This window comes from Hesperophylax consimilis, chromosome 5, assembly GCF_061612785.1.
Source record: "Hesperophylax consimilis isolate HC1 chromosome 5, BYU_Hcon_1.0, whole genome shotgun sequence".
Lineage (NCBI taxonomy): Eukaryota > Metazoa > Arthropoda > Insecta > Trichoptera > Limnephilidae > Hesperophylax > Hesperophylax consimilis.
Window position 1 is genome coordinate 25,908,018 of NC_142840.1, and position 144,179 is coordinate 26,052,196.

At 34.7% G+C, this 144,179-nt stretch overlaps 6 protein-coding genes across 12 annotated transcripts in view; 3 read left to right on the plus strand and 3 right to left on the minus strand.

The window, feature by feature from the left end:
* nej (CREB binding protein nejire) overlaps positions 1-1,708 on the minus strand; it is a 41,665-nt gene extending 39,957 nt beyond the window's left edge. For both annotated transcript variants that reach the window (XM_089631756.1, XM_089631755.1), the window contains exon 1: positions 1,124-1,708. In XM_089631756.1, coding sequence (XP_089487882.1) covers positions 1,124-1,205 — 82 coding nt within the window. In that variant the 5' untranslated portion in view covers positions 1,206-1,708. The remainder of the gene's footprint in view (positions 1-1,123) is intronic.
* Positions 1,709-18,374: 16,666 nt separating this feature from the next.
* On the minus strand, positions 18,375-32,307 carry MSBP (membrane steroid binding protein). Its single transcript, XM_089631757.1, has 3 exons — positions 31,828-32,307; positions 22,505-22,654; positions 18,375-20,737 (listed from the first exon to the last, which is right to left on the minus strand). The coding sequence occupies exons 1-3, from the start codon at positions 32,144-32,146 to the stop codon at positions 20,625-20,627; spliced, it is 582 nt and encodes a 193-aa protein (XP_089487883.1). The 5' UTR covers positions 32,147-32,307; the 3' UTR covers positions 18,375-20,624.
* Positions 32,308-35,239: 2,932 nt separating this feature from the next.
* pns (DENN domain containing pinstripe) lies at positions 35,240-85,255 on the plus strand. 3 transcript variants are annotated; one of them, XM_089631758.1, is made up of 24 exons: positions 35,240-35,509; positions 37,071-37,180; positions 38,517-38,687; positions 39,290-39,531; positions 41,477-41,621; positions 43,107-43,251; positions 45,468-45,602; positions 46,022-46,218; positions 47,336-47,444; positions 49,111-49,290; positions 50,640-50,821; positions 51,917-52,128; positions 53,298-53,504; positions 59,263-59,425; positions 61,051-61,318; positions 61,821-61,856; positions 62,448-62,646; positions 65,834-66,084; positions 72,079-72,218; positions 75,443-75,561; positions 76,841-77,067; positions 81,041-81,223; positions 82,105-82,333; positions 83,133-85,255. In XM_089631758.1, the coding sequence occupies exons 1-24, from the start codon at positions 35,407-35,409 to the stop codon at positions 83,320-83,322; spliced, it is 4,143 nt and encodes a 1,380-aa protein (XP_089487884.1). In that variant the 5' UTR covers positions 35,240-35,406; the 3' UTR covers positions 83,323-85,255. The 3 variants fall into 3 exon arrangements, with proteins under 3 accessions (XP_089487884.1, XP_089487885.1, XP_089487887.1); XM_089631759.1 differs by lacking the exon at positions 61,821-61,856; XM_089631761.1 differs by lacking the exon at positions 83,133-85,255 and having other exon boundaries at positions 81,041-81,096; positions 82,105-82,234.
* A 7,781-nt stretch (positions 85,256-93,036) lies between these two features.
* LOC149423701 (uncharacterized) lies at positions 93,037-123,442 on the plus strand. 4 transcript variants are annotated; one of them, XM_089631764.1, is made up of 11 exons: positions 93,041-93,568; positions 93,929-95,008; positions 96,770-97,495; positions 98,678-98,856; positions 105,854-105,965; positions 106,355-106,509; positions 106,852-106,989; positions 107,080-107,326; positions 112,720-112,991; positions 118,244-118,426; positions 119,314-123,442. In XM_089631764.1, the coding sequence occupies exons 2-11, from the start codon at positions 94,120-94,122 to the stop codon at positions 119,398-119,400; spliced, it is 2,988 nt and encodes a 995-aa protein (XP_089487890.1). In that variant the 5' UTR covers positions 93,041-93,568; positions 93,929-94,119; the 3' UTR covers positions 119,401-123,442. The 4 variants fall into 4 exon arrangements, with proteins under 4 accessions (XP_089487888.1, XP_089487889.1, XP_089487890.1 ...); XM_089631765.1 differs by having other exon boundaries at positions 93,042-93,568; positions 96,788-97,495; XM_089631762.1 differs by having other exon boundaries at positions 93,037-93,568; positions 93,929-97,495.
* A 5,175-nt stretch (positions 123,443-128,617) lies between these two features.
* On the minus strand, positions 128,618-142,406 carry LOC149423702 (uncharacterized). The gene is made up of 3 exons (XM_089632078.1): positions 142,201-142,406; positions 131,269-131,448; positions 128,618-130,955 (listed from the first exon to the last, which is right to left on the minus strand). The coding sequence occupies exons 1-3, from the start codon at positions 142,318-142,320 to the stop codon at positions 129,255-129,257; spliced, it is 2,001 nt and encodes a 666-aa protein (XP_089488204.1). The 5' UTR covers positions 142,321-142,406; the 3' UTR covers positions 128,618-129,254.
* A 937-nt stretch (positions 142,407-143,343) lies between these two features.
* eIF2Bepsilon (eukaryotic translation initiation factor 2B subunit epsilon) overlaps positions 143,344-144,179 on the plus strand; it is a 7,381-nt gene continuing 6,545 nt past the window's right edge. Inside the window, exons 1-3 of the mRNA XM_089632079.1 lie at positions 143,344-143,546; positions 143,631-143,755; positions 143,833-144,024. Coding sequence (XP_089488205.1) covers positions 143,421-143,546; positions 143,631-143,755; positions 143,833-144,024 — 443 coding nt within the window. The 5' untranslated portion in view covers positions 143,344-143,420. The remainder of the gene's footprint in view (positions 143,547-143,630; positions 143,756-143,832; positions 144,025-144,179) is intronic.

Below are 144,179 nucleotides of genomic sequence, written 5' to 3' on the forward strand. Positions count from 1 at the left end.
GCACTGATGGTAAACAAAATGTCAAAATGCTATCAGGTTAGAATGCTTTGTTGAACTGTCAAAATATAACACCACATTGTATTATTATGTAAGTAGTCAAAATTCGCAGTTAATTCACCAATATCACTTTTTAAATAGTAAGCCATTATTTAAATTAAAGATTATGAGTATTTTTGTGATAAAAAAATTTTTGGCATATCAATTTCACAATTACACTTTTCTAGAAATACTGTAAAATATATATGTTATATGTTTTTTTTGTTATATATATAACAAAAAAATCTGTCAATAATGTCAAAACATGTAAATGTATTCTTTCGCACTTTCTTTAAGTTTTTTAAAAATTTTCAACAAAAATTTTGAATAGCAAAAAAACACAATCCTTCCACTAAATGTTGTCGACTTAGTTATATATTTTATGTTTCAAGTTCACTAAAAAAATGTAAATCACTAATATTAATTCTGGGGATAATGCTGGGAATGGAGAACATTTAGCAAGATGAGAATTGCAAAATTAAATTTCTAGAAAATAGGAATCATTGAAAGTAGACAATGCAGGATGTATTTCTTTTCATAACTTTAATAATAAAGTTTATTAAAAAGTATGTATATTTCTGTGTCAAATGAGCAGTGAGGACAGTGAAATATTTATAATTATTGTCCAAATATTAAAGGAAGAAATTGACATTGTCAAGTATTGTTTGACTACATGACCTTCCTTGTCAAACTCACATTGTTTTCATTTGTAAAATATACCTGACAAAACTCTAAAGATAACTCCTCCAACAATTTGAAAGCATTAAATAACAGAATATTCAATAAAAATGTCAGACGTGCCAAAATGCAGAAACATTGATCTGATTGGTGATGCTAAAGAAACTTTACGTACTAGACTCGTCGTTTTCTTACGATAATATTCTTTAAAAAAATTAAAAGCTTTAAATTCTGATGTAACATGCGCATTAATTAATGAATACACGAAAACATAGCAGACGATAATAGAGTTTGTTCAAGAAATAGCCGATACCAGTCGAGACATACCAAAATGTCAACTTGAAGTATTTTGACATAAATGAATGTTAAATTGCGAAAAAACATAATAAATAAAAACAAATATAATTACCTGAGGAATCCGAAGGTCCCTGGAAGGGATCCCTCATCTTAGCTCGCTTATTAGGCGGTTCATCCACTAGATGATCGGCCATGGTTCTGTTTACTAAACTAAACCCACCGTGAATACTTCAGCCCGCCGATTTAAAAATCACTTTTTGAAGTATTTTTCGGCTTATAAATCATCTTATAACAGATCATAATAATTTAAGTATTTAATAGTCCACACCACGACTGCTCGATGTCCATTACACCGTAAAAGGCACATATTATTAAACCGCGGCTAAAAGATTCGCCATTACAGAACTGGGAATCGAAGAGCTACATAGAGCCTCTCACCATCTTCCGTCCGAACTAGCACAATGAATAAAAACAATATCACCAGATTTCTTTAAGCATTATGGACTTATTGACACATTTACATTGTATAATTTCACTCGAAAATTTTAATAGTTTAAAATACAAAAGGTTTTGATTAATAAGTCCAAGAATATACAGGTAAATCACAAGATAAAAACCAAATTTCGCCCAGTCTATGTTACTCAAAATGGCGGCTGTTGATGAACTTTTTCTACGCTTGTCAGAAAATGTCGGCCTATTAAAGTGTTACTACTCTCTGATTGGTCGAAACTGTTCACGTGACCTCCGGAAGTTACTTTGTGACGCAGAATCAGACGGTAGAATCGACGTCAACGCGTCAGATAGGCGGAAACTGTTTTAAATGTTATTTGTCTATGATATCTTTAAATATCTTGATTTTTATTAATTATATACGAAAATATTAGCTTAAATACTTACAATCAAGAAGTGATTGTGAAAATGGTATATTATTTTATCATTTTTACAAAGTCACTAAATATTTTTTAAGATTGCATAAAACATTGATATTCGGGGGCATTTTCAAATCATTTTCGCGGCTTATTGAAAATGGTGCCTATAGACAATATTGTTTTGATGCCGAAAATAATAAAATTTTGAAATATTGTACGAATATAGTTATTATATCCAATTCAAGGAAATCTATAAATCTAATTCTGTAAAAGTTTTGATTTCTGTTCTCAATAAATCTACTATACAATTCCGACTAGACAGTTACTAATTAAAAAGCCTTTTATTAGCTTTGTAAGCACAAAAGAATCAGAAAAATCATTCATGCTTTCTTAAACATTTATTGATTATACAGATTGATACATAATATATAAATATTTTAAACCATTTATAAAATAACGAATGAAGTATAATTATAAATACTTTGTATCTACCTATGGAATAATTAAAACTTACTACCCGTCCGCAAAGGTAGGCAGAGAGGATGAACTGCCAAACAACTCGGTATTGGCACACACTTGGTTCATTCGTATTCATACATCATATCATATGTGCCCTTCTTTTCTTCTGGATCTTGACATGGCCTGACTATTTGGTTTACTTGATCGTGATGTGTCTTCTATGGGCGTCCCCAACTTCTTTTACCATTCACATTTGCGTCATTTATTCTCAATGTATTCCTTTCTTCGTTCATCCACTCTACATGCCCAAACCATATGAGCCTCGCTTTCTTAATCTTACTCATTATGCTTATATTTTTACAGCCTTGCATTCTTTGCGAAACATTTTTAATTTTTAAAGAAAGTCAAACAGAAAATCTTCAAACAGTTTTGGGTGATTTTCTTTAAATCAAAAAAAGCTTCCGGATTGGATGATGCCACTCAATGGCTCGTGCCATGTGAAGTTTTCATAATAATTATTAATATGGTGCAACAATTATTATGATTATCTAAAAGATCTGCTGTGCCTTCCTGGAACTGTTGGAGTCACTTACCAAATGTAAGTGGCACAGATTATGTGCCACTTACAAAATTATTTAAAAAATTGTTCTTCAAATAACTATGAAAGGAGTTTACATAAATTTAAAATATGGAATCAAGATATGGCAGTTCAATTTGGCGGGCGGGCATTTATTGGATAACCAACACTTCTGCCATGGTTAATGCTTAACGCTTAATGTTTCTGCCATGATAACCAACGCTTCTACCTCAAATGGCTTTCAATGTTTGGTGACTAAGCAGGGGTGCCCAGATTCATGGGGGGGTTTGTTTAAAGGGAGGGATGGATTCATACATCCGTCACCCATAGACACATTGACCCCAGATTTCTACCCATCCCTCATACCTTTTTCCTTCCCAGAACTTTCTCGCCTTCTTTTCCCTAAAATACCCCCCACACAGCATCCCCAAAATTAACATAGGCCCTGAGGGATTTTTTTCCTCAGGTCTTCCTGTGCGGAGCAAATGTAAAACATAAAAATTACAATCAATTATTATCATGACAGACATATACCTAATGAGGAACGAAAACAGTAATGCTTTTAAAATCTAGTCCCTCACATACTGTGGCGTCCATCACACCCATAACGTCCACCACGTCCATCACATCCATCACACCGATAGAGCGGGGGGTTGAAAAACTAATTATCTATCATGTTAGCTACAAAGGTTATGCTCTTTCTCGAAGAAGTACTCAGGAAAAGGAAAAAATATTTGGAAATTACTGATATAGAGTAACAGTAGCCCAATCATCAATGGACTGGTGTTGCAATATCAATGACAAGAAAATACTTTCTTTCTATTTTGTTTATCTTTGATAATTTTGTTCATTTAATTTATGATGAATGCATCTACTTTAGGTACTTTAATCTTTTTTATATTAATTCCACTTCATGTTTTTCTTTAATCATTTGTTTTTTTTTTAAATAACACGAATCTCATGGTGACCGGATAACTCATCAAAATGACAATTCAACACACCTACAAGAAGTGTTATAAAGTTATGAAAAGTGATGAAACAAAAACTAGGTTAAATAGGTTACATATGTAACTATTTTTCCTAGTTTTTGTTTCAACACTTTTAATGACTTTATATCACCTTTTAAACGTGTGTTGAATTGTCATTTTGAGGAGTTATCATGGAACCGTAATTATCAGGATGGGAAAAATTGAAATTTGCTCCAAAAATAAACCCACATTAAAAATGTTTTAATAACGATAAAGAAGAAAAATAAATAAGCATGTATTATTCAAGAAATTGCCTGATCTGATATAATATTGGAATCAAAATATGCTTTTCTGTCAAGTTGATAATTGTTGAGTCGTCCCCTTTTTTCTTATCATCACGGATATTATTTGTCAGAAATTGATAAGCATTAGATAACATGCAGCGAGGCTTAGGAAGCCAGAGGAGTCATAATATATTATAATTATATGTACTTTCCATAAAGTTAATGGATTATTTCATATCATCGAAAACGTTGAATGTAAAGTAGTTCCAGAAAGAAGTCTTCTACAGCAATGTTTGTCCTAAAATGTTTACATAAAAATCTTCCTTCTCACATGTCTAGTGTGAAAATGAAAAAAAAAAAAACAGAAGAAATCTACTAGAATGATTACATGACCTACAACTTCTCAGTGGGACTACTATATTTGAAATATTATTCTAAATCTTAGCAGATAAGCATTATTATTAGTAAAGAGCAGAGAAAATACGAGGAAAATATCAAAATCATGTGCATCTAATACATACATGAAAAAAAGGATTTGGATATAAAAAATTCAAGAAATATGCATAATGTTGGATTTGTAAAAATAAGGCTAAGGTGAAATTTCAGTTTTATTTATTTATTTCAAAGAAAATTTACATTGGATGATTCATTTTGAATGTTATTTCAACCGCCACGCTAGGGATGCCCCTGTGTTATGGCGGGTGAAGTTTACAGATTGAAGAATTTAATAATACAGGGTGTCCGGAAACTCGTAGTACAAGCGGGAAACTGGTGAATCTACATCACATTTGGAGTCGATTTTGTAATATACTTTTTTTTATTTGAGCTTTCGTTATCGAGTAAATCGAGTTTGAAGTTGATTTTTTTTATTTTATTTTTTTTTTTTTTAATCAAATTCTTATAAATTATTACTGAAGATCAAAGTACCCAACTAATTAAAACTATTTGAAAGTAAAACAAATGAAGAAACTCGGATTTGAAGCATTATTTTGAAATCACCCTTCATTTAACCCGGTGTAATCATAAAATATTTCTGCTCTGCAGGGTTAAAACATCTGTTATTCAACCCTAAACACCAGAAAAAACTTAAAATAAACCCTAAAATAGCCGAAAAATATTTTTTTTGGTTTTTTTTTTTTTTTTTTTGAAAATGCTCAAATCAAAAAACTTTATGTTTTTTTGGGTTCCCCATGTGGTGTAGATTCTCCAGTTTCCCGCTTGTACTACGAGTTTCCGGACACCGTGTATATATATTTTTTTATTTATTAAAGGAAAAAGTACATATAAGTAATAAGGTTTACAATTACAATGACAATATTTAATACTACTCTTCCAGAGAAGTATTAGCTTGTGGTTGGAAGAGGAGTGTACATTATATTATGTATTTTACGGAGAATCAAGAGAAGTAGGAAAAATATATTGTAAGTAAAATGTACTACTAGATTTTTAATTTCTTCCGATTTTATGTCCGGGTTAAATCTTCCCCATAGGAAAAACTAAACCCTTCAACACACTTTTCCACAAACGATCATCTAGTCAATCAACATTATGCAAGTGCATTATATAAGCAAAATAAATACAAAACAATACAAGAACAACACGTCAACCCACCAGAGATCAAATGGGAAAATAATTCACCGACTCCAGATATTTTCATATCAGAGGGTTCGACTCGGTAGAACTCCTAACAGGGCCTATAAATCCTACTAATCCCTCAACATAAATATTTAAAAAATCTTTCGTTATCCTACATGTATTCAAAATGACCGACTTTTGCATCTTATCTAAAATTTAATGATAGATCTAGGTATAATGCCAGTAGCCGAAATAACGAACGGTAATATTTTTATAGTCTGAGAATGCCAAATTCTTTTAATCTCATTTCCTAAATCTGTGTATTTTCTTATTTTTTCATTAACAGATTTTTGAATATTACAGGAATTTGGAATAGCGACATCAATGATACATATAAGTTATTTTTTAAATGTTGTCATGTAAAACTATATCGGGTCTATTATGACTAATCGTTCGGTCTGTTAGTATAGTTTTATCATAATATATTTTATAAAATTCTTTTTCAAAAATGAAAAAAAAAAGATAAAAATAATTTTATTATAATAATAATATTATAATTTTTATAATATTCATAATAGTTAGTAAATTAAACAATTCCGTTTCAGTTTATATTTTATGTGATAAATAATTAATTGAACATTGTTGCAATTTTTGTGCTATTTTTTATATGAATTAAATCAATTGAGGAATGTGAGAGATGTGTGGATGGAGATTAGGGAGTTAAAGTGTAGAATATATGGGTGTTTTGTTTTGTTAGTTGAAATGTGTTGGAGATGTTAGGATCCATAGAGTTATTTGTTTGTTTGAAAGTATGGAGCGGAGTTTCTTTTTTTTAGGATATCAGGGAGAAGGTTGAAGGTTTCGGGAGCTAGGTAGGTGAATTGTCTTTGTGCTGATGTAGTATGAGGTTTAGGTACATTGTAGTGTCGTTTGGTTATATTTCTGGTGGTATGATTGTGTTGTAACAGTGTTTTTATCATATGTGTACAAGAAATGAATTAACATAAATTTTAAATGAATTTGACGTATATTTAAGAACAAACAAATAAATAAATAAATAAATTTTGTCATGTATCACATTTAGCCATTCACAATTTGTAATTCGTGTCATTCGTAATTTTGTAATTATTGTTAACATACCTACTAGTTTATTTCTCTTTTATTGCAATGAATTAACTCTACCTTAACTTATCTATTCACCTACCTACCTTTCATATTATGTTTACTTTTATTTTTATTTTTATAGTCTATCTTTTTCCATTTAAAAATGTTTCTGTATGTTATGTTATGTAAAAGCTTGTTATGTAAAAAACTTGTTATGTAAAAAACTTGTTATGTAAAAAACTTGTTATGTAAAAAACTTGTTATGTAAAAGCCCACCAGGGCGTTGAAATTAAATTAAAAACTATACTCAATAAAAATTCGGATTGGGGAATATCTTGTCGGTCGCTTATTGATAACACGTATTACCATTTTTTGAGCTTTTTGCAGAGGATCAATAATAATAAAGCACAGCCACCCCAAATGATGATACCGTATGCTAATATGGATTGGCAGAGAACATAGTATACCTACTGATTTAAGTGTTGTAGGAGTAAGAATATTTCTGAGAGTTCGAAACACATAAGATAGCTTGCGAATGCGGGGAGTTAGGCTGACTATGTGCTGATCCCAACGTAGATGTTGATCAATCACGACTCCCAGATAAAATATCTTTTATATTGGAGACTTGTGCCAAGTTTGGGCAATTACAGAAAGAATCAGGTCTTGGACTGGAGTGAATTATTATTTTTTTATTGTTAGTAGGTTGGGTAGCAGAGGACAGACTAAAGGTTATAAATTTAGTTTTTCCAGCATTGAGAGTAAGGAGATTGTCATCTAACCAATTCTTTACAAGGCCATTTTATGTCATTTTGAGCTATCTCGAATGTTCATTTCCAAGTTTTATGTTAGCTATTAGGACAGTGTAGTCAGCAAAAGATATTAGTTTTCCGGATATGAGAAGGTTACAGAGATTGTTAATATATATGAGGAACAGAATAGCGCCTAGGACACTTCCTTGTGGGGCTCCAAATTGAATTGGTAGAGGGTTAATTACATCGCTATTGTTAATTTTCACGGTTTGCAATCTGCCAGTTAGATATGAGAAGGACCAGTCTAAATTTCTGTCCCAGATTCCTATATAAGATAGTCTTTCAATAAGTATGGTGTGAGAAACCGTGTCGAATGCTTTGTCGAAGTCTATTAATATGGCAAGGCAGGAGTCATCTCCATCCAGGCTGTTAGTGATATTCTCTGTCAGATCTAAGATTGCCGATTCCGTATTAATTTTTTTTTGGAAGCCAAACTGAATATGCGAAAGAATCCCCTGGGTTCCCAGATGGGAGACAAGTCTACTTTTAACAATTTTTTCAATGACTTTCGACAAGGCACTTAGCAATGAAATGGGCCTATAATTTTCAATATTTGTTTTTGCGCCACTATAAATTGGAATAACCGTTGCATGTTTTCGATCCGTTTTTGAAGCTTAGATTAACAATATGCTTTAAAGGTATAGTAATAAAGTAGACTATGTGTTTTAATATGTATGGTAAAATTTTATCATTACCAGCAGCACTATTTGTTTTGATGGAGAGTACTGTTTCGAAAATTTCTTTAGTAGATGTGGGGGCTAGAATAAGTGCGGGGTGAGGAGAGTTCTGTTGTTTTACCTGTGTGACTAGGAGATTTTGAGTTTTATTAGTAGCTTGGATTTTGTTGGCTAATTTCGTCCCGATGTTACGAAAGTAATGGTTGGTATGATCAGCTAAGGTTTTTGGGTCTTCATGAACTAGGATATTTTTACCGTTAATATCACGTGATTGAATGTTGAGTGATTTTTTTTTATTCTCTGAGATGTTATTTACTATGTTCCAGATTACTCTACTGTCATGTCCCATTTCTTCAATTTTTTTTTTTTGTAATAATTTTGTTTGGTTAATGTTATCAGGTTATTAATTTGTAGAAACGTAAGTATTCAGGGTCTGGGATATTGAGGGCTTGTTTATGAAGTCTGTCTCTTTTACGAATACAGCGAATAAGGCCATTCCTAATCTACGGTTTCAGCTGTTTTTTTTGTTGGGTGCTGTTTTTGTTGGGACGGATGCCTCATTGATGTGGGCAGTTAGTGATGCAGAAAAGTTTTCTAGGGCTATGTTGACATCTTCGGAAGCAGGGTTGTCTCCTATTTTTCTTATTCTAGATACTTTATCAGAAGATCCATATGGACAATGTTATGGGGAGGATTGCTGGGTTTAGAGGGAGAGGACTTTGAGTCGTGCAATTCTAGGATGGTTGAGTAATGATCTGTAACAGTGGATTCGAACACTATAGATTTCGCTTTGATCTAACCATGATGTGATCTATGCATGTCTCAGTAGTGAGTGTGACTTGGGTAGGTATGTTAATGTATGGTATAAGGCTATGCAGGGCCATTAAGCTTAGCTAGTCAGTGGAGTGAGGACTGGTTTTGTTTGGTATGTCTATGTTAATATCACCGATTTTTATGAGGTCCTTATTTATGCCATAAAGTTTTCTATCGAGAGAGTGGAGAAAGGGTGCGACAGTGCTGGGCTTGGGGGAACGATATATGGCGAAGACAGTTAAGTTATCAATAGTAATATTGAGACAATTTGCATGGTCGTCAAAGATTTCAGACACTATGTCTGATTGAGATCTGAGCCGAGTTGTATTGTGCACAGATTAGTTATTTATTATTTTTGGGATGTAATTTACATTAATCCAGGACTCTGACAGAACAATAATATCGAATTCATTACCTAAGTCAGTTAGGAGTACAAGTAAGTTGTCGAAATTTTTATTCAGGCTACGGATGTTCATGGTGAATAATTTTAATGCTGTTGGTTTCAAGATAGTTTTTTTGTACGTATTTGTGTTATTTGTCGTTTGTACCGTTAAAAAATTGTCAAAAGAGTTAATCGGGTCCATTGTGTGTGTATGTGTATGTTGGGTGATTGGATTCAGCTAAGACTTTGTAAGTTATAACGTTGCGCTTAGTTAAGCAAATGAAATTTAATTGAGTTAGATTCTTTGTTTAATTACATTAGTAATTTGAATAAAATAGGGTAATTAAATCAAATGAATAAATCACATGAATCAGGAGAATCAAAGGAATTGTACTTTTTAGAGTAAAATGTAGTGATACAGTTAACAAGATTGAGATTTTTATATGGTGGATTAAATTCAGTAATGAAATAATTTGAATTGAATGAATTAAGATAATTATATGAGTTAAATGAGTTGAGATAGTACAGATAACTAAGATTATAACTTGTTTTAGATAGATTAAGATATTTTTAGAAATTACCATAATTGTAAGAGTTAAATAATTTGAATGAATAACAGTTATTGACAGAATTGATAGAATTACATTAGTATTAGATCTATCAAAGAATTTACAAATAAAAATGCAAAAATCAGTAATTTTAAATACATGTAGGATTACGAAAGATTTTTAAAATATTTATGTTGAGTTATCAGTAGGATATAGGTCCAGTTAGGAGTTCTACCGAGCCGAACCCTCTGATATGAAAATATCTGGAGTCGGTGAATTATTTTCCAATTTGATCTAAGGTAAGTTAACCTGTTGTTCTTGTATTGTTTTGAATTTATTATGCTTATAATAGCACTTGCATAGTGTGGATTGACTAGATGATCATTTGTGGAAAAGTGTGTGGAAGGGTTTAGTTTTTCCTGTGGGGAAGATTTAACCCAGACATAGAGTCGGAAAACATCGAATGAATCGCACAGTCCACAGAATCAGAAGAATTGTAAGTAGTAAAATAATTTTAAGATTTATATGAAATATGTGATGTAAGAAAAATAGGAAAATTAAAATAATTTACAGAATAAGAAATAGAGTTGGAAGAATTTGTATAGATATTTGGGCATGTTATAATATTGAAATGTATTCGAGGAATAAAGGAAATTAAATCAAGAGAACTACAGGGTTTTCCAATAAGAGGTGTTATTTTTATATTCAATCGTAAAATATCAATGGTTTCGTTGCTTGTGTGGCACGTAGCGCCGTCTTGTTGAAAGTAAACGTTGTCCAGATCAATACCATCCAATTCCGGCCATAAAAAATCATTAATCATCTCTCGATAGCGCAATATATTCACCGTAACTGTTGCTCCAGCCTCATTTTCGAAAAAGTAAGGTCCAATGACTCCGACGGACCATAAAACCGCACCAAACAGTCGGGGTTTGGCGGGGACTGCCGGAACGACTGGACGACAAGTGTGAACAGCTCCATACAACACTATGAGCGAGCGTGTTCCGACACGATTTGAAAACGGACGCGCTGCGTAGGCGAGCCATCCGACAAAAAATGTCGGATCCGTTTTCAAATCGTGTCGGACAAGTGTGAACAGCTCCATACATCCACTACAGCCACTAGGGCATCCGTTTTTAAAACGGGACCCGCCTCCGATTTGAAAACGGAAGTGGGAACGGGCCCTTATTGGAAAACTCTGTAGTTAAAAATTAAAAATTTGTAAAAAGTTTAAGCCATTAAAACAATGAAAGTAGTTATTAAAATTCATATAATTAAATAAAATGGGATATTTAAAAGAATTAAAGAAAGAGATTAAAAATAAAAATTAAAATAAGTTAAGTTTATATAATTGGATGAGTAGAAGAATTAAGATTAGATTCATATAGACGATTTGGAGAAGTAAGAGAAATAGTAAAAATAAAACATTTGGGAGATTTAAAATTAGAATTTAAAATATTGAGAGAATTGAAAGAATTACAAGAAAGAGATTAGTGAAAGGAATTAAAAGAGTCAGATAAATCAATATTATGAGGAGAATTAGATTTTGTATTTGGCTAATATTATTTAGGTAGTCTAAATAAGACAATTTATTTATGTAAAATAAATTAATTGTATGTACTATTATACTATTTAAGACAATCAATGCAAAGTGAGGAATTAAATTAATTGAGATAGTTGAATATTTTATAAGAATAATATAATATTAGTAAGTGATTTGAAATAATCAAGTCATGTAAAATAGATAAATGATTAAGAATAATTAAATTAAAAAATTAAGAGAATTAAATAAATTAAGATAATTTCAAAAGTTGAATAAAGTAGGAGAGTTTGAATAATTTTATAAATTAAACATATTAAATAAAATAGAAATAACACATATATTATTATAATAAAAGAAATGAAAATAGTGGAATTGATGACATGAAAAATGAATTGAGAAATGTTACAAGATTAAATAATATGAATGGTAATAGATTAAAGGACAGATAGTAATCAAAATAATAATTAGTTTATGTTGATTGTGCCAGTAAAAGGAAACATTAATTGCATTTTTTAAATGTAGTTATGTTAAAAAGCACAGTGAACAGAATAGTAGAAAATAATAAACTTGTGTTTAAATTATGACTTTTGAAACAGCAGCATAATTCATATTTAGGTTTTAGAATTATTTTTGTTTCTAAATCAGGCACATTCTTTAGCTCTGTATTTTCAAAAAGCTCTTTTGAGTGAGATGGCGAGAGTGTTGTAGAGAATCGGTTCAATCGTGAGTTTCATTCCTTGTACTTAATTGTTAGCATAAAATGTAGGTGCGTCAAGCCATGTATCCCACAAGTTATGGAGGTAACTGAAGATTTAAGAAGAAACCATACAAGAGTCTCCCCACTGTCAGGAGCCAGTGAGACTATGGCATCCCCAATTGGGGTGTGTTGTGAGACTGAAGGTAGTGGGGAGGGGAAGGAAGTGGTTCACATCTGGTCACCAAACACGGCCAAAGCCACTTCAAGCAATGTTTCAATTCTGAATGGTGGTCTTACACAAGAGCGATACTGAGAGTATGCCGCAAATATACTTTATATTAATTAAAATAAGTAATTTGTGAAAACATAAATTAATTAAATAAAATTTACTTGCGCACGCCGGAATTTGAACCCGCAACCTCCAACTTGTTAGTTGAGAGTCTTACCCCTTGACCGTGGAGGCCGTCAAATAAGGTCATTTACCAAGGGAAACTACCCCTTTTAGTGGAAAATGTAAATGCACACGTCCAAAGTGAAATTTACTGAAAATCTTCTAAAAATCTTTCAGCTACAACAACATTAATAAAGCCATTTTTTGTAATATTAGCACTCTAGAACACCTAAACTTCGCCACTGGTACATATACAATATTCATATAGAATTATCGTACAGCAATGCCATTACAGCCATACAAGCAGGACCAGCAAAAAGGTAGAACAACCCTTCCCACCGTAAGTATAGTTTTTGGACGTGAGGTCTGCTGTTCATAGCGATACTAGTATACATATAAAGAAGAGTTTCTATGGCGTTCAGGTGGTATGGCTTTGTTGTTATTACAAATCTACAGTTTTTTTCTGAGATTGATGAAATTTTGCACACTTGACCTTCAACAGGAATAAGGTCATTTTAGTAAATTTTGATACGTCTTGATGAAATTTTGAACACTAGATATTCAAAATAAGAGGAAAATTACTGTCTTACTTTTTGATAACTGTGATCAGAATTTCTTCCGGAAGGTTTGTGTATACAATACATGCATAGAATAGAAAGAAATAATAAGTATAAGAAATTAAAAATATAATACTTATTGAAAGTAGAGAAAAGTCAATGTTTTTTATCAAGTCGTAAAAAAATATTTCGCGCGCTTACATTACTAACGCTGGCTAAACCTTATGAGATACATCAAAACAATGTACCATGGAATTTTGTATCTTAAAAAGGCCTACAGAAAAGTCCAAGATGGTATATGTCTATCTCCTAAGGATAACCCCCAGCAACGCCGAATACACGTATACACGTCAGCTATTGACACAAATCTGAAATGAAAGGACCAAATAAGTCAAGTCAAAAATATGTCAAAAAAATTTGAATATTAATATATACCTACATTTTTAAGAATAAGAAAATTTGTGTCTATAAAAAACCTATATTTAATACACTCCGCCTTCGTTCAATCAACTTTACAATAAGCAATGATTAGTTGGGGATCCGCATATAAAACTAACCTTCTCCCAATCATATATTTTTTTTAAAACCCTACGATTACACAACGGATCGTTTATTTAAAGAATTTCAAGTACCTTTATTTAAAGATCTGTATATTAAATATTCAATAATTCAAACACAAGCTAACGCTTCCATGGAAGAGTAGTATTCAAACCTCGCAATATGTAGTAACCCAAAGTAAATACTATTTTATTTATTTATATATTGTTTCTTTACATTGTATCTTTTTTTAGGTTAGAATTTTTAACCTCACTTGGACAAGCCATATGTAATTAGTATTTATTTATATGTAATTACTTTTTACCTAATTTCTATAATAAAAAAATTGTTTTATACCTTGACCTTGATACATATCAATAGGCATCAAGGTCAAGGTCTGGGTCTAGCCGGAACTTCCGATACAGGATACAGGCTAGGGCGGGTGATGGGTGATATAATACCAAATACTCTATAATATTAATATAATATCAATGGGGTGAATGTAATTATTTATTAATAAATCATGGGTAAAATTTTACTTACGACTACCACGCGTAATAGGTACAGTGTTTCATTCAACCCATTTTTCGCCGCTATCACTTCCCGTGGTCAGATTTTGATGAAATTTGGATATGTTGTATACAAACACCCAATATACTTATACTTACAAAAATATGAGATGTTTCGTTTTCGCAACGTCAGCGAAATAGGGGGGTAAAAAGTAAATTTATGAAACTAAACAAGTTTATTTGAAAGTGGATTTATTTCTATTCATTTATAAATCATATTACTAACAGTAACTAAAATTAAATATATTGTATGAATAAGTAGGAAAGTGCACCTTTCCAAAAGACATAATAAGAAATTAGCATACATAAATATTACAATAAACATTATTTTCCGGTATGGTAAATTTCATTACATTTATAGTGCAATGCCACATTACACTCTGGACACATATAATATGTTTGTGAATGACATATACGAGATATCTTTCTATTTTCTCCTTTATTTAAAAAATGACTACTCCCTGTTATACTTGACCTCGTGCTGTCGCAAATCTACTTGGTCTGCCAATAGAACAAGAAGGTACTTTTGACGACTTCATAAGGGCGGTGGCCACACTTCTTCTAAAATTTAAAAGGCTTATATTTTCTTCTGGATGAACCATTTGATATAATTTCTGTGGATTACAAAGTGCCACATCACAGAAGTTGGAGAATATGGCCCACCATCACTTTTTACCACGAACCCTTATTCTATAGTTCGAAATAAAATTATCCACTAAGTCCTAAGTCCAACTCCTCCCATAAAACGATTATACATGGTAAGAGCGCTGGGTTGAGTGACATTTATATGTCTTTTTTAATATTTAAAGACTTACATTTTTAATTGGCTCTACGTTATCAAAAATCACTTAGATATTTCAAAAGTGGGATCGATGTAAATAAGTTATCGAAATAAACAATGTGATTTCCTGGAGTGTCTACACTTTTCAGAAGATACTTTACAACGTTGCCTCCCATACCCAAATCATTAGTATTTGACGGCACTTTGGTTTTCTCAGTATATATACCAAATGCATAAATATATCCATCTACAGAAGCCAATGTCAACCATTTTACACGAATGCTTTCCTCTATAAGGGATCATTTGTTCGTCTATTGACAGCGCATGCCGTATAATTCTATAAAACTGTTAAAATTTTTATTTAACAAGGTCAAATATGGTCTAACTTCATAAATTTGTCAGTAGAATCGATATTTAAATTGTCAGCCAAATGTAAATTGCTCTTGACGTCACAATAGGTTTGTCAGGTCATGTGTCATACGTGACCGTACAAAAGGATTTGTAATGTCCTCATCTAGAGACAATACATTTCCTCACGAGGTAACCTATGATATCCATCGTACAATAAAAATCCTATAAATGTTTTTATATTATTAATACTCAATGATGTGATTAATTTTTTTTTTAATAGAACATAACCATTTAATTGTTCTACAATTAAGTTAATGAGATCACCATTAAAAAATAATTGAAAGAACTCGTACAAGTATACCCACTTATTTTTTTTTCACATCTTCAACTCTTCTGTTCTCAACGTTATTTGGCACTCGCGAATAACTAGGTTTCGATTTCTTCCAACGCATTTCTCTTGGCACTGACGATGAAGATGTTGATGGTTGGGGTTGGGATGGAGTTGTTGAAGGTTCACTCACCAGCCTCTTGGAGTGGATTTCAAAAGTTCCTGCCGTATCACCGAACGTATGGCTAAATGCAGCGTCTTCGTGAAAGTCATTGTCATCAAAATCCTCTTCATCAGTAACTTCGGCGACTTCAGGAGGTAAAACAACCACATATGGAATATCTTCTTCGCCGTCTTCATCGTCGATATTCCAATTTTGTGCGATAAAGTCGGCAGCCTCTTGTGCCGTAAAAAAGTCCTTATAAGTTCTAACAGTAAAGTCAAACCTTTTTTATAAGTACCTGAAAGAATAACGGTGAATCCTTATCAAGTTCTCAAAATATGACCCAGCAATCAAATGTTGCGTTTTTGCAACGTCAGTGAAATATGGGTTAAGAAACCTGCAAAGGCTTGCAGTATGATTATATAATTATTATTACTTGCGCAGCGTAGCACGGAAATTTCAGGATGCGACTTCTGGAAAATTCTGGCTTTACAAGGCGCTCCTATATAAAGCAGCCGCGCTATGCCACAGCTCAGTATACTACGGGTACTCACAGCTACAAATACGATGGGCTACAATTCATTCAATAGCACCACGCAACGCAAAGTAAGACACTGTGATACGACTACATCTTTCATTGGTCTTTACCTACCCATTACCCACACCTATTTAACAAAATAAGAGTAGTTTCCTTACTCTGCTTACCTCTATTATTTAAATAATGTCAGGGGAGATGGTAAAATATCATCGACCAACAATAAAAGATGCATAGATAACTATAAAGTCCCATTTTTTTCAATCAATGTTTAAAATTTCCCGTGGATTTTCTTAGCTTTTGAGACGTTTGCCGATAGATTCCGCAGCAATCTAAAATATGCACAAATCATTTAACCTCTTGAATGCCAGCTTATCCTTAGTATATTTTTAAAGAACTATTCTGTTCTATACTACAAATGGTAGGTAGACTGTATACTATTTTGATAAATATATAAACACATTATCTGGCAAGACGGTACAATTTACAATAACATAATTTTGCAAAAAACAAGTAATTTATGATTAAAATAGAATCAGATGGTACAAGGTGAAAATTTTGCTTCGGCACATCAATAATTAAATAATCCAAACTGAGAACCTAATAACCTATTTTGTGAATGTTTTCTCTCTCCCAACATAAATATTTGTTTCTTGTGCTAATTATGTTGAAACAAAATGTTACTCCAATAATTTGCATATTTAGAGTAAGAGGATCCAACTCGTTTTTGTGTAAGACGGTTCATATCTAATACAACTGCTTGCATTCAAAGTAATGATGTCAAACACAAGCTAGGATTTGTCATCAGAAACAGCCGTGAATTTCAAAAACCTGAAACATATCTTCTTCTTTACTACACTTTGGTCCGTTCTCAACTTGAATACTGCACCTCCATATGGAATCCACTTTACGATATTTATAAAGAAAATATTGAAAGTATTCAAAAGAAATTTCTGCGATGCTTCAATTACAGAATGAGCGCACCTAAACTGTTTGTAAAATAATATTCTTATGTATATATTTTCCACCTATTTATAAGTCAAAATATTTGTATGTGTTTTTAACTGCTGTTTAAGTCAATTCGTGAGAAATAGTTTGGATGCAGGTGAATTCTATAGTTGATGTTTTGTATATTCTTGTCAATTGATATCTGTATCTGTTTTTTCTCCAAAATGAAAAAAAAAAAAAAAAAAAAAAAAAACTTCTCAGGGCTGGCCCTGAGTCGGACCTTCCTCTCTTCTCCTTGGCAAGTCGGCGCCCAGAGCGGACTGCACAGAACCGGCCCTGCAACTTCTACACATAATACAACTGCTCGCATTCAAATCTTGTCAACCACAACAACTTCTCAGGGCCGGCCCTGAACCAGACCTTCCTCTCTTCTCCTTGGCAAGTCAGCACCCAGAGCGAACTGCTCCAATTGCACCTGCACATGACCGGTCCTGCAACTTCTACACATAATACAACCGCTTGCATTCAAAGTGTATTGCTTCATATTTAGTTTATCAGTTTTACTTTACTGCATGCTTTAAAAACTTTTTGTATAATTTTCGAGACCTCATTAGGTACAATATGTTGTTCTTATTACTAGCCCAGTTGGGGGTAAAATCAAACAAAAAATTAAAGTACCCATAATACAACTGATTGCGTACAAGTATCTTGCTAACCACAACAACTTCTACCCACAAAACAACTGCTAAGCAACTGTAGGGTTGATGGATTTTATGAATTAGAATGGTTCAGTTGAATGGATAATGATGTTGTAGGTATGCAATATTATAATTATGTTGATAAAAAAAATGTGAACACTTTCGATTGATCAGATATTATTTATTTGGACATTACAACATCGAAATGAATATAATCTGATTATATAAAACAGTCTCAATAATAAAAAATATATAAGTTTCACAAGTTAGAATTTTTTTTATTTAAAGTAAAAAAAGTCAAAATTAATTCATATTATGTAATAATATAAAAAACCATACCCATTAATTATGTTTAAAAAAATCATTGTTCCCTGAGAGATAAATATCAACAAGTTAGAAATATACAATTCGCACCAATACTTATTTCAGAAGATGCACAGATAACAAGTCAATATAAATAAAATAAAAAAGTTCTTAGGAAGCAATTACTTTGTGGTTAGACATTATATTTTTAATTAAATCTAACACTTAGTTTTTATTATTTTTCACATTGACCGGTTTCTTGATCTGTCTTAATATTTAGTTATTATTTATATCCTGACGAAGCTTGATCTAAGCAAAACCGGTTGATGTGAAAAATAATAAAAACTCGTGGTTAAAAACTAAGTGTTTGATTTAATTATAAATAAATAATATTGTCATTCAAGTCAACAAGCAATTGTGTACCAAGTGATATAAAAAAAAAAGTATTTTACTTCAGTGCAGTAGATTATTCAATCTATTTAATTAAGAAATGATTACACACATATTCTCAAAAATGTACACATGATAACAACATTAAAGAATGTTTTCTTTTTTTGAAATGCAGAATAATTTGATCAGAATTTAGGCGTACTGCCTATACATGTTTCCTCAACAATATTTGGAAATACGAAATACAGTTAGGCCCTTCTTACACATAGATACTTACAAGCTACGTGACTGTGATGCAAGCACAAGTAGCCTATGATATGCTACTCTTTAAAGCTGGTTTCCATACACCGAGCTACCCGAATTATACCGAATTTAATCATGTTTTCAAGTGCAGCCGTGGAATTAATACACTGTCAAGTGACTCTAGCAACGAAGACAGTAATATTGTTCTTCATCACATGTACAAGCATGAAAAACCATCTAAAAGATAATTTGGGTTCATCCATTCAACGAAATAAATGTTAATTGTTGGGCATTTGTGGCCGCCAAGGTACTGCATTAGAATGATGTCAAACGGACTTATCTTTCCAACCTCAATCAACGCCTTCTCCACTAAATCCTTTTTTTAATTATTTATACACATGGAAATATTCCCACCTCCAGAACAAATTTAACATTCAAATCATGTTCGGACGTCGTTTTTGTTTAACGATTAGTAGATGCGAATGCAACTCGGGTAGCATGCTACCAGCACTGTTAGTAGCGTGCAACTGACGTCTAACCCGTAGTTGAGGCGTAGCGTCGTGTACGAACACTAGCAAAACAGGACGGCGAATATGCTACGCGCACAAAACTGGAGTCGCTTGTAAATATCTCCATATACGAATGGCCACAACCAGTATGAACAAACAATGGTGTGTATCCAATCCTTGTTTAAATAATTTTGAGAGATTTTCACATAGAAATTTATGTATCAACAAAAGCTAACCTAATCTTTTATCATTTGGTTAAATTCTAAACTTATCATAATATATATTACATACATACTATAATTGTGGAACCATAGAATGGACTCATTCCAAGAATATAAAATAAAATATTTTTAATTGATGTTCAATTCACACATCATTTGTGCCCCCTGTTTGCAAGAAATAAAAATATATGAACCATTTTACTATGTTCATAGGGACTCGTAAACGGGCAATGTGTGACCACAGAAATCTACCATGACACGGGGTGGGTGTTGGCAGTACTCTTTAACAGACATCCATTTGGTTTAAAACATCATGCATAAATAGATGCAGGAATTATTCATTTTTGCATAATATTATGCAGTTTGCAACAAATGGCATAAAAAATATTAAGTTTTTTAACTTGAGAGGACATCAGTTGTCTTAATGGCAAAACACAATGTGAGTTTTTTAATTAATTATGAAAGTAAATTAATTCAAGCAAGCGAGAAAATCATTATCAAAATATTAACAGCCCATTTATCTAAGCAAAAGCGATATTATACAGGTAATTTGTTTTGTGATTATTGATTGGTAAAACTAACAAAAATAGTTTTACAGCTGTCGTAAAGGGCATTAATAAATACATTTTAAAAATGGATCCCAAAACTGAGAAAAACTTTACTGTAAGTTATACAGACTTTTAAAAATGAGGTAATTCATTTAATCTTTTTGATATATGTACTGATTTTACAAAATGAATTTAATATTCTTGTTCTATGTGGATAATAAAAGAAGCAACTAAAATTATATAGTTTTCTTGGGTTCGGTGATGGTGGCTTCGCTCTCAGTTTCATCGTCGGAATATGTGGTGGGTTCTTCTCCGCGCTTCAGTAATCGGCCGACCAGCTCATATTTTTCTGAAATAAATATTATTAAAATCAATACTTGTAACAAATGTTTATTTCAAACAAATCAAAGAACTTATAATCTCTAAGGACGGGTTGTTTCGGAGAATTTGAACAATTCTTCAAATTTCAAAGTTAATTTTCAAGTTCTGTAAAGGTTTTATCAAGTTCTGTTATTATTTCAGTTCTGTCAAGTAAATAGCCTATAATTATGTGATAACAGAACTTGAATAGGACTTTCACAGAACCTGAAAATGAATGTTGAAATTTGATGAATTGTTCAAATTCTCCGAAACACCTCGTCCTAAGAATGGAACATTTGTAGTACCTACAGACCCAATAAATATCATTCTTGTGGCAGATTTGAAAATTGAGTGGATTCTATTGAATTGTTTCTAAGGGAGGCCAACAAATGCACTACATATTACAATCTTGAAGGAATAATTACAATAGTCCATCCATAAGCAACAAGGGAATTTATGAGTGATTTAGATCAGTCAGAGGGAGGGCATCTTCTGATTGATTTTATCCGCCTTAGATAGACAAATACAAATATTACATAAATACATTTATTATATTTAACAATGTGTGTGTTCAAAAATAAGTTTAATTCTTTTAAAGCTTTACTTATATTTATTTAACTCTCATTCATCATAGAGGTGGGTCCTATGAGTACTTTTCGTTACTGGGTACAATGAGTACAGGTATTCCCCACAAATATTCTACGGAAGCTTGATTCCCCGTTTTATTATTCGAAATCCGTGGGGGGGGGGGGGTTGTTACAGGATTTCTGAAAAACATTATTCCCAACAAAAAAGTTTCAAAATGAATACTCCCCACGAAATATTTGAAATCCATGGGGGGGGGGGGTTGTTAGAGAATTTCTCTAACAATTTTAGAGATCTGTCACAAGTACAAAGTATCGCATGGAAATACCCGGTACTTTTACTGGGTACGATAAATACACCTCACCTCTATTTCATCAGCGTCATGAAGCTAATACACCTATAAATAGACTACATCATTTTGGCAGTAAAATAATTTGAATTTACCTTAATTTAATCATGAATCATTATTTATTGTAAACTATGTACCTAACACAACTGTATTACTTGTTACCTATTTTTGTAAAAGCCCATTAGGGAGTAAATAAATAAATAAATATCATGAGTTCTACCATGGCGTGGTCGAGGGGCAAGGCTCTCGACTAGCAATCCAGAGGTCACAGGGTCAAAACCATACAAAATTATATTGTATTAATTTGTGTTATTTCACAATTTATTCAATTAAAATAATATCAATATATATTTGTGGCACATTCTAGAGTGGAAGATACTCTCAGTATCGCCCTGGTGAAAAAACCACCATTCAGAGTTTAAATGTTGCTTGAAACAACTTTCGACATGTTTGGTGACCAAATCTGAATAGCCCACTTCTCTACTTTCCTTTTCTCCATATCCTACCCCTCCCATCTACCTTCAGCCTCACAACTTACCCCCAAAACCTTAGCTCACTCCAGACTCTTGAATGATATTCTCATAAAAAAATAAAAAATGGCAGGTTAAGGTTGCAACAATTAGCATTATGCCACTCATTTTGGATTCAACGAGAAACTAATCCTTATCTGGGGGTAATTTCATAATCTTATCTATTTTCCGAAAAGATAGAATTGGCCATATTGATGATGCAATCAAAGCCAATGTGATAGCATAAATATGAACGTAAATAAACATGGTGACTCACCCTGACCATTCGTTTAACAAATATCTTAAATTTTACCTCTGAATTGCATCTCCCATTCCCGAGCAGAATCAACCTCCATGGCGGTGAGATCGCTTAGGTCGTCATATTCCTTGTCTGACACGTCCACTGAGAAAGTCGCTAATCCTCTCGTGGCATCATGGCCAGCAAAATTGGCATATGGACCACCTGAAATAAACAAAAAAAAATGTTGTTGTAAAAATATTAGAAATATTTTTATTTCTTTATTCAGAGTTACCAAAAATACAAAACATTATAAAAGCAAGTAGATAGTCCGTTAATAAAGGGGGAATAAAATTCTCTGACACTATTCATCAGTTTTGTTATTTGCAATAAATAAATCTCTGTAGGCCAAACTTGACCCCTTTATATTAGACATCACAACATTGGTAAAAGACATTCATTCAAGGCAGTACTGAAAGATGATTGATGGCTCACTGATTTAAAGCAGTTGTCCAGTTTTTGAACTGCGATACATCTAATTTGTCAGGATCAAGCAATCAACCAAGTGCAGTGATTTAAAGATAATTTAAAATTAAACAATAACTTTGTAAACATCACTTATAGGTAAATACTTAATGCCGACCGGGTTTCGCTACAACCGTAGCTTCATCAGGACAGTATAATACTAAACATCTAAAATATAAATTAACATGTGTTGATATCACGGTAAGTAGACAGTCTGAGCTACAGTGGAAGAGGTAGGGATAGGTGGGAGATTGAGAGGCGAGTGCTCTTTGTCAATAGGGAACAATCTGAGTATAGGGCTTTTATTTAGGTTTATTTGGTTGTTGATGACTTTGCTATTGACGTTTTTGGCTTTCCTTAACTCTAGCGCCTCTAAGTTATCCAACCTAAGGCCTATTCCGTTTTTATGTAATAGACTGACGCCAGTATTTTTGTCAAACGTATGGTTGGTTGATATGAGATGATTTGCAAATTCAGAGAACCCATTACTGTTTAAGCATCTTAGGTGTTCTTTGACTCGCGTGTTGATATTACATGCTGTTTTGCCTATGTAAAACGCGGGACAGTCACTACATTGCAGTGAGTAAATACCTGAATGATTTAACCGATGTTCTTTAATAATAATAATAATAATAGAAATTGGATAATTTGTAGAGCGCCGTTTTTGTGAAAAATCACCTCAAGGGCGCTGTACAATTTATTTCCTAGGATCTACATTTGTTATTTATTTGTTATTAACGTTCATAACGTCCTTAACGTTCATTAAAAATTTACCTATACTATTGTTAGTGTAAAAAGCTGGTTTGATATCTGATATATGATAAAAGGTGGGAGGTTTTTTATGCTTTTTTGAGAGAAATTATTGATGTACAAAATTCTACGCCATTATTGAGGTTGATTATTATTAGTTGATATATTATTATTATGTTATAGATGTTTAGTATTATAGATGTTTATAGTTTATAGTATTATAGATGGATTATAGATGTTTAGTATTATACTGTCCTGATGAAGCTACGGTTGTAGCGAAACCCGGTCGGCATTAAGTATTTACCTATAAGTGATGTTTACGAAGTTATTGTTTAATTTTAAATTATAATGTCACATCACAAAGTAACCGCTTCATATGAAGAAATAAAGATAATTTGTTAAGAAACAATGTAGTTATAAATGATATCTCCAAATAGCTAAAATTATTGTAATAATGCAAACGGTATGATGAAATGAGGTCCATGGAAACAAGAAACTCATTAAGTTGCTATTCACATGAATAAACATTCTGACATCTTGATACAGTCATTATGCAAATAGGAAAATAACAGACGGAAATAACATGGCTGCTTACTTTGTAGAAACATTGGAGGCATAATATTGTTAAAAGAACAAAAAAATTTACAGAAAACTTTTAATCCAACTTAAAGTAAAATGAAATCCTAAGTTCCATCAATTTATTTTAATAATATACTTGCTTGGCTACGTACAGCTAAGTTTTCCGAACCTGCTGAAATAGTAATATGTACAGATTTCAAGTTTTATTGAAAACAACATATTATTATATTAGTTAATTTATTGGCCTGGTCCTGAATATTGTAGAACAGCTATCAAGCTCCCATCTAATCTAATCAGATAAACTTATCATTCGGCAAGATGGCTAAGTATTTATTACTCGATCATTGCCACACATTAAATTGCAATAAAATTTAGGTAGGTAATGTTAACTTCCGCCGATAGGCACAGTATGGTTTTGTTTGCTAAAAACAGAAATCAAATTAGAGATATTATAAAAACCTGGGTATAGTTTTAATAAAACAGATTTTTTTGACAAAATATCGTTTGTGCTGGAAATGTGTAAAGAAAGATCTGCTCAATTAAATGCCAGCCAAATATATGTGATACCAAATACCCTAGAATATAAGCCGAACTCCAGTAAAATATTGGCAGTATTTACCCAATGCTGACTGCTAGAATCGCTAGTGTAACATGTGGACATTCCTTCCAGACAATGGTGACAACTAATAAACTATCATAGACAGAGTACAGCGAGGTTTATAACTGTACAAAGCAGAGCCTTTTTAATATTTTTTTTAAGTATGAGCAAAAAAAGCAGTAAGGTCGTATTTAGGTTACCGAATATACATATTTTTTTAAATTTCGGTATTTATAATTTATATAAAATAAATAAAATATTTATATACATAAATTTTTCAAATAAAATATTTATATACATAAATTTTTCACATAAAATCCATTAAAATGAATGAAAGAATCAGAAGTCGGATGTATTGCCTCTATTATAGGGTATTTGGTGATAACTATCGGCTATCTGACCCTATACTTCTTGGACATGCATAACTGACAAAGTGTTTCGGCATTGCGGTTTTTAGGAAATTGTTATCTCTAATTGCTGGTACTGGTCAGTCCGGTTACTAAAACCCAAAGTGAGGCCTATAATTGCGGCTCGATTTTGACATTTTTTTATTTATCATTTAAAACACTTATCTTGTTCTGAAACCTTGAATATTTTGTTACAAGAACAAACAAGTAAGCTACAAAAAAAAAAAAAAAAAACAAACAAACAAAGCTGAAACGAAGCTGAAACGAAGAGATATACTTATCGAGTAAACGGAGAGAGAGAGATCGCCTACCAGCCGCCGAGAATTTTGGACTTTGTTTTTTCATGTACATATCTGGATAATGTAGATATTTATTCTTAAATATTTCAATAAATGATGTCAATGAAATAAGGCATATTTTAAATCCGGGTTGAGTACCATTTGACCTATAGTATACGTTTTGCAAAATTTTGTTTTGAATCATGAGTGCCGCTCGATCACACACTTTAAATGTCAGCCGCGCAGTGGGCACGACTTTCCAAATCAATAAATTAACCTATTTTACTGTATTTGACAAAGAAATAGATGGTCAAGTATTTGATCTGTGATATACCACAAAAAAAAGCAGTCGGCCATTCATGCAACTGGTATAACATTACATATTATCACCAATACCACTCGGGTATTTATGAAGTTAGCACCCTCACCACAATCATACATTACTGCTAACAACTGCAGACAAAACAGGTTATTCATTCTAAGAGTAATGCATACAGCATAATGTGTATTATTAGAAAACACAATCTTGAATATAAGAAAAATAGTGTACATATTATGAACACACGATAATAAAATTAAGATAAAACGAAAAAAATTTTAAGAACCAAGTAAAAGTGTAAACCAAAGAATGTCAGCTTCCATAAGCAGATGTTTAAAATAAATAGGTGGGTATTAGTTAATGAATAAATAAAAGCTAAGATGGTATTAGTAAATAAGTTTGCAAAAATTATTATAAAATGATTAAGGTTAAATAGTAACTCATTTTATGAGGAATGAAATGATAAGACTCTTTGTAAACATAGTATGATAAACACATTATATTTTACAGCCTGAGATAATAATACTTTACATAAGCAACAGTTTGCATAGGTTTGCAGAACTAAGCTAACCAACTTGAAACCCAAACAGAGATATATATTTACAGCCTGAAATACCATTTTCATTTCAAATGATTTTTTATAAAGCAAAACAAAAACTTATAAAGATAAAATCAAACAAGATAATAAAATATCCTCAAGGGTGCTGTCTACTACTCTATAGATAAATCTGTTGTAACAACAATGGCTAATAGTGCATCTACCAGGGGCTCTATTCCTGAATCGAGGGCGCTCGTAATCGCCGTCGAAAGTATGTACGTTGGTCGTCGTTGGTATTCCCGAAATTGATCGAAGGTACATACTTCGACGCCAAACGTCAAAAGTCATTCCACACAACAACTACTGGGTATAACCAGTAGAAACAGGGCAGCGAGTGGTAGGTTGTTGGCGTTTCTATGGAATTGGCTGTCAAAATCTAGTCTAGCTGTCAATTTTTGTTTTACCGCGCGGATTCCGCAAATGTAAAAGTGGGTGAAAATTTCCCACTTACTAAGTCTTTATCGAAGCTTACAAGCTCAATTAAGAGTTGCTTTTGGCAATTTGTAATTTGTCTGTTTGACAGTCACACCATAGAAATCCCAAAAACATCAGGAACATAGACAATATTCACAGGGGTGCCAATATAATCATCTCTTCTACCAACTTCGACCGTTCGACGCTCAAGAATACGTAAAATTGAAACATTCGAAAAAGTTAGTCGCGACGACTAGTAGTTTTTCACTCGAAGACGGCGCATACGAAAACGATTGATCGTTTAACTCCAGAATCGCAGGCCAGCTCATCAGTCAATAACACAAAACTTTAAGTACAATGTATCACCAGCGAGCATGATGCTGCATAAAAACATATGTAATAATAATATTATTTAGGAGCTGGTTTATCTCTGCAAAATGCCTAAAATCAGAAGATTAATTTATTACTCTGGTCATTTTGCTGATTAGATTGTTTGAATTCATGCGGATTGAAAATTTCAAGTGCATATTAAATTTGAGAAAAACTTTTTTTTTTAAATTAGTTTCAATGGCATCGATTCCATCATTTTACTGACGCCGTGCACATTTTGACTTATACTGCATTCTGCAGAACGGATTGCGATAATTTCTCAAATAATTCAAGCACTTTGACTATGTTACATTGACTGTGGCCAAATGTTGAGAAACAGAAAGGCAGATAGATAAATCGATGCTAAAGCCTCGCACAATGTTAAAAACATTAAAGAATTAAACATTGACAGGATACCAACATCTTTTGCAGAACATCCAGAAAAAATTCTCAACTTTGCAAACAACTATTTTTGCAATATAGGCTCGAACTTAGCGAATAAAATCAAACAATCTTCATTTACTGCCGAAAAAACAGTATGGAATGAAAATGTCAATCAAGAAAACTCCCTTAACATAGTCAAGATAACAAGTGAAGATATAAGAAATACCATAGCCTCCCTAAACACAAATACCTCATCGGGAAATGAACTGATATCAAACAGAGCAATTAAATATCTACTAAATGAGCTAATCTACCCACTGACGTACCTTGTAAATCTTTCAATAAGAAAAGGTATTTTTCCCACACGTCTTAAAGTTGCTACGATTATTCCAATATACAAAAGCGGTCCCAAAAATGATATATCTAACTATCGACCAATTAGTCTATTACCTACACTATCGAAAATATTGGAAAAAGTAATAAAAAAACAAATGGTTAAATTTTTGGATGAAAATAAAATATTATCAACGACACAATACGGTTTTAGGGAAAACCTGGGTACTGGTGATGCTATAGCTAAAGTAACAAATACAATTATAAAAAAACTGGATGAAGGTAAAAAATGCTTGGCAGTTTTTATTGACCTTCAAAAAGCTTTTGATACAATTGACCATGAAATACTATTTTTTAAATTAAAAAAAAATGGAATAACACAAACAACTCTAAATCTAATTAAAAGTTACTTAACTGGAAGAGAGCAGTATGTACAAATTGGTAATAAAAGTAGCAAAACACTATCAATCAAGTACGGTGTCCCTCAAGGAAGCGTATTGGGTCCAATACTATTTCTCATTTATATTAATGACCTTATGAGTCTTCCCATTGAAGGAGACATAATGAGCTTTGCAGATGACACTGTCATTATATTCTATGAACAAAATTGGACAAGCACACATAAAAAAGCGGAGCAAGGTCTGACTGTACTCCAAAACTGGTTAAAAGCAAACTCCCTTACATTAAATGTGAGTAAAACTAAATATCTAACTTTCTCTAAAACCAACAGAGGTCAACCAACGAATGAGCATACACTCAAATTACATGAATGTCTAAATAAATATCCGCAATGTTCTTGCCCGCATATAGTCCAAACTAAAACAATTAAATATCTTGGGATCGTAATTGACGACAAACTTCATTGGGATGCACACATCGAAGGAACCTCAAAAAAGCTAACAAAACTCATCTATTTCTTCAAAAAATTACGAAATATCTTGTCAACTACAGATCTAAAGAGAGTATATTATGCGCTATGCCACTCTCTACTGGAATATGGAATAATAGGATGGGGCTCAGCATCATCAAACCATATTAAACTACTAAAGAAAACTCAAAATTGGATCATAAAGACCATATTAAAGCTCCCCGTAAGGACGCCAACTACTGATATTTTTAATCTGTTTGATGTTCCAAGTTTACAAAAAATCTATGCTAAAAATATTCTAGTTCATCACTTAAAAAATAAACCAGAGGCAAACCCCTCTCACGATCATAAAACCAGAGCCAAGCAAACAGACATGCTAAATATTCCTAAATGTAATTCTACTTTTGGACAAAGAAACTCTGAATTTTTAGCAATTAAATTATATAATAAACTCCCTCTCAACATCAAACAAAGGAAAACGAAAAATATCTACATTAAGGACATCAAATCTTGGCTTATGGAAATATCGGAAGAAGAACTAACTAATATATTTAAAACATCATCTTAGTTGCTGAAAACGTATTCTAACATATATAGTCCCCCTCAGCACAGGATCTCCTAGTGAGGAGGACTTCAATGATCTGTTTTAATTTTATTTATATATTTTATTTCATGTGCCATACAAAAATGTACCTAATTATTTTAAAAAGTAACTAAATAAAAAAAAAAATAAAAAAAATAAAAAAAAAGATAAAAATAATACTGAAAATAAAACTGGTAAATATATTGAATGAAAATTAAAATTACATTTGATTAATATTTTTTTAGTGCTAAGAAATAATAATATCGCATTACGAAAATGAATAGCTACTACCGGCAAATATGAAGGTCGCCATGACTTGCACATTGTCTAAAGACTTTAGAATCTATTATTATTCAGGTTGGTTACATTTTTTCTTGAATTAAATCCAGAAATTTGAATACCTGAATAAATCGCAAGGGAATAACAATTTGAGTATCCATGGGATAGGTTTGTCACCACCGGGTCATCAGTCGCTTGCTGCCAATTTTATTAACCCTTCTGTTATCAACAGGGGTACCCAAAATCTTTAATATTACTAGCCTTCGTGTATAATTTAAAATAAAGACCTTATCATTTTGGAATTTTTTGTATTCCTACAAAACACATAATCTACCGATATTAGCGCAAGCGATTTTGACCTTGTCCTTCATACAGTTTCTTTATAGATAAGGGTTAAAATAGCACTTAAAAAAAAAAAACCAAGCAAAAATATTTCTTGGACACCGGCGTCCGACTCACAGTTGAGAGGTTAAAAATAAACTAAAGTAGATTAAAAAAGAAAAAATATTTTATAAATATGTAGATATCATTTCTTGCAACAAATAATACTTCTTGCTCGCTGGAACCACACCCACTATAGAATACGTGGTCGAATAATACGCCATCTCAAATGCACGTTACTTCGCTATGTAGATAATAATATAAAGAAAGCTAAGAAAATGGTAAATTTTTTAAGAGGAATAAGGAATAAATTAGATGTAAATACAAGTAAATTAGTTTATAATAGTATAGAAGAATCTCATTTAAATTACTGCTCTAATGTCCTTTTCTTGGGCAATCAAACACAGATAAATAAATTGAAAATAATTAAAAATAGAGGCATGCAAGCAGTATTGAATTGAAGTAGGTATTATTATACTTGAAAAAAAACTACGAATTTTAAGTGTGAGACAGTGCGAATAATTTAAAATACCTTAATATTTATATTTAAGCTAAAAAATAAGATGCTCCCGATGTTTAAGAATGTAAATTTTAATTTCACTGTACATGGCTACCCCACGAGAAACTTGAGATTTTAGACTTCTGAAAACAAATTTGTCGGGAACCCAAAATAATCTCTATTTTAAAGGATTTAAGATTTTTAATGAATTACCAACAGATGTTAAAGAAGCTAAAAGCCTTGCTGCTTTTCGTGGGTTATGCCTATATACTATAAAGAATAAGTTTTAGATGTATTGTAAAGTGTCCATAATGTCATAGAAGTAAGTTGTTAAAAGGTTTATACTAGATATTAAAATAAATAAAAACACAAAAAAAAAAAGATCACCAAAAAGAACCATAACCACTGCAGAATACGTGGTCGAATAATGCACCCTATTACATGCGCATTGCCAGTATAACCCAAGCCGTCACTTCGGCCGCGTTTTTTTGATGAATCAATAGGTTTTTTATAAAATTAACTATATTATGATAATTATTTCATGATTAATGCATGAGCCGTTAATTCATAAAATTTATGAATTATGTAACGGGAAAAATGGCATTAAAATGACAAAATGAGTGGGGTCACAGTCACCCGTCATTGCACCCAAAGTTTTGTTTAGCATCTTGGCGTCCCGAAGGTTAAACTGAGGTGATGTTATGAAAAATGTGTATTTAATTTATTTTGCACTCAAACCTTACTATTTTTTTACACACAATAATTCGCTGTTATATATACTTTTATTTCAAGTTAAATGACGAAAATACTTAAATAAACAAATATTTATCCAAATAAATGTTAAAAGTTATTAAATTGTTTACACGCAATATCAGTTTTGGGACTAGAGAATTCATCATCAGTATTTTAAACCAAAAATTGATTTTCTTGGATGGATTAATGGATTGCAATTAGTTGTTGTCTGTTTTTACAAAAAGTCAGAATGCAGAAGATAATGATTTTAAGTAACGATATTTTTTATTATCTGGATTATACATGATTTGCACTCAAATGTGAGTTTGTACCTGATCAACTTCATCACGCAAGAGGCTGGAAAATAATTCAAATCGGATATTTTATATGCATGCAATCGAGAGGAAATTATTAATTCAAATATTATGTGGTCTTACAAAACAATATGGTCAAACAGCAGATGCACAACATTCCTAATAATGTACTGTGATGTGGTATTTACCTGGTCCGTAGAATTTTCGACCTTTAGACACATCGAAAACATGTCCATTTATGCCTACAAGAATCCGCCCGTCAGCCTGCTTGCTGGAATACTCCCTCAGTTCGGAAGGAGTAAAGTCTCTACGTAGTTTGGGCAAAGCCGGGGGAAGAGCTTCTTCTACCGGAGTTTTGTCCCGATTTTTAAAAATCTTATATATTAACACAACAATCAAAGCAACTAGGAGAGAGTTGACAGGACTTTGAACTATTTCGTTAAAAACAGACGAAATAATTCCTTCACTACTTTCTACCGTAGGTTCTTCCGGAACTTTATCTGCCATGATGTATTATAATATTGATATCTGACGAAGCACAACATAAAATACACCAACCATGCGCACAATACTCTCACTGAATGATGATAAACTAATTTTGTTCAAAAAATATTCGATGAAGTCACACAAAACGTCACAGCTGCTTATCAATCTTGCTATTGTATTCCATTTAAGCGTATGTTCACAACATTTCCATCATACCATAAGGACACGCCACAAAACATTTTTGATACTGTTTCTTCATTTTCTGCACCGAGGTATCCTGTCACGTTATTTCATTCGTGGTACAGCCAAATTAATATTTAGCAAAAACTAAACAATTTTTGCCCACCCGTCATCTAAAGTTTTACCCATGGGTTAGATATTTGTTCCAAACTTTGATAGGCCGTGTTCGCACGATGTATTGCTATTGCTAACGTGCTGGCATACGTGCTGGCCTAACGCCTAACGTGGCCCTACGACGACTTGGCGGTTGCATGCGTTGGCCGCCAACGTTGGAAAGTCAACCGGATTATTTTCGGTTTTTGTGCAAATATCAAAGGATCTTGGGGCCAAGGCGCAAAGAGCGTTCACATCACATACATATGAATAATAATAGACTAGAACTTAAAGGTGAGGCGTAAAATCAACAGTTGGGGAACGCAGAGAGGAAAGCTGACTGTGATTCGTCAATAAATCAATCTGACAGTATATAGGCATCTCGCATTATAATATCAACATTTAGTTCTTAAAAGTAAAATCTGCTTTTGAATGAATAGACATTTTTACATGGGAGCGCAAATTACTCGCCACGTTATGAACAAATTTGCGAAGTACAAATTCGGCAAAGTAAATTTCTTCTATTTTCAGAGTCGAATATTTTGTTTACGTATTCAGTTAAGACACTTTTATAAATGTTCATAATTTACTTCCTAGCAACCAACCATGAGCACACTTGAAAATCGCTACATTCGACCAATGTTGGAGGGTTGTCACAACGGCTCTGTTCCTATTAATAATAAAATAATTAAATTTTTAAGAAAATATATAACATTTCACTTTTAAGAAGATAATAGAAATGTAAAACAACTAAAAAAAAACAAATGAAATTATATACACACAGCTTTTACCAGCGATTCCTAAGAGTATTTGGAGTAAAAATTTGGACATCATTTTGCCATCATCAGCTGTGACTTTTTCAATTAAAAACAAAAACATGTTTTTTCTATCACACATCGCCACTCGGTATAACCCAGCGCATTACGTGATATGCACTCCTTCTCGTTCCAGCAGTACCTTACATGCGAAATAACGCGCGTACCTAACACGTGGTCCGTTGCGACGTGTGATAGAATGTTCCAAAGATAATATATGATCGGTGGCGACGTGCGATAGAAAAATATAATATTTTTAATTTTAATAGATAAAAAATATCATCGGACAGCAAAATGAGACATACATTTTTCATTCCAAACATGATCACTGTATCTACATTTTACTTCCAAACATACCAATTTTTCACAATTGATAACCAACGATTTGTCCTATATTAAGTGTTGTTTATGAGTTGTGTAAAATTCAAAACTCGTTTTGTAATAACGCCATTAAAGTGGAATAAATTTAAAAATTATTGGTTTATTATCCTGTATTAAAAACGGAGTTCCAGCAAGATATAACAGATGAAAAAATAGAAGTTCCAAATGATACGATTATGTATGTTATCAAAGCGCAAAAGGCGAAGGCACATCCCTGATTCTTATGCAAACGGCTTTGTGTTTTGCGCCCAGACGTATCTCGATGTGATAGTATATGTTTCTACACTGATCCATATTATACGATGTGAATAAGCTTAAAATAATGCTTATATATGGAATGTAATACGACAATTGGGTTTATTCTCTTTTTCACATCTATTTTTACAAGTTTTCATAGCACAAGCCACCATTTTGCCGTGTTATTTCGTAAAATGAACCGATGATGCCTCAACCATAGCTCGACGCTAGTTCGCACAAGAATGATGACGTCACATTTTCTAGATTCACAGGACGCCATACGCGAGCCCAGCCGGCTCCAATGGAGCCCGTATGGGGAGTGGGGAATAATACGCTATTAATCACTTAGGGCAGGTCTACTAATATTCATATGTCTATGGTTTACATATTGGAGAAGTCCTCGTCCTTGTCCTCAGTTCGCAATACGCGTTTAGCGGAGACCATGGCAGAGACGGTCTTTTTATTCGATTTAAATTCCTTTTTGTTTCAATCTTTTGATAAAAAACTCACAAATATAATAAAATACTAACAGTTCACACGGGCTTCTTTATCAGACCTAAAAACTACGCAAACATTATTTTTGTGAATAGGTACATTTGAAAATAAAACTTAGACGTAATCGTGTTGGAGTCTACATTTTATAATATATAATCTTATTTTCATGTAACATAATTTAGTACATTTTTTAATATTTCTTTTATTAAAAAAAAAATGCTTTGTCGAGCTAAGCCTTTAGGTTGGATCTATTCCGTCCGGTACCTGTTTACTTGTGTATGTGAAGCAGTGTTCTGTCGATCCTGTGCTTATTTTGGATCCGTTTAATGCTGGCCTCGGTTGATTACTGTTGATTGGTTGAATTTACGGTGTTGTCACTCAATATTGTCAATAGAGATGTTATATCTGAAATTAATGATTGTGCTTACGTTACCGGCTCTTTAACAATGTTACTTTGGAACCAGCTCCCGATGGCGAGAAAGTTGATCGGTATGCAAAGGAAAATAATCTTTTGTTCAGATATCGGGCGATCTAAATGCCACAAATTCAATGGAAAAAAGTAACTGGGACATGAATATCAATGAAATCGGATGATCTGAAGGAAAAATTGGAGGTAGAAATATATTGAAAGCAGCGTCAAAAAATAGATACGAAATAAAATCTGAAAAAAAAAACTTGCGGTCTATATTCTGTATGCTATCCAAGAGTCTCAAGAAGATAATATTAGAAGAAGAAAAACCGAAGTTTCGCATTCATAAAAAAAAATCAATCCAGTTCCGAAAGGAATCGGTTCCTCAGAAAAATATATTTGTAACCGCAAAGTCACCGAGACAAAGTAACCGGGATAAGAACATCGACCACCTCTAGTTGTCAATATGATGGATTTATTAAAAATTGCTTTGTGATCAAGGCATTTCAACCGTAGGCATTAAGTTAATAATAAAACTCTCAAGTTCTGTCAACATAATGAATTAATGCAATTTATTTAGGCAATCGGCCTCTATTATACTACAAGACGACATGACTGCACCAATTGTGTCTTATGGTGGAACAAGATTTGTAGACTATTTCGCTATTTGTGGACTCGATATCGATTCAGGGTTAGAACCGGACAGACTATCAGGTAATAAACATATATTCAACATTGCAATCAACATATTATTGGTAGATTTTCTTTTATGCATGTACGTATCAATTGATACTTTTAGAAAGTGATTGAATTTTGTCGCGTGACACTTACGTTCCTTTATTGAATTTTCGCAAAAAAAGCACGCAATCTAGATTGTGTATGTGAAACTCCATATTTAGATTTAAAAACCTTCGACTTTACAATATTTCTTGGTCGATTTACAATCTGGTCAGACTCATCTGACATTTCATATTTGTTCAATGTTTCATTTCTTTTATTCATGTGTTTTATAATATTTTCACTTCAAACGCCAGTAATATATTATTATATCCCTATGAAACATTTTTGCACAATCATACTACATGTTATAGGAATTTAATTTAATTGTTGGAATTATTTGCCAAACTGCCTGTGATTCCCACGATCTACTTTTACTTAAAAACCAAGTTTCTCAGAATCAAGTACCAAGTTATACTTCGTGTAGTATAACTTAGTTGGAAAACACTGGCCCCAATTAGCTTTGCCAAATGGTCCACACAAAGGCAGGATGGACTTCCATTGTTTATTAATATCCTAGACTTCTCTATAGTACATACAGGCAATGTGTCACTGCTGGCCTTAAGTGAAAGAACTAAAAATTGTTTCCTGCAGAAGTGCTTTCTAGTGCTGCTTCCTCCTTTGTGTGTATAGATTTGTGCTTTCATATTAATTGCAAAATGTTACATGTCAGCTAGCAGTCTGTTGAGACTCCATAACAGACAGTTAGCTCTTTTCCGTTGTACAAATAATTATAATGGTAAACCGATGGCCGAAACTGAGTTCAAAGTGTTTATTTTGTAACAGATGCCACCCTAAAAGGTAGAGGCTATTTCTGTGGCACTGCAAATTAGGGACTCCAGGTTTTGTCCCCACTATTTTCGCCTTCCACCATAAATATGATTGCCAAAAGTTTAACTCAACCCTTTCCAACAGACCATTTTTTAAAGATTACTACTGATTCGCTCTTCTTGAACAAGAAGCATGTGCTACGTAAACTTTAATTGATACATACATCCTCCTATGTCGAAAGAGGTTAACTTGTATGAGCCTAAGAAGTATACCCGTGAAAGATCCCGTGCATCCCATTTATGCTCCGAAATAGCGATGAATCATTCATGAACAAGCTGCAAAAATGAGCTATCTCTTTATTTGTACGACTCCCGGTTTGACTGTTTTTTTTTTCACATATTATTTTTTGCTTTACGTTCAATTAGCTTTTGCCATTCAATTATTAACCTCACTTAGACCATAAATAACTATATTACTAAGAACCTTGTTTCCAAGAATACAGCTAAAGAATGATGTATATGACACGAGAGTGGTCATTCAAGAAAAAAGTTGTTCACCTACAAACGACTTCATGACCTTTTTATACTTACATGTACCTCAAATTTATAATCTTTTCTGTGATATATCTGTGTGTTAGCACATGACAAATAAATAAAAAAAAAGCTTTCACCAATGTTGCAATGAAGTGACCAGATTGTTTAACGATCGGTCTCAATTTACTTTTTAGGTGACAACCTCCACTATTCCCCACTAGACAGACCTTACAAGGGAAAAGTTCTAGGACACTATCCTGAGAAAGTTACATCTAATGTCTTCGATGAACATGCCGTATGTATGGTAAGTCTTATACTGAGTACCAGAAAACTATTTTTCTGTACTAGCCTAGTGTATAGATCTAGGTGGGAAATAAACTTTTAATGCTTCATAAATTAACATGGACTTCTGAACATCAATAACCAGCTAGCGTAAAATGACATATTAAACTTTTACGGTTGTATTATCTGAGTAATTAAAGAAATTTTTCACGATGTGGCCTTCTTCGTGATTAACTTTTACGATTTTGTGCCCCTGCAATGATTTGAAGTAGTGTTAAAAAACCAACAACGGCGACGCGAAGTGAACATTATTACCTATAACGCATCGCATAGCACATAAAATTCATCACAAACGCATCGCAATAAATAAAGTTTTGCTAAACTAAAACAATAGTGAAATTAGCATCCCAACAAGTGAATGTTCCTCCACCTCTGTAAGTACCTTCTACCTTTATAAAACTCATTGCCAAAGTAATATATCAACAAAGAATAATTGATTAGTTTATTAAAAGGTCCACAGCTTGAGCATTTGGTATTTTCATTTTATGACATGACTTGGTGGGACAAAATTTTGACTTTTCAATTAATTTAATAATAAACTTTTTTGAATATATTTATTGATAATATTATATTTGCCTGCCACTGGTTTTTATAACCTTTGAAACGCCAAGCTTCCGCCATCTAATTTAATCTATCCGTCGCCGTTGTGTGCGACGCAATGTTTTGCCGTGCGCTAGCTGATTCTATTTTCGTAATAACTTACTTGTTTTTTTGCAATATTTTGTACATTTATTACCGTCTTACCAGATAATGTGTTTATATTTTTATAAAAATAGTGTATAGTCTACCATAAGTAGTTTCGCTAGAATAGAGAGAAATGTTTTTTTTCTCATGTTATAAAAAATATTTTAAAGAAAAACAAAAACATTACAATAAATATGAAAATTTTATGACATTTTCCTAAAAGCTAAATATGTAAATGTTTTTCACAATAAAAAAAATAAAACATAACAAACCATATGGACGGCTTTAGGTGGGCGCATTGAAGAATGGCGCAGTAGTCTTGGCTGTTATTTTAAAATGGTTGCTCTTTATGAAACGAAAAGCAAGAACTCTTATCTCGTTGTTCATTTTGTTGCCAATCGAATAAGATTTATTTTAGTAACCTACAAATAATTTTTATGACAAAAAATCCCATTAAAAGAGAGCATGTTATGAATGTGCCTATCGGCCACGACATCATTAAAAGTTACCTCTAATTTAAGCAATCATAAAATCTTTAAATAGCTTTACATTAAAGCCACCAGTTTCTGAAAGGCACAGTTGTGTGTTAAATATTGTGTATTTATTATTTACAGCTTAGTTTACCAGCTGGCCTTCTGTTTCGAACACAAAAACATTTGTTGGAGCCTCGGTTTCACTCTTTCGTTGTAACTAGAGAGGATGCCAGCCGATATTATGGCTTCTCCCTCGTGTTCTACGAGGAGGTCCGCAACAGAAATATATGTAACGCCATGCACACATTACAGGTGAGTTCTATAAATGTATTTCAATATAATTTGCTTCTTATTGATAAAATAGTCTCATATAAGTTATAATCTCGACTACCAGCTAAATGTTTTACCTATTGGACTGCTGTAAACACTGCCTGTAACTTCTAAAAATGTTATTATTTTGTAATGATAAACTAATGTTTATAAGACAAGGTTTTTTTTATGCTTGCCTCAAAGGATAAAAATTATTACAAGCAAGGATAACAAATTATTCCTGTTGGCGGCATTTATTTTTACTCCAGAGATATTTTCAATTTTTATGAATATTTCAGGCGAGTAATCATTGCTTATAATAATTTGTTATCTGAAAATGTTGCTTGTTCAATGATAGAGGACTTGGAATTGAACCCGCAACTCTGCATTGGGAATCATCTACTATACATAAATGCAAATAGGAATTTGTCAAATCCAAAATGCTGTGAAACTCTGTTATACTTCAAAAAGAAAAGGAAAAAAAATCTGAAGGTTTATAACTAAAATAAACTTATTAACATATCAGACTCTTTTGAACTAAATTAAACTTCCCATATAACAAAAAAATGATATTATGATATTATTGTAATTCTGATATACTTCAGGCTATGCACATCACTGAGCTATCGAGCGGGCAGGGGACCCCCCCTGGCAACAGGAAGTCCGGTCCGAGGGAAACCTGCCGATCCCTGCCCCGATCCTTCAAGCTATCTCCGCATGTATCCGGAGCGGCCGTCAGCTATTACGACATCGTCAAGGATAAGCTTTACGTTGCAAAAAGCATTGCTCTCATTTGCCAAATGGCCTATGTGAGAGTTGCTCACCTATTTCTCCTGAATTTATATAAGTAAGTTGTACTAAAATTTTTGGATTCCCATAATATTTAGTTCAGATTGAAGATTTTACAATGGGCACTACGTGATGCGTCTTAAAATATTAGGTGAAATTATCTATTTCAATAAATATCGCCACATTTGAGACAAGAGCTGAAGATTGATAGAACTTTGTTGCACACTGATCTCATTCTTTGTTGATATTTGTAATGATAATAAAATATCTTTATTTATTTACAAATAAGGATATTATAGACGTATCACTTAGCATACTATTTTATTGTTGTGTTATAATACAGAGACACGTTAAAATCGAAGGACAACACATATACTAACCTCCCCACATCCTGCAATAAAAATTATTATTATTATAGAAAAATTCGTTTACATATGCACTGCACCTACAAAGGGGGGATATCTTTTCCTGTGTGATTCTGCATGTAGTGTTTTGTACTACGAGAGTACAGATTTCAGACTTGTACCTGTGTTTGCGTGGCTGCATATATTCACATAGCAAAGTCATCTTAAGGTGACTTACGTGTTATGGCCATATTAAATATTAAAATGTGAAGAGACATTCAATATTATAACTTTTGGAATGTGCGAAGGAATACTGCATATATATATATATACAATTCTGCAGACTTTGGCTATACTTCCACAAGTATCTGATACTAGACAATTTAACCACTCGGAACATTAGAACGTCAAAAGACGTAAATATGATAATAGCGGTCAAGACATTAGTACGTCTTTTCACATAAACGCGCGAGATTTTACAAAAATCGATTTATTTCCATCACTAGTATACGGATTGCCATGATTTAAAAAACAGAGTATCGATAATGAATAACGCTACGCGTCTGCATTCAAGAATATCTATGGAATCTAGAGGTGCATTATCTGAGTCGATTGAATCTGTCATCTTGTTCGTTCATAATTTATTGCGTTTTTAAATAATTTATTAAAAATATTTTAGTTTGGACGGTTAATATTTTGAGGTGACTAATAGTTTTTAATTATATTTCTTCAATATATAAAGTGTTATTTCTTTATGATACTCAGAAAAAAGTACATTTTTCACAGCTTTGAAATAATGGTCAGCGATTTTTACATATTTTTGACGTTTTCAGAAAATGTATATTTAGACACGCAAATATTTACGTATAACAAAACAATACGATAGTGAATTTCATAATCTTTCCAAAACATCTTTTAGAATGAGGCTACGTTTCCCAAAACGTGAGTTATGAAGCTTTTAACAAAACTCGTGAATAACACAAAAATTTTCGCGTTTTGACAGTTCGCAAAGGAACACAAAGTAAATAAAAGTCCTTTTCTGAGAGGTTAAGTATCTTGGTGACTACCGCCATACTTCTGGGCAGAGGTTCGTATACAGGCACACGTTGCTGACATTTTGTAAACTCGGCAAAGCCAGTCTACAGCGGCTGAGATTAGAAAGCACCGACAATTAAAAAAAAGGATGCTCATTTTCAGAAAGCTTTTATCCACCTGAAAAATAAATGATATCTATTCGGTTTTTGAAATCAGAAAATTATCTTTTCGTTTCCGTAGGTATTTTGAGTTTTATCCAATGTTGTTTTTTTATATTGTTTACGGGAGATAATAATGTGCTTATCCAACTTTTTTAAATATGTAAATGGTAGTCTAAAGATCTTGGCTAAGAAAGGAGGATGTGCAAGACGGCGTAATAACCCTAAAATTAATCACGATAATACTTTTGGCAGTGAAAATCTCAAATCATACTGAACTAGAACCAATACATGTGAAGTACTGCAACAATTATGATAACACTGCACTGAGTTCAAGAAGCTAGCTATCTCAATATGTTGAAATGGAGAATTCGCTGGGTTGATGACCGCCGGCTGCCGATATCAGCGAATTTGAAGAGATTTCCAAGAGATATGATTAGTGTACTTATGTCTGAATAATTTGTAGGAGTCTCCCACGGCAACCCGGTCCAGGGATGTCCCCTGAAGCGTATGTGTACAATATGCTTTACGAGGTGATGCTGCCCGCCCCCGGGTTATCGGTCCGCTTCTACCTGCCTCCTGCCGAACCTCACCTGCCCCCCATCTCCACTGTGAGTCATTTTGCATTTATTACCCGTCAAAAATCACCAGATGTATCAAGATACAAGTCAAGACTTGCCTAGTTCCACTTTAAAAATGGTCTGCAAAAGCCATATAAAACAAAAGATTGTAAATAGGTACAGGCAAATCTTTTTAAAGGGCGCTCGTTTGAATGTATTTGTACACATTTGTAAATCGAGCAAGTCAAACTGGTTCAAATACTGGATGGTCAGATACTGAGCGCGTAGCAACATTTGCTCTAATGTATTGAATTATTTTCATTGTAATTTGATCAAGTCGGGGTAGTTAAGTTTCTTTCGGTAAACTTAGGTTGCGATTTTTGAAAATGGTGTGAAAAATAAAATATCTTTGTGGTAAATCATTGTCCGGCCAAACAAACTTTAAGCCAAAGTAAACTTTACATACCTACACTATTTATATACGTAGATAGTATATACATATATGGTAGAACCTTGTTAATTCGAAATCCACGGGACATCAAAAACCAAATTTCGAATCAATAGTAAAAAAATATATATACATATGTGCCGAAAATCGAGTTCCTCGGCCGCCCCTTCAAATTTGGGTAGTATCTTAGGAGTAAATTCGTATTAATACGAATTATTCCCGTGTAAATCGAATTTTCGCAGCAGATTACCGCCAAGATCGACCCTTCAAGTTCAGTTATTCAAAGTAAATTCGTAAGAATACCACACATTTCCGCGTAAATCAAAATTTCCCTGCCGATTACTCAGCGGACGGCCCTTTAAATTCGGATATTAGAAATAAATTCGTAAAAATACGATATATAGATATAATTTAGTGTGAATTCGTAAAACTATGACATATTTCCGCGTAAAACAAATTTTCTCAGCCCTTCGAACATGGATATTAAAAATAAATTGGAAAAAATACTACATTCCAGTGTAAATCGATTCAGATTTACAAAATAATAATGCTAATTAAGATGATGATGAAAATACATTTTTCAGCTTTTTACCGCCACTGCTGTCTATGTCCATTTTATTTTCGCAAAAATCGAATAACACCAACAAATTTTCATGCACCGACAAAAATAAATTACGAATTAACAAATTTCGAATTAAAAAACCATTTTGTATGAAAAAAAAATTCTCTGGATATTTTTTTGGAGAAAATTTCGAATTACTCGGGGTTCGAATTAAAGGGGTTCTATTGTATATAGATTGTATCTTCATATCTACAGATGGACGTGCTCAAAAAGGAAATTATGTTGTATAATAATAAAGTTACCTACATTGAGTTTCCTTCCTCCTATAAGACCTGTTTCATTTACTTAAAAATCCTCCATGCATTATCCCCAAATATGACATTAGGCCCTGAAGGAAGACTTTCTGTTTGTAGGGTAATTTTGTTATGTGATGCATTTACTTACACATGTTTATTTTTTTCTTTCTGTTTTGCTGGGGGCAATGTGAGATTGAATTCATATTACTAATTGTCTTGTCCTTCTGCAGGTGATACACCGACCAAGTCTTCCAGAAGAATTACCGTGTTTGGATTATGCGCTACGAGAGATGTTTGTTTTGCTCGGGGCGGATTACATAGTGCAACTATTTACGTGTGTTTTGTTGGAGAACCAAGTGCTGCTAAGATCGTCGGGTAAGTTTTTCACCATAATTTGATTTACACATTTAAGTATTTATTTACATTTTACTACATAATATTAGTAAGAAGTTAAGTTTAGTAAGAAGTTTACTACATAATATTAGGCTCGTTGCTATGCATAAATAAACCACTCACCAGATCGATAAATCCGTGCTTTTGTATGAAACATTCTCTCCTCGATTAATCCTCTATTTAACCATAGACATGCAAGTATTTAGACAATTATTCTACGATACACACTACTGACCAGGATAGAGTAAGCTCAAAAAAAAGGCGTGATCATAGACAATATAATTCTCATTCAGAGCCTATCCAATTCATTAGCCTAAAATATTATTTTAAAAATAAATAAAATAAAAATACATGTTAAGTATTTTTATTTCAGCAAAACAATAAATTATTGATAACAGGTTAAATCATTACTGAATAAGGTAGAACGATGAAATTACACCTTGCATGATATAAAACGCACAATCCTGGAAGGATAGTGCGTATTATAGTTAAGTTAAGGCTGTTACAAATTAGAAACAAAAAGAATAATTCGCACATGTTTATTTTTTGTTACAATCGCGAGTCCTATTTCGTTTTTGAGACATCATGAAGATTAAGCATTGGCAATGCGCAATTTCTCAACGAACCACTCGGCCTTTTGCTTCCGATTGAGAAATGAGAGCCACGAACTGACGGACATCTTGCTAATATCGGGTATTCAATTCACAACGAAACATTCAATCCCGAAACAGACTCTCCTTGCAACTTAAAGTAGGTCAGAAACTTACGTCGAATTGATTTGAAATCTGTACAGCTTTTAACGCTATACTGAACTTTAGGAATCGACATTTCATAAGATATTCAAAATGACTTTTATGTTGGCGTCGGGACCGCAACTATAAACGCACAAGAAATGACAAGAAACAAAAGATTTCAAACCACCATAGATATTACACTCAGCTAGCAATCACCATAAATAAACAACTCACTAGATCGATAAATCCGTGCTTTTTGTATGAAATAAATTGGTCCTATATTCAACCATAGATACCAAGCCAATATTTTAGACACATTTTATGCATAAGATTCGTCTAAATCACACACCATTGACGAATTTCAGTTCAATAGACAATCAGAGTTTTTTTTACTGGTGGATGTGGTTAGGCAATTGTGTGACAAGCCATGGAGATTACCATGTCTTTCATTCAGTTCCAATTTCGACTGGGGTTATACCCCCCTGTTGCCATTTCTTCCAACCAACCCAGAGTTTTAACATCATCAGATTGGTTATGTAGGAACTATTATGACCATAGACATTTTTTACTGAAGACGAATGCTGCTTCTTATAATAATGTTTGCTGGCATACTGATGCAGTTCATAGAGGTTCTTACTTAATGGGTGTAAGTTTGTAGTAGATGAGGCCAGCCCACCAGAAGAGAATTCCAGTTACTTTTGGGCCCCTCCTCGAATATTTAGTTTTTCCATTTTGGACAGACCTATACATATTTTTTTTAAAATTTCAAGTGTTTTTTATATACAAACTAATTTCATATACAAGGTGTCCGGGGGTAAAGTGTACTAACTTCAGGTGGTGATTTTACACGAAAGTACAATTGAAAAAGATAAATAACTTTTTCGAAATTCCAACTTTTAGGGGTACTTTACAAGTAAAAATGTAAAATTGGTCTGGCGTGTGGGACTGGCTTTGTAATTTTGCTCTTTTGCTAAATCTACCGTCCCGCGCCTAAATGCTGCCATTCTGTCAGTCTATTTAATTGCAGCGCTTCCTGTCAATAACTTAATAAAAAATATATTTATTCTCTTATGAAATCTTTTTTTGTTCCCGGACACCCTGTTTATCTGGGAGTTAGTGCCAGAAGTGCCTGTATCAGTTTTTGGTAATTTGATTTTGATACCAAAAAACTAAAAAAGTGTAAAACTAAAATGTCCCTTATTTCAATGATATGAATACCTACTATTGATGAAATTTTGACCTGTATAATGTAGAAGTCAGAAAATTGTTTAATTTTTTTTTACACAAAGAAATCGAACAATTCTCATTCCTGAGCGATTTACAAATTTGACGTAAGCATTTCCAGCATCAAGCCCCAGATTTGTAATATTATAACATGTAGGTATAGATTTCTGAATCTTCAAACTTGTGTACATACATATTAATGTTAGATATTTAATCAGTTTGCATGTTATTTGTGTTTAGATTACAACCGTTTAATGTTGGTGGCCGAATGCATAATTGGATTACTTTTTCCATTCTGTTGGGCCCATGTCTATGTTCCCATATTACCGACACCCCTTCATCACTTCCTGGATGCCCCCGTTCCATTCGTAATGGGTGAGTTAAACATTAGTTGCTATTATTATCTATGTGTCCCTAGAAGTGTGATCTATACCGATTTATAAGAAAACTGATGTCCCCAATTTACATAAGACCTTTTGACTCCCTAGGCTTCCGACAGGCCAATAAAATTGATCATCTGTTTGAGAATAATTTCAGCATTTTACATTGTTTAATCAATTTCAGCTGAAGTAAGATTAAAAAAATTATCATTCTTCGGGCACACAGACACATCCACAATACACTTCGATCCGATCATCTTTTCAGTATATTAGTGATATATCAGCAATGAGAAAAGGTACAGAAGAAAACTTTTTGTTTCACGGGGCTCTCAACATACAGTGGGAGCATAAATACATGGTCACAAGATTCTAAGATATCCTGTATGAAAATATTATATTTCATTTTCAATTCAGGATTACACTCTGAAAATGGTCCTTCGTCCCTGGGCGGGAACAGCGGCATGAACCGAGGTATCGTGGTGGGTTCAGAGGCTGCCCTGTGCCTGGTGGACATCGACAAGCCCAACATTCAGCTGCCTGAAGAATTGCCCGTGTTCCCTTACAGAAATGCCTTCATCGAGGAGCTGTCGCAGCTGTTGGAGAAGTTTCAGGTAGGTTCATTCAGTCTGCCTTTGTTTCTACCTACACACCAACCGCATAACTTTCATCGATTCCGCCGCTTTAATAACATTCATAATGTCGGTCTTAGCTCTGTGACATTCTCATACTTATATGTAGAAACGATGCCTTGTATTTTTTACATGTTGACTTAATTTTACGCTTCATTATATTCCTTAACCTTTTCAGAGTCATTTGAAACATACACATTTTGATAATCTGCAATTCAAATGTGTAATTTGACATCCTAACCTCTTTTGTCTGTGAAATTTGACTTCTAAATCAATAAGCAATCAAACAAGAATTACTCAATTTATGAATACAAGGTACTTAAATAGTATAGATCTTATTGAAACCATTTGTTAGGTTAAAAAGAACTGCTAATATTTGTTACCTTTGTGGGGACTTTAAGGCGATGCCATACGTAGTAATGCAAAATCATGTGTTTTTGGTTTGAAAATTTGGTCGCCTAGAAATGTTTCAGATGCTTTAATTAAATACTGCAGGTAGAATACATCCTGGCCTTTGAAATAATCGAGTATTTTTTAGATAAGTCTTTTTATAAGCCCAGAAAAAAATAATGTATAGGCCTATGAAAACGGCTTTAAAGTTGAAAATTTCCTACTTACAAACCCATTTTCGGTTATGAATATATATTTTAATATATTTTTAAAAAAAGCATGTTTTTACCTGTCACAGGTGACATCTATATAATATAGATATATAAAAACACACGCTTATTCGAATGCAACCTTGTGTCAAAATTTACAAGCAATCGGTGAAGAATTTTCGGAAATTTAAGGTTCTGAACAAACAAACATTTACATTTTTATTTATGTAGATTAATCAATTAATAATTGAAATGTATATTTCTTTTGTTTAAATTTTTGACATATGTTGTAATTTTTCAAGTTTACTAGTGGTGTTCATTCGAAAGTTAAATTTCTGATTGTCTCTAAAATTGACAATGACGAAAAGCAATGATCCTGAGGCAAATATTTTTTTTAAATAAATTCTTTCAAATCAATTCACAAATCCTACAATTATAATATCATAGATCTGCGCTAGTAATTACATATTAATAAATATGATTAATTATTTGTCCAACAGATTGCGAGGCCGTCACATGAACAGACCAAATTCCACACACCAATAAATGGCTTTACACAGAAGTACCATTTGCAGGATCCCATGTCTAGCAGCTGTACATTACCCTCAGGTATGAATTATTTTGCTATAATTATGCCAATATTTTATGCTTCATTGTCTGTTTGGTATTTCATGAACTTCAAATCTGGATATGTGTATTAATCAATGACATTACAATAAATCTTTTTGCTATTGTCTCATAAACTCAAGATAAAATGTTGCAAACACTCTTGTTCCCAGTAAATTCTTAATTCAAACGTTGTTCATGTACGACAAAGATAGACATTCAAAGAATATGTGTGTATGAATGAAATAAACAATAGTGGGCGGCGTTTTCTGTTGAATACTACATTCTACATCACGCTTACTTGCTTATACTACAAGATGAACACGGAATACTGTATGAGGCGACCTACTGCTATTAGGTTGTCCTTCTTATACTTGTGTGTTGCTACATTCGCTATCTCACTTTCTCTAATGGCGCTGAAAATCTTCGGGAAACAATTCAAATAATGTTATTTTTTGTAATTACTTGGCTTTTACTAGTGTTTGCAGAGTAATTAAAACATTTTGTCATCGCACACGGGGGCATTTTAGCACTTTTTTAATGCAATTGACATAGAGGTAGCACACAACCTTACGCGACGCGTGGCAGTTTAGTATTAAAACTACAAAATCGAAAGCACTACAATTTGAACAATTCGACTTGTTTTTGGCTTGCTACTTTGAAATTTCTGCAGTGTGAAATTTCGCGGATGTATATTTGTGTCGCCTCTTCATTCACGAATTTCTTAAATTAATTTTAGTAAAAACTTTTCAGATTTTGATATCAGACCGTAATAATATATTCACTTTCAAAATATCTATTTAAGTGTGAGTCTGTAGATTTTCCCACTTTTTCTTAGTTTTTTGTCTTTTTTAATTTTTTTTAATTTAGCTAGTAAAGTAATTTATCCACTTGCTATTTTCATTTAAACATTAGAAATAATGTGTAAAATATTAAAAAATCTAAATTTTGGGCATACCATGTCTTTTAGCAGCATGAAGACTTGGAACAGCATATATGTAACTGCTACTATTTTTGGATTATGCATATTTTTATCTCTGGACAATTTAAAATATTTACGCTGTTAAGATATTAAATACATAAAAAAACAGTAAATATTTCTCTGTTTTCGTTTTCCGAAGATGTGTCTCCAGAATTTCACTTTTATGTTACTTTTACATTACTTTTATTTTACTTTAATGTTACTTTTACATTACCGTCACATAAAAGCGCCTACAAGACTTTGTTGTTGAGTTAATCGGTATATGTATAGAAATATTTTATTATGCTTACACAATGCTTCCATAGTTTGTCCTAATACTTGTGCATTGGCAACACTCACTTTTGATTTTGGTAACTCATAAATAATTGTAACTTGTGACTTGAGTAATTCATCACTTGTGCATTGGCAACATTCACTTGTTTGTGACTTTTTAACTCGTCATTTGTAACTTGTGACTCGAGTAATGCATCACTTCTGACTTTTGCCAAAATCATGCCATTTGACTTTTTAAATTCATCATTTGTAACTTGAGTAATTAATTACTTGTTACTTTTACCATATGTAACTTGTGACTATAGTAATTAATTCATCACTCGTCATCTACATCTCGTCTCTTGTAAGTTGTCTTTTGCATGTTGTCTCTTGTCAGCTTGGGTGCTTCATTTGTATATGTGTTGTCCACACCAGGGGGCAGCTCGCGGCGCAAGCACTCCTTCAATGACATCCTGGACTGGGAGGAGAGCCGGCCTCTCAGCGGTTCTCCTCCCCCCTCCCCTCCACCTTACACCCTCTACCACCACTCCAACAGGGTCACACCACCCAGGTCGGACGCCCTACAGAGAATAGTTGATATTGTCCGTAGAACGGGTATGTCCATTGTCATAATTTATTTTAATATTTTTCTAAATGCCCCCTAATCAATACCCATCAAACAGGATTTTATATATCTCATTATGCACAACACACATTCCCAAATAAAATAAATCACCAAGTCATCAAAAGGGCAAAATAAACGCTATCAAATTATTTGTGGCATTATAATATAAAGACTAGGCTAGGTCATGCCTGGCACGTCTCTGGGAATATGCTAATGAGTTCTCGGGAAGTCAAGATGATTCAAAGGGAAGGCAGACATTCAGATTGCGAAAGGTCCTGAATTTAACTCATAATAAATTAACTTTTAATTACAACTTGTAATAACAACATATTTACAATTTATTATTTATAACAACTATATTGTAAATTCTATAAATTGTCAAAAAAAAATAAGGTAAATAAATAAATTTTGTATTTACAAAATGTTAATGTCTGGTTACGGTGCTTAGATTTCTTGTTCCTAATGGATAGTTCACACGTAGCCAGCTAACTAAGTAAAGTATTATTAAATCACTGTCTTGAAAAAAATTATAAGTGCCGTCCACACATGCAATTTAGTAAACTCTTATACTTGTAGTAAAAAATGATTATATGAGTGATTAAAAATATAAATTGAAAATACTAATCCATCCAATACTATCTGATAAAATACTAATCCAGTCAATTCAATTACTACTTAAGGCGATGCCATAAGTAGTAATACAAAATCATGTGTTTTTGGTTTGAAAATTTGGTCGCCTAGAAATTTTTCAGATGCTTTAATTAAATACTGCGAGTAGAATACATCTTGGCCTATGAAATAATCGAGTATTTTTTATATAAGTCTTTTTATAAGCCCAGAAAAAAATAATGTATAGGCCTATGAAAACGGCTTTAAAGTTGAAAATTTCCTACTTACGAACCCATTTTCGGTTATGATTTTATTGTATAATGTGGCAAATTAAGTTATTTATAAAATGATGGGAAAAAAAATAAATATTTATTCCTGAACATCCACAAAATAAAATAAAAGGCACTTTTTGGCCATGTTTTTTTCATGCATAAATCAAAACAGGCGGATGGTGTTAAGCGGGAATTTAAACCTTATCGCCATCTACGTAAGGGTTGTTATTGATAGCGGCTCAATTTAAAATATTACACGACGTAGTGCATCGCCAGGGTAACTTACTACTTACCACCCGCACAGAAGTGACCCTTGTTACTGGCTTTGTGTAACCTACCCATAAAAGTCCCTTCTAGCCTTCGCCTACCTAATTGCTTTTACAATAGCGTCTTTTATTCCCCCGCAATGTGATTTTCAACTTATTTACTATCAATGCATCAACAATATCTGTTTGTAGGTGTCAACTTAGACGATTTGGATTCAGAAGAAGTAATGCCAACGGCCAGAAGAAAAGTTCTGACGGACGAAGAACAGTACCAAGAAGACATGCGGTTTAATAATGCCGTCAGAGAGACGTTTTTAAATAGATTTGTTCACATGTTCAGCGCCTATGAGCAGTTCGTTATCCTACCCGACCAAGTGAGTTATGTTTTTCATAGTGCATAATTATGATTAATTTTTAATAGGTACATAATTTTACAGTGTAAAGAAAATTATAATAATATAGTATGTTTTATTATCGGCTGTACTTGTTGACGCTAATGCCAGAATGAAAAAAAATAATAAAATTTTGTTGTGAAAATTAAACAAACATGAAATTTCACACGGAATGAATTATGAAAGTACATATTATGCACAAAAAATTGCACACCAAATATTTCACATGGAAAAAAATTGCATGTATAAAAATTTCACATGTCACATATTATTTTTGTAAGCAATCATTAGGTTAGGTTGTTTTTTCTTAACCCTAGATAACTAAACTGTTTTCATTGTTTCATTGTAACTACACTTTCGTCTAGTGGACTACGCAATAAAACACTATAAATAAATCAAAAATATTTCATTAAGATATTAACTTGTTACATGGCACAAAAGTAAGGTTTATAATGAACACATTAATATCAAAATATCAGTCTACACAGTGACCACACATATGTCAACATTATCTGGACCACAAATGCCTTTCTACATCTGGTGCAACGATGTTTGGTCATCCTCCGGGCCTTGGATGGACACAGGTAGCAAATTTTAGGCACGTTTGACGTCGATGGAACCGGAGCTTCTATTGTAGAAGATTCGCCAACATTAACAATAAATATAAGAATATATGAATGTATGTACGTTAAAAATAAAAATTGTTTTTATAACTAAACTTTTGTCAACGAGATGGTCATAGGGCACATCCTAGTATGCGTGTGGCCGCAATCGCGTCACGTGCTGCACTGTTTACTCAAATTAGGAGGGTAATGAAAGAGTCAAGGACGGGGAGCGGGGGGAAGTAGGTGATTTCGAATTTCGCCAAGTAGCGCGTTGTTGCTTCGACGATCGATTAAATTACAAAAAATAATTTGAAACAGTGTAATTTTTTTCACATGTTACATTGTTCCTGTTTAATTTATTCCTCTTGTGATTTTACCGTATGTAATTTCCTCTTGTGTAATTTCACCACGTAACCCGATTCCAGAATGGTGGTTTCCAATAGGTATTTGATCTCTGTATTTATTGTTTTAGGACAAAGAATCATGGCTATCGTGTCGTGACTCAATGCAAAACTTTGACAAAGCCGCATTCTTGTCAGATCAGCCGGAGCACCACCGCCCTTTCCTGTCCCGGTTCCTGGAGAGTCAGATGTTTGCCACCTTTGTCGATAATAAAATCATGTCTAGTTGGGGAGATTCGGACTACAGTCTGGAACTCTTCGACAATAGGATCAAAATGCTGAGGTTATTCATTTTTTACTATAACATTATTAATATTGTATCTTATAATAACAAAATTACTCTAATATTTCCATGATTTTTTTACAATTTTTTAATGTTAACACACTTCGGCCGGGAAAGTTAGTTCTACCCGTTCGGTCGATTGATGCTTAACGCCGGGGAGGGTAATTCTACCTTTTGTGCCAGATTCATTTCAATGGCAGAAAAGTAGGAATAATTCAATGTTTTTATATGAATATTATATACCAATCTCTTTGTAAAGGTCCCAACTATATTTACATAATTATCAAATCGTAATGCAAGTCTTCTTTTAATATTTATCTTCGTGCCTTTCGTTATTAGTTATTATACGAGCGAGAGATGTCGGGCGTATTTAAAGAAGCGGGTATGGGCAAATACCGATAGGCGGACCGTAATAAACATATTACAAAGTTAATTGAGTTGCATTTCAAAAAATAATCGATTTTCGAATATTACTATGAAATTACTTTTACAGCTTGGGTATGCTGAGTTACAACGTAGAAATTTTTACTAAAATATTTTTATTATATTTGAAGATATAGCGATATAAAACGAATTAAAGAAATTTAGGACCTTTATTTTCGCTCGGAGACAGCGTAGCGCCAGCGCAAAAAATACTCGTCAGAAATGTGTTAATATTGCACAAGAGTCCCAACTGTCCTTAGTTAGTGGGACTTTGGCATCACCAATAGGGGTAGGAATATTGTGAGGCTGAACGAAGTGGGGGAGAGAAATCAGAGAAAACAGTTTTGATTTATCTGGATATTCAGATTTGAATAACCAAACATAGCTGAAGCCATTTCAGGCAATGCTTCAATTCTGATTTCATATTTTTATTTTGCCTGCTAAATTATTTATTTTCTAGTTGAGGATTTTTGTATAACATGATTGTTGCTCAATGCCTTTATTCTTGTACTCCCTATATTTGAACTTTTCCCGCATTATATTAAAATAAGAAACAACATAATTTTTGTTTTTTAAAGTATAGATCCCGGGTTACTAATAACCTGAAAATATTTGAAAAACTCCTGCTACCATCATTCAAAGTGGAAAATGTTGCTTGTGCAATGATGGAGGACTTAGCTAGTAAAGTAATTGTATCCGCATTTGTCCACTCAGCTATTAACCGAACAAATAATATTGTTTTTTAGGAAACGCTATGGCGGAGATTGCCCCGCAGTCCGTTCAGCCTGCTACGAGCCGTGCCTCACCCCGCGCACGCTGCTGCCCCGCGGTGACCCTGAGGAGAGGGCCCCCCCTGCGGAGGTGCTCCCACACCGTGCCGCTTACTACCGGGCCTTCCCGCTGCTGGATGCCAAAGCCCTGGAACCCCCCGTCCTGCCCACAACGGGAGAGAGGTGCTAACTCTTGCTATACTCTTGGGCATGGCGCGCACGGGTTACTTTTGTCATGGCACAGTTTCGTCACTGTTTCAAAATCCATAAAAGTCACATCAGGATTTTGAAACAGTGATGAAATTGGTGCTGTGACAAAAGTCATCCGTGTGCATCTGACCTTACATGTTACATTTGTCTTCACGTCCTACCGTGTACCATTAAACATTGTATGTCCGTTACAGTTCAGCATGCATGAACTTGAGAAATGTACTCCATTTTTAAGAGAGTTACACATATTGTACCTACAGTTAGAATTTTATTATTTGACACCATTATTTGTTCTTTTGAATAATTTAATGAATTAATATATTATCAAATGAATTTCTTTCGACGTGAAGTATGGAATATGATATCGGCCAAATAGCCGTGGTGCAAATTGATGTTATTTCAACCATATATTTTTTATTAATTAATTTGTCCAGTTTTTACACAAAATTTGTGCTTTAATGGTTAATCGATTGTCCTTTACTTATTGACATAGACGATTTATCTACAAGCTTTTTAGTAGAAAGGCCCTTAAATCTATTTTTCAAACGTCCACAAAGAGTTTGGGGGGGGGGGGATCTCGGGATATTCTGGGGATCAAGAAGGCCTGTGGATATAATAACCTCGTGACTTTTGATACTTGAGTTGATAGAGTGCTAAGTTCGAAAAATTCTACATTATTGATGATGTAAAAAAATTTTTTTTTTCGAAAATTTTATGAAGATTCAAGGAAATTTCAGTTTGGCAATGCACTGCACCGATTTCCTGAAAATGTTAATACAAAAAACGAAATTTTCGCAAAAAAAAAAAAAAAACGTTTTCGACTACAACGACATCAATAATGCCATTTTTTTAATGTTAAAAAACCCAAAAGTCACGAGCCGCCACTGATTGCTTGGATAAACTTCTTGCTGAATTTTCATTCTAAAATGAATTGTATGTGACATGGGACCGTCCTGTTAAAACCACATGTATAAACCCGATCGGTTCAATTTAGACGCTAATAATTTTCAAATCCAACCAACATAGTATCAAGTAATAAAATTCACCCAGTATTTCATAAAGTGAGTCAAATTATGTATTATTATTGTATATTTTTTTGTAATAGAAGAAAAATTATTTTTACACAGCTTATTTCAAAATATTTATTTGATTCAATGCTTTTCTAACTATCAAAATTCGTAAATAATGTTCCTTTTAGACCCTCCTTTCAAAACCCACCGTCATAAATACTTCTACATATCATATTCCTTTGGGATGGATTTATAAGTTGCAATACATATTATTACAGCGCCCTCGTGGTGATTTTTCACGAAAATGGCGCTATATAAATCAGCCAAATATTATTATTATTATTATTACATATTTATTATGTTATGTTCTTTATTTCACACTTTTCTTGCATCTGGACACAGTTTTTTTTTAACTTCTAATGAAATAGTTTATTTATTTAAATATATTATTTATCACTTTGACAATATTGATTCATTAAATACACAGTAAAAAAAAAATGCTTTTAGATTTATGTATATGTATGACAATGTATGTGTCGCAATAATATTGCAAGATTTAGTAAAATTATAATTTTACTAGAAGTATTATAACCTTTATATTTTTGGAATAACTTAATGAGTAAAACCTTAAATTGTAATATTTAACTATTGAAGACAATATTGGCGAACTCAAACAGAAAAATCAGAAAAAGATACGGTCGCATCGTAGAATTGTACCCAGGATTGTACTCCTTAGCCTTGCCGGGGCGCTGCTCTACCACTGAGATCCACAATCCTAGATGCGACTGTATCTTCTTCTGATTTTTCTGTTTCAAATTTTCGTTTGAATTCGCTAATATTGGCTTTAATGATTAAATATTATAATCGTTTGAATTACTGTAATTCAAAATTTTACTGGTAATGTTGAACACAATTATAAGTTTACTAGGATTCGTCAGAAAGCTTGTAAGATGCTATGATTTCTTTCGTGTTGATATATAGTGAAAATGTAATTTTATCGACTGCAGTTATTAAGATTGTACTTCTGCGGAAGCGCAGGGGAAAGGTGGGAGATAAAGCTTGCAGTGATTGGCTGATTTTGCATGGCGCCAAATTGACATTAATCTACCGACCAATCAGCCCATGCTATTCATTTTGCTACAATCTTACTAACCATAGTTAGTGAAAATATAATTTTACTAGGTACTGGCATGAAAAACCTATCAAATTGTGAGAAAGCATTGCATCTTACAATATTTCTAACGCAGCCCAGTAAAATTGTGAGAAAGCATTGGATCTTACAATATTTCTAACGCAGCCCAGTAAAATTGTGAGAAAGCATTGCATCTTACAATATTTCTAACGCAGCCCAGTAAAATTGTGAGAAAGCATTGGATCTTACAATATTTCTAACGCAGCCCAGTAAAATTGTGAGAAAGCATTGCATCTTACAATATTTCTAACGCAGCCCAGTAAAATTGTGAGAAAGCATTGCATCTTACAATATTTCTAACGCAGCCCAGTAAAATTGTGAGAAAGCATTGCATCTTACAATATTTCTAACGCAGCCCAGTAAAATTGTGAGAAAGCATTGCATCTTACAATATTTCTAACGCAGCCCAGTAAAATTATAATTGTGCTAAGATTTTTGATTACAATACGTAATACAAACGATTATAATATTTCTAGTTAAATTATAATTATTCTAATCTTAAAATTTTTATTCATTTGTAGTTTATATGCACTTTATTTTTACATCTTTATAGGGTGACACAACATGCATGCTAATAGCTACCTGTAATTAAGAGGAAGGGGAGATTACCTATACACCATTCAATTTATTGATAAAAATTCTTACATTAATCCATCATCATACATATTTATGAAATCCTTCCTTCGTAAGTTACAAATGTATTTAGTCAAATAATGGTATGACCAAAAAGCTCCATTATTATTCATTTAAAAAATCTTCACTGTTAAATTTTCAGCACTCTATATAGGTTTATAAAAGAACTATGAATATATTCAACACAAAAGTATATAATATCTAATTTTACATATAAATTTATTAAAGTAGATTAAAAAAAATGCAAATCATACTAAAGTACTCTCTCACTAATCTGTCACCCCAAAAACTGGGCATGTGTCCAATTAAAGAAAGTTGCGGATTATAGTGCATACACACAAAATATGATAAAAACAAACAAACACCGGTATTCATTTTTTGGTTTAAAGTTATGGCGTTATGTACGCTTGCGAGAAGACTCCATTTTATATCAAAGAAAAAATAGCGTGCGGCGCATTACTGGATTTGAAATACGAATACTGGCGAATTATTGAACTTGATTTTGTGCTTTAAATGTATGCATGTAGTAAAAATAATGGCGGAATATAGTAATTATCTGATAACCAAGTGGCGGTTTACTGTGAGAGTACTTTATGTGTAATATTTATGAATGCATTCTGTGGCAGAAAGGAAAAAAGGGACATGTTCAAAAATTGAGCATTGATTTAAAAAAAAACTTTTATATTATTGACAAATATTTACATTTTAAAAGCATGTTTGGGTGTACTCAAATAATATTATTTAAAAATTATATTGTTTCAAATCAAGATATTTGTTGATATGTGTTGTTTTGAACAAAGAAAGATATTAAAATGGCGCGATGCACTCCTGTTAGAAACGCATCGTGGCAAGTAGTGATGATGTAGACAATTTTACTCATTCTAACAATGAGGTTAATGTTAGCAATGTTTGGACAAAATGGCGGTATCCGCATAGCAGCTACTATCAAGAGTCAAAATGACATTCTAGGCTAGTCAGGGGCTGCTATCTACATTATAATACATAATACCCTATGCGTCATCATTTAACTACCAGAAGTTAGGTGTTAAATTCTATAAGAATATACGAGCTTTTGCATTCTTATGATAAACTGATATATTTATGCATGTAAGAATAAATATTTACTAAATAAAATTTAAGTATAAAAAATATTATATGACGTTATTGTCTATTGCTGCTATTTTCATAGTAATTCCATATTTTGCATTTAATTGAACATGGGTTTTTTCCCTCTACATTATTTCAAAGCATGTCTTTATAGCATGATATTTTTTTGATCTTTGCTTATAAATAATAATATTATGTATTAATATGCATTTGTCTGTTGCGTAGTGAATTAAAATTACTGTCAGAATTTAGTATTTATGTAAAAGAATGATACTCATACTTAGGAGCAAATTGTGCCTTTTTCTTTTTTTTGATTATAAAAATTATTTTCATTTAAAGCCAATTTATTTTATTTATTATTTTCCCGCCTTTTGTGTGGAAAACGTAAATAAAGTAAACTACTGGAAATCATTTTCATTAGTCATCATTTTATTATTTGCATTCGGGTGTGTAATCAACTGAAATATTTTTATTTTGGGAATCTATAGATAAGTCACCCCTTGCCACTGGTTCATTCATCTTCAACAATAATATTTTATTACGATAATGAAGAATTTATATAATTTACAATTTTAATAAAAAATTTCCATGTTTTTTAAGTAATTAGTAGAGTAAAAAGAAATCAATAAATTATATTACGCAAATGATTTAAAGAATTCACCCTTTTAAAAAAAAATAATTCCAGTGTTATATTTTTGTATTTGCATGCAGCCATTCCAAGTTCTTGTATTAGTTTTCCGCTTCAAGGAATAAATTTATTGATATTAAATGATCTGTAATCAATAATCTCATTTTTAAAATAGTCAAAACCTTTCCCAGTAATATTAGTTTACGTTATTGACTTTTTTTGCCGCCTAATTGAAGTATTTTGTGCTTGTGTATCAAACTATTCGCATTGATCATGAACATTAAGGACGAATTCACAGAATTTGAATGGATTCATCAGATTTCAAAGATGATTTTCAAGTTCTGTGAAGGATCTATTCAGGTTATGTTATTATTTAAGTTTTGTGTAATAATTGGCCAATAATTATATAATAACGGAACTTGAATAGAACCTTCACAGAACTTGAAAACCAGCTTTGAAGTTTGATGAATTGTTCAAATTCTGTGAAACAACCTGTCCTAAATATTTGTTTTGAATAGTGTGACAAACACTTTTTATTGTATAAAACAGGGTGTAACATTATTTTTATTTAAAGTTTTTATAATATGAACTTTTAGAACAATAATGACATAATTAATATAATGTGAAACAGAATTGATAATCTCAAGAATAATGTACTATGTATTGATTTATCATAAGCAGCTTATTAATTTATGTTAATATGTATTACGATTCATTTTCATATTAATAACTGAAACTTTAACTTATTTTCTCTATTACGAATGTGTAGTAAAGTGTAGATTATTAACAAAATGAGTTTTTGCATTGGAGGTGGTACAAATAATTTTATATTTATTTATTAATCAATTGGCAATATTTGCAATAAATACAAATAATAAATTAAAATGTATTTTTATTTTCTTAGTAGTTTATTTAAAACAATTCTGAAATCCTTTTGCTTAAGGCTTCAGTATGTGACTACTTTAGTAGTGTTAGATAAAACAGTATTTTGTAAAAACGCATTATTATATTGGTAAAATATTTAACTACTTGTGGCTTTTCCAATTTGTTTTATTATCAGACAAAGTGTGAGTCAATGCATGAATTATTTCATTATTTATCACCGAATTCATAAAAACGCATCATCTTTTCTGTGAATTTATTTGGTAAATTTGTTCACAGAACAAATAGTTTACGACGGGTGAAGAGTGGCAACTTGAAATGGCAATCTAAAGAGATATCTATGGAGAATATAAAAGCTGAACTCGGCAGGAAACTGTCCACTGAATCTACCCCGGCGGCCATTGCACAGAACAATAGAACATTTGTTGAGAAGTTACTAAAGGTATCTGCGCCCTTTACTTTTATTTCAAACAAATACACATCCTCTTAATGTGTTTGTGTTTTTATTCAATACTAAGCCACAAGCATTTTGTAGAAAAGTCAAATACTCTTAACCTCTCAGACATAGAATTTTATTTATTATGTGTTCCTTTGAGAACTGTCAGAATGTGATAATTTTTGTGTTATTTACGAGTTTTACTAAAAGCTCCATAACTCACGTTTTGGGAAACGTAGCCTCATTCTAAAAAATGTTTTGGAAAGATTATGAAATCCACTATCACATTGTATTGTTATACGTAATTATTTGCGTTTCTAAATATACATTTTATGAAAACGTCAAAAATATGTAAAAATCGCTTACCATTATTTCAAAGCCTTGAAAAATGTACTTTTTTCTGAGTAGCATAAAGAAATAACACTTTATATGTTGAAGAAATATATTTAAAAACTATTAGTCACCTCAAAATATTAACCGTCCAAACTAAAATATTTTTAATAAATTATTTAGAAACGCAATAAATTATTAACGAACATCTTGACAGTTTCAATCGGCTTAGATAATGCACCTCTACGTTCCATAGATATTCTTGAATACAGACGCGTAGCGTTATTTATTATCGATACTGTGTTTTTTAAATCATGGGAATCGGTATACTAGTGATGGAAATAAATCAATTTTTGTAAAATCTCGCGCGTTTAAAGACGTTCTAATGTCTTGACCGCTATTATCATATTTACGTCTTTTGACGTTCTAATGTTCTGAGTGGTTAAGGCATGTTTATTAAAGTCAGTCTGTGAAAGTTTAACTGACAGGTGAGAGCACGGCTAGTAATTACATAGACATACATATTTATCAAATACTCTCGAAGACATGTTTATTAAAGTCAGCCTGTGAAAGTTTAACTGACAAGTGAGAGCACGGCTAGTAATTACATAGACATAGATATTTATCAAATACTCTTAAGACATGTTTATTAAAGTCAGTCTGTGAAAGTTTAACTGACAAGTGAGAGCACGGCTAGTAATTACGTAGATATACATATTTATTAAATTCACTTAATAATAAAGAAGTTTCTATAAAGCGTGTTTCACCCTTTCTACAAACACTAAAGATAAAGTTGTACTTAAATGAAAATAACAAAGTCATCATTAAATAAATAAATAAGCCCCCAATAGAGCTGCCTTATAAAAAATTACACACTGACCATAAATAATGATATTTGATAATTATAACGGAGACGAAAGTAAGAATATCTTCACAAAATGGATTGCACAGCTTTGTGGGAAACAATATGAAAGGCAAGTATGTAAGTTAGTTGTCAAAAAGACTCGAGCAGGAGACTCTTATTAATCAAGTTGTTTTGCTGACAAAATGTGTATGGATCAAGGCGTGTCTCCCGTGACTAAAACACATACACATTTTGTTGATGATTAGGTCGGGGCCACAATGTTTTTGTTGGATGTTTTGTAAAACATTTTATCGCTGGAGACCCGACAATATATACTGAAAATCCACTGCCCATGCTCAATTAGTTTATGAAAGTTTGACGGTGCAATGGTAATATCTTTGCTGCCATTCGATATTTGTAATTATTTACCAAAATAAAAAGTTTATTCTTATTATAGGATTGCAAAAGTAAAACAAAAAAGATGCTTTTGGAGAAAATGGGAACAGAGGCTGTGGACCTCGGTCTGGGTGTGGAGGTGTCCATAGTGGGAGTGGAAGAGAACACGATGATTGCTTCTCTGTGCGACTTGCTGGAGAGGATCTGGTCTCACGGACTCCAGCACAAATTTGGCAAGTCCGCCCTGTGGATGCATCTAACCAACTTTCAAGAGTTGGAACAGTGTACCGATACATCTAAACCTATTGATCCAAATTTTCTTACTCCAGGTGAATACATATTATAATTAGAGATTTTTAAAGAGATACAGAGTTTCATGCAAAATGTATTGACCTAAATATTGTGGTAATACATATCTCAAATGGTGAGCGTTGATATAGTTACCAGCTTTTGTTGATCTCAATATTATTTAAGGAAAAACTATGCCCTCATTAAATTCCCCCTTTTCTTGTAGTAAATATGTAATATGGAATTCAAACATTACAAGACAAATGATTACAATCATATTAATTTTCACTGTATGCACGTACATACTCCTTTCCCTTAAATTTCCTTAAAAAATTGCGGTCAGGTCAGGATATCATCGCTTTGATTGGGTATCCTATGGCTGTTCTATGCAAGTCCAAAGTGCTATGTGGAACGATCCATATATCATCTCCGCTTTAGTAAAAAAATAACTAGTTTGAGTAGATATTTATTTGTATTTAACCGCAATGATTGACATTTTCTTCATGTATAATTTATTTCCTATGCTGCAAACCCGCCATGCAGCTCTTGCATGGTGTGTCCTGAGGAAGCGATTAGACTGTGCGTCGTTTGTATAACCTTTTACCATAATACAAATATTTATGATTGATATTTTATAAAACTATAATACAACCTTCTAAATTACGCAATTATAAAGCAAGGATCTTACCTCATCTATTTAGAACAAGATGTGATAAAAACCTAAAGTTAAATTGACTACAACTTTCGTTGTATGAAATAGACTATAGAATAGATAGCGATATAAATCCCCTGGTATGCAGTGCAGACAATGGACCTCTTGTGGAAGATTTCCAAGATAGATGCAATGAAGTAATATAAATTCATTTACTTTGTTAATCGCTCGAGTGATGGAGATTCAGTTTTCGATTCAGCCATTCAATTAATATGGAAACATTGTAACTGCTTGCTGTGGTTTGAAGTTAATGAATCTACCTAGATTTTACCGTTTATTTATAATTCATTAAAATCACCTACCTTAATTTGGGTAGCTATCGCTTGAGTGGTTTACAGTTTACAGACCATTGAACTAAAACAAAAACAGCTATTTCAGAATTCACATCATCCTTCGTCTCACTATTTCAGTGTCCAAAATGTATTTCTGTTTAAAAATATGTTGTTTTTGTTTTGAAGATCTGTCATCTGTGGCACTAGAGTCTGAGGCCCCGAGCCAGAAGAGCCAGTCCCCTAACAGGTCAAGGGACAGTTCCCGAGCCAGTTCCAGAGACAGTTCTCGGGACAGGCTGAGCAGTGGTCACAGCACCTTAGAGAGGAAACACGTGGCTCCTGTCCCTCTGAGACCCTTACCTGAGAATCTCACTTTTGATATGAGGTAAGGATATTATGCAATTAAACTTTCTCACCTTCCTATCCCCCACTGCCTTTCCCTCCCCACTATCTGCAGCCTCACAATGTACCCCTATTGGGAATACCGTAGTTCCACTGGTTCCAGACGGTAAAATTATAAAAAATGTATGTATGTATTACAAAAAAAAGTTTGCTTTTACTAAAGGCATACCACGGATAGATCTTTTTTATTAACGTTATGTAAATGCATCAGAAAGGAAGGTTACAACAGTGCCCTCAGGGACAGGATCATAAGTTTGGATGCATATAAAAATAGCATGCCCGATATGCTAAAAATATATGAAGAATCAAGTAGGTACCTACATATTATAAAATTTTTGACCATTATGTAGTACAATTTAATATTTGTGGTACGTTGAGATGTGAGTTTCAGTCACTGAGCTTAGATGGCTCTAGTGACACAGTTATCGACAGTTTTCGGTAAGGTGGATCGCTAGTCCTAGAGTTTTAATATAGCATACGAGTTTCAAGGGCAGAGAGACTTTAAATCCAAGCTCATCACGTTGTTGAGTATTTATGTCTTATAAATTAGAAATCATTCTCGTTGTGAAGAAGGAGTTTTATTTCAACATTAATCTTTTCCCCGCGGCGGCTGACTTTAGTCATTTCTTCAAATCGTTCGCACCACGCGGTGGCTGACTTTAGTCATTTTCAAGTTTCGACTTCGTTTTCCAAGCACATGTATACCGTATTCGTTCGAAATTTATTTTAAAAATAAGAATATTCATTTGTGTTGCGACATCTCTGAGAATTTGTATATACTACTTCATTGTTTATCTTATAAAATTAATAAAATCGAGAGCCCGGCGATTGCCGTCAGTCACAGTTTTGAAACACGCGCGTAAAGAAGCTAGTGTCTCTGGCGTGAACCCCGTACCAATCGTAATAAGACTTGTGCGTCGATATCCACTTTGAAATTTTTTTTATTTTGTTGTGTACATAATTATTTTAAAGTGACTAATTCGATTTAAAAATATTTTGTTTTGTGTTTGTGTTTTATATTACGTTCCTGTTGCGTATGAATTTAAAAAAACTTTTTTTAACAACCCACAAAATGTCGAAACGTGGCCTATCTGATATTGAAATATATGAAACAATGTTAGATGCGGATAGTGATTTTGAAATAAATGATGACGACACAGATATTGTTATTGATGAGCAATATGAAAGTTATACCTCAATGCCGTCAGTTCAGCCATCAACTTCTTCTGCTGAACCTTTGACTTTGCCATCTCATCCCAGTACTTCCTCAGAACAGGCATCAAATGTTATTCCTGAAGAAATAGTTAACAATTGGAGTACAGGTCCTTTTATACCAATTGTTTATGAATTTGATGACTTCTTGTCTGGAGTTAATCCGTCTACATTACTTTCAGATAATTCAGAAGAAGTTGCATATTTTGAATATTTTTTAAATAATGAGATAATGGAGAAAATTGTTGAAGAGACTAATAAATTTTATCTGGCTGTTCTTGAAAAGGGACCACCATCCAAACATTCTCGCCTCAACAGATGGGTGGAGACATCGGTTAAAGAAATGTATATTTACTTTGCTTTGACTATGTTAATGACCAGAAATTGTCATCTGACGATAGAAGAGCATTGGTCTACCGATCCTTTGATGTCGAATAACATATTTGGAAAAACCATGCCAAGGAATCGGTACGAGATTTTACATAGAATGTTACACTTCTGTGATTCTAGAACACAAATCCCTGGTGGCAAATTGCATAAAATTAAAATGTTAGTTGATCACACCAGCAAAATCTTCAAAGAGACATTGGTACCCGAAGAAAACTTGTGCATCGACGAAAGCATGATTCTTTTTAAGGGTAGGCTAGCTTTTAAACAATATTTACCTTCTAAACGTCACCGTTTCGGAATAAAAATGTTTGTCATGTGCGATTGTAAGACTGGTTTTGTTTTAGACTTTATTATTTACGTTGGTAAAGGTACGGACATAACAGACAATCAGTGCCTTGGCGTTTCGGGAGCTGTCGTAACGACATTGCTCGAAAATTATTTAGGTAAAGGACATAATCTTTGGGTCGACAACTGGTATAGCAGCCCAAAACTATTTGATTTTCTTCATAGCAAGAAAACTAATGCTTGTGGAACAGTGCGCAAAAATAGAAAGACCATGCCAAGTTTCGAAAAATTAAAAAAGGGGAAATAGAGGCAAAACACCGTGGACCACTGTTAGCTTTAAAATGGCAAGATAAGCGTGAAATTCATATGATCACAACTATACACGACAGCTCTTCATCTCCAATAGGAAGAGTTAACAGGGAAACAAATGAACCAATATTTAAACCAAAATGTATCTTGGATTACAATTTACATATGGGCGCAGTCGACAAAACCGACATGATGTTGAGCAGTTTGAAATGCATGAGGAAGTCAATAAAATGGTACAAAAAAGTGGTTTTCCATATAATAGATCTTTATTTATTAAATTCGCACACGCTCTTCAACAAGGTTACCGGAAAAAACCCTACATTAGCAGATTTTCAATTGAAAGTTATAAGACAATTAATAGAAAAATACAGTGAACCATCTCAATTTACGTCACGTTTTTCTGATGATCCACTCCGTTTGTCAGCCAAAGGATTAGCGAAACACATGCCAGACATAATACCCTCAACGGCAAAACGTGCAAACCCATGTCGGCTGTGTCGTGTATGTACCAACTCCAAACTGAAAACTAAAGTAAAAAAATATTCAAGATATATGTGCTCAGAGTGTAATGTGACATTATGTGTTTACCCATGTTTCCATATTTACCACGAAAAAAAAAACTACTAAAACTTTTTAAAAATTATAAGTGTATTTTTGTATATATTTTTTACTATTGTCGTGAGTGTACCTTCATATTATTGCAAATTTATATTATTTAAAAAAAAAAACATACTTAAAACATCTATACTTAAAACATCTATACTTAAAACTTCTATACTCAAAACAAGCAGGCGCCCTTACTTTCTTTTCATTATTAAATTTGCCAAGATTGTGTTCAAATTTTTTAACCATTTCAAATTTTCAACAATCTTTAAATAAACAGTCTATAATTGTAGTAATTTGATTTTAACAGGTTTTGTTAAACACTGACATGCGCAATTTTATTGTAATATAAATTTTGTAATTTGTTTCAGAAACATCCAGGCGATGTCCGATATAAAAACAGAAATAGGCTACGCTCGAGCCTGGGTGAGGCTCTCCCTCGAGAAGAAGTTGCTCTCTCGTCACCTGAAGACACTGTGCGCCGACACCGCGCTCCTCAAGTCCCAGTACAAGAGGACGGCCTTCCTGCGCTGTGAGGAGGAAAGAGAACAGTTTCTGTATCATCTGCTGACCTTGAATGCGGTTGATTATTACTGCTTTACCAACACCTATCCAATGACAAGTGAGTAGATTTTTATTAAACATACTAATTTTAACAATTATTTTACAAGCAATAATTATTCGCCTGAAATACTCATCCACATTGAAAAATCTCCTGATAAAAGATACATGACGCCAACGGGACTTGAACCCGTCCGTGTCCTTTCGATTTCCGGTCGACATCTCTGACCACTGAGCTATGGCGGCTTATCTCTTATCCGCGAAATAATTCAATATATACTAGTGTTTCATTCAACAATTAAAAAACCCTACATTAGCAGATTTTCAATTGAAAGTTATAAGACAATTAATAGAAAAATACAGTGAACCATCTCAATTTACGTCACGTTTTTCTGATGATCCACTCCGTTTGTCAGCCAAAGGATTAGCGAAACACATGCCAGACATAATACCCTCAACGGCAAAACGTGCAAACCCATGTCGGCTGTGTCGTGTATGTACCAACTCCAAACTGAAAACTAAAGTAAAAAAATATTCAAGATATATGTGCTCAGAGTGTAATGTGACATTATGTTTACCAAAGGTTTACCAAAAAAATAATAATTAATATTTGACAAGTTCAAGTATTTCACCTAAAAATGTAGACAGTTTGTCTCGACGCCATCTAGTGAGAGAGTTAGCATTTACAATGCCTTTCTCGTATAAAAAAATATAAAAAAAATAAAGTTGGTTGCTTTCAGGTGAAAAAATGTAACAAGCAGTAATTGTTGAATGAAACACTAGTATATATTGAATTATTTCGCGGATAAGAGATAAGCCGCCATAGCTCAGTGGTCAGAGATGTCGACCGGAAATCGAAGGGACACGGGTTCGAGTCCCGTTGGCATCGTGTATCTTTTATCAGGAGATTTTTCAATGTGGATGAGTGTTACAGGCGAATAATTATTGCTTGTAAAATAATTGTTACCCTTTGTGCTATGCATAAAAAAATCTTGTCTTAAAAAAAAAAAAAAAACATTAGTTTACCAAAAAAATAATAATACTAATTTTAGTTGTTGCTCTGTCTGTGAGTAACTCTGGTTCAATTAACTAGGATTTGTTTTGAATTTAAGTGTCGTTTCAAAATTGAAACTGATTTGCCAAGAATTCAGACAAGCGATAAAATATAACCTATAGAATAATATTTTAACAGAAAATTATTTTCATTCATTTTCTAAATTCGAACAGTTGTGTCAAACGAGCGATAAAGTACCTACCTATAATATAATAATTTTTTTTACCAGATAATTATTTCTATTTTTTGTATTTGTATTTGTTTATTATTTGTGTTTTTTTACAATAAATATACAATGTTTACAAGTCATGCTGTTTTAATTTATACTACACTTCCATTAAAAGCATTTGCTTGTGGATGTGTATTTCTTTTGTTTAAATTTCTTAGGGTTAATCGTGTCAAGTAAAGTCAGAATTTGGATTTTTCAAGGGTCTGCATGTTTTCCACTTTCAAGAAAGCTTAATTTACTATCTAATTAGATTTACTAACATAATATAACGGGTCTGCACTAGTAGAACACAATTTTCATTGTGAGTATGTCCGTCCTTATGAGTGTGAAGTTTTAAAAATTGAGGAAATTATCAAAACAAAAACAATCATTTCATATCCAGACAACAGATTATGTTGATTATTTTGTGTGGCTTACTTTTGCAGACCATATTTTTAAAAACAATTCCTTTGGCAAATGTTAATCCAATCATAATGTTTATGAATATATCCAATCATATGGTTTATGAATAGCCATAAGTCGCGTTTATAACCGCTCAATTAAAATGTCAACGAATTGCGCCTGTCGAGTTATTATTAACGAATTATTAACATTCGTACAAAATAAAGTGGATGTTCTTGATGAAGTGAGCATTGTACAAATATGTTCCACAAACTTCCAAGAGGAAGAAATTGAAAGTGCTAAATGCCTCCTGTTAGAATCCGTCCCTGGCCGTCGTATCACGAGAAAAGGCGATGGCAAAACAACGAAAACATTGCAAGATATCATAAAGATCATGAAGGAAACCGATCCAGACCAACTTCCTACGTTTGTCGCCCGTGATCTCAACAAGTTACCACCAGTTACTTTTGACCACGTCGACGTTACAAGACTTCTTAAAGATTTAATATTACTCAAAACCGAAATTGCCGCAAAGGCAACAATATTAGATATGAATGCTTTGAAGCAGGAACTTAGTCAAATCAAAGAAACCGTCAGCCATATCACACATGAACGCTCAAATTCTAATGCACAACCAAAAATTGTGAGTCCTTCCATAAACTCTCTTGACATTTCAAACGAAAACAATGCAAATCACGAGAATACGCAAATATGGCCGCAACCTACAGCCGCGCACGAAGACCGATCGAAACGAAATGCTCGTACTTATGCTAGTGTTAGTGAGAAAGCCCGAAGAGAGCCGGAAAAAACCGAAGCAGCCCGAAGCAGTTCACTGTCAAACGCATCAAACGTAAACAATGGTTTTACAGTTGTTATGAATAAACATCGCAAGAAGCGATTCTTAAATAATCGTGGAACAGGAAGTAATGAAGGAAATTTAAAAATAGCGAACCTTTCAATAGGGCTATATGTATCTCGTTTCGCACTTGAAACAAACACAGAAGATGTAAAATTATTTTGCGAAAATAAAGGTTTAAAAGTAATTAATGTTGAAATCCTAAAACCTTTCAAAGAAACTCCATTCAGGACATTTAAAATCATGATCCAGCAAAGCGACATTAAAACTGTGATGAATCACGATTTCTGGCCCCAAGGCATCGTATTCAGAAGATACAGAGAAGCTATCGAGCGAATCACGAAAGGAACAAAACAAAATGAATAAGTTAAACATCACTTCGATCAATTGCCGATCTGTAAAAAGAGTAGAAAAATTTATTTCTGATCTGTGTATTACAAACGATATCATTCTATTACAAGAGACATGGCTTATACCAACTGATTTAGATTTCCTTAGCGAAATTCACCCTGAATTCATGAGCTATGGTACCTCAGCGGTAGACGTCTCTAATGGCCCAATACGAGGACGACCATATGGCGGACTAGCTATACTATGGAGGAAATCATTCAAGGCAGTGACAATCGACTGTGAAACTCCCAGGATAATAGCGATTGATATCACACTCAACACTGGAACATTACTTGTCATGAGTGTATACATGCCAGTGGACAACACTGATAATTTACCGGAATATTTATCCTGTCTATCAAAAATGCACACGATAATTGAGGAAAGAGACAACCCTAATTGTATTATTCTGGGAGACTTTAATGCCGACATGAATTCGCCATTTGGGCGTGAGCTTAAATCATTCTGCTCCGAATATAACCTACAAATTGCGGATGTTGACATACTCCCGCTCGACTCCTACACATACGTAAGCGATGCACATAATACCACGAAGTGGCTCGACCACTGTCTAGTGACTCAAGCAGTACTCAATACAATAGAAAATATGTATATTGACTACAAGTCCGACTGGTCTGATCATAGACCAATGCACACCACTCTAAGAACTAATGGGTTACCCACATATACCGCAAGTCACACAAAAGTAGAGGATCCGTGTCGATGGCGGCCCAAAAGTCATGTAGAAGTGCAGTCCTACTCCAGGTATGCCCAATTTGCAATAGGTCAACTTCAGATAATTTATGGAACCAACACAGAAACTTATGACAGCACCACGATGAATGTAGCCCAAATCGATGACCTATACAAAAACATTGTACAAGCATTGAGAAACTCAGCTATATCTGCGTTTAACATAGGGAGAAGGCCAAAAAATGGGAGAAAATGGAAGGCTACAGCGGGTTGGAATGAGCAGGTTGCCTTATATTATGAAGCATCTAGAAATGCACATATAAATTGGCTGCAGAATGGACGACCTACTGAAGGTCCCATCATGGAAGCTAGAAAAGAAACCAGATTGCTTTTTAAGAAAAAATATAAGAATTGTCAAAGAAACTTTGAGCAGAACAAAATGGACAAAATAGCGAACAGCTTTGAATGCAAGAATTTTCCATCTTTCTGGAATAAAACCAATGCCGTATTGAAAGCGAAATACACCGCACCGAGCCAGAAAATCTGTAAATAAAGATATTGCTGAAGTTTTCAGAAATACATTCTGCTTCGCACCAGATCAACCGCAAATAATGGATAAAGAGATTGAAACAACAACGCATCAACCAGAACATCAGCCGTCCATCGTCATATTACCTGAGATGATCCAGCGAGCAATACGCAACATGGCAGGAGGTAAATCTGCAGGTCACGATGGACTGGTCATAGAACATGTAAAGCATGCGGGGGAGTACTTAACAATACTGCTTGCCTCTCTCTTCACTGCCATGATCGGCCTCGGACACATTCCGAAAGAGCTGTCCAAAACAATAATAATACCGATCCCAAAAAGCCGCCAGTTGAACTTGACATCATCTGTTAATTACAGACCCATATCTCTTGCCACAATAATTGCAAGAATCTTCGAAAAGGTCATCTTAAATTTAACGGAAGACAAGCTCAATACAGAGGACTCTCAAATGGGCTTCAAAGCTGGATGCTCTACTGATACGGCCATATATAGCATGAAACAAACAATCGAATACTATAAAGCCAGAAAAACAACGGTGTACGCATGCTTCCTAGACTTAAGCAAAGCCTTTGACAGGGTTTGTCATAATGCGTTGTGGAAAAAACTGACCGAACGACAAGTTCCACCACAAATTGTTAATATATTGAGAACATGGTACAACCAACAGGAAAACTTTGTCAGATGGAATGAAAGCCTATCAGAAGCAGCCAAATTAAAGTGCGGCGTTAGACAAGGAGGCTCAATGTCCCCAGTGCTTTTCAACGTGTATATGGATGAACTTAGTAAAACACTAAATACGACAAGAATCGGATGCCATATTGCCGGGGTATGTATGAACAATATTAGCTATGCAGACGACATGGTCATACTAGCTCCATCGATAAGAGCGATGAGAAAACTTCTGGCAATATGCGAAGCTTACGTTGATAGTCATGGGCTGATGTACAATGCTAAAAAGTCATCCCTGCTGATATTTAAAGCAAATACTGGTCCCACTGTCATTCCACCCATACGTCTCGGCGGGGCCAATCTGACAATTTGCAGCGAAATCAAATATTTGGGGCATGTCATCACCGATGACCTAAATGATAAAAAAGACATAGAACGTCAAAGAAGAGTACTGAGTGTGCGAGCTAACATGCTTGCCAGGAGATTCAACAAATGCAGTCCTCCGGTGAAGAAGCAACTTTTCCAAACATATTGTATGAGCTTCTACACTAGCGAACTATGGACGACATACACACAAGGCGTCATGAACACACTCCGAGTACAGTACAACCACGCATACAGAGCCCTATTTGGCCTCAACCTTCTTCACCGAAGGAAGGGTGCATGGGTTCGCTGCTTTGATGCGCCACAGAATAGCCGGGACGAGTCAGCGCTACCAGAGATCGGACAACACTCTTGACCAGGCCGTTGCCCAGTGGCAGGGAGCGCCTCTACACCAGAGATGGAGAATTTCACTCAAGCCACCATAAAGTCCTAATGTGCACATCAATGTATTGATTTTTTATTTTTTATTTATTATTTTTATTTTTATTTATTTTTTTGTTCATTTTATGTTTATGTATTAACTTAAATGTAAGCTTTTATGGCAGGCAGAGCATTGCACACACCGCTCTGTCCAGCTGAAATAAAAATTATTATTATTATTATATAACAAACCCCCGGTAGAAGCGCCCTTGAGGTGATTTTGCATAAAAACGGCGCTATACAAATCATCCAAATATTATTATTACATATTTAGAAAGGTACCTACCTGAGAAAATTTTCAATCATCACTGAACTTAATATTTATGGTAAATAAAAGGCTTATAAAATAATTAATGAAGTGCTACTTCCCATTTTTTTAGTTTACAACTATTCTTCAAGATATATACTAATAAAATAATTTTCTCACAGAGTTACCATACAGAGTGGTGATAGTGCCATCCCGCAAAGCTAGCGCCACAACAGCAAACTGCTGGGTGGCGGTTTCGGGAACTAATGGGGAAACTCAGCAAATTCCCATCCCCAGGAACACAATGGAGTTTGTATTTCACGTAAGTAATTGAATTTTTTTATTTATTGGTCTTATGGTTGGTCAGAGAGCAGATAAGTAACTAATTTAAAGCTTGATTGGTTTCTTATTTGGAGAGAAGAAAAGATTAACTTATTTTGAATTTAAAACAACTCAATTACTGTTAAACTCAGAGGCGGCTCTAGGAGTCCAGAAGTAGAAGGTCAATCGAAAAAATAATATTAATTTGAATATTATAAAAACGCCAATGTATGTAATTAATTTGCCGGTACTCACATATTATACTAATTAATGTTTTTTTTTTCTTTTGAAGGAACTCTTCCTCCTAAAAGTTTTAAAATCACTAACTCCAACCTAAGTCAATTGTTTATAAGTTAATTTAAAAAGTAAACAATGAAAGCAAAAGTACCTACATGTTCATTTTATTACACACGCAAAACCACTGACATAAATTATAACTATTCGTTTTAAAATATCCTTTTGAACCTCTTTTTTTTTTCACTCTTGTAACATGGTCTGAGGCAGTCAACTCTTAGATCAGCATACCATCAGCTGTAGGCAGACTGATAGAACCTAAGCGCAAGCCAAATACTAAGTTTGGTGATCGCGCTTTCGGAGTATCTGGGCCGAAGGCTTGGAATAAACTCCCTCCGAAACTAATTAACGAATTCCCACGTAATTCGAAATTTAATGAAAAAAAAAAGAAAAAAAAACGGCGAAAATCGAGTTCCTCGGCCGCCCCTTCAAATTCGGGTGGTATCTTTGGAGTAAACTCGTATTAATACCAAGTATTCCCGTTTAAATCGAATTTTTGCAGCCGATTTCCGTCGCGATCGGCCCTTCAAGTTCAGTTATTCTAAGCAAATTCATAAAAATACCACACATTTCCGCGTAAAATCGTATTAATACCAAGTATTCCCGTTTTAATCGAATTTTTGTAGCCGATTTCCGTCGCGAACGGCCCTTCAAGTTCAGTTATTCTAAGAAAATTCATAAAAATACCACCCATTTCCGCGTAAATCAAATTTTCGCGGGCGATTAACGTCGCGACCGGTCCTTTAAACTCGGATATTCGAAAAATACGATATATTTATGCGTAAGCCGAAATTTCGCGGCCCATTTCGGTAGCGGCCGATCCTTTAAATTCAGATATTTGAAGTAATTTTCGTAAAAATACGTCAAATTTCCGCGTGAATAGAAATTTTACGGTCAATTTCCGTAGCGCCGGATCTTTTAACTCAGGTATTCGAAGTAAATTTATTAAAAAATACAATATTTTCCGCGTAAATTGAAATTTCGTAGCCGATTTCCTTCGCGCCGGATCTTTGAAATTGAGAAATTCAAAATAAATTCGTAAAAATGCGATATGTTTATGTGTAAATCGAAATTTCGCGGCCGATTTTCGTCGCGGCCGACCCTTTAAATTCAAATATTTCAAGTAAATTTCGTAAAAATACGTCATATTTCCGCGTAAATCGAAATGTTTGCGGCTGATTTCCGTAGCGACGAATCTTTTAACACAGATATTCGAAGTAAATTTAGTAAAAATAAGATATATTTCCTCGTAAATTGAAATTTCAGGGCCGATTTCCGTCGCGCCGGATTTTTGAAATTCAGATATTCGAAATAAATTCGTAAAAATGCGATATATTTACAAAAAATCGAAATTTCGCGGCCGATTTCGGTCGCAGACGACCCTTTAAATTTAGATATTTTAAGTACATTTCGTAAAAATGCGATATATTTATGCGTAAATCGAAATTTCGCGGCTGATATCCGTCGCGGCCGACCCTTTAAATTCAGATATTTATAGTAAATTCATAAAAATACGATATATTTCCGCGTAAATCGAATTTTCTCGGCAGATTTTCGTCGCGGCCGGTCTTTTAAATTCAGATATTTGAAGTATATTCGTAAAAATATGTCGTATTTCCGCGTAAATTGAAATTTAGCATTCGAATTCCGTTGCAGCCGACCGTTTTGAATTCAGATATTTGGTGTAAATTCATAAAACTACGGCATATTTCCGCGTAAAACGAATTTTCTCGGCCCTTCAAACTCGGATATTCGGAATAAATTGGAAAATATACGACATTCCAGTGTAAATCGATTTCGATTTACAAAATAATAATACTAATTAGGGCGATGTATAAACACGTAAAAATACACTTTTCGGCATTTTACCGTCATGGCTGTCTTTTAGATTCAGATTTACGAAATTTTATGATTTATTTTCGCAAAAATCGAAGTTTTTAGAATTACCCAAACAAATTTTCGTGTGCGGGCAAAAATAAATTTCGAATTACGAATTAACGAATTTAGAATTAAAAAAAAAATTGTATGAAAAAAAAATTCTGTGGATATTTTTTTGGCGAAAATTTCGAATTACGCGTTTTTTCGAATTATCGGGGTTCGAATTAACGGGGTTCTACTGTAGTCACATAGCCCATATGTGATGTGCAACAACGATATACCAATTTTAATACCCAACTTTGCCCCATTTTAGATTGAAAAATAATGTATGTTACAAACCAATAAGACATATTGATATTTTAAAGCTCCATACCACATGATGAAAGTGCCATAGCAAACTGAAAATAGTTGCATTGTCCTAAAAATTCTGAACAGAAAAGCTGTACAAATTTCATGTCGCTAGAACTTATTTCAATCATTTAACAGTTTTTGCAATTGTTTGTTAAGATTATCCTAACCAATTTTCCATAGTAGATTTTTTCATCTTTAATTCTGTGGCTTGCATCTAAAATAGCCAATATCAGTTTTTGCTCTTTTTAGCAAGTTTTAATTTTAAGAAAAGCAATTTTCTAGTGTAACAATGGCCCCTGAAAATGGAAAAATCTTTTCTCGAAATCGAAAGGTTATTTTACAATTCAGAAGATAAACCAATTAGAAGCAAGCCACAGAATTAGATTAACATTTTTCAGTACAGTGATTTCTCATATAAAGTCAGGGACGTCCGAGAAAGTCTAAGCACTAAGACTGCACGACTAAGTGAATCAAATTCTTGAGTCGGCTCATGTCAAGAGTCTGAATAACAGTATGTATGAGACGATGTATGAATGTGAATTGAAAAGAGTGTGCGCCAAGACAAATTTGTGTGGGAGTCTATCCTTTTTGCCTACCCTGCAAGAAACGGTGTGAAGGTTATTAGTTAGTGATTTCTCACAATATGCATTTTTTTTTTTGCTTACAATTTTATAATACTATTTATTATGTTTTCAATTGCAGCATAAAAATTTGGGTATTCTGACGACATTGCGTATAGGACACGATAACTCTGGATTATCACCTCGCTGGATGCTGGAGAACATATACGTCCGTAATGAAGTGACCGGACATGCATACAAGTATGTTCTGTCTCATTTTTTATCAAGTTTTGTATTTCGACATAATGTAAAGTCCATCAAGAAAGTCTAAAAAAAAATGGAGGCACTGCAATAGATTTAAATATTTTTTAATGGCAACACCAAGATAGTTCAAAGGAAAAAATGTTAATTTTCGATTTTTTTTTACAGTAATAACATTAAAAAAAATCAGTTGTGGCAATTTTTCCCTCCACTGTCAAAATGTCTAATTGAGAAGTCTACCATAACCTCCCATTTGAATCTACTGTAATTTGTTTCAAAATCGGTGTTGCCACTGTAATATAATTTTTTTTGTTTATTAACCCTTCAGGCCTCTGGCGGTTCCGTGATAACTCATCAAAATGACAATTCAACACAACTTTAAAAGGTGATATAAAGTCATTAAAAGTGATGAAACAAAAATTAGGTTAAATACTTACATATGTAACCTAGATTTTGTTTCATCAATTTTTCATAACTTTTTATAGGTGTGTTGAATTATCATTTTGATGAGTTATCCGGTCACCGTTAAAATTGTGAATGATTCACTTTGCATTTTTTTTTACTAAAATTACTGATAACGAAAAAATACATAATTAGCCGAATATATTTAACGCAATATCTCTGCACCGGAATGAGATACGGAGTCGATGTAATGTAGTTTTATTTAACAGCAACATTGTGGTATTTAGTAGTGAATGATAGAAGAAGTCGGAGACGCCCGAGAAAGACATTAGCAACAGCGAAACATTGCGGAGGCCACTAGTAATTAATAAAAAGTTCACTAAGGACGGGTTGTTTCGGAGAATTCATCAAATTTCAACGTTCATTTTCGGGTTCTGTGAAAGACTTATTCAAGTTCTGTTTTTATATCATTGTAGGCTAGTTGCTTGACAAAACTGAAATAAAAACAGAACTTGAAAAAATCTTTCACAGAACTTGAAAATGAATGTTGAAATTTGTTGAATTGTTCAGATTCTCCGAAACAACCCGTCCTAAGTCTCAAAAGTTTCATAAAGGTGCATATTTTAATTCTGCTGTAGCTAACTTCTAAATTTGAATATAAAGCGTGGTGTTTTCATATTTCTCACCTTATGGTAAGGGAATACAATGATTTCTGTGAGATCATATGAGTTGTTCCCAAAAGCGAACAAATTAACTCTATGGGTTATAGCTGTTCATTCCCAAAACCGAACAAATTAGCTTTAAGAGTTAAATTACTACACTTGTGCCTAACAACCTTTTACTGTATTGGTATCAACAATTTTGTTATTTTTTTTAGATTTCCCTGCAATCGTTGGCTAGGCCGAGGAGTTGATGATGGCTCAACGGAGCGTCTGCTGGTGGCGCAGGCCATCGGGGAGCGCAGTGGACGAAGCGGGGGAGTCACGGCTAGCTCCGCCCCCGAGAGGGGGGTGGGGCCGTCCTCCAGTGGAGCAGCAGCACCCTCCAGCCCCGCTGGGCCCCATACCACGCACCTTTCCCCTTCCACTGTCCAGCATATGATTGGTAAGTCAACTATGCATAGTGTTAAAAATTTTATAACCCAACTAGGAAAGGAGATGTTTTGCTTCCATATTGTCATTAGGCATGCAATCCTACAAATGTGTCGTAAAATTTTCAGGAGAGAAAAAACCAAGATACATGTGCGTTATTCTGCCGTGGTAAGTAATATCCTTTATAATAATAAAGGTAATAAAAGGAGGCAGCGCGTGTCATGTTGTCCAAAAAAATGAACATTTTATTAAATATCATTGAAGAAGAAGATAATACTAATAAATCTAAAACATGAAACAGTACAAGACACAGAAAAATAAAAAGATAACGGTCCCAGCTAGGAATCGAACCCAAGATCTCTTGTCTTAGCGGGACAGGCATCTTAACTACTCGACCATTGGGACCTATTTATTAAACGTCATTTTGTCGATATCATATTTCAAATGCAGAATGAACAACATCATCTTGCAACTAATTTTTTTTTCTTTTAATATTAAATTATAATAAATACATATTTAGTATTCTGTGAATGAACAGAAAATGATAACAAATCAAATGTAATTAAAATATCAATTTTGGAAAAAAATTGTTGCATTTGCAGTATTGCATTTTGAAAGATAATAATATAATTTATCAAATGACTATATTATAGTTATTTGATGAAATTAGTCCTAAATTAGATATTGACAGTTTGCAGCAGACCACTAAGATCTTTGGCTCAAGGCCCAGAGATTGTGGATTTATAATAGCTGGCCAAGTTCGATTAAAAAGAAATACAATACAATAAAAGAAATATTAATTATTATTTTTTTGGTAAACTAATGTTTTAAGACAAGATTTTTTATGCATAGCACAAAGGGTAACAATTATTGTCCCGTTGGCGTCATGTATCTTTTATCAGGAGATTTTTCAATGTGGATGAGTGTTTCAGGCGAATAATTATTGCTTGTAAAATAAAAGAAATATTGTTCTTATAAGTTTTTCCAAGGTACTGGAAAAAACTTCTTATGTGGGAAAAATCACAACATTTTTCAATTTCAGTCTTCAAGGGACCGAAAAAATGTAACTTCTTATGTGGGTGTTACTGTAAATTGAAGTAAAAATTCTCAGTATGTATGGGATGGTCCAATGCTCTTACCCAGTGCGGGTGTAAATGTTTAGACTTACGGAATTCGATACTTTGTTATCTGCCTAAAACGGCTTTTACATAAAAGTGATACATGATGAGTACATAGTAGAATATCTGTATTATATAGTAAATAATAATAGTATGTAGATGTAATACACAAATATTAGGTTTTTTTTTGCATAAAAGTGATACATGATGAGTACATAAGTGAATATCTGTATTATAAATATATTAAGTAATAACAGTACATAAATGTAATACATAAATACATATAAGGCTTTAACATAAAAGTGATACATGATGAGTACATAAGAGAATATCTGTATTATATAGGAAATAATAAAGTATGTATTTTTTTTGATTTTATGGATTCTTTCGTAATCCTCTAACTAGCTAGGGCTTATAACAATACCCTTCATGTTTCTAACTAACTAGTACTGCGGCTGATTAGCCTTATTACTATCACCATCTGATGGTTGTATTTAATTGACTGAATTTATGTTACATTAATAAGTTTTATGAGGAAAAATTCTTAAATTTATGTTACATTAATAAGTTTTGTGAGGAAAAAATCTTAAATTTTTACATTAATAAGTTTTATGAGGAAAAATTCTTAACTGGATAAAAAAACCTTGTAATACACAAATATAAAAGTGTGGGGTAGGTAGGACGGTAGTAGTTGGACTGGCCGAGTTCGATACTTACAGTGGGTAACTGACATTCATCTCTTTTGGAACAAGTTGGACTGGCCGAGTTCGATACTTACAGTGGGTAACCGACATACATCTCTTTTGGAACAAGTTGGACTGGCCGTGTTCGATACTCACAGTGGGTACCCGACATACATCTCTTTTAGAACAAGTTAGACTGGCCGAATTCGATACTTACAGTGGATAACCGACATACATCTCTTTTGGAACAAGTTGGACTGGCCGTGTTCGATACTCACAGTGGGTACCCGATATACATCTCTTTTGGAACAAGTTGGACTGGCCGAATTCGATACTTACAGTGGATAACCGACATACATCTCTTTTGGAACAAGTTAGACTGGCCGAGTTCGATACTCACAGTGGATAACCGACATACATCTCTTTTGGAACAAGTTGGACTGGCCGAGTTCGATACTTACAGTGGGTAACCGACATACATCTCTTTTGGAACAAGTTGGACTGGCCGTGTTCGATACTCACAGTAGGTACCCGACATACATCTCTTTTGGAACAAGTTAGACTGGCCGAGTTCGATACTTACAGTGGATAACCGACATACATCTCTTTTGGAACAAGTTGGACTGGCCGAGTTCGATACTTACAGTGGATAACCGACATACATCTCTTTTGGAACAAGTTGGACTGGCCGAGTTCGATACTTACAGTGGGTAACTGACATACATCTCTTTTGGAACAAGTTGGACTGGCCGAGTTCGATACTTACAGTGGGGACCGACATACATCTCTTTTGGAACAAGTTTTACTTAGTGAAAAGTCTGTACGTTTTATTTAAAAATATATATTCTCAATGCTCACCATGGCTTGGAAGTGGCTTTAGGTATTTTCAGTAACCAGATTTAAAATGCCAGATACTTCCCAACACAACTCTTCCCCTTTCCCTTCCCCATTTCATTGACTTCTCTGACTTGTGTTTCTAAAATAGTTGGATAATCTGATTTAAAGCCTGACAATGTTTGAATTATTTCAACTAATTTTACTAAAGGGCTTGCTGAGAATTGAACCTGCATCACCTGGCTCGAAAACCTGGCTGGGATCAATTAACCTTAAGCTGTTCAATGAGATACACATACCAGGGCTATATTGTGAGAGTTTATTTTATTACTTTTACCTACTGGTAATGTTATCTATGGTAATAACTCTGTTAATTGTCATCTCTAATGGTGATTGGAAACTAATCATTGTCAATAACCTACAATTTTTATCTAAATTATGTAACTCTTACTGCTCAATATGCAGCATGCGATCTTATTCCCTGTGCGGATTTTATTTTACAGTTAACAAGTTGTATTTAATCAAATTGTTATAAAGTCTTACCATCGTATTATAAGAAGTACAAATATATTTTTTATGATATAACTGTCAAGAATGCTTTAAAATAATTAAATCAACACCAACCCACTGATTTTTTTATCTAAATAATTTTTTTTTTTAAATCTACTAAATTGGGAATACACAGGATCCGCAATGGTAGCACGGTGCCGGCTCATGTCTATGGACGTTATCCGCAGTTAAAGGTAAACTAACTGCATAGGTGTTGGTTCCACATAACCCTTTCGGCCCCTGTAACACTTTGAGCTTAATAAAACTTATAGGTAAAGAATAATGTTAGACAAAATATTAATTTGAATGGACTTTCCTTGTTTCATGTGCATTGTCTTTTATGTGATACTTGAAAGTTTGTGCCTACAGATTGGCGCTGTGAGCCGTTTAGCACACACAGTCAGGTGTGTTGAGAGATCGAAGCTTTAAAGCTAAGAGCCAGTTGTTTCACTGATATTCAAATGTAACATTGTCTTCAGAGCACCAATCATTGTTTTTTTTAACCTTTAAATGGTCTCCGTTAAATGCCAATACTAAGCCTGTTTCTGCTTTTGAACACATTGTGATTGGCAGAAAAGCACAATTTTCATGTTATGATTTTAAGCTGATCACAATTTGTTCAAAAGCTGAAATGAGCCTAGAATCAGAGTTTAATGGGGACCATTCAAATATAAAAAATAAAATGGCGCTCATTGGCCATTTGATGACAATGTTCTTAAATTTGACATTTACGTTCTTGCCAAGTTTGGAAGAGTCCCTGCGTATGTTTGTGTAGAATAAATGATGTATTTTTATTTTTCAGGTGACTGTGTAAATGCCATTGTAAAATGGCACTATCGATCTAAGAGGGAGAAAGACGTTAGTTCTTTAAGTATTTTGCTTTGTGGGGAAAATGGTCTTGTAAAATGTTTGGAACAAGCTTTCCTATGCGGGTTTAAGTCGAGTCGTCTCTTCGGAAGAAATCTATTCATCTGGGATTACTTTGGTAATTTCAAAATTCAAAATAATATATTATTATTCAAAAAATATAATTTCTTTTATGTTTTAAAACCTACTGAAAATTTTAATTTAATTATTACATATTATGAATTTATTATCAGGACATGTTTTTATTTTATAATTTTACTCTTTTACACATTATAATTTTTTTCTTTTGAGTCGAGTATGTAGTAAAAAGCTATAGTGATAGGAAAAGATTAAATGTATAAATTAAGTTGTTAAGCGCCCTTGAGGTGATTTTCTCACGAAAACGACGCTATACAAATAATCCAATCATTATTATTATTAGTTATGAATTAGTATAAAAAAAAATTCTGGAGTGCCACAATTCCCTTTCCTGGCTATAATTTTTTTCTCTATTTTCAATGCGTGCACAATTTATTTTCTACATTGATTTAATCACGCTTGCCTTCCTTAGACGTGATTGACTTCTTAGACTTCCTGCAAATGTTGTATTGAAATCAGCTTGCATCTAATAACAAATTATCATAGTTGCATGAAAATGAAAACCTACATTAATTAACTATATTATATTATATCAACTTACAAATTATAACTAACAAATTTATTTACTTTTGTCTTATTGCATGCTCTAGAAAATTTCTATCTTTTTTAGTTATTTTTTCTTAATTCAATAAATCAAAACTAATAACAATTTAATTTAGTTTCAAGTAAACGTATATCTAGTTAATTAACTAACATTACTCTTTTGGGTATAACCAACTAATTTAAACACTCATAGTATCATATTGCATGTTTGAAAAATTTCTTTCTTTTGAGTTTTAGTTTTAATTTTTTTTTTCAAATTAATAAATTTATATGATTTCACTGTTTATAGCAAATTTTTATGTAATATTTATCTTTTAGTCAAAGTAAAAGAAGTGTTTGAGCAAAACCTGTCAGAGGAGTGTGTGGATTCGGCCAGCGATAGTTCCAGCGGGGTTTACAGTTACCATTCCCCATCACACTCTGCCCGTTCGCAGGAACACACCACCATATGGCGTTGCTATTGCCACCTGATGGATGAAATTAACAATGCCGGACGAACTTTGGGAAAAGATGGCAAATTTCAGCTATTCATCTGCCTCAGTTTACGGTAATTTCAACCGAATTAACTATTCATACATACACATACATTATCGGCACAACAACCCGTGGAAAGGCTTGGCTGCCTTCAAGAAATGCCTCCACTTCTTCCGGTGTCCTTCTGTTTCACTCCGTTTCAGTACCCCACGGTATTAAATCAATCGCCCGTGTCTAGCAAGATGCAATGGAAATATGTAACTCGGCTGTACGTGTAAGGGTGCCAATAGAAATGTATATAATGGAGCGTTCTCGGCATCACTCTTTTTTAATGCACCCGGCCTATGTTTATTTCTCTGAGACCCATAAGGAAGCAGGCTAAGTTTAAGTCTCCCCACTCTTTTGCCTGCAGGTTTATTTAACACTCTGCCTGCATTCTGGGTAAATGTATGGGATTGGTCCATGTTGGTTCCATGATAACTCAACACAATTACAATACAACATACCTTTAAAAAGTGATATAAAGTCATTAAAAGAGATGAAAAAAACTGACATATAAACCTGACCTACGTATCCTATTTAATCTATTTTTTGTTTCGTCACTTTTCATGACTTTTATCACTTTAAAGGTGTGTTGAATTGGCATTTTGATGAGTTATCCGGTCACCGGGCTTGAGGCAATACCTCCCAGATCACATAGGAGGTAACATCACAAAGCATTATTTTATATTTTCTGTAATTACATATACATATTTCACCTACACGGGGACTGCGAGACTTGACTGCAGTTGTTTGGCCATTTTTATCATTACAAATGAGAGTTTTCATCGCACATGTTTGCTTGTGTTTTATAATTATAATTGTTTTTGCAGAGAGCACTGGTTGCATAGAATGCTGGTTCCGATGTCGATGACGCGAGTCACAACGGAAATGTATGAAGAGCTCAGCTTCCTTCGCAAGAGAGGACTGCTCACATTTCTTAGGCAGATCTTGGAACCGCTGGATGAGTTCAACATAGTCCTTGAAAACTCGATAACGCAGGGTATTTTATCTTACACATAATTTTTTTATGTACACCCACCTGCAGCACAAATGTTTATTTTATTTTTATAGTGTATAAATTATTTCTTTATATCAAGCTGTCAACAAGTTTCTGGAATGTATTTCTTCTATTCACATTCATAATTAGTTGTAATTACAACTCTCAATAGTTAAAGCTTTAGCAAGATACTCCTTACTCTCTTTGAAGTTTGTGTTAATGTATTTATTGTCTATGGTTTTCTGTTCTGGGGTATTCTTAAAAATAGAAAAATTAAAATTACACTTGTAAATTGTACATGTCTTCACATAAAACTAAGTACACCACAAAATGAAACCTCACATTAACCTAAATTGCATTTTTCATAACCCTTTCACATGCAAGAACCAAAGATGTATTGTGATGACAAAGCTATTGGTCAAACTGATTTTACCAATTATTATAAACCAAAGATAAACATTATGAATTATTGTAGTTTTACAACGACTGGCATAAATGAAATGCTTATTTATTTTCTATGGTATTTGTAAAGTGAATGACCTAAACCAAATGCCCCACCATGAGATGTTGGGACTGCCAATACCCGTATGGGTGCCGTCCACTCGTAAACAATGATTACAAGACCCCGTCTAACGGATGGGAACTCAAATTGTCATTAAGTTACATATGTAAAGAATTTGAGAAGCATTAACATCTTCTCGTAGCATTGGTTGTACCGTCATGAACCACCTAAATTGAATGATTAACAAACATAGCCTCTATGTTATTGCATGCAAATACGTAGTGTGTTGCGTATTACTTTCAAGTAATTCTCAATACACTAAATATTCTCATAGCTTTGGTTGTATTCATTAACCAACTAAATTTAATGAATAACAAACATTGTCGCTATGTTAACATGTAGTGTATTACTTATTACTGCCAAGTAATTCATCGCACTGTTTAAAGTCAACCTAATTTTCAAACCTGAGCGTAGCATGCATAATAATTTTAATTCAATTGATTTTAAAATAGGTCAGCTCAATAAAGTTAAAGATAATAATGGCAAGCTAAGAGACCATTTTTCATTTATTTTTAAAGAGAATCATATTTGATTCATCTTATATTTCCCCGAGTCCTTTATAGATGTAAAAAATTAAAATATTATAAATATTTTCTGACTTGGCCTTGACTGACCTTGCCTAAAAGTTCTCATGTTTGAAAACTTTTTTATTTTTTGATTATTAATGAATTCTATACCCAATCATGTGAATGTTTTTATTTAATTAAATTTGACAGTGCCCTATTAAATATTGGTTGTCTATTGATAGGGCACATGCATATCTTATAAAACATTTCTTTTTGAGAGATTTCATTTTGTATGCTTGAAAATGATTGCATTGTTCGCTTTGTCATATAAATTATAATATGAACAACTTGATACTCAGTTAATACAAGACCTATTTATATAATCTTTATTTTTATATCTGACATAATACTCGTTGATTGGCCGAGTGACCGTGTGAGTCAAGAGGGAACCATATTTTTACTATTGTAATTTAAGTTGTAGGAATTAATACTCAAACATTGTTGTGAATTGTTAATATTGATGGTTCTGCTGTTCTATTTAGCATTAAGGGTTGTTGCATAATAGATGCTACAATGTTTCACTATGAAAATAAATGCATCATTCTCTAGTATTTTTCCACAAGTTATCCACCAGCAATTGTTACATTGAATTGTATCGCTGATAAACTCCATTTCATTTTTTCACCAATTTATTCTAAAAATCAATTAAAACTGTTGAAGATGTCACCTTTTTACATATTATTATACAATTAAATTTCTTGTCATTCTTTTACAGAATGGAATAATTTTAGGTAACTGAAATATTGTCACAGAAGCACTGAAAATGTTATTTTTTTAAACACCTTTCATTTAGATCATGTATAAAAACATCTGATATTGCATCGAAAATTGCCCATTGATTTTGTTGTTTTTGTGATTATTTTTTTAAAATAATCCCTAGTTTAATAAATTCTGTAATATTTTTTTTTTAAATATTTTAAAATTATTTACTTATAAATTCTTATTTTGTGGCATTACTTTGCTAAATTAACTAGCCACCCTTGCAATATTGTAATTTTTGTGATATTTTTTATTGTTAACATTTCTTATAGATTTTTTTCTTATTGTCCTTTCAGAACTTTATAATGCTAAATATTGATAAAAACAGAGTGGCTTTCAATTTCAACTCTAAAAATCAACATCGCAAAATAGTTGAAAATGAAATATTTACGTATTATTAGTATTGTCATTAAAATGCAAAAATTATTATTTTAATGGCCAGCTTTTGCCCATGTTTTGTGACAAACCAACTGTTAATGCAATTCTGCTTGCCGCAAAGGTGTCAAAGGCACACCCAGTGAATGTTATTACATACTGACCTGAATGGATAACCTTATTATGAGATTTAGATATAGGATAATTTACCACTTAGAAATGTTTTCTTTCGGTAACATTTAACCTCTCGGAGAAAGACTTTTTTCTAACAACTGTATCCCAGAAGTGAGTTCTTTTTTGAAGTACGTATAAAAATTGAACATTTTTAAATACAATATGTTTTCTCAAAATAAAAAAAAGTATGTAAATTAATACGTACAGTGTAGTTTCAATAATCTGAACAATTAAATAGTGAGCAACAGACAGTTCCGTTTACCGAATATTTGGATTAATGAAATCTAAGAAACAGCGACATTTTCCCAACAATTGAGGATTTACCTTTATTTAATGTTATGTTCCCTCGCTAACTTTGTACATTCCTCTCCACTAACGCCCGGTGTATCAGTTGATTTTAAGCTCGGCTTGGTTGGAATTTATTTATTTATTTATTTATTTTTCATGTTCTCCGTAAAACGGTTATTCACCAATACATTATGGAGAAGATTACAAATTAGACAAAAAGTATAGCAAAACACATAAAAAGGTCAGTTTCACTACTTTGTGACATACGTCAAAAGATAATTGTTAAACTGCCTGTAGGTTACGTTAAAAATGTCGATGGTCAATGCAGACTCGTTGAGCAGTTCAGTCGCTCTGTTGACTGGGGCGTTCTGATAGGCAGAAGTCCTCGCTTTTGGAGCATAAAAAAGGGTATGGTACCTTCCACGAGTATACTTGTCTGGGACATATAAGTTAATCTCTGGCGTGGCTTAGCACATAAATCATCAATATCACATGATTTTAATACAGGAATGTGTTTCTTTTTTTTTTGCAAAGCAAACTACTGTCATCGTAATATTTCTAAATTTCAACGACCGCAGTTTATTTTCTAGGAAGTTATATTTTTGGTTTTAATTTTTTTTAATAATGACCTTTTAAATTCCTGTTCCAAAGCGGACTGTGGGTAGTTGTGTTGGTGATACATCATGATTTCGTCATCTTCATTTTTGTTGATTTCTTCATCTTCATTTTTGTTGATTTCTTCATCTTCATTTTTGTTGATTTCTTCATCTTCATTTTTGTTGATTTCTTCATCTTCATTTTTGTTGATTTCCTCATCTTCATATTTGTTCATTTTCCCATCTTCGTTCACCAGTTGATTTTTGACTCCCCACTTCAATCAGCATGGTGCCACATATGTGGGAGGATGCTGATTGTAAATAGTATTTGTTTTGCTGGAGTCAGTGCGTAAGTTTTCTTAAAATTACATGTACACTTGTTTTACCAAAACCGGTGGTCCAGATTACCGAGACTATACTGTACATACATTTGTAAGTATTTCAATGAATTAGATGAAATAAAAATTATAGTCATTAGAGGAATTCGTAAACCATTATATATGAACTTCCAGAACATTATTATAATAACAGAAATGTAAAATTACGGCTATACTCCTCGGAGAGCATTTTTTTCTGATCATAATATGATGGCTAAGCTGAGAGGTTAATATCTTTTTCTTCTCCAAAATGAAGAAATTCAACTTTAAAAAAAGCCATATTATACTATAGGAATCCCTGATAACACTTGATATTATTCTGTTACTACATTTTACGTTTTATTATAGTTTTTATAATCGAAAAAGCATTTGTCTATGTATACCTTAAGCGTTGTTAAAGAAACGCTGGCGTTATTTTATGTGATGGTATTGATTCCCATCAATATTTTTGTAGTTCATCTTGTAAATATCACAATATGAGAAACATAGAAATAATTAGGTTATTTAATATTATTAACAACTATACTTGGGATATGATAAAATGGTTTTTAAATACATCTATTTGAATTTCGATTTGGTTTTCTTGATTGAATGAATAAATGAATGGAATCTTGGAAGTGGAAATTGACCCGCTTCCTGACTTCCGATCAAGCTTAAATTCAGCATAGAATAGACTCATTGTTGATAACAATGCATTATATCAACTTTTAGTGGTACTCATGAACACACACATTTTCTGAAATTAGATGACTTTTATGTTTTAAAATTTACGGCAGTTAATATTCGAAATAAATGTCGGTACTATCCAATTAGGATTTGGCGTTAGTGGTGTTCACTTCAGTTCCTGGAAAGGAAGGTTCAATCCTCAATCAAACCAAAAAAAATTTATTTAAAATTGGCTACTAGCCAGCCCAAGAGATGGCGCAACTAGGTCGAAAATTTTGGGGTGTATTTTAAAACTGGTATCATAATCCAAGTATTGTGCCAAAAATTAAATTCATAATTGTGTACTATACATAGTTGTTGTGGTGGTAGATTAATGTAGAAACTGTATTTTATAAGTTAAACACTTGCCATATAAATTGAAGAGATTGAATTAAATATAGAATGGCATTCGTCCCGCAGGATCAATCCGTTCACAGTTGAAAAGGTCATTTGGGTTGTAGTATTTCTGCTCATAATGAGTCTAAAACATGTAAAAATTAGTATTCTCTCTTCATTTTCATTTTCTTTCCCGTAGCTATTGGTGTACGGTATATCCGGGACAAGAAAAAGGGAAACAACATAAATATTATTATGGATTTTGCAATGTAGGTATAAGGCCCTTCTTCCACAAGAATACATTGCAAACAACTTGTTGCGCACATTCTGTACACGTCGCTACTGAAATCACGAGACCTGCGTCGCCACCAACGAATGTCAAAACTAGAATGCTTTCAAAACCTCACTTATACCAAACAGTTGCTGTAGCTGTAATTTTTTTCATCTTTTTAGTCTTTGTTGACTGTTTTGTTCTGTTTTTTGCAAAATGTCTGACACAAGTGAAAAGTATCGACGACATGTAGGAAAAACCTCGCCCGGCTGGTCGCAGAAAACTAGCGCCGCCAACGGGTTTACAAAATGTCATCAACGTGTGCCTGTTTACAAACCTCCGGGCAGGTGTATCGCGTTAGTCCACAAGATACTTGATTTATCGTGTACCGAATACCTGTGGAAGAAGGGACTAAGTCATATTACCAAAGCGCAGCTTTGACCGACTCAATAGGATAGTTTGTTAGTATTGTTTCTTTACATTGTATCTTTTTTGCGTTACAATTAACCTTACTAGGACAAGCCTGTGCTGAGGTATTTATTCTTTTCATACCCATCTCTTGTCACTGAATAATATTACATAATTGTTGGGTTATAATATTAAATTTGGGATATAACATTATACCTCAACTTCCCCTAAGGATAATCTATTTAAAACTCTTCACCAATACATTTAAAAGCCATGCTTAGGTTTCCAGATTACCTTCCACTAAAGTACCTACCCAAATTAATTATTATGTTCTGGCAACACTAAAGTCCTACAATATTGGTTAGTTTTTTGGCTGCTACTAGCAATACTGATGATAGAATATAATATATAGTGGTTCCAGTAAAGTTTATGTACACAATTCAGCTTTTACACGAGAGATGGGTTCCACAGGATACCGTGTTTTATTTATAGAAAAATTGGAAATGTGTAGGTTGCATTGTATCAAAATCATTCCAGGATGTCAACAAATAAAACATTATTCATTACCCTATTATTCCCTTATATTCCTTTGTGCGCCCTGAGTAGGGTGTGCACAGGACTTTTTTTGGAGGATTTCATGCAATGTTCTTAGTCATTTTTTAAAATTTATATTAAGTAGGTAGGTACTCGCTCCATTTCAAAATCCCATGACTGACATGTTATAATTTATTTACACCTAAGCCAAGGTTCATAGAAAATATATATATAAAACAAGGTTCGCTTATATAGGTACTTGTCTAAAAAACACATCGGGCCGCTTGCAAGCTCGTGTCGTAGCTGGAAGTCTAGTTGAAGTCCGAAAGGAACGATCTCCTTTACTTGTCGCTAGGTATATAATATTATTTTTTGGTAAATCTAAGTTAATTTCCTCACACTTATGTTTGTATAAACGAGTCGAATTAAAGACAATAAAATGTTGTTTTTAACAGTAACAACTACATACTTTTAACCAACTGTTGAATTTGGTAGCCAGCTCTGGTTCGGCACCAGTGCGGGAAACACGCCAGACTCTCACCCAACATTTATGCTTGGTTGACATTATTTATCTCATGAGAACGGGTCGTTTCTACTTCTCGTTCTTGAGTGTAAAAGTTCGACTGGAAAATCTCTTCAAAACCCATGTTCACAACCTCATCTTCTCTAAAAGACTCTCGACACAGCATCCCCAAAGGTGACATAGGCCCTGAGGGAAAGAATTTCCTCCTGTGTCAAAAAAATATATTTTTATCCATGTTAAAATTTGGCTTATTGCAGTATAATTATGTTGTATTGTAAATGTATTATTTCATATATCATTGATGAAAAGAGTTTGCACTATTTTGGTATGGGAAGGGGAAGAAAATGGGGAAGTACCTGGCTATTCACATAGGGTCACCAAATACAGCTAAAGCCATTTCAAGCAACGAATTCGTAATTCCGAATTGTGGTCTTTCATGCCTTTCACCAATGCAATACTGGGAGTATCTAGTATCTCAGAATAAAATTATTCTCAACGTTTTCCCTGTCATTTCCCTTTCATGATAGTTTGCCAAATGACACTTTCATTTTGAGGAGGATAATAACCTTGATTCTACATCATCAATGTAGAAGTAACATTGCAAATATTCCTGGGATTTTTCCTTTTATTCCAAACATTAGTTTTAATGTAATAATTAGTACAATATTATGAACATAATTTTTATAAATAAATCATTTGCAAATGCGTTCATCGTATTGAAGTAAATTCAAATCTCCTGCTAGAAAATAAACTCCAAGCTATGTCTCAACTTTCTAACCAATCACCACTCTACCCCTCGATGAGCGAACCTTGTTAAGTATATATTTTCTACTAACCTTGCACCCTACCAACAATCAAACCAATGACCAAAAGTCATCTCAATAAGGAACTCCAGTCCATTTTTATCAATAATGACCTTCTAACTTAAATAACAGCATATATTTTTAATTGTTATAGTTAGTTTAGTTAAAATAATTATCATAGTTTTAATTTTTCGTATCTTCCGCAAACGCATCAAATCTGTGGGCCAGTGATTTCAACAGTCACCAGTCTCAAAAAGCCTACCATTTTTTTCCGACCGGCGCTGTATTTTGTGTGGGAGTCAAAATGTTTTTTTTTACTATTAAGATTACCCACATTTAACATTGAAAAATGTTAGCATCTCGTCACCAATGCTATTGTATTGAAACATAGTGCAAAAATATATCCATGATCGCATCTGATAAACAATTTACTGGTTTATAAAAACCTGCAATACTATTTTATCGGTTCAAATATGAATGTGGACCAGGGTATGCATATTGTTCACCCACAAGATATGAAGAGGTTAAAATTTCCCACAAAATCCCCGCAAGTTCCGATATTTCCAATACGAAATAAAATTCTAATTGAAATTTGCATTTTTATCTAGTCAATTTCGGATTTTCTCTTTCGTTTAGGCTTTTAAAATAGTATTTTTTTTTGCTGTGAAAGAAAACGAAATAAAGTATATTCTCACAATTATTGTAAATATTATTTTTCAATGTGGTTTGACAATCAAGAATGTTTAGAATCCCCTCAAAAAGGTTCTCCCTGCAAAAACCCATTTTTCGAAAAATCTTAGACTTTCCCCGCAACTTGGGGAATAAATTGGCAACCCTGATGTGAATATTTTAGACCATAATACTCACATATACTTGTTGTGGTGAATCAGCATACTCAGTCGTACCAACCAGACGGTGTGTTTTAATGTGATGATGTGTTTATTTGTTTTTAAATGAGGGTTTATAAATTCTAGTTATAATAATATATTCAGAATCAGCGTATGAATATATATTTTTTAAGCTATAATATTTCTCACTGGAGTTCCTTATTGTTAAAATATTAGGCTGCGTTTATTATGATTATTATTTAAATGGAAAGATGTTAATTTACTACCTCCTAAAATAGACATTAAATTAAAGATATTATTAATCAATTATCATTTTGTTAAATCTCATTGAAAGATAAAAAATTGACACCTTTCGGTTACATTTTACTTTCATAATCCATAACCTACTGATAAGTTACCATTTTCTACTTAGATTTATTGTGAATCCATGTTAATTATAAGATTTTGAAACATTTTGAATGTCTTGCCAAATGTGTTAAGTTCATTTGTTTAATAAAATTATATTTCCTGTGTTTTTATTTTTCAATTTAATTCATATTCCAAGAATTTATCCGCTCTCGCTTTATGTTATGCATAAGAGATAAACCAATGGAAGTATATGGTGGGCGTGTTGTATGCCTAAAGTAAGGTCAGTAATTCCTTACTGCTGGTGAAATTGATAACATTTTTCATTTGCTTGTCTGGGGCCTAGGAGTCGAGAGGTCTCATTTAAGTGGCAATATCAGTTTTATCTGTTCAGTGTTTACCAAACAAATGTTTAGGATTGCAGACCCTAATAACTGCCAGAGAAGAAAATTCTTATAAGTATGCCTTTGTTTTCGGCCAGAACAGAAATTAAGATTTCCACAGTTAATTATTATAAGACGTAAGTATGATTGAAGCTTATATCCATTGCTTGATACTATTATATATTTTTTTAAACCGTGTCATAATGTATTGTAGGCGTCATCATTTATGAAATTAATATTATTATAAATAAACAACCTGAAAAACCAGCTTTTTAGATCATACTATTTTTTACACCAATGTATTTTGGTATGCCTTGTTCACGATATTATAGATACAGACACGACAATGTCATAGAATAATATAGGTAGGAGTTATTACAATTCAAAAAAAACGGTTCGATTTTTATCTCGAAAGTATGTACTTATGTATATAATTTCACTGGGAAAGAGTTATAAAAACAATGAAGTAAGTATATTGAAGTAGAACATTAGTAAAGATATTTAATTAATGCTGGGGTGTGTGGTGTGTAGCCTTTGCGTTAAAACCGGCTAAATTATTTGATTATCGACCGAGATGGGCGAGATGAGGTTTGAATAATAGGAAGACGGAAATCTAGTTTGTTTATAATTACATAATCACATCCACGGGCGCTCACGTGTCTAATTCTTCGCGCCATTGAATATGTTTAAGGAGATTGAAATTGTGAGCACCGAGCTTAGGTATCAGCGCAGTTTCCTAGTTTTAGAACTATTCCGATCTCATACGGAGTAGTGCGGAAACAGCCGAACATGCATCGCAATACACCGTACACTCATGAATAGCGTTTGGGAAGGGAAGGGGTAATGGAATTCAGTGGAATTTCTGCGGGGTATTTTCACGAAACTTACTCTCAAAACGACATATTTCGCTATGGATCACTGAAATGGACCATTTAAAAAAAATATATTTATCATAAACCAACACTCATATTATGACGTCCTCAAAATTAGGAGAATTAGGCAATTTAAATAGAATGACTTCGTAAAAAAATAAAGCTTCGTGTTTATATTTCCCTCGAAATCGATAGATGGCGCGCACTGTCTATTGTTGTGCGGTTGTGCCAAGTAAAATGGCGTGCGGTGATGTGAAAGGCGAGACGTTGTTCTAATTATTTCTGTAAATAACATAACTTGGTGTTTTCATTTCTCGCGTGTATGTAAAGCAACGACAAAAGTTATATTTGAAATGGTTATGTTATAGCCCAGTGTTAAGTGCCTATTTATTTCGTGAAAAAGTTGTTTTTTCGAAGCACTTTCGGGCAGCCCAGTTTATCGAGCCGAGGCCATATTTACGATGTTATCTGGCCTACGAGCTTTGTCCTGGCGCAATTGTTGAAATTTTTAACGGAGTACACAGAGGGGCCGATCTTTACACAGGTATTACATCAATTGCTAGTGAGATTTTTAGCGTTGTATCGTGTTAATTATGTGTTTACGGCCTGTGGCGGGTCAAGTGCCAAGGTGGACGCGCGCTAAGCTAGCGAGGCGGGGGATTAGCATTTTGTCAAAAAAAATAAATTCGCCCCATCCTGCATGTCATTCCTGGTCGTGTGTGAAATTCATGGACAATATCGTGAAATTCAGTTATTACAAACCAGAACCCCATTGCGCTCTCATAAAACTGTCATTATGCGTATCGCAGTCGGTAAGACAGTCAATTACCTGTACCCCTTTTACCTCTTCGGGCTTGCATCTTTATTTTGGGACGATATGAGAATGTTTCTTTTTTCTTTTCAGATAAGATGATCCCAGTTGTCCGGCCGTCAGAATATAATCGGTGAAACCATAACATTAACCAATACAACAAATTGTGCGCGATCTAATATGACGTGATAGTGATCAAAAGAAAGCACTCTCTACTATGGGTTTACCCATAATTATATAGCGTTTTACTCAAACATAAAAACAAAGAACGCAATCGGACGGGAATGGATCCCGTGGGACCTTGGTCAGCGTACGCTTCCTATAATCGGTTAGCGGGCGTCCAAGCTGGATCCACCGGAGGAGATTTCCACCATCATCTCGCAGGTTCCGGGTCAGGGCTAGCGGGGCACTCTGGAGCTCCCGGAGTACCGTCTACCACCTCCCAACTGCTGCTGCAGGCTGCACACACCACCGCATCCCTAGCTGGCCAGCTGGGCTCCTCAGGAGCCTCTCCATTCAACCCCGGAGGCTTTCTGTCCCCCCCGCCTGTGGGTTACGATGCTGTGTTCTCTCCACTGTTCCACCATGCCAACCCCAAGCCTGCACACTACAGCTCTACCATCAACGCGCAGCACCGGCAGGCTCTGGCCCAGGCGCAGGCCGCAGCCGCTTCCAAGCAGTCTTCCGTGGAGTCTGAGCTCTCCACCCTCAGAGAGAACTATACCACCCATCACCAGAGTCTGGCTGCGGCGCAAGGGGGCACTTTCTTCGATCAGTCTTCAGCCCCTACCAGTGCGGCAGGATTGGCATGGCAAGGAAACAACCAGCTGCCGAGTCCCTTTGGTATTCTCCCTCACGAGAGCGTGGTGCCGTCCTCCCCGAGCCCGGCCACCACTAAGGCTTCGTCTGCGGCCTACGAGAACTTCAATGCCCATTTTGCGGCGGCGCAGACCCTTAACAACCACCTGAGCTCGCAGCTGGTGGCCAACGCCAATAAGGCGGCGCGTTCTGCCTCGCCGCAGATCACGCCGCCTGTCAAGCCCGTGGCCTCCACCGCCGGGGCCTTCTTCCAGACACCCACCACCTTCGGCAGTCCCGCAGAAAATATTTCCAGTTATAGCGCAACAAATGCTAAAACCGGTCAGATTTCCTCGCAGCAGGATTACGTAGGAAGTAAGTCATTCTCAAGTACAGGAAGTAGTTCGTCGTCGCATCTCACTCAGCAATCCTGTATAGTGTCCACTACTCCCTCGTCCTCTCCGGGCGGAGGGAAGGAGTATCGACAGCCTCCGCCCTCGCGCGCCCCTCCAGTGGCTCCCGCCTATGTCCCGCGCTCCGACAAATCACGCCCACCTATCTTTGTTCCTCCCCCTTCTAAGCCGACGCCGCCGCAGCAAATTCAAACTAAAGCCCAAACTAAAATCTATCCGGAGTTAGGATCGGTCAATACGGAGCAACGGAGGAGTGCAGATTCTACTCGGGAAAACTCTCAGTCCCAATCTTCCCCAATTAGTTATTCCATCATGGATGCACCCGGTAGGCTAAATTACAATGGCAGTAACAGTTCCTCTAAATCCTCGAGAAATACTTCTAGTTCGCAATATGCGCTAAATCAGCAAAATGCTACCTACAGGCATTATCAACCGGGTAATAATACGGAACCGGAATATAATTCGAGAAGTAAGAATAGTGAATCAAATTATTCTAATAGTACTCAAAATGGACCCGACTGTAGTGTAGTGGTTCCCCGGAGACCGAGCCCGTTGCAGGCACATTCACAAGCCTCTCCTCTTGGACACGTTCCCAGTCCAGCCTATCCCATGTACAACAGTCCCATGAACTCGATAGCCTCCCCCCAGCAACATTCGGAATCGTCTCAGAACCAGATATCCTATAAGTCTAGTAATCAAGTGGCTCCCCGGTCCCCCCTGGACGTGTCAGCGCCAGACCGGAGACCGGCCGCGCAGGCTGCTCAAGTGGCTTATCCCTCGGTCATCACCCGAGCCCTGGGGATAGACCAGTCTAGTAAAGCTTATAATGAAAGCAGGTTTGAGCGTTCTCAAGCTCCCAGCGTGGCGCAATCTCAAGCCCAGGTCTGCTGGGATAACGATAGGCAACTAAATCAATCTTCGAGGAAGTATTCAACTCCAACTCCTAGCAATAATAATTATAGTAGTAGCTCTAATAATACTTTAGAAAGTTCTAGTAGAAGTGATAAAATTACAGTACAATCTCAGGTCTCCACTCAGAGATCTTCCTCAAGTAGTAGTAGTGAAAAGCAAGCCTTCTTCGATTCAAACCAAGTGTCTTTGCAAGATTTATCCAGCTGTAGGGGCGACCCCATGAGCATAGTTAAAAATTTACAATCTTTACAACAGCAAAGTTGTCAGGTTCAACAGGAACAGAGTAAGCAATCGGCTAGGGATAGTCCTGAGCCGGCGCCCGTTGCTGTTCTTAGTTCTACCAAGAATACGGGCCGGAGAAAAAGTAGTGAAAAAGCCTCTACTCATTCCTCCAACATGAATGAGTTAGCTATGGCGGAATACTTCACTAGTAGAATTCCTCCCCCTGCCCACAGTTCCACTACAAGTCAACAACAACAAAATGGTACATACTTTGATTTTGAGCGATGGAACTTGCCTCCTCCCCCATCTAAAATGTTTCCGGGAAGTGCTCCGTTTGCTGCACAAGCCGCGCTTCACGCCAATAACTTTCCCAATCAGCATCAAGGTCTGATGGTACCGCATCACGCTTCACTATCGTACTTTCCACCTTTCCATTTAGCTCCACACCCTACGGAGTATCAGTCTTCCGTAGAACTAGCTCCCTTGGCGTCGTACGATTCCAATCCCACAACTCCCTCATCCTCCTACTCCACCCCAGAGACGCGCGACGGAGAACAGCCTAAGGTAGTGGTGCCCAATATAGAAGAAGAACTTGGTTTCCTTGCAGAACAACGGGCAAACTCGCAGGCGCCGGCCGCTCCTTCCACCCCCCAGGCCCACCCCTCTCAGGACGGGGCCCCCAAGCTGCTGTCAGACAAGAAGCTCGCCAGCGGGGCTGGATCGGGCTTCATGGCCTCTTATCTAAAGTTCTTGCAGGGAGAGCGCGACACCTCCCCCCCGCCAGCCACCCGCGGTGGGCGCAAAGCCAACTGGTCGCGGTCCAGCGCCTCCAACAATAAACCCTTTAATGCCCAAAATGAGCCTGTCAAGCCCAACACCAACGAACAACAGAACCCCCATGCCAACGGCGCCATGAACACCAACGCGGTGATGAGTGCAGCGGGAGTGCTTAGCCCTACGGGCGCCAGCAACTCGCCGGTGGCCATGACGCCCTCAGCCGTGGTCTCTCCCGCGCTCAGCAAGGCGGAGGAGGAACGCTACTACCCCGCTAACAAAGAGCGCAAACGCAAGTTCGAGGGGGACGACGGCTTCGATGTGAATGAGGAGGAGGCGCGCAGGTTGAACAAGCCGGTACTGAATGTGCCGTCCACACCACTCAATGAGAAGGGCAAGAAGGGGCGCGGCGGGGCTGGCAGCAACAAGGGGGCGGCAGCAGTGGCGGCCAAGAAAAGGCCGGCGGGGGCCGCAGTGCAGGCCCCCCTGCCCGCCATGCAGGCCCAACCGCAGCAATACTATTACCAACAGCCAGATGAAGGTGCGTTCAACTTCCTAGACTTACATTTTAGAAACAGGCAGCGATGGTGAAGTGCTAGCCCTGAGCTAGTATGACAGGATGAGCTAAATGCCTTAAGTTCTCCCGTTGCCCGTTGCGGCCTTGTTCTAGCCAGCAGGTTATAGCCATATATTGCCGTTGTCTGAACCTGTATATCTGTATCCATGTGGTAGGAACAAGGTTTCAGTGGAGCCGCTGTGGATAATGACACATCGCGGTGCCATTTATTATTTGTATTATTATTTGATCTGACTCTTGTCATACCAGCTCACAAGGGGTGCTACCAATAACTAATTCCAGTATTTTAAGCCAATACTATATTCTGTCTAGCGTACTGCATTGTGTACCAGTAACCAGTACCGGTGGAAAAATTACTTGTATAACCTCGTGTATTATGAATATACAGACAGTATTCATGTTTTAGTTAATGCTTAGGTTTAATTCCGAACGAATGATATTATTGGTTATTCTCTATTTTATTGTGTAGTTTTCAAAAATATATTTTTTATTTTAAAAGAACTTATCGCATAATAATAATAATAATAAGATATATTTTACACAATTGTCTAACAGACAAAACATAGGTTTAGAAGAGATTTTATCTTGAAGGAACATTTTCATTTGATGAATCATATTTAAGTATTGTTATTTTGTTCTGGCACGATTCTCAATGTTTATGTAAATACTTTTGTAATATAGATATCAGGAAATAAACTCAAAGTATATTACAAGTGTGTCATTCTGCTTTACTTTACTGAAATTATTATCCTGGTAGCACCCCTCACTTCGCCTAGACTAGGAATACCGTGTACATTGCACTAGCCTAGCCTAGTACTAGTAGCTATGCTATACTTAAGTTAATTCTATATGACATATTGTGCCTACTTGTGCAGTGTACACTTCCAGGGTCCTCACCCTGGAAATTCCTCTCCTTAATATTCCTTCTCCCTTCCCTTTTCTAGTAATTTTCTATATTTTGCAAAACATTCTTGATGATTTCACTTTGAAAAAAGAAACACACAACAGTGGCAACGATCACCCTTGCCAAAACAATATTTTTCCAAAAACACTTCCAATGATAAGCAGTAGATTGATTGAATTGTTTGGAGTAGAGAGTAGGATATAGGCTATGAGTAGATAGTGTTATGTGGTTGCCTTGTGAAGCTTCCGACCCCTTGCTGATCCCCGAGCGCCGGGAAAGCTCCCAGCGCAGAGCCAAAGAGAGGTCCAACGCCCTGCTGCAGCATCACCCCCTACAGGCTGGCGGAATGTATCCCGCCCACGAGGAGGCGGAGGACTTCATCGACTCGGATGATGACCCGGCCTGGACTCCGCAGCCCAAGGTAGCCCAATCTGATTCTAATTCATTTGTTAAATGTTTTACTTAACAACTCATCCCAAAAGGAATTATAAAAACTAAGAAGCTGTTTCACACGGAACTGTCACAACAACTCTATCCTCTGTGCTTACATAACACCGAAACATTGTTTGCAATCAAGAAGTTTTTAATATCCTTGGTAGACATTTTCACAGTAAACTAAAATAATTCCATTATGTGCAAGTCGAGTAGTCATCTATATTATATATATATATTGGTTGTACAAGCAATTAAAAGACGGTTCCATTTTACAAATAAGGAAGGAATTTGGCTGAATCACTTCCAAACCTGGGATAGACACAAAACCAACGGCCGCTTTCACCAGTCATATTGACCTATCGCAATCTCAGTGTCACCAACTCGACTGGAGTGCAAACCTGTTGATTTGTGGATTCTAGCATGTATAATAAAACATTTTACAATAGTATTTAAATTGTATAAATGAAAAGTTTTCTGATTTCCTTTATAATTGCGCAAGCGGCAAGTCGAAAACTTGCTGAATTGGAATTGAATAAGCCTTCGCCTGCTAAGTGTTTATTGATACTGAACTTGGGCTTTTGATTGGTGAAAGTGGACATAAGTGTTTAGTGCAGGGCCGTGCGAAACAATGCTAATGAGTAGTAAATACTGCGGTGAAGGTGTCATCAGGATTAAAGAGAAGTATAATTTACCAATAGAAACAAGATGAGTTAGAACATGGTGGTGGCTAGAACAACCCGAGTAAATGCTTTATTACTGCCATTGTCAAATTTATTAAAAAAATACCTAATTGGAAACTTAAGCACTTCCAAATTGATAGATTTTCTCAAATCCATTTCAATGTGAAAATTCAAAATACCTTTATAATATCTAATACCTTTCTACTGCTTTTTTTTCGTTGAATCTTAGACTGATTGCTTAATCAAGCAAAAGCGCAACCTTCAACCAAAACCACCTCAAACTGTTTTGAGAATGTAGGGACAGGAAACATAAATATTTCTAATTGATATGATATGTGTTGCCACCAACAAATATTACCAAAATATCTAAAAGAAACAATATTGTGCGTGAATAAAGAGATGTATTTTTGACGAATGAAATAACTATATTACTTGTTATTTTTGGTTATTGGTTATTATTGGTCCAAATGATTTTCAATATTGTTTTTTCAAACGTCACAATACAGTAGAATCCCGATAAGTCGAATAAATGCATAATTCAAAAAAAAAATCCAGAAAAAGTCACCAGAAAATGTTATTATTCTAAATTTATTTTGGCATGCAAATGAAAATTTGTTTGTGTAAGAGCGTCCGCAGACGAGATACTATTATATGATACTATTCTCGGTCCAACATTAGAACAACCCGTGGACGCTCATGTCTCCGCCCCTTCTCCCCACTTCTACAAGGACGAGCGTTAACACATTCAGACCCACTATTTTAATAAATTTATTATTTTTATTTTATTTGTCTGCCGACAAATAAAACAAAAAATTAAAACATTTTATACATTCAAATAATGATGATAGTATTACACTACATATTGTACTTTATTTGGCATCAGGTTTATCAAATCGGCTAAGAAATCAATCCAAAGTTGAAAATATCATTGCCATTAAAAAAAAAATTGTGATCGGTATTCCAAAACTTTTTTTCGATACCATCAATATGTCGAAAAAAGTTACTCCAATGTTCTGGTGTAACTTTTTCGATACCTTCTTGCATGAGTCATCTTACGTCACTTATTTTGAAGGAGGTATTGTTTACTTGGACATGCTGTTTAACCATTGACCCCATCAATTCGATCAGGTTTAACTCACAATGATAAGGAGGTAATCGGAGCACAGTTTTGTTGACTTCGCTCGCAGTAACTTCTACCACATACTTATCATATAAACCCCTGTACGAACTGGCAACCCGCAACAACTTCGCTTTAATCATTCTTGTATCGATATTCAGTTCCCTTTTTCTTCAAGCCATTGAATTATGTCACCCTTTTTCCATTGTTTCGTTGGAAGCTTGTCCAATTTAACAGAATGATATGGGGCATTATCCATAACTATGCAGCAGTTTTCATCCAGTGATGGCAAAATGTTTTTAAACCACTCCAAAAACGTTTCCCCATTCATTTCGTCGTGATAATCTGCCGAATTTTGTTTTGATTAAAAAATTAAAAGACCATTCGGAACAAACCCTGCAGCACTTCCAATGTGTAACACTATTAACCGTTTTCCCTTACCGGTTGAATTAGGGGGTCCTACGGAAAAGCCGCGTGTGAAAGCATCTCGTCTCGATTTAACAGTATTATCAACCCAAATTTTTTTTGATACATCACCTGGATTAATCCAGGTTTCATTGAGGTAGTATATCGTATGACCTTCCATACGGTGTTTCTCAATTGCTCGTAAGTAATCTCTACGCCAAAGAATTAAGTCTTCACGTTCCGTCAACAAACTGTCACGTTTTCGATTACAATATTGAAAACCCAATTCTTTGATTACCTTGTGGAAAGTGCTGCGCTTAAAATTTGGCAAGGAATCATCGTTATTGACATTCTGCAAAACTTTATTTATTTTGGGATATTGCTTTTCCAAGTAAAAAGTGTGAATCTTTGATCTTATGGCATTTTTATCTAAATCATCGATTTTAGCAAAAAAGTTCAGTCGCTCTCTCTTTTTATTGTTGTAAATCGAATAGTCATACAAATAACACATAAATAATGTTTACCTGTCCTTTTTTGTTTTTCGTAATTGGTGATAATGAATTTGGACATATCGGCTGAACATCCATTTTATCGCAGGGTCTGAATGGGTTAATTTCTCTAAGCGCGGGCACTTAAAACGAAAGCCAAGGACATACTGAATTGTGAGCGGAGACAGGAATTGCAGCCGAGCGATGGTGAAGGAACGGAGCGTGGGGGGTGGTATGCGCAGAACAAACCTAATTTGGTACGCCAGCAGGACGTTCTTAACTTGGATCGAGAATATGGAGACTTTTGAATAAGGAACTCCATTCCCTTTTTTTTTATCAATAATTACTTTCTAACTTAAATATGTACCAGTATTTTTTTATTGTTGTAGTTAGTTTTAATAGTTAAAATAATTTTCAAAGTTTTAATCTTAATATCCCAAAATCTATGGACGTGACATGTGATGTCACCAAGTCACCAGTCTCAAAATAGCCAACTTTTTTTTTTTTCAACCGGCATTGTATTTTGTATGAGAGTTGAGACATTTTTTATTCTTAAGATTACACGCCTTCAACATTGAAGAACACTAGGTAAACAATTTACTGGTGTTTAAAAACCTGCATTACTATGAAAGAAAAGATGTGACGACATCAAACTAACCATTAGAAAAATAATTCTTTATCACAATAGTACAATTGTTTAATTTAGGTGATCTGATGTAACCACAGACATAGGAATTAATAGACGAGAAGATAATGGCGAGGGGTAAAATCAACTGTTGAAGAACGAAGGGAGTGAAGCTGACTGTGATTCGTCAATAAATCAATCTGACAGTAAATAGGCATCTCGCATTATAATATCACCATTTACTTCTTAAAAGTAAAATCTGCTTTTGAATGAATAGACATTTTTACATGGGAGCGCAAATTACTCGCCACGTTATGAACAAATTTGCGAAGTCCGAATTCGGCAAAAAAATTCGGTTCTATTTTCAGAGTCGAATATTTCGTTTAAGTATTTAGTTAAGACACTTTTATAAATGTTCATAATTTACTTCCCAGCAACCAACCAGCTTTGTGTTTCGCGTCCAGACGTTTCTCGATGTGATAGTAACAACTGATTCATATTATACGATGTGAATATGCTTAAAATAAAGTAAAGTAATGCTTATATATGGAATGTAATACGACAATTGGGTTTATTCTCTTTTTCACATCTATTTTTACAAGTTTTCATAGTACAAGTCAACATTTTGCCGTGTTATTTCGTAAAATGAACCGATGATGCCTCGACCATAGTTCGCACAAGAATGATGACGTCACGTTTTCAAATTTCACTTGAGGCCATACGCGAGCACAGCCGGCTCCAATGGAACCGGTATGGGGAGTGGGGATAATACGCTTTTAATCACTTAGGGCAGGTCTACTAATATTCATATGTCTATGGATGTAACCTATACATATTGTACTTGTAAGTTTGATTACACCTTTGTGTTTCAAATGCATTTTTTCTTTCAAATTTTCACGAGAGTTCCTAGAATTGTACCTCTGTACCATGGAGGTATATATGCATATAAATATCTCAATGTGCGGTACCCATTATTGTGTTATCATTATTATAACTAACAATGATAACATCATATATATGTATTAACCCAAAAATTTCCTTTATTCGGAATAAATCGTATTGTTACTTATTTACTTTGAATGCCTACCTGAATTTGAAGTGACAGCCAAGGAATTCGATTTTCTTAAAACTTCGAATTACTTAAGGATTAATTAATTTGAAATTTAGTTTTTGATGGTCCACGAATTTTGCATTACCGGGGTTTTACTTTAAGGCGATGCAATATGTAGTAATGCAAAATCATGTGTTTTTGGTTTAAAAATTTTGTCGCCTAGAAATGTTTCAGATGCTTTAATTAAATACTGCGAGTAGAATACATCTTGACCTTTGAAATGATCGAGTATTTTTTAGATAAATCTTTTTATAAGCCCAGAAAAAAATAATGTATAAGGCCTATGAAAACTGCTTTAAAGTTCAAAATCTCCTACTTACGAACCCATTTTCGGTTATGGTTTTATTGTATAATGTGGCAAATTAAGTTATTTATAAAATGATCGAAAAACATTTATATATTTGTGCCTGAACATCATAGACATATGAATATTAGTAGACCTGCCCTAAGTGATTAAAATCGTATTATCCCCACTCCCCATACCGGTTCCATTGGAGCCGGCTGTGCTCGCGTATGGCCTCAAGTGAAATTTGAAAACGTGACGTCATCATTCTTGTGCGAACTATGGTCGAGGCATCATCGGTTCATTTTACGAAATAACACGGCAAAATGTTGACTTGTACTATGAAAACTTGTAAAAATAGATGTGAAAAAGAGAATAAACCCAATTGTCGTATTACATTCCATATATAAGCATTATTTTACTTTATTTTAAGCATATTCACATCGTATAATATGAATCAGTTGTTACTATCACATCGAGAAACGTCTGGACGCGAAACTCAAAGCTGGTTGGTTGCTGGGAAGTAAATTATGAACATTTATAAAAGTGTCTTAACTAAATACTTAAACGAAATATTCGACTCTGAAAATAGAACCGAATTTTTTTGCCGAATTTGGACTTCGCAAATTTTTTCATAACGTGGCGAGTAATTTGCGCTCCCATGTAAAAATGTCTTCATTCAAAAGCAGATTTTACTTTTAAGAAGTAAATGGTGATATTATAATGCGAGATGCCTATTTACTGTCAGATTGATTTATTGACGAATCACAGTCAGCTTCACTCCCTCCGTTCTTCAACAGTTGATTTTACCCCTCACCATTATCTTCTCGTCTATTAATTCCTATGTCTGTGCTGAACATCCACAAAATAAAATAAAGGGCACTTTTTGGCCATGTTTTTTTCTTGCATAAATCAAAACAAATGGATGGTGTTAAGCGGAAATTTAAGCCTTATCGCCATCTACGTAAGGTGTGTTATTGATAGCGGCTGGATTCAAAATATTACACGACGTAGTGCATCGCCTTATATTTTGGTCTTATAATTTATCAGCAAGAGGAATGCTTATAGAATGAGGTAGCATGCTGTGTACTTGAGTAATCGATGCATATTTATGTTTATATGAAATAATTTCTCTGGAACAACAGTGAAGTGATACATCTGAGATTGTGTAATTTTCTGATTCCAATATTTTCCAAGATAAGATAATATCGACATGTCCTATGTAAAATACTCCAGCTGTTAAGCTGCATTAGAACGGGATTTAAATTGCAACTGCGAGTCTTCTTTTTTACTCCTGTATGAATGTTACTTTAATTTGCAGAAGTAAAACCTACGAGTTTATTTTCATAATTTTTTCAGCCGAACACGTGATTCTAATTTATGAATACTTATCGTGGGGCACATCGATATTATGTAAAAGCTATGAAGAATATCAGTGGTAATGCCAGTAATATCTTTTAACTGACATTAATTGTTATTCAAGAGTACTTACACTTTTAATATTCCACAGTTTTGCGAATTTATCAGCATTTTTCTTTCATAAATATTTTCAAAAGCCGGTCACATAACGGATAAGTTACGGCGTAATGAAAATGCATAGATCCCGCTTCAAAGACAATGAGAACAAGGACGAATAAACATAGTTAGTGACGGTTATGACACATAACAATATGACACATGTTGTTTTTTTGTATCCAGATTTGTAACTTCACTTTTGTCGCAGATCGAAAATTTTAAATTTTACCGGACCCGTCTGGTACAATTATTAATGATGTTTTTAAACTGCAAAAGTAATAAGTAATGAAAGCTGAATATCGGGCAGTTGACATTAGCGTTTTAATTAAGTATACCTCAGCCCACTAAAGGTTCGCTTCGGCAGTATGAAACCATCAGATGATAAATTATTTGTTTTTTATATCTGTTGGAAAGTAACTTATTATTTGCTTGCTTGGCATGTTTAAAATAGAATAACTGAGGTGCGTTTTCAAGTCCTATCCTGCACAGCCACTGAACAACAGTACTTTGTGTCCGCTAACTGTTTGATTTCATTAAAAAACAATGCGGCGCTTGCAACTTTATAGTTTTATATTAATTAAAGACCCATTAGTCCGTAAAGAAGATGTTATAATATATTATTATTCTTCAAGTGGTTCCCAATTGTATGCCGAGTGTATATGGGAAAGTGTTTGTTGTTTGGCTGGTCAGGGCTGGTGTATGTAAGCGCATCTCTTCGGGGAAAGTATTGGCCTGATACCCATTTGAGTATGAATTTAGGATGGGGAAGAGGACGAGGAACAAGGAGCTGGTGGGCGAGGTCGACTGAAGCGCTCCCGACCCGTGGTGGCGGCAGCCGCCTCTCGCGCGCGCACCTCCAACATCCTATCCGGTACGCCAACCAATACATGTGTTATACATATAGTCATCACCAGTGTGCTTGGAAAAATATTCATCAGTCAATGTCCGTTCAATCAGTCCATTTCGTTCAAAAGGAATATATTGAGATAATGTGTTTGTGCGTTTTATCTAAACTTACATTACTATACCTTCTTTCTGTTCCCCGGTCCCCCGCCCCCCTCCTTATGTAGTTACTACATTTACATTAATGGTTTCTAATACTTTGTTGTTCCTTTAAAAATGACTATTTTTTTTGCATTTCTCTTCAATGGATTGAATTATCGGTAAGTAAATATCATCACGGGTATCACAAAGAGAAGTCAAATATACCCTTTTGGGACTATAAACTCAATTATTGTTCTTTACTGACATGTAACGTAGTTGCCGCACATGGTGCTGGAATAGATTATGCTGATTATTCCTCGGAAGAAGACTCCGGGGCTAGTAAGAAGCTAAACCAGCAGAGGACATTACACCAGTCTTCATCCATCATCCAACAGACCGCCAATGCCAGACCAGAAGAAATGCCATATCAAGTAATACACTTAACATATGTATGAACCAAAGATATTAGAAGAACGAGATGTGCTATGAGCAGTTCATACTGTGTGGAATTGTTTTGCCCAGTGTCGCCGGTTTTGTTCACCAATACTACTGCACACCTTCGCTTACGCTAAGGTATCCGCACTAATACATAGATCAGATTTCTGTGCGTACACGTCCCGATAGTATTCAAAGTACCCTAATTAGGTAGTACTCCGCCCACGGTCCGGCAACCAACATAGCATATCTCGTTCTTCTAAAATCTTTGGTATGAACTTATGAAATAGGTTCGTTAACAGACTTTTGAATCTCATTTTATAATTTTTTATTTCTAGTCAGGAGAATTTGTCGCCATAAAATCAGAGTTGAATGAAGCGTGGCCGGCCATCTGGAGAGTTGATGGAAAAACCCTTTTACAAAAATATGAACCTTTTGACCAAAATGGCAAAGTGTTATATAGAAACATCTCAACCGTAAGAATAATTCATCAGTATTTTAACATACATAGGTTATTAGGTTCTTTGAATAAGTTGATAATTCAAATATGATTTTAAATTTTACAGTATGCGGCTTGGAATGGAGAAAATAAAAAGCTCTACATCCAAGTTCCTGTGAGAGTCAGAGCACAAAACCACTTGGAAACAATAGTAGAACTTGTGCGGAGCGACCTTTCTCTAGATGAAAATGAATTTATGGAGAAGAGAATGCAGGACACAATAATGTATCAAGACAATTTTGAAGTGTACATACAGACATTAATATCCCACGCCTTAGATCCAAATTTCTTAATGGAAATATTCCAGGAGCGAGGTTAGTTTTATTTACATTTATTGATTTTATTTTATTTTTAAACAATAATTCAGATTATATCGTGCCATGCTCGCCAAAAGATTATAACTGACAAAAACGAAATTTTAAGTAATATACTATTGTAGGGGTTCCAAAGTTTTTAGTATTTATTTATTCTTTTGTATGATATGCAAAACATCATAAATGATATTGTAAGAGACAAGTATATCGCTAAATAGCCGGGCAAAACAATGTAACTGCCATTTATGCCCAAAACAGCGCAAAATAATTTTCCTAGTGCAAAGTGAATGATATCAATAAAATAAACATTCGTTGTATAGTTTATTTTATAATTCGTAAAATGGCGGCCGGCCTATCAGATTGAGATTTACCAAATAATAATACGAATTAGGATGATGTACGCTATATATACGATGTGCGTGAATCGAAGAAGCTCTTGTTGTTTTTACTGTCTTATGCTAAGCACATTCAGTAGCCATGGCTGCTCCACTAATGTGTGATCCTTTTGATGTTTTGCCTAAACTAAATTTTAGGCCACTGTAATACAGGATGCAGCAAAAACAGACATTGCAGTTTTGAAGGGGTATTAAAAAAAGGTGTAACTTACAGAAATTATTTTATTTTGGGGCTTATTTTATTTTATTTGGTACATTAGCTGTTTTATGCATTAAGTCCTTAAGGTCACCTTAAGAAAGATAATGGCCCCTAGCAGCGATACATTTTTTGGCACATCTCAACGGATATAGTGGCAGTTTCCTTCAGAATTCTATCCTTGAGTTCTTCCAAAGTGTGAGGCCGATGTTTAAAAACATTTTCCTTCGGGTAGCCCCACAGGAAAAAGTCGCAAATTGCAGCCGGAAGGCCCGCTGGCTTGCAACGAAAGAACGACCATTTTCAAGAAACGTGCACACGGCAATACCCTGGTGTTGTCCGGACCAAACCATGGTAACGACTGAAAATGACACGACCCTTCTGACACAATGAGACCCTTCCCGGGTTCCTACCCCCACCTCATGGGATGTACCGGCCCTTAAAAACTGCCCTGTTTGTTTTTCTGCACTCTATATGTGATAAAGTGTAATCCATTTTAGGCGTGATAATTTGGTATTCATAAAATCACTTATGATTAAAAAATAACACTATTTAAGCAAAACTGTCGGCTACAACCTTTCGGCCATCGGGGCTCGATCTGCATATATTATATCAACATCCATCGAAATCTAAGGAAATGAAGCAAAGCGACTGTCACACACATCAAATAATATCATCCAACTAAATTTGGTGGAAGTAGGTAACGTCAATGCTGAGAGAATTGAGTGATCAATACATTTATTTGTTTGAATTAATTTACTTTTCAATGAAAATGTAACCAGTGAGAGATAGGTTGTAATGGTGTCGTTAGTGCTTTAACCATTTAAGGTCAAAAGTCTCTTACAATCGGGCAATTTTAGAGCAAGATAGATATACTGTATTTGTTCCGCTATAAGCCACATGTCCCGTGTTATTTGCCACAACTGACGATGTCTACGGTATGCCTCACACAAAATTACTAGTATAATTTTACACAAATATAGCCTTATGTAGCTACTACAAATAACGATGTAAGTAACTCAACATCGATTTTATTTCCTACATTCAAAATAGAGAAACATGAAAATAATATTTTGTTGTTAGCTCTTAGTTCAGTTTATTAAAAAAAAATGACAATTCTTTGCAAAATGTCAGATAGTTTTGAATTTTTGATATATCGTTTGGGTGGTAACAGTGATTTTAAAACCACGACCTCGGTGAACTTTGCGCCCGGCATTACCCGGCAAAAGAGTATAATTTAGGCACTTGTTTTAGTCTTTGCCGTATTTAAAAAAAAATAAACCTACGTCGAAAAAATCGTCTTAACCTTTTTGAAAGCAGACAAGAGTAAATTTGAGCACAAGGCGGGCTGTGTAGCTATGATGATTCCCGAGATACGACTTTAAAAAAAACACAGTATTATTCAATTTACAAAAAAAACAGATATTTATAAACAAGTTCTGCTGTGTAATTATTATTACGCGTGACAGCTGTTTCCCCCTCTGGAGTTTTTATCAAATCTCTGATAATGCCTTCAGCTGTTTTTATGTAAATTGAATAATAATAAGTCTTACAGTGTGATCAAGAAATATAAGGTCAATATGCTAGAAGCCTGAAGGGTTAAATTTGCAATAATTTAAGTATAATATGACCTTTTTATGTCAAAATGTACCAAAATATACATACATATCTCTATATAGTAATAAATATAGTATATAGTAGTAATAAAGTCGCAATAAACTTTTCATGACTTTATATCACTTTTTATAAGTGTACGGAATTGTATATCTTAAAAAGGTGTACAGAAAAGTCTGCGATGGTATATGTCTAAGTCCTATGGATAACCCCCAGCAACGTCAGGTACATGTCAGCTAGTATAAAATATATTAACCATGGGGGGGGGTAGGTAGATATGTGAGGAGATTTTATTTTTTTAGCAATATAACTTACCAGTCAGTATAATAATAATTTATTCCTGAATGTATGTAGCGATGATGAGTGCAATACATTCCATATTTTGAAACAATATATAAAATAATTAGAAAAAGAAAAATAATAATACATGGCACCAAAAATGTGTAATTTAATTGAAAAAAGATAAACACAAAAATGTGTGCAAGCAGCCGTTTATGGGGGATATTTGGACATCTCCCATCTCCAAAGGGCCATCAGGGGGGGGGGACTCCATCCAGGCAAACATGGCAGTGATGAAATATAGCATAATTCCTTGCAAAATCTCATTTGGCTTGCCATAGTGATGTAAAAACCAGTGCTTCCCCACAAAAATAACAAAATGTATGCACTTATTTTCGTTTTTGATGTATATTTAAAAAATAAAAATCTGTCAAAAAAGTTGTCCCAACCTTTTTGAAAGTAGAGTAAATTTCCTACAATATTAGGACAACACGACGATTCCCGAAATTACTGTTAGAGAACTGTAATTTTTTTATCATCTCATCTTTTTCTCAAATTGTAGAAAAGTTACTCTACTTTCAAAAAAGTTAGAATGATTATTTGGACACATTTTTTTTTTTTAAATAATCAAAAACGAAAACAAGTGCCTAAATTTTCCAAGGCACCGCCGAGCGCAGGTATTTTTTTGCTGTTCTCGAAAAGTTGGTTTTAACAATACTGTTCAAGCCTACCCGACATTTTGCAAAAATTAAAAACATCTAATTATAATTACCGCGCTATTTACAGTTGAATCGGTCGCCATAATTATTGTACCACAAGTGTCCCAACACCGTGTATACAAGGTAATGTTGTATGCGTGTAACTCGCTTAACGCCCTGTATTAATGACAGTAGAGTATTGTTTATAAATTCCACGGTATTTACAGTTGAATCGGTCACCATGATGTAACCACGAGGTTCCCGACACCATACAATGTAATGTACGCGTTTATATTTTTGTGCGCACAATGGGGTTTAGTTAGCAGTGAATATAGGGTCGCATTAGCAATAAAGACCTCAAATGAGAGATCTAATTCAAATTATATATTTTTTTAAATAATTTTTAATTTTCCAATAACGTCTAAGAAAAATAAATGTGTAAAAAATTCAGAAATATTTTGGTTTGTAAGTTCAATAAATAGACAAACAGAAGGATTTACATCGCAAAACGTGTGCTCCAATTTTTTTTATCATTATTTTATTTTTACTAAAATTAATATTCTAAAAGTAGAATTCCTAGATAATTTATTGGTTTATAATAATGTATGATGCTCATAGAAATCGTTGTCTCCCTTACTGTTATAGTTAGAAATATGAACTAAACAGTGTTGAAAAGAGAAAACACCACAGTTTATATTCGAATGTAGAAGTTAAACACAGAATAATTAAAATGAACACCTCTATCAAACCAAAGGTTCCGACCGCAATTTGAGAAAAATTTATGTAGTTTTGTAAATTTTTTTACTAATTAAGACAAAAAAGTGAGGTGGCCATAATGTTTAGAATATATTTTTGTATTAAGGCAATGCCATACGTAGTAATGCAAAATCATGTGTTTTTGGTTTGAAAATTTGGTCGCCTAGAAATGTTTCAGATGCTTTAATTAAATACTGGGAGTAGAATACATCTAGACCTTTGAATTAATCGAGTATTTTTTATATAAGTCTTTTTATAAGCCCAGAAAAAAATAATGTATAGGCCTATGAAAACTGCTTTAAAGTTCAAAATCTCCTACTTACGAACCCATCTTCGGTTATGATTTTATTGTATAATGTGGCAAATTAAGTTATTTATAAAATGATCGGAAAAAAAGTAAATATTTATGCTTGAACATCCACAAAATAAAATAAAAGGCACTTTTTGACAATGTTTTTTTCTTGCATAAAAAAACAGGCGGATGGTGTTAAGCGGGAATTTAAACCTTATCGCCATCTACGTAAGGGTTGTTATTGATAGCGGCTCAATTTAAAATATTACACGACGTAGTGCATCGCCTTAAAATAGTGGTTTTTTTTTGTTATCAGTAAATTTGGACAAAAAAAAGTACTGGAAGCTATTTTAAAAAAATTTTATGTTTGCATCCAAAATTTTAATATTTCCAAAATTATATATTTATTTTTATTAATAAAATTTGAAAGTGTACTTTATTACCTTTTTTAAAAATAGTTTTTAGTTTTCGGATACTTTCATAAATATTCCATTTATTTTGATTTTATTGAGATTCGGAAATATACAAAATTCTTCATATTTCTAAAGGCTTCTTTAAGAAATATATAATATACAGTCAATATGTCAGAGGCCTGAAGGGTTAAAATAACAATCTATCAAAATCCATTTATGCCTTTTTTGTAGAAAAGAGTCGATACGTCTAGAATTCCAACTATAAATGAATTGTTGTTTGTGTATGTTAATAAAGCCTTAATGCCAAAAATAAATAAATAAATTTTTGCCCTTGCAACGATAATGCAGTGTGGGATCAAGGACCTCTCAGCCCAGCTCACAATCCTAAAATACATTTTTTATTATTTAATATTTGTATTTTTTGCAATAAATATGCAATGTTTACCTGTCATACAGTATTATAATGTAAAACAAAAAATCGTCTTACCTCACTATAAAGCGACGACGTTCTTGTGTTTGTGAGGGAATCCAAGCTCAATTTTATAAAACATATAAGTAATTATTACAGTATTGTAAATAATAACAATACATATAACAAATAATAGTTAGAAGCTTATGATACCCCAAACCTGTGCCGGCCAATCACATATAGCCCTTGTTAACCTGCAAAGCGGGTAATCTCTCGGTGGTGGCACAATAAATTGCTATAACCATCGGAAGTAAGAGTAAGTGAGAGGGTGATATTTGCAGATGACTACTTCCTGACCAACGTGAAGACGGTGGACGACATAACGGAGGAGCGGCGCCGCTTGCTAGGGTCGATGGCGGGCTGGTCGCGCGCACTGGAGGCGGCGCTGGGCGTTTGGCCGTGCCCCGGACTGGGCGAGCTGGGCGCGGGCGCGGGGGCCTGCGCCGCCTGCCGCCAGCAGCGTGCACAGCACCGCTTGCAGCTCTACGGGCAGCCCTACAACCCCGCCACCCTGGAGCCCTGTCAGCCCGACCCCCGACAGCCTTATGAAAAGGTAACTATGTCTGCTCGCTTAACATGTATTTTGAGTATGAACTTAGTTATTAGATTTAATAAAAAATGTAAGCTATAGCAAAAACGCAAGTCTCTTGTCATGCGCTGAAAGGGCGTGATTTATTAGTAGTTCACTAGCATTTGTTGCTAGCGTCATTCCGCTAGGGAGGGTCTTTTTTTTTTTGGTCGAATAGTACATACATAATCTTTAAACCATTTCACTGCCATAATGTTACGTTTTATATTTATAAAAATTGTATATACCCCTAAAGTTTAAGTTTAGACTTACGTAATTCAATACTTCATTTGTGTGAAAGCACTATGAAACAATACATGATTATTATAAGTAGTATACCAAGAATAGTTACTTTTGTTCAGAGAAATGAATCTTTCTCTCATGTTATAGAAAAATAAGTAATTTAGGAATAAGAATTAGTGAGTCTGATCCTTTATGAGTACTTTGGATTGTCTCATTCCAGGTGCCCTCTCCCATTTGCATTGCTGTAATTAATAATCAATATGTAATTTTGTGTGGAAAGCTGCTACTGCTACTGCCGGCTCGGATCCTACAAGTGGTGCTTTCGCCCCTTTCCTTGCTAGTTTGTCAGCCCGCTGGTTGCCCTCAATACCTTTATGTCCTGGTACCCAGATTAGGGTTATTTTATTGATGGTAGCGAGTTCTGTAAGAATAGTCCTGCTTCCATCACCAGTCTGGAGTCGCATCGGTTACTTCCCAGTGCCATTTAGGGCTGCCTGGCTATCAGAACATATACTTATGTTTTTATTCCTGTACCCGATACGTATATTCTCCCATGCGCAGGCCAAGATGGCTTCCATCTCAGCTTGAAACACAGCACAGTGTATTCCTAGAGGTATACCGAGTTCCCTCTTGGATCCCTGCAGACTCCGGCCCCTGTTCTCTCCTCCATCTTGGACCCATCTGTGAACCAGATTAGTTCCTGTTTGGAGGTAGGACCTGAACCGTGTCCCATTCCTCCTTTGTGGGGAAGATCACCCCAAACTGCTGTCTGAAGAAGTAATCGGCTTGTTTGCCGTCCTGCTTCATTCCAGCTGTTGGGCTAATTGCCCTCAGACTTGTTCCGGTCTCTGTATGACTGTTTTTGGGCAGCTCACCTCTCCATTGACCTTTGCATTGTAGTCTGTAGGTTGCCGCCATTGCCGCCCCCTCTATTTCTAGGTTTAGTGGGGGTAGGTTCAGGAGCACTCCCATGACTAGTATTAGAGTGTTTCACATAGCTCCCGTGATTCCTCTGCATGCGAGTCCCTGTATGTATTTGAGTGTGACCATCACTGTTTTCAGTGTTGTTCTCCTCCACCAGACTAGGGATGCATGCATGATCCTTGGTTTTACAACGGCTGTGTACAGCCATTGCATCATTTTAGGATTGAGTCCCCACATTCTTCCGCAGATCTGCCTAGTTGCCCACATTAGTGAACATGCCTTTCTGCCCACAGATTCCACCTGGTTTTTCCATCTCAGTTTGGCATCTATGATGACTCCGAGGTACTTAACCGTGGTACTTAACCGTGTTCGAGTAATCTAACTCCTTTCCATAGAAGGTTGGATTGTTCCATCCCTCTAGTTTTCTTTTGCGTGTGAAGATTACTAGTTCTGTCTTGTCTGGATTGACCGACATCCGTTTCTTCACACCATTCTTCCACCGTTGCCAGTGTTGATTGTGAGGCCTCTGGTTGTGTCTGCATCCCAACACCTTATTATGGTCGCAATGTCATCCGCATACCCTTGTGTATAGAGGCCCCTGTTGTTGAGTTTCCGGATGAGGTTGTCCACCACTAGGCTCCACAGCAAGGGTGATAAGACCCCTCCCTGTGGACACCCCCGTGTCACCAGTACCCTGATGTTCACCTCACCCCTTGTCACCGTAAGTATCGGGCCCGAGAGCATGTTCTTCAGCCACCCTCTGGTGGTTTTGTCGAGTCCATGTCTTTCTGCTGTTGAATGCTCCCTCTATATCCAGAATGAGTCCTACCGCGAGTTAGTATTTGCCTGCGCCTGCTCCAGTTTGTACACCAACCTCTGCAGTGCCGTGTCGACCGACTTGCCTGGCTGTTACGCAAATTATAACTCGTGGAAGGGTTTTACCCTCAGTGCCCCGTCCCTTATGTGCCTATCCATTAGCCTCTCCATTGTCTTCAGAAGCAAGGAGGTGAGACTAATTGGACAGAATGCGCCTGGTCGGTCGTAGTCGGTTCAAATCAAATTAAATCAAAAATTATTTATTGTAAAATAAAAATTACAAAAGGTGTAGCTTATGGGTAGACCCCATTTCTTCCAGCTAACCAGGTTTAGGTATGAACACTACCCTCGTTTTCCTCCATGATATGGGGATGTATCCGAGGGCGCAGCACGTCCTCAGGATTTTATTCACCGGAAGTAAGATTGAATCTATACCCCTCTGTAGAAGTTCCGGAAAGATTCCATCTTCTCCCGCGCTTTTAAAGGGGTCAAACCCTTCGATTGCCTATTTAACTTTGGAGGGAATAACTATTTTAGCCGCAGTGTCCCAGTCCTTACCTTTCCGTGTAACTCGGGCTGGTGGTGGACTAATGTCACCTGCTTCTAACTTTTTGTAACCAGGAAAGTGTTTTCCCAGCAGTTCCTCCAGCTCCTCCTCCCAGTTATTGGTGAAGCTTCCGTCTGCTTTCCGGAATGGGTCTTTAGCTGCCCCTGGGCCTGCGGGATGGTTTCCACCTCCCCACAGTACATCTCCCAGGAGTCTGTATTGGCTTTCCGGATTGCTTCCTTGTATTCTTTCTGGTGTTGCTTGTGAGCATCCCAGTTTCCAGTTTTTTTAGCCCTGTTGAAAGCTTACCAAACTAGTTTCCGTAGCTCCTGCAGTCTTCTGCACCACCACGGTGTTTTGTCCCTGGTACTTGTCTTCAGAGAGCAGCTATTTTCGTATGCCCTAATCATTGGAGTCCCTCAGTATCTCTACTGCGTCCACAGTTTTTTCGGGGCAATCGTATTTAACTGGGAATCTTACCATTCCTCTGAATACCGAGTCCAGTCAGTTGCTTTTGGGTTCTTATATGTGTCGGTCCCCGTTCTGCTTGTCTCTCCCTTTAGTTTAAATTCTATGTGTCGGTGATCCGACAGGGATGGTTCATCCGAAACTCTTAGGGTTCCCATTACGCTCTCTATTAGATCTATATGTTTCGCAAAATATGGAATCCATATTTGGAAAGCATATTCCAGGAGAATTCGCACATGGCGTTGGGTCAAGGAAGGCTTTCCTGATTAAATATGTTATCGAATTTTCTCTTTTGACAATCCCAGCGATATGCTGTTCCCATTTCAAGTCTTCTGAAATGAAAACTCCTAGGTCTTGCTATAACGTCACTGCTTTTAGAGATGTTCCATTTAGTTTGTATGCAAGCTTAGGGTTACTTGTTTTAATATGCATTTTCAACATTGAGTTTTAGAAGCCAATCCTTTGTCCATTGATATACTTCATTTAAGTTATTCATATATGTGTTGGCAAAGAATTTTGTATCACCTGCGAAACAGCTGGAATCCGATTTTATTATTATCATTTCTTGGGAATAATGATTAATAAGTAGTTATGGTTCAAATATTGTTACAATATACTGTCAAATTAAATTTGGTAATTTAACAAATACATATTTTTTCTTTCTTCTTGAAATATTTTATTTTTGTATGTAGTATTACTAATATAAATTGTTAACCTCGATACAGGCTTAGTACTTAGTGAGGTTGATTTTTATGAGAAAAAATGTGATTTATGTATAGTGAGATGCAATAAATAAATAAATGATGTTATGCAAATCTGTGATATACAAAATAAATAGAACTGGACCCAGAACTGATCCTTAAGGGACACCACTGGTCACATTTCGCTCAGTTGACAGCTGGTTGCCAATTCGAACTTGCAATTTTCTCTCAGTGAGGAAGGATTTGATCCATTCGAGAGGTCGTCCTCTTATGCCAAGAAATTTATGTTTAACCAACATTCTATTGATTTGAACAGTATCGAAAGCTTTCTCAAAGTCAAGATATATATTATTTATTTGCAATTTGTACAAATGTTTTACAACATTACAGATTGGGTTTTAGGTCGTTATAATTGTACCATTTATAAAATGTATTTGCAGTGACAAAATCCTCATAAGTGCATTGTAGGGCATGAAAAATAATCTTTTGAACTACATTTACGAAGTACGTGGCTCTCCCCACAAGTGAGTTCATGAAAAATGTATGCGGCTCGCTCTCCAATAAAGGAGGTTATGGCGATGTCCTCAAGAGCGAGACTCTGGTACAAAGAAATTTATTTTAGCCAGAATATCATTGTTAGATATGTAACCGTTTAATAAAAGATAAAAGTATTTGATTAGAGCAATACCTCTACGTGTCTCTAAGGAGTGGTAATTGGTCATGCACAAGATACAAATAGATGAGTACAGCGAGGGGTAATATCCGTAGAGTAAAATTTTCAATGCACAAAATGTATGTTAGTTCGTGTGGGGCCCAAATGATTGAATTTGACTCCAATACACTTAAAACTAGTGTATTATATAACAGCCTCAGCATTTATGCGTAGTGAAACGAATACAATTTTCTAATTACGAAGCCAAGAAGCTTGAATGCTCTGCTAACTAAATCGTTGATATGTTGGTGTAAACTTAGTTTATTGCCATAATCTTTGATTTGGTATAAGTGTTAGAAAATAATTTCATAATCATAAACATATGGATTATTTGATCTTGTATACGATCCAACATTGCACTCAGGTGTACTGAAGCTTAGGCCGTTTATTTTGACCCAGTTTTAGACACGGTCAATATCACGCTGAAGAAGAATGCAGTAAAGAAAAAAAATTCAAGGTTTTTATGACCGTGAAACCTGATTCGAATCCCTATCTCTGTTCTGCCCCACTCATCTCCTATTTGCAAGCGAGCGAGAGATGTCAGGCATATTTAAAGAAAGCCGGTATTGGATAATATCGATAGGCGGACCGTGATAAACATATTACAAAATTTTCGTTTAGTACATTATAGCTTTGGTATGCTGAGTTGAAGATTTTATTAAAATATTTTAATTATTTTCGAAGATATAGGGATTAAAAATAAATTAAAGAAATTTGTGAGGGAACTTTATTTTCGCCCTGAGGCAGCATAGCGCGAGCCCAAAAGATACCCGCCAGAAATGTGTTAAGATGCTTTCACTGAATGGAGTGTTTGTTAATTTTGCAGGAGGTTTCTCTGTGTCGAGCCTGCGCCCATCGCGCTGAGCTCTACAGTCGCATCTCGCACCAGAAGTACCTCATGTTCGTTGAATGCAACAAGCGCGTGGCGGAGAAGCGCATCCAGGACCCGCACAAGGACACCACGCTCATCCTCAACGAGCTGCTGGCTGATGAACCTTGGCTGTCACAGGTAAAGTCACAGTGCAAGTGAAACCAACTGTATTATACGTCATTACTCAAAATAATAACATTACATTCAAAGCCTACTGTTGAGTTTGGTAGCCACATTTGCTTAGAACATGCAACAGGTGTAAATGCTTTGTTTATTCTATTTATTTGAATAGAAGGTGCTGCGAAGAAGTGCCATTCGTCCTTATGGTATTTATTATAATTACAGTTGTCTGTGAACTTGAACAATTCTACGCCATTCTTATTTCTAGACCTACAACCTATTTCATTTTGCAACAGATTATCAAAATGTCCACTTAATCATGAGAAGGGGGGTTAGTGGTAATGGCACTAAATTTAGCCTGATCTACACAGCTGTCACGTACTTGATCCATCAGAGGCTATTCCCTTATGCAGATGTCGTAAATGTGATCCATAAAGTTTCACTAAAAAACTTACATTGTGTCAAAACCTATCATGTGGTGGGATAGATTGCTATTTTTTAATGATAAAATAACGTTTATAAGACAAGGTTTTATGCATAGCATAAAGGATAACAAATAATTATAAGCAAGCGTTGTTTACAGGTGAAAAAAATATAATAAGCAGTAATTGTTGATTGAGGTACTAGTACGTATTGAATCATTTGGCGGGTTGGAAATAAGCCGACATAGCTCAGTGGATACAGAGCACCTGACCGGACATCAGAAGGCACGGGTTCAATTCCCGTTGGCGGCATCTATTTTTACTCGGGAGATATTTTCAATTTGTATTAGTATTTCGGATGACTAATAATTTGGGATAGATTGCATTGAAAATTAGCGAAAATGTTAAAAATGTTCACTACTAGAATAATTCTTGTCCAAATGTGATAGGAATCATTATAAACAGTGTTATTTCGGTTTCCAGTTGTTCCGAGATGTGCGCCACTCGTGGGCAGAAGCAGAGTCCATGGAGAGGAAGTCCCGACTAGCAATGGGCCGCCAACACATGTAGTATCATATTAAGCGCATTGCCCACCGCTTTCGCGATCACCTCACGTCTCAAGAGCTCTAAAGTTTCCAAGTGATTGGTAAATCAGGAAATCTGTGCTGTGCAATATTCACAGACTTGTATGTACATTATATTCTATAGACAATACGAGTGAAATAAAATTTAATGACTTTTTTATTATCAGGTTTATTTATAAGTATATAAATTTGCTTCAGTGATTATAATTTGAATGAATTATAATTATTGTTTGTATTGTCTCACAATTAAGGTTGAATAAGTTTTATTTGTGTTTTTGAGAGCAACTTGTCGAAAACAATCAGTGATCTAAATCAATTCTACTTCTGCACGGCGGCCCTTAAAAGACTTTCCTATCTTACAATATTTTTTGGGATGATTTTTATTGGTCCCCTGTGCATCTTAATAATAGATCATTACTTTTGCCCATGTGGCTAAAAAAATTGCCGATTTTCTCTAGACCCTAAGAGTAATAATGTAATCTAATATCTTCATTTGTATTGTGTATATTATGGTTTGAATGTATAATGATATATTATTTTCAATAATGCAAATATGATTTAAAGACACATTCCAAATAATAAGCGAATGATAAAACTTGATGAAAATTGCTCGTACTTCCTTATTTGACATTACTTCCTTATTGTGCATTTTGACAAATATTTTTTTTAGCAGTTGCACTGTACAGAAAAATGGCTTATAATAATACCCCTGTTGTGTGGCTATTGTGAGAATGGCTTATATTAAATTAATAACAATATTTTTAGCGCACAAAATTTTTCAAAAATCTATTTTAACTCAGTTACTTCTGCTTTACAACGGCTGCCATAATTCTAATTTCGTTTCTGAAAAAGTTATGTTTTAAAATGATTTACTGAAAGTTCACAATAATAACATGTAAGCATTGTGTAACACCAAACTGACAATTAATTGACAGCCCATAGAAATATGGCCAAGCGACAGTTCTCTCATCTCAAAGTCTCACCACCAAACATTTTGCCTTCCGTCTGAATGAGGCTTTAATGGTTTACTAAGCTGAAAAGGCACAACTTTAATTTTATTTAAAAAATATAAATTGTTCCTGTTTTATGTGAAACAAGGTTATTTGCATTGACGATGTTCAAGGTAGCCTTTTTCCAGTTACAGACATTCACTAATCACTTTTTAGGAAAAAATTATGAATTACAGTGAAACTCTTATACTGGGACCAGAAAAAACTACTTATTAGGCCATTTTATAAATTTCTGTCTTCATATAACTTGTTAGGTGGCAACCTTGTAAGTGGATTTCACTGTATATGGCGGTCACCTCATGAGCTGGTAAGGAATCAACATAAATCGAGTGTTGTAAGCCCTTGAGGTGATTTTTCACAAAAATGGCGCTCTACAAATTATCCAATTATTATTGTAAGAATGCGTGATGTCAAGAGTGCTCCGTTCCACATATTTCTATTGGTGCCCGTAAACGGCTCGGGAGCAGTGTCGCGTACTTGCGGTGTACAGGCAAGTGGTACGTGGTTTGAGTAGCTTCTCGATGTTAGCGCGTCACCGCCATGATCACAGGGAATTTTGAATTAACTTTTTTTATTAATAACCTTCCTTACCAGCACAAGATTGAGTGATAATAATATATTGATTTATTTTAAAGTTTTCAATAATAATTCTTTCGGTTGGGGAATACAAATTTGCTGTTTGTATTAAATCATTTTACTAAGTTTGTTGAAGGACATACAAAATGTGATATCTTATTTTTTAATTACTCAAAATGTTTCTGAATATTGTTATATACAACATTTATAGTGAATCTGGAAGAGATTCAATTAAGGATAGTTGATAACTCTTGTGTAGAGGTAATACCCTCGCTACTGTTTGTTGGACAAGGGACAGGGTCGCATCAACTAGGTGAGGAATGATTTAACACTAATACCCTCGCTACCGTGTTGAATAAGGGACAGGGCCGCATCAACTAGGTGAGGAATGATTAAACACTAATACCCTCGCTACTGTGTGGAATAAGGGACAGGGCCGCATCAACTAGGTGAGGAATGATTAAACACTAATACCCTCGCTACTGTGTGGAATAAGTGACAGGGCCGCATCAACTAGGTGAGGAACGATCTTATACTAATACCATCGTTATTGTTTCTTGAATCTAGGGACAGGGTGGCATCAAATAGACGAGGAATGATTTAATACTAATACCCTCACCACTGTATGTTGAACAAGGGACAGGGTATCATCAACTAGGTGAGGAACGATCTTATACTAATACCATCGTTATTGTTTCTTGAATCTAGGGACAGGGTGGCATTAAATAGACGAGGAATGATTTAATACTAATACCCTCACCACTGTATGTTGAACAAGGGACAGGGTGGCATCAAATAGACGAGGAATGATTTAATACTAATACCCTCACCACTGTATGTTGAACAAGGGACAGGGTGGCATCAAATAGATGAGGAATGATTTAATACTAATACCCTCAACACTGTATGTTGAACAAGGGACAGGGTATCATCAACTAGGTGAGGAATGAGATAAAATAACGAGTGAGAAATCTCCTTTAGACAAAATTAACCAAGACTAAGGCCTTCCTTCAAATTTGAGGTAAATCAGCATAAATACCAATACTTTGTTATTTTTCTAGTTCTACAATAAACAATAACTTTATATTAGGTGAATTTCATTGTACAGCCGATCACCAAGGACTGTTCTGGTTGGTTTTTGTAAATAATGTTTTGTAAGTAATGTTGTGACGAAAAGGTAAAATAATACATTATCAATAATTAGTATTATTATCGATATTAATTTAATCTCTAAAAGAAATGTATCTATCTGTTCTATATTTTACCTATGATAATTATTACACTATGATCTGTTTCCAATCTGTAAAAAAATTATTGTTTTAATTTTTCTATATGGAATGAATGATTACAATTAACTACATTATAATATCTTTGTACATTTTTCATAAATTCTCAAATCAAATTCATTGACAAACTGTTACCTAAGTGAACCAATTAAAAGCATAGAATGCAAAATTACACATTTATCTTTAAAGATGATACCAGCGTTGCAGAACTTTCAAAAACAAATGTATTTCTTAATTTTTATTTCCCTTGTTTATTTTAATAAAAAAAGTTTTATATGTTGGGGAAATTGTTTAATGTGAATTATGTATATGATGTTGTTTATTTTCAGCTGTATTCCCTTTACATAGAAATATTATTTTTGATTAAAAGAAGTATTTGCATAGAAAAATGTTTTTTCCATTTATTTCAATGACAAAGATAAACCCATATATTATAATGCCAATATAATTTATTATTGCTAATAATTTTTTAAATATTTGCGAGCCTACTATGACAGGCTCTAAAATTGCGAAAACTAGTTCCGAGATATCGTTGAAACTTGAATCCTAGCATCACTTGAATCCTAGCTGACATAAGGATAACTTGGTAATTGGAGGACAAAATGGCATGAAATTTCATACAGGAGTCAGATTTCATAGAAAAATATATTTTTGTTTAATGCAACAAAAACAAACAGCGATTAGAACCCTGTCTCAGTTAGACTGACCGCAATATGTTAACCGATTATCTTGTAAGTTGTACTATTTTTAAGAGTAGGGTTGCAGGAATTAAAAATTATTAAAGAAAAATATATTTTATAAATTAATTATTTTTACTCATATTCCAGTTATAAAATAACATTTACCTGAGGGATACCACATTCAGAATAATATTATTTGCATGATAAAAGCCGATGTAATCGTAATAATTGCATATTTTGTAGACTAATTCCTGCTGCCCTGAAAAACTCTACTGTACTCGGTATTAATTTTTAGTTGTAATCCTCAGTATCTAAATAATTTCCCCTTGCTGAAGTATTGGACGGTTCGTTGACAGTATTGTGAGTCAACGTTGAAACAAGTCTCATGACCATTTGTGCAAAATACATCATTTATTTTCAGAATGTTAAATGAATTTTATTTTGCAGCTAATGAATTTGTATAGGTTATTTTTCGATATTCATATTAAAAGAATATTTTATATACTTGTTTTTATTTCATTTTCAATTTTAAAAAAAAACCATAAATATGTATCATCGAACCATTGGAATTGACTGACTGAATTGAAGACCTAAGAGTAGGATATTATAGTTCCATGCTGAATACCTAGAAAGGTCTCCCTCCTCTCCCATGAAATCATATATTTACAAATCCGTATATTCAAAACATATTGCCATTATATATTATTACAGCCACTGGAGCTATTTGACCACATTCCGGACATTGCAAAACCTGCCAGCAATGCAGGGGCGTCGCCAGCTTCCAAGCTAGGGGAGTAAAAAAAGAAGTAGGCAGAATAAACTAGAAATATTTACATACAAGCTGACGTGTACCCAACGTTGTTCGGGGTTATGAAAAGGCCAATTTTAGGCCGTGAAGTGAACAAGCCCAAAAGGAAAGGAAAAAAAAAAAATTTAAATGCGTGAATTACCTAAAAAGATAAAAATTTCAAATACCGCACATTAGTCCCGATTACTCAAAAATCACCGAGCCTGTGGAATATGGCACCCCCAACTGGAGTAAGTGAAGAGAACGAAGGGAGTGGAAAATTAATTACAAGTAACAAAGACATGGAAGTTCCGCATGCGAAGTTTTGTCCATGGTATCCCCTTGGGGTGGGTACGTGATGTGGGTGAAGGGAATGTAATATCTGTGGTTATCGTGGTGTATAAATGAAAGATCTCCCCAACTCAGGTATAGCGTTTATTGATTAGTTGAAAGCTGATTTACAATCGCAATATTTCACGTTTATTTATGCACAAATACTATGGAATGTTCGCGAAACTAGGTCGTAGTACTCGTAGGTAGCAGCTGTTGACGATAGTAAATACTGAATACTAATAATATGCTCGCTGCGTCGGGCTTATTTATATTGTTCAGTCGGTGGCAACAGCAGGTAGTTAAATGGCAACTAAATCGAGGCCACTCGCTAGGTCTGGCCCTTTCCCGAAGTTTCGGCGGCGTGGCAATTATGCCTAGGCGGTAGACTCGAACCTTCTGGCGAGTTCTCGTAATGTGAAAGACGGCCTGTGACGTATTGTCACCTGGTAGACAAGTAGGTGCTTGTAGTAAGTAGATTGCTTTGTTTACGATGCGATTTCGACTGCAGGTACATAATTCGGGAGTAGGTACTAAGTAGGTCGAGCGGTTTATTATTAATTAGTTAATCTAGATTTTTCTCCACGCCAAATATCCAAATACATAAAAATCTCGTGTCACACATGTTTGTGGCCGCACTCCTCCGAAACGGCTCGACAGATTTTTATGAAATTTTTTATGTATATCTGTTAGGTATGAGAATAGGTTCTTAAGTATATTTCATACCGTTAGGTGATTAGGGTGTCCTATCCAGAATTTTTTTCTGCTTTTTTTGACAAAATTATATTTTCTATTTTTTTTATTATTTGGCATCAAAAAATATCTATAGCCCTAAATTTTCACCCTACCATTTTTTAATCGTGATTTTAGTATTTTTGTATGAAAAAATTTAACCGTTGTTCATATTTCAAACGGAACGAAATTATTTACGTTGTTCGTAGTTGACACACGCAGAAGAAATGACCGACAACGCCAACAAGTACATCGAGCATTTACATCTGCTTCGTTCCTTCGTCTCGCATTCAAGTACGAGCCTGATATTGAATATTCCACTCATCCGAAAGTGCTGTTAGGTGTTATGGACAAAGAATGTCATCATTGTCATGCGCTAAAATTCAAACATGAGTCAGCCGGGATGTGTTGCGCATCAGGAAAAGTGCAACTACCAGAAGTTGAAGCACCAACAGAACCATTGAACGGCTTGCTAGTTAGCTCCTCCACCATTGCACAAGCAATATTTTGCACTTAGTAAAACTGTGAAATATGTTATTCCGAGTCCTGTGTCCTGAATATGTATCATTTTGGAACACAACTCCGGCGTTGGGGCCCTATGGAAAATTTTATATATTAATTTGTGTTATTTCACAAATTACTGATTTAACCTTTTAAATGCCAGTAGGTAGAAGTGTAGCTGTGCACAGCAGGCCAAGAATGCGAGTTAACTCGCTCTTGGCACAGAAGCGGTTAAAAGAATATATAGTATATTTACAGCACGTTCCAGAGTGGAAGATACTCTCAGTATCGCCCTGGTGTAAGACCACCATTCGGAATTGAAACGTTGCTTAAAATGACTTTGGCCGTGTTTAGGTGACTAGATCTGAATAGCCCTCTTCCCCTCCGCGCGACATTCAGCCACACAACATACCCCAATTGGGGATGCCATAGTCTCACTGGCTCCAGACGGGAGCAGTTGGGACTCTTGTGCGGTTTCACATAAAAATATATTATTTTCCGAGTGCTGTATCCTCAATGTGTACCATTTTCACAGCATCCACAAAGATAACATATTATGCTTTAAGGAACTTATTTCCCATCGGGGCGTTCTGGGTGGAGCAAATATAAAAATAATTAAATCGGTTCCTGGTTGGGGCCCCCCACTCTGAAGATGGGGTTCTAGGCCGGGTCCTCTCGGGCCTAAGCAGAAATCCGGCCCTTTAAGTTACGTCTGTATCTGGCACTAAACTTGTCACATTTATTATGAAAATATTAGATTTGTAGTTTTGGTGTCAGTTACAAACGTCTTTTTTTTCTTTTTGGTCCCTCTCTGCTGACGCCCATGTCTCTATGCAGGACCGGCCCTATGCGGGCGCCGAATTGCCAGGGCGCTGATAATACCTAACAGTCCTAACACATCGCCCTTGAGATTATTTTTCAAAAAACTAATCATTAGAAAAAGTACAAATCATTAGAATATTACTGATTACCTACCTAGGTGTCTGCTGATTTTGACAGGGGGTGCCAAAATTTTACTCACGCCAGGCGCCGTTTGGCTCAGGGCCGGCTCTGTATGAAACCAAAGTTTCAGATGGCAATTTGAGAAAAATTTATGACTCTTTTTAATGTTATTTTTTTAAATTATTTTTATAGGATATGACAAAAAGTGAGGTGATGATAATGTTTATAATACATTTGTTTAATAAAATATGTTATCATATCGGTAATTTTAGTTCAGTGTTTTGACGAAAAAGTAATGTGAACCATTTTTAAAACTTTTTGATGTCTGCATTCAAAATTTTAATATTTAAAAATTATATGTTTATTTCTAACAAAACAGTTCAGATATATATCCAATTTATTGAGAAGCAGAAATCCACACAAATTCTCAGACTTTCTGACAGCATCTTTAAGAATATGCCAGAGGTCTTTGTGAATGTAATAATTCACATACACTCCCTTCTCTTGGGGATAAATGCTTTTATCACTTACCTACTCCAATGCCATAGTTCCACAGGCTTGGAGATTATTGAGGAACTGGGACCAATGTGCGATATTCGCAAGTGTTTTTTTTATATCTCTGTCGATAATTAAATACACATTAAAAAATAAGTAATAAATATATTTTTTTTTTTTGACCTTTCCAAATGCAAATTATATGTATTTTTAATCCAAAATTAAAACAAAATAATAGCGGTAATTTGATTTTTTAACTCGGCTTATATCTCCAAATCAAGTTTAGGTGTCAAAGCACTGTCTTGCGTGAACCCTTCAATAAAATTAAAGAAACATTTTATGAGGCTTACTGTTTCCTTGTAGGTTTACGACTTTCAATATGCGCCCCCAAACTCAGTATGCACATAATATATTAGCTATATTATATATCATAGAATATTTTAGCATCAAATCCAAAATTAAATTTTGTATGAAAAAGGCCGCACTACCGTTCCTCTTATGCTACGTATACATACGCGAGCCGAACTGCCGAACTGAACATCAACTTATGGGAAAGGAATGAAGCAACTGAAAATGGCACGAAACGCCGCTTACAGTTGCTTTGTTACTTTCCCGTAATTCGTGGCTCAGTTTGCAAATGTATATGGATCATTATGTGAAAGTTTTTTTAATAAAAATCACATTCAAAATAGACTTTTTCCCCTCGCCCCCAAGGGCCACTCGGTTATGTTTGCTGACTGCCTTTTGAGTCTTAGATACATCACTGCCATGGTTTATCGATACATATGTACCTACACCACTTGGTATGGTAAGTATTCAATTCATCATCCCGTTTTGTGTCAAAATTTATTGATAGGTCAATTACATCTCGTTCCAGCCATTCTGAGGGTCTTTACGTGGACAAGCGCAAAGTAAACAATACCTCCTTCAAAATAAGTGACGTAAGACGACTCATGCAAGAAGGTATCGAAAAAGTTACACCAGAGCGTTGGAGTAACTCTGTTATTGACATATTATTGGTATCGAAAAATTTTTTTGGAATATCGATCACATTGTTGATGAATTCGAGGACAATAATAATAATTTGTTAGCTTTTGACATTTCAAATGAATCATCTGAGGAAAATTAATATATTTTTTTGTAATGGAAATGATGATATTTTCAACTTTGGATTGATTTCATAGCCGATTTGATAAATCTGATGCCAAATAAAGTAAAATATATATTGTAATACTATCATCATTATTATTTGAATATATAAAATGTTTTAATTTTTTGTTTGATTAAAATAATGGGTCTGAATGTGTTAACGCTCGTCCTTGTAGAAGTGGGGAGAAGGGGCGGAGACATGCGCGTCCACGGGTTGTTCTAATGTTGGACCGAGAATAGAACTCAAGTTCTTTTAAAAGGAAGTACTCCTCAGAGACCTTTGGCAAAATGCAGAACCTTGTCATCTCTACCTCATACTAAGGATTTTTAGTGGGTATATTTTTTCCATACAAAAAGATATCCCAGACTGCCATGCACACCGTGCTTCAATCGCTTGAATAATATTATATCTTATAATAGCTTGAATATAATATCTTGAATAATCTTCCGTTACAGATTCTTGACATGACCAGACTCAGTATTAGATTCACTTGAGCACGCCTCATTGTCTTTTTCAAGCAGACCTAATTTCTCACATTCACCTTCCCATCATATTCTACTGCATTCCTTTCTGGGATTAGTGAAAATTAGCTTGTTACTTCCTCCTTTGGCTGTCAGCTCTAACTCAAGAAAACTATTACAAATTAAGATTAGGAGAGGAAAGGAACCAATCTTACAATGGGGAAAAAAAATCTTTTGAAAATGTGTATTTTTCTTTATTTATTTATATGTAGGTACTGAGCTAAATTAACAAATTCTTTAACTTTGCAAGTTGTTTTTCTATCAACGCTTATTATACAAACTATATATAATTTTGGAACAGCCATGTTGTTTTGTTGACTTCATTTTCATATTATCTTAGACAAATAGTACCTTATAATATGAAAGCGATATAAAATGTAAAAAATATTGTAATACTTCAGTTTTTCATTTAATGCAGGCAATACTGGTACATAAACAAAATAAGGGTTAAATTTTGACTGAAAAACGGAGGCATTTTGAAATACAAGCTAGAATTTACACATCATGCTTTAAAATTATTTATGTTTATCTGGTTGTAATAATATAATATTTATTTTTTTATATATCGATACATTTGTGTAAAATGCCCGAATTCAATATTCACCGGTCATGGAAGTAAAAGATAAGCTAGCCAATTCCAAACATTCTTTGTCTTTTCCACCTCACAGAGGCTTGTAACTTTACCACTATTCACTACCGTTCTACAATGTAATATATTGACAGCTCCGCTATTAACAAGTAGTGCACCATGACCAAGTTAACATTGACTTTCAAATGCTACAACCAAATGTCAAGCTTAAAGTTTACATACTCAACACCCGAGTAAGGAATCAATGTGCGTACTGTTTGGTGTCGGCTGTTCCCCGGGATTCATATTGGTTGCCTCCCGTCCCCTGCTTGCGGGGGTACTGTGGCCTGGAGCCACCTTCTCTGGGGCCGCTGCCTCCTCGGGGAGCCCCCCGGCCCCCGCTACCCGCGCCCCCCCTACCACTGCCACGACCCTCTCCGCGACCGCCCCTACCCCCATTTCCTCCATATCCCCGGCTGCTCTTGTAGCCGCCTTGCTGGTAACCTCCCTGTGAGTTGTTGTCATAACGATCACGGTTTCCTTCCCGGTAATTTTCACTGTAACTTCCGCCGTTACCGTTGTTTTCTCTGCTTTGGTACCCGTCATTGCTTCTGTAGCCTCCGGGACGACCATTCTGGTAGCCACCGCCTCGACTGCGGAAACTCGTCGGAGCAGTTCCACGTCCGCGGCCTCTTGGCCGGAACTTGTTTGGAGCATATTGACCATCAGCATGATTATTAGTTTCAGATTCCTGCTCCGTCCCATGTTCCACGACAGGGTTCCATTCATTAATTTCTAACTGATCTACCGTATGATTATCTTCTGCATTTTGTTCGTTCCAAGCATTATAATCAGCCTGTTGTTGGTCGGGCGACGAAGCTAGCGTATCTTCTTGGCTGGAATCACTAGGGGGAACTGAGCCATCTTCAAGGTGAGAGCCGGGAGGTAAGTTGTAAGACACATTCTGTTGGAAGGAAGGGGAGGGTAATCTAGGCTGCGGCAAGGACTGAGGCTGATGGGACAGAGAGGGATGTGAAGGGGGCATGGGGATGGGAGGGGGAGGGTTGGCAGAGGGGAATCCGGGAATATGAGTAGGAGGAACATCGACAATGCCAGGTTGGTAATGTGCTGCCGGTTGTGGAATATTGTTCATATTCATATGGGGGTTTGGGGCAAGGTCCGGAGTGAAATGTTGAGCAGGAATGGCGAAGTTTTGATTTGTAAAAGTTTGAGAAGGAATTGGCATTGGCGAAATTGGTCCGGGAGTCGGCTGTCTGGTGGTTTCGGGAGTATCAATCTCTGATTCTTGTAGGAAAATAAAGCTTTGTGGACCGAAGACTTCAGGAATAGGCGCTTTGTGACCATACTCTACTTCAGCACGGACGTGGGCAAAATAAGCTTGCTCTACCTGTTGCAGGGTGACCGGGGGTGGGTTGGGAGGGAGGAAGGGGAAGGCAGGAGCGGGGACAGCTTGGGGGGCAGGCGGGGGGGGAGCGGGCACAGGGGACACTTGGCCCAGGGGAGGGGACACATATTCAACCACTTCCATCTGTTCTTCTTCTACCGCAGCCACTTCTTCTTCAAACTCTTCTACCCTCAACTCCCTAGGATGTTCAAAGTACCCGCAATCATGCACAGTCGAAACAACATTCTTTAAATGCTCATAGGTCGTTCCAATTACTTCTTTGTTGCTTCCATCAATAATAGCGACCAAATGTTTGGCTGCGCTCATGGTTTGGTCTTCGAAGGAGGGCATTCCTTCTTCGGGGCAGTGCTTGGGAGCCACCTCCGGATACAAGTCATCGAGGGCCTTGAGATCTAGCTCAGAGAGTTGCGCCGCCCCGCATGAGCCGGCGAGGAAGTCGGAGCGCGCCGTGGGATCATTGAGCTGCTCTAGGCAGTCCAGCACCAGCAATACGTCCCTCACCAGCTGCGTGTCCTGGCTCTTGCGCAGGGCACTCTCCTGTTATACAAAGATTACATTTCGTGCGTTATGTCTCAATTTTGTGAAGTCCAAATATTAGTACATGGGTAATAGAATATTATTGCAGTAGTTTTAGAATAGGAATATTCTAGATATAAAATGTAAAATTTTATAACTAAATAAAATACTATAAACAAAAAAAAAAGAACATGAGAATCACTAACTACAATTATAGGAATAGGGATACAAGTATGGAGATTATTAAATAGGGGTGATATTTCAAAATCTATAATTAGAATATACTTCTCATTAAGTACCAATATTACCAAAACAATCACAAAATAGTTGTTACCTTCCGAGCTTGTTTTTTGGCTTCATTCTCCGACAGGACTGCGATGCCCATGGCCTGCTTGCACAGGTCCCAGACAAACTCCAGCATCTGGCTGATCTCCTCGGCTTTGGCTGATGAGGCTCCTTTCTGCTGCTCCGTGACTTCTTTGCCAGCCTTGACATGACCTGACGTTAATTTATTCTGAAATAACAGTATTATCAGAAAATGACATATTATAATAATTGTTTTGTTTTTTTACTCTTTTCAAATATCATCAGCGGTGTTTTTAAAATCTATGGTAAAAAAATTAGCATTTTAAAATGTAAAACAAAAATGGATCATAAATACAGGGTGAACGAGGGGGAGAAGGGGGGAGGTGTTAACACATTTTGATCGGGCAGTTTTCGGCCGCGTACTAGTGCTGGTAACGGGTGATTTTTCGCGTAATTTTGCGCTAACGTAGACCTCTAGAAAAATTGCGATAACTTAAAAAATATTTGTTTGATTTCAATAATTATTTATTTTATTTCATTTTATTATATTATATTTAGAAATGTATTCTTCATCGTTAAACTAGTGCAGAATTTCACATAAAGTAGGAAAGTTTTGAAAAAAATAATTATTTGTTTACATAACATCCTTTATTTTACAAATTATACACAAAAATTATTTCTAAATGTAAAATAAAAATTATTATTGCATGGCTACAACGCTACAGACGCTATATAGCGAAAACTCAAGTATATTGGAACCCGTATTTTAACGTGACCCGCGCTCCACTAACAATCTATCAAAAACGTAAAAATACGTGATCCGCTCTCTAGCATTAATTTGCTAAAAACGTATTAATACGTGATCCGATTACAATGTGTTAAGTGCACAAACTTTGGTATACACAACACACTTCAAGCAGGTGAAAATATCGATTTTAACCAGCTAAATCTTTTGAAATAACACATATATTTGAATGAATTTCTTTTTAACATATTAGTCACCACACCCCAACTAGTACTATCTGAAATTAAGGCGATGCCATACGTAGTAATGCAAAATCATGTGTTTTTGGTTTGAAAATTTGGTCGTCTAGAAATGTTTCAGATGCTTTAATTAAATACTGCAAGTAGAATACATCTTGACCTTTGAAATAATCGAGTATTTTTTATATAAGTCTTTTTATAAGCCCAGAAAAAAATAATGTATAGGCTTATGAAAACTGCTTTAAAGTTCAAAATCTCCCATTAAGAACCCATTTTCGGTTATGATTTTATTGTATAATGTAGTAAATTAAGTTATTTATATATAAAATGATCGGAAAAAAATTAAATATTTATGCCTGAACATCCACAAAATAAAATAAAAAGGCACTTTTTGGCCATGTTTTTTTCCTGCATAAATCAAAACAGGCGGATGGTGTTAAGCGGGAATTTAAACCTTATCGCCATCTACGTAAGGGTTGTTATCGATAGCGGCTTAATTTAAAATATTTCACGACGTAGTGCTTCGCCTTAAAGCCTAATTTGTGATACAACTCCATAAACTGAAGGTAAAATCAGTTTTGGGCCATTTAGTGATGTTTTATTCGTAAAAATGTACATATTTTATTATATTACAAAAAAATGGTTTCATTTTGCCACATTACAAAAAAAATAACAATTTCTGCATCTCCTGTGCCATAAGTGCAAGGATTTATTACCCATTCTACAGGTTTAGTAGTTTCCTGTTGATTAAATATTCTTCCACACAAGAGACAAGATAAGAAAATGGGAGACTTGTACCACACAGTGTTTGTTAATACATATGTGAAGTCGTGACCCTTCCAAAAAGATTGGTATACATGTAGAATTATCAGACAGCCGTTCAAGTGGGACGCGTATAAGGTAGAACTACCCCTCCCGCCGGAAGTGTGCTAATACACATTTAAAAAAAACACTTTTAACACTTGGATAATAATTAAAAATTATATTTCAGTTTCCGGAAAGGGAAAACAATGCATTTTAATAGTTATTTTGTTAAATTTAATATTGTATGCGAAAAGTCATTTTTCAGGACCACCGTGTTAGAAATTGCGACGGTAAATATGCTCTTTGAAAAAACACACAAGTTAAATAATAATGCGAAATATTTCAATTTACAGAAATGAAAAATAATGCATTTTAATAATTCTTTGTTAACCCTTCGGTACTTTCATCACTTTTGTTCAGTTGGCAATGTTTTCTGTGCTATATACATATTATTTTTTAATTTTCCGTAAAAACAAATACTGTTTTAGAAACAAGATAAAATTATCTTTCCAGTGTACGCATTTAAAATAAACATTACTTTTTCTAAATAATAAAATTTTAATATGAATGTTGTCAAAAACGCTAACCACATTTTTACTTAATTTTGTACCCAATCGTAGAAAAATTGAGAGAACTCGATATTTCGAAAACACATTCATTTTGTTTGGGGAATTTATAAGAAAATTGTAACTTCACTTTTATCTCGTTCGTATAATAAAAAATAAGAAATAATTATTAAAGTTAACCCGGTTGTTACGATAGCGGCGCGAAATATAAATTATTCATTTTGGCTATTTACAGGGTTTTATTATTGGCATCCAGTATAAATATTTGAGGCAAACTGGAAATAATCATTATTTTTATTTCTGATGTCATAAAAATTACATACTTCCGCTTGATGGAAAAAAAATGTTCTTAAGACGCCCGATCATTTATGACCCTAAACCGCTGGAGGGGTTAAATATAATATATGTGAAAACCATTGCTTATGATCAGGTAGTCAACCTAAAAGAAAAGAAAAAATGCACTCACATAACCTGAGCTAACCTAAGGCTAGAAACGTTATTAAGAAAACAATAATATTATCGTAATGTTTTCGAACCCCAAGAATGACTTTCATAATGAAAGAACTACAAATGAGATCCAACAACTGTTATTGAATGGTCTTCATTTTGTTAGGGAAGTTTTCAAGTTTGGTGTCATAAAAATAAAGTAAAAGTTGGTGTTGTCGGCATCATGGTGGAAATTGACAAGGCCAAGGTAGATTAAAGAAAATATAACAGGGGTAGGGGAATTGACAGAACGTGTATATTGGGGGCTTTGAACGAGACTCAAAAAAAATATTTGATTGTTCCATTAAAATCAGAAGTAAAGAAACAAACGTTATTAGAAATAATCAAACAATACATTTTGCAGGGAACTTGGATCGTCTCCGATTGCTGGAAGGTATTTGATTGTCTAAAATAAGAAGGATTTTAACATCTCAACGTAAATCACAGCCTTCTTTTTGTCGATCCCGCAACCGGAGCACATACCCAGAATATAGAACAGTGTTGGAGAAAAGTGCATCAAGATACGGCAGGAGCGAAATGGGATATTTGTGTGAATCCCTGTGGAAGAGATCTCTTCTAGTTTATACAGACAGGATTCAATTTTTTTTTTTTAAATGGCGAGTATTACGTACTACCCATACGCCGAAAATTAGAGTTTCGTTATTTTACAATCAATTATTATTATTAGTTTATTTTATCATTTCTAACCCCTGATGAGTGCCATCATGTTTTCTTTTAGGTTGGGAGTACCTATTGAACAATGAGTTATCACATATATATTAATTTCAACAAAATAAATATCAAAATACATTATATTCATAGATATTCTAATTAACACACTTCGGCAGCGAAAGGTGGTTCTACCCGTTAGGTCGATTGATGCTTAACGCAGGGAAGGATAGTTCTACCTTATGCGCTGGCCTCATATTTCAACGACAGAAAAAACGAAATTATTCAATGTTTTTACATGAATATTATATACCAATATCTTTGTAAAGGTCCCAACTACATGTACACAATTATCGAATCGTAATGCAAGTCTGCTTTTTATATTTATCTTCGTGCCTTTCGTTTACATCGGTATTTCAACAAAAGGATAGTATGTATATTATTTGTTATTGTAATAATTCAATTCCTGGAAGGAGGGTTTTTATGGCGGTGAAACCCGATTTGAATCTCTATCTCTGTTCCGCACCCACTCAACTCCTAAGTGCGAGCGAGCGAGATAAATATATTACAAGGTTATTTGAGTTGCATTTCAAATAATATTCGATTTTCGTTTAGTACTTTTATAGTTATGCAGTAAGCAGAAATTTTTAGCCAGCGCAGAAAAATACCCATCAGAAATGTGTTAATATATTTTATTAAAATATGCTATTGCAAGGTATTGCTTTACAATATTAACACATTCTTTGCGGGAAATGAGAAAACTCGTCATACGCCTTTTTACAGTAAGACACGGGAGACGAGTTTACTTGTTTTGTTGCGCAAAGCGGTAAGGAGCAGGAAACTTGTAAACAAGGGGTTCTAAATGGGTGCGGGGTCATGTATTTTCTATTGTCGGCGGTACCCGATCTATCTACCTGTCAATACAATGAGTTTGAAACACAATAAAAAAAAATAAAAAAAATCGTTGTCGCGTATGTTCCACTCACAAACTACGCAGTGAAACGCGGTACATGTGCAAGTTTTACAATGTGCCCCTGCATAAAGGAAAGTGTTTCGAACGCTATCACACATCGAAAAACACTATTAGGTTATAGTTTTTTTTATGTTTTGAAAATTTCTAAATAATCTTGTAATTTTGCATGAATAAAGTTATTTCGATTGTGAAATACTGTTTTTTCTATGATTCCCAAGAAAGTAGAATGTTTTTGTTCATAAAAAAAGGAATTACACATACATTGCTAAGTAAATAAATAGAGACATCTTTTTAAAGTAAAACACTGAAAGTTTCATCGAAAAATATCAAATAGATCATAAGCTATGAATATTTTGCGGAAAGTCTAATTTTGGCGCTAAAATTAAAAAAAACACCAGCGCTACGCCGTGATTTAGCGGGAAAATGCCCAACCATATAGTGTTAAGACTAATTATTTTTTGCGCTCGTACATACGCAATATGAATAAATAATTGTCCATAAAAAAACTCAATTTTTTCAATGCAACAATATTGGATTGAATCATCGGTACAATATTGTATTTGTTTGCCTTTCTCGAGTTTTTAAACCAACAAAACTATTTATTCATATTCATATTGCATATGTACGGGCACAAGCAAATAATTTGTAAAAAGAGTAATTTTAATAAAATAAGTTAATTAACGCCATCTACGAATGAGTAGATTATAACGAGCTTTGAGTTTAACCTCAACTACAAATCCCAAATTGGGTAAACAAATGTTGGGGCTTGTTTCGAAAATTGAATATTTTGTTGCACTATTTAGTTAAGACACTTTTGCAAATGTGTTATAATTTACCCACCTCGCTCATTTTTATAGTCGATACACCAGGCAGTTCATTAAAAAGTGAGCATTAAGATCCTGCGTAGAAAAGTCCCACAATGTAGTGCACTGCAAATCTTTGCCTCACTTTACTTTTCTGCACAGGGTCTGGTTATTTCAATGTGAGCTCTTCGGCGATCAATGTACGACTGATGATGTCTTTATTCAAAGCATTCTCGAACCCTCCTGGCGCCAAAAATATGGTCACGTAATTTGCCTCCAGCTGGTCAAACTGATACTTAGATTTCAAGTTAGGGCAAGTCTATCAATTTGGATGTCTATGATTACATTCCATTTTCGGAAACTAAAATACTTATTTAATAATTATTATCTAACTACCACAAAAAGGTTTTTTTTTTACAAGTGCATATTAATTAACCAGTGGAACACCAATGGTTCTCTGGAGAACTTGCGAGCATTCAAATATTATACTTTTTAGAATAATTTGCTATGCGATTTTGACCTTAATGCTTCGAAAAATGTGTGAAAAACAATATCAGTATCATTTGGGCTAATAAAAGTTTAGGTTCCCCTAATATTTTTTGTTGTATGCTCCGGCCTTCAACAGGTTAAGAGTGTCCCACTTTTCTGTATATTTACCTAGTCGTACGGATATCCTAGGATAGTCTATGCATGTTAATTTTCCACAAACAATTTATTTTCGTAAAAATCGTTTGCCCTCTCAACAAAACAATGATAACATCAATGGAAATTTTTGCAATGAGTACAAAATTTTGGTGATGACAAATAATTAATCTGAGTGAATATTGTATTAATAATATTGAATATTGTATGTAATATTCTCCTTTCTAATTTCTATCTTCTACTTTTTATTACAATTTTTCCAAAATTTTAGCTTCATCTATAGTTACTAATTTCATATGTTTACACTAGATTTCATATTTCATACAAAGTAATTACACTCAATTGGTCACCATGAAACAGGCAGCCACCTAGTATGGTGATTCATTATATCTACTTTATGTAAATTTCAAAATAATGTAACATGTATTAAATAAAAAAGTGGGTGTGTCAAGCCTACGCAAGACAGAAGTGAAACTTCTAGTTTCAGCTGATGCTTGGCGTGGCGCAGTTCGCTGGTGTCTGAGAGAGAGGAAAGAAGAAAAGAGAGAGAACGTTCGTGAGCGGCTCCCCCACCTCAACAAGGTTTCACTTCAAAAATGCCACAGCCGAGAATCGAACCTCGCTTAACTGATTGAAAGCCAACCACGCTGAGCACCAACTGTAAGCAAAGCCGCATAAATTGATTATATTATGTAGGTTCTGAAAATATGAGAGCTTGTTATGTTTTATAATGTTACCTACATCACACCCAAAATATAATATATTTTTAAAAATAATGTACAATGTACAGAAATAGAATCCCACACAAGATCGCGTAGTGCGCTCTAGCGAACGGATATTTTATCAGAGGGAGATAGTTTTAATTTTTTTTTCTGTAAATTATTACATATTATCAAAATAAATAAATTAATTAAATAAATGTAATACAATTATCATAATATACGGATTAGATAATAATTTTAATCCAACACAATAACGCAAAGCGCGCTCTAGCGGAGTAATGTTTTATCACAGTGAGATAAGTGTTTTTATTATTTTGCAATATTATTTTCTTTTAAAAAATGTTCTGACCTACTAAAAAATAAGATATTGAATGAAAAAGGCGTTAAAAACAAAAAAATAATGTGCGATGGCCGAGAATCGAACTCGGATCAACTGCTTGGAAGGCAACTTTGCTGACCATTACACCACCAACGCCAGTTGTCGGGATGAGCTAAGAAGCATTTATATGTTACTTCAAAACTTTGAGATAGTTTTAATTTTTTTTTCTGTAAATTATTACATATTATCAAAATAAATAAATTAATTAAATAAATGTAATACAATTATCATAATATACGGATTAGATAATAATTTTAATCCAACACAATAACGCAAAGCGCGCTCTAGCGGAGTAATGTTTTATCACAGTGAGATAAGTGTTTTTATTATTTTGCAATATTATTTTCTTTTAAAAAATGTTCTGACCTACTAAAAAATAAGATATTGAATGAAAAAGGCGTTAAAAACAAAAAAATAATGTGCGATGGCCGAGAATCGAACTCGGATCAACTGCTTGGAAGGCAACTATGCTGTCCATTACACCACCAACGCCAGTTGTCGAGATGAGCTAAGAAGCATTTATATGTTACTTCAAAACTTTGACTAGATCAAATGAACTTTAATCGGTGGTGGGGGTACTCGCATTTTCGTTTCGATCCTGACTCGGTTTTACTACGTCCCCGAAAATTCATTACGCGGCTAAAGAAGTTTCACTTCAAAAAAAAAATAAAATAAAAAATTAACAACCAAAAAATAATGTCTTTTAGCAAGTAAATAAAATTACCATAATATTTTGTAAATAGGCTCTACATTTGTTTAACCCTCTTCTTGGCAATGTATCCTATAGTATACATAGTTTTCATAATTTTTTCCCACTTAAACTGGTACATGGGTAAAACAGATTTTAATGAAATCTGCTTAAACATGTTCTCAACTTGATAATTAGTGCCACTAGAGCCATCTAATGTTTAATTAAGAAGAACAGTGACAGTTCAAACTCATACCGCTGCAAGATGGCTGCCAACAGAAGACGCACAACTAATTTGTCTGTAAGTTATCTTTATTTATTACTTGCATTATTAGATATTTAGTTATTTTAGGAATGAATTCGTGTTTATAAGGGTTCAGAGAATAATAAAAAATATATACTGAGTAACATATGTGACAAATCTTGTTTATATTGCATTCCAAAATGGTGTGTATCCTATGATATACACCGCCAAGTCTGCAGTGAATTACATTTGATTGAATGTGTATCCCCTGAGATACAATGCCAAGTTATTAAGAGTTTATATTATCTTACGTACAATGTCAAGTATTTATTGTTTATTGTATTATGTAGTAAACCCCTTTGAAATCTATATATTATGATTTTTTCATTTTTCCATAGCCTCGCGAAATTGAAGAAATGCTGACTATAATACCAATATCGGGAGCAGATTCTGATATTGAAAGTGACGAAGATAATGAACTACAAGATGATTCATCTGCAGTGCACTCATCAAACTTTGGAATTGTTCATGATGCATTGGAGGAAGATAATGAACCAATGGCTCATGTTGCTGATCTTTCCGCAAACACCTCAAGCGCTGAACTACGTACACGTCGACATGTTAATCGTAAGAAAAAATGAACTTTGATTGGAAAGAGAAAGATTTTATGTCAAAAGTAGACATATGTGACAATCATTTTACAACTCCAGAGAAGATAAAATCGCCCTAGTTTGTAACACCAATTTGTATTCCACACAATCATCAAGCAAATGCATTGATACTTCCTACAGTGAGATATGTGACTTTCTGGCCATTGAAATTTTAATGGGCCTAATAAAACTACCAGCATACACTGATTATTGGTCTGAAAAAATGCGAATTGAGCAAGTGGCAAGTATCATGCCACTCAAAAGATACCAGTCCATCAGAAGATATCTTCATTTTGTTGACAATGAGGATGTTGATGGGGATGTTTATTTTAAAATAATGCCTCTTTTTGAACTGGTAAAGCAGAATTGTTTAAAAATTGAAAAAGAGATAAAAAATTCTGTCGACGAAATGATGATACCATTCAAAGGAACAAGAGCAGGTTCCCGGCGACAATATATAAAGAGCAAACCTAAAAAAATGAGGCTTTAAAATGTTTGTCCGATCGGGGGTTTCGGGCATAGTATATGACTTCTTGTTGTATGGTGGAGAGGCAACATTTCATGGTTGTGAATTTTCAAACTACAAAGAAAATCTTGGAATGGGGGCGAAAGTCGTTCTGACTCTCAGTAAATCTATTCCCAATGCGGCATGCTCTGTTATATATTTTGACAATTTTTTTACCTCTTTTGAACTTCTGCATCATCTTCGTCATGGGTACGGAATTTTAGGTCTGGGCACCATGCGGCGAAATCGATTACGAGGATGTAAACTTAAACCTGATAAACAACTCAAGAGACTTGGAAGAGGAGCTTTTCATCAAATGACGGATGAGAAGAAAAAATTGGCTGCAGCATAGACATATGAATATTCATATGTCTGTGGGCTGCAGTCACTTGGTTTGACAATCGTGCTGTCATTATTGGAAGTTCATTTGTAGACTCACACCCATTATCTACAATACAAAGATATAGCAAACAGGACAAAAAAAAAATTGACGTCACCTGCCCCGAAATAATAAAGCAGTACAATGCCCATATGGGTGGTGTCGACTTAGCCGATATGCTGATAGCTTTGTACCGATGCACTTTTCGCACACATCGTTGGTATATGGCGATATTTTCTCAATTACTCGATATATCTATCAACAACGCATGGCTACTTTACCGGCGTGAAGTGGCCCTACAAAAAGAAGGAAGCAAAAAAATAATATGTTTGAAGGATTTTCATCTAAAAATTGCAAATGGTCTGCTTTACAAAAACAAAATACGTGGCCGTCCTATCGGAAACATCACAACGCCACCAAACAAAATAAAGAATCCGGTAAAAGCCAGGCCGGATGATGAGAAGTCCGGTTTGATAACTTTTTTATTTTTTTTTCCGGACATTTTCCGGAACATAAAGAAAAAGGAAGATGCCGACTATGCAATTCTGGACAAACGTCTGTATTTTGCATAAAATGTGGCCTAAGGCTTTGTTTTACTGATAAGAGAAATTGCTTCCTATCATATCACACAAAATAATAGTTTTAATTAGCTTTTAAGACATAATTTTTCATTTTCCATGGTAATTTTTTTTAAATTTTGATTTGTAACAACCTGGCAATGTATCCTATAGGATACAACTCCAAATAAACTATATAAAAAACAATAAAAATATTTTTCATTTGTTTTTGTGAATCTGAAGCCTAACAGACTTCAAATATGTAAAAAAATATTTTTTGTGATGCTTAATTCTATCGGTGCCAAGAAGAGGGTTAATAAAAATATGTGGATTATATTGAAAACAATGAAAATAAGAACAGAATCAAACTTTTTTCCGAGGGTTGTATTTTTTGTTGACTTGAGAAAACATCTCGATGCAAGTACGTAATTATAATCCCGATAAATAAATAATTTGAATAGTGTAATGTAAGGCATTGATATAAATATCACATGAGCACTATAAATGCATTAGAATACTTTATAATGTTGCGAGTAGAAACAAATCAAATGCATAACAGCTACGCGACCTGGGTCATTTCGCCGGTCTTGTGTTTAACGCCGCAGAGGGAAAGCCTATTAACACTATTTTATCGACGCCTAACAAAAAAAACGTCGCGAATAACAATCCATTACACACGAGCGGAGGAGGTCTTGATTATTGTGACGAATATTTTAAGCACATGTCAAAGATGGCGGCGAATATCAAGAGATGACAGATGACGAATTATTTATCCCTGTAGTACGAACATACTAGCATACAACACGTATCTTTGCAAAAATAAATAGCTTACATCGATAGTCTTGTACCGGTAAAAAAGTAAACATTACGTGCAGTATTGCGTATCGGTGTTACTTCAAGGAAACTTACTTTTTGTTTTTCCAAGCAGGCAATTTTAGCTTGCAGGATTTCAACCACACGCCGTATTGGGGAGCATTCAACCGGCGTGAAGACATGCTTTTCCACCTCACCGTTTGCAGCGGAAGGCATTCTTACAATTTCAATGCTGATCAGGAATGGAACCGACTTCGACAAATCTTCACCACTCGCAAGACGCTCCTTTGAAGTTTGCAAAATGCCCACAAATGTGTCGGTAGTCTATGGTAGAAGTGTTGCCATGGTGCAAATATTATTTTTATGACTAATGGGGGAGATGGAAGAAAAATTACTAAACAGTTATTGTGAGACAGCCCATTAGAAATAAACCATCTCTACTTTATTACCAGTCGAGTAACAAGGGAGACATTAAATAGAACGAAATTTTATTCACTGCCTCGTTAATCTTACTGAGAGTGGTTTATTTATAGTGTTACTAATGCTAATGCCAGGTCGTTAACAGTGGCTTGACCACCAAGAGAGGAGGCGGCCATTCGACCAATAGAAATAGAATAGAATGTCATTATTTTCCCGTATTTATGGCGAACATCGAGTGTAGAGAATATTCAGAAATTTAACGTTTACGGATATTGGTTCATTGAAATAATACAAAATTCTGTAAATATTTTCCCAACTGCCGCATTCAAACTTCACTTCTTTTCAACTTATTTACTACAAAAAAACCTCGGAATAAATGTTAAAAATACACTATAAATCTATTTATTATCAATAAAAGTTAAAAATTTAAAATTGTAAAACGAACCCTTTGCCGCCATTTTATACTTTTTGAGTGGTTAATATTTCATTTCAATATAGATGAATAAATTACTTAATTAACCCAAATTAAGAATCTATTTCGTGAATATAAATATTTCTTTCTTGAAGTAATTTTTGAAACAAAGTGTAATTTCCAAAATATGTGCCTAAAAGTGTGGCGGTTGGGAAATAATTACAAAAAATTCTCGCGATTTTTCGTACACCAATTTCTTTTAAAATTCGAATCTAATTAGTTTTTCGCATTTCTGAGGATTTTGTTAGGCCGTTTTCTATTTGCAAGGTAGTTTCCATTTTTTGACCTGGTAACGTGAATCCAGAGAAGCCAGAGAATCTATCCCAATCTATCCGAATCTATCCAAATGAAACGTCAAATAAAAAGTCGGTAAATCTATGAGTCAACCCGAGTCAAAGTCAACCAGTCAACGTCAAACAGCAAAATGATGAAACAGAAGAAAGTTCCCTCAGCCCTCGAAAATATGGAAAAAGATGACATTGTACAAGCAGTCGTTATTGCAGATAACTTCAATAATAATTTTTTACCTGTTCTCTCAAAAACCCCTTTGGTATGTTTATCTTAACCTATAAATTGTATATTTTTAAAGCGGCATCTGTTTTATTATTAATCATATATATTTTATTTATTTCAGGCTCTTTTGCCTCTAGCGTGCGTGCCTCTTATTAACTACACACTAGAGTCCTTGGCACAATCTGGAGTCCATGAAACATTCTTATTTTGTTGTTCTCACGTCGATCTCATTAGAGCTCATATTAAGTAAGTACCCAATATTATACAATATAATAATGTTTGTCCTCATGAAATAAGTAATCATCTGTTCATTGATATTTTAGCCAATGTATTAAGGACAAGGTAGCCTGGAGTGTGACCATGGTGGTGAATATAGTGGTGTCGGAGAGCTGTAGATCTTTAGGCGATGCCCTTCGAGATTTGGACGCAAAGGGGCTTCTTCGAGGCTTCTTCATACTCACTGGGGCAGACACCATCTCCAATGTACAGCTTCTCCCATTATTAGAAAAATTCAAGTATGTATAAAATGATATTTTTATTTGAAAACAAAATTATCTAAAATTAATGAAATAAAACAATATTTTTTGTTTAAAACCACGATTTTTTATTAATTTTAAGACCGACCGGTTTCGCTTCACTCTACTTCATTCTATGCTCGAGTGAAGCGAAA

Coding starts and splice junctions, on each gene's coding strand:
- MSBP (XM_089631757.1), bottom strand. CDS start 32,146: ATGGCAGATAAAGTTCCGGAAGAACCTACGGTAGAAAGTAGTGAAGGA. Junction 22,655..31,827: donor TCGAAAATTCTACGGACCAG/GTAAATACCACA, acceptor TGTTTATTTCAG/GTGGTCCATATGCCAATTTT. Junction 20,738..22,504: donor ATGGGAGATGCAATTCAGAG/GTAAAATTTAAG, acceptor TATTTATTTCAG/AAAAATATGAGCTGGTCGGC.
- LOC149423702 (XM_089632078.1), bottom strand. CDS start 142,320: ATGCCTTCCGCTGCAAACGGTGAGGTGGAAAAGCATGTCTTCACGCCG. Junction 131,449..142,200: donor CCTGCTTGGAAAAACAAAAA/GTAAGTTTCCTT, acceptor CTGTTATTTCAG/AATAAATTAACGTCAGGTCA. Junction 130,956..131,268: donor CCAAAAAACAAGCTCGGAAG/GTAACAACTATT, acceptor TTTGTATAACAG/GAGAGTGCCCTGCGCAAGAG.
- pns (XM_089631758.1), top strand. CDS start 35,407: ATGACTGCACCAATTGTGTCTTATGGTGGAACAAGATTTGTAGACTAT. Junction 37,181..38,516: donor ATGAACATGCCGTATGTATG/GTAAGTCTTATA, acceptor TATTATTTACAG/CTTAGTTTACCAGCTGGCCT. Junction 39,532..41,476: donor TTTCTCCTGAATTTATATAA/GTAAGTTGTACT, acceptor AATAATTTGTAG/GAGTCTCCCACGGCAACCCG.
- LOC149423701 (XM_089631762.1), top strand. CDS start 94,120: ATGGATCCCGTGGGACCTTGGTCAGCGTACGCTTCCTATAATCGGTTA. Junction 98,857..105,853: donor CCTGGACTCCGCAGCCCAAG/GTAGCCCAATCT, acceptor GTATGAATTTAG/GATGGGGAAGAGGACGAGGA. Junction 106,510..106,851: donor CAGAAGAAATGCCATATCAA/GTAATACACTTA, acceptor TTTTATTTCTAG/TCAGGAGAATTTGTCGCCAT.